Source organism: Pseudoliparis swirei, chromosome 8, assembly GCF_029220125.1.
Source record: "Pseudoliparis swirei isolate HS2019 ecotype Mariana Trench chromosome 8, NWPU_hadal_v1, whole genome shotgun sequence".
Lineage (NCBI taxonomy): Eukaryota > Metazoa > Chordata > Actinopteri > Perciformes > Liparidae > Pseudoliparis > Pseudoliparis swirei.
This window is the reverse complement of record NC_079395.1, coordinates 16186564-16330742: the sequence shown is the minus strand read 5'-3', so window position 1 is coordinate 16330742 and position 144179 is coordinate 16186564. Positions and strand designations below refer to the sequence as shown.

The window sequence follows — 144179 nt, the reverse complement described above, 5'->3', positions numbered from 1 at the left end:
AGGCTTTGATAATAAGTAATTGTTTTCGAGGAGGTATATGTAGATCTTTATCTGTGTCGAGCATTTCTGTGAACGTGAAATATTTGGCTCACTTTTCCCTTTTATAATCGCTCTTCATAACACACGTGAGGCGTAATGTGCTGCCACGGTGATGCATGCAGGTGGGTCCGCAGAATAATGTGATATAGCAACAGCACCAGAGCGGTCGTTTCCTCTGCGCGTGGACTGGGGTTGAGGCGTAGATGCAGCATCTTGACCTCTTGACCCCTCTAGTGAAGAGCCTCTTCAAGGCGTTGCAGGCCATTACAGGGAAGGCGGGTCGGATGAGAAAATAGTGAGATATTCCGGCCGAGCTGCACCTTAGATGACAGCCACTTACTCAGAGCATGTGCCCGTAATGTTGTTATCTCCTCAGTACCAACGACGATGTTGTGAGCCCACTCAAATCTGTCCAAATCAAATCTCTTACAAGCTTATTTTGTCTCCTCTCAAACTCCTGTTGACAAAACATACAATAAAAGATGACGGTTAGCACGCGGACCGTGGAGATTATTGAATTGTTGGCTCATTTTGAAGATTAATCTGGGCCGACGTATTCCTTGTGGCGTTGTGAAGCGGCGTAGACGCTTATGGCGAGATGTGTCCGTCGAGAAAAAGAAAAAAACCGCCACAACAAAGCTTCTGGGTGGAGAACATCCTCACAACCGATGTCAGGTATAATACACACGCCATGTGATGAATGTTTTCCATAGCGCCCATGAAAGCTCTGATGAAATTACATCAACAAATTTGACTGTGCCTCCTGACAAATGGCCACACTGCATGCAAGTGAGCATCGCTAATATCCCCCGTGAGGCGCGGGAACGCTTGTGTTACGACACATTTGTTGGTACCATTGTTTTTGTGAGCTTCTCTTGCTCCAGAATGATTCTCAAACGGACAAGAAGTGCTCATTTTAGTACGAGCGGCCCCACTTTGTATCACCCAGCAGCCAATCTTCACATCCACTCGGCAGCAAACCGCTCAGGGAGGAGAGGAGGAGGTTTCACTATCCACAAGATGAAGATGCCCAATTCAACTTTCACATACAGATCGGATATTCAGACTGCGTCCTGCACAGCCTGCGTGCAGTCTGCACACAGACTGTTCCTGATGCTGCCATGTTGGGGTCAGTTGTAATTACTCTCTGCATGTCAGTGGAGTGGTACACAGGAGCTGTGTGAAACGGCTGGAAGGCAATCCGTCAGAGAGCCTCTTAACCACAACCTGAGATAAAGTGGCTTTGTAAGTGTGTGTGTGTTTGACACAATGGGATTGAGGGTCATTTTGAAAAGTGAGGACATTTTGGTTGAAGCGTAAAGACTTAAGAATCAGGTTTAGGGTACGGGTTGGGTGATGGTTGGGGATAGGGTTATTCTGGATATAGTTTCAAGGAATAGTCTGATATTTTGAGAATAATGCGTATTATACTTTCTTGGCCAGAATCTGTGACTTTGTGAGTCTCGACGAGTTGCCTGGCAACAGGGTGATACTACAGATGGCCCATAGGGAAGATGGTGCATCACAAGCTCTGCCGACGGCTCGATGAAGGTTTGATCATGGCGAATTCGACAGGAGAGGGTGGAATTAAGTACTAGAAACTATGAAGAAAACATTTTTAGGCGATCAAAATGGTACAATTAACTTTTCAACACCTGAAAACACAGACTCTACTTTGCAACCCCCTGGTGGCCATTAGAAAGAATGCAAGTTGAACACTCTTCCGCATTGGCTTCACTTTTCGGACCTGGAGGTTGCCGCCTGTTATAGACATGACAAGGCTAGCTGTTTCCCTCTGTTTCCTGTCTTTATGCCAAGCTAAGCTAGCCACCTGCTGGGTGTAGCATCGTAGTGAATAACCACACATGAGAGGGGTTTCAATCATCTCATCTAACTCTTGGCAAGAAAGCCAGTAAGTGAAGTCATTCATTTAACATTTGTTTGAAAGTGATTTTGTTATTATCGTTCAACGCATATCAACACATATTTGAACAGGTTTTTGGGAAGTGGCTCGCCCCCTAAAGGGCTCCACAACATTGCTGCTGCTGCGGTCTCTATGTCACTAGGCGGCCCACACATCGCTAAATGGAGGGTTTTAAGCTGATAGCGCTGCTTTCACTGGTCATTCAGGTCATTATCCCTTCAGCCGCCATTGGTCCACCGAAGGTCAACTTCCAACCGCTGAGATCCTCAGGTCCATTCAGTCAGTGTCCAACAGAGATTCATTTATGTCCCCACCGCCCATGTGGTCATGATGTTGACTTTCTAATAAGGGAGGAGGGAGGCCAACTTGGAGAAAAACATTATTTTCCAGTCAGAAATATGTCGCTGTTTCAGAGTTGGTGATGGATTAAATATGTCACATGGAAATGAAGCCAATTTTGAAATAAATAACCGCAGAAATTTTGGATTCTTGCCTTGTCAGTATGAAAAAAACTGTCAAAACTTTTGAATACTTTCTCCAAAGGGTGAAATCACCTAGTAATTGGGGCAGAGGATTCACAACAACATCACATACCAGCAGACAGGAAATACTCTTGATATAGTCCTATTTGTCAGCTTTGTTGCTATATAGATTTAATTCAGATAATCAGTCAGCTGACATGATGGCACAAGAAACAAAGGGCACAGTAATTATGAATGAGCTCTTTCTGGGGGGAAATAGTAATTATTGCTAGCATTGTCACCAACGTTCTGCAGGATTTTTTTTTAAAGTCTTCTTTTTATATACATATATATATATTGTTATCTCAAATGACTTCGTACTAATGAGATACCAGACCTTGATGAAGTTGCACTGAAGGTTGTCTTCTATGATCCATTGATACTGTTACGAACTCAGACATTTAGGAAGTAGGACCCACGGGATTATGCGACCGGAGCCAGATGACAGGTGAAAACAATCAGGAAGCGAACATAAATGACCTGAACCTCTCTAGCATATCTGTCGGCACAATAGCCCCCCTCTAGGTGGAGGGCTTTGAGCGGGAACAGGAGGAGCGACCCGGCGATGAACGCCCGCAACAGCCTTCATCGATGGAACCATCACCGAAAATCGATCAACCACTGTTAGAACCGTAGTCTTGCGTCACAAAATCCATCGAAATGTGTGACCAGCGTTGGGGAGTTGGGGAATCGATCTTAACTTGAGATGAGGTCTTATTTACACGCACACGACACACCGACAAGCCGCTACATACTCTGCCACATTTTTCTTCATGGATGGCCACCAGAAACGTTGTTGAATCCTGAACATTGCCCAGTGGATGACATTCATGACATTTGCCTCTTTAACGTCTGACTCCACTTGCCATCGGGTTTTGATTCTGAGACCAAGTTGAATCTACTAAAGAAAAGTGTCAGCCTTTCTTATATATTCTAGATTCTTGTGATCTGTCCAGACTAAAGTTCCTTGTTTCCCACATCATAATTCGCACATGGATGCATTTGTTGTCTTCTGCAGAACGATCTGGAATGGTGAATCTATCTCTGAGAAGTTGGTCAGAACATGCAGAGGGCAGCAACAGAACTGAAATTCATCCATTTGGATATGATTAGGTGAGACTATGTATCGCCTTGACATATAGCTGATTCTCCAGTAGTTTCTGCAAAACCTGGCGGACATGGTTAACATGAGATTTAGCGTCTGGGAGAAAATCAGTATGTCATCCAGATACACAAACACTGAAATATTCAGTGACCATTCTGAGTGTTGAATCCAGTCTTCCACTCATCCCTTTTCTTATTCTAACCGGTCTCAGAGACCACGGATAATCCCTGATTTGAGTGAAGAGGAGATGTATTCATCCATTGCTGTTCTCTCAGGTCTCGAAAATGGGGCCCCGGTAAGAGATCAATGGGACAGTCAAAATACTTGTTAAAAACTTCCTTTAAATCATGGTAACAGGAAGGTACCTTCTGTAGATCAGGATAGTCAGGGTGATCTATAATGATCACAGGATGAGAGTCAATGGTCTGATTGTTAATACAAATGTCTACCTGAGTAACAGGTCGAGGAGGAAGTTGCGGGAAACTTGCTCGACTGGTGAGCACGATCTTAGCAGAAGCCTGGTTCTTCTGTAGTCCTCTGATGGTCAAATCCTCAGCTGGCGCCCTCCGCCCTTCTCCGAGGCGAATTCTGGAAGCTGGGAATAACAACTTCGGTCGTCGGCGACTCCCTCTAGATCCGGGTGTCTCCAATGGAGCCAGCTGGTCCTTTATCGATCCGCTGTCCGCTGCTGCATAATCAACCACCTGACGGTTGAGCTGACGTATTTGAAACAGTCTTCTGCTGGCCTCCGTAGCAGGCGATGAGTGGTCAAAATGGCTCATAGTCTCTGTCTCTAGACCATTCTAAATGAGACACAATAAACGCCACTTTACCATGCTCAGATAAAATTGTGTTGGAAATGCAGATCACACTGTACCAGAAAGGCTCTGCACCAAGAGTCTCCGGAAAATCTCGGGAAGAAACAGCCTGACCTGGGTAGTCAGCTGAGCAGTCTGTTGAGTGAAAAATTATTCATTTGGGCAACCAGTTGTTGCATCTGTGTAGATAATTTGTATTTCCTGGCTGACTTTGTCCAGCTTTTCCTCGTGATGAAAATGGGTCGCTGGGTCCATAATGGTCAGTTCGTTCTGTGGAGCCAGAGATAAAGTATTTGCACAAAATACCTGACCTGATCATGGCAAAGAACACTGGGAGATAGAATTTATAACAAGACACAGGTGGGACCAATGAGACAGGTGGGATGACAGGTGAAAACAATCAGGAAGCGAACATAAATGACCTGAACCTCTCTAGCATATCTGTCGGTGCACAACAGATACTCAAGATGTTCTATTTGTTGTGATAAATCATCATAAAGCATCTTCGTTTTGCAGATTTCCCTCATTCGTCTTACCCCATTTCATTTGGACTCTTTCCATTTCATTTCGTTCTGTGCAGCCCGGTTGCATGGTCGAAGACCTCTTCTCCACTTGGGCATTTCCACAACAGAATAACAGCTGTAATTGGCCTCCTGCGGCTCTCTCCGCCTGTTCCTCCGCACCGAGCTGGCTGGCCGCTGTCCATGGTGCTGATCTGTAAATGATGGCTTTGTGACGGAGAAGGCCTCCATGCTGCTCAGCACTCTGTTACACACACGTTATACTTTCTCCTGTCTCATGCGTGATTGCTTTTCTGGAATACCAAAGAGCAATTCTGCAAAAAAAACACCACTAAGTGTCATTTTTGAAGATAAAAAAAGGGGCGTGAATACGTTTTGTCTGAAGGTGATGCACCAAGAAACACGAATGATTGGCAAGCAAACAATTTCACTTATTTTCACTTCAAATGTGAATTAAAATGATTCTGCTATTGGGTTTTGGAAGTTATACTGTCCCAACACGATACGCCTAACAAAAAGCATAGTGGCTGCTTTCTTGTTTCTTCATGATCTTCCATACAGGGAAGGGGGATACGTTTAGTGTTGCCGTGTTAATATTTCACCAACCAAATTGGGAATTGTCATACCTAAACTGTGTTGCTTTGAGCGTACTACATTTCTACTGCTCTATTATTTATGTTACAACACCAGTGCAAAGCGGCAAAACATAACAGCCAGAAGAAATAAAGTTGGTGCGGTTACAGCACAGCCTTGCTCACCTCTCCGCAGACACAGAGAGACGGAGAGAGAGAGAGAGAGAGAGAGAGAGAGGGAGAGAGACAGAGGGAGGTTTTCTTTATACTGCCCACTGACTGCTATCACTCATCTCAAGTGGGATTCCACATCACACACAAGTCTGCAGAAGAGAAATAGACTCAGAGGATCGACACAAGAACACTTAGATGCATCTCAATCATGTGTTCCTTGTTAATAAAAGAGAAAAGTGTTTATTTTGCTCTCTGTCTAATTAGCTGCAGCTGAAGTTGGAGAAAGCTCCCCGGCTCCGGATCATCGCCTGTTTGCAGAATGCGGCGCCGCTTAGCTCCCTGCGGTTTCACTCAATTCCCACTTTACTTCCCGTTATGAACTCCTTTGCATCCCTTCCTCATTAGACCTATGGACAAAATACTAACCACAGTGGAGCCGCAGGGGCACACAGTTTTGCGTTTGATCACCACCACCCACCGTTAAAAGCAGCTAATTGCTGGCTCTATTGCGGAAGTGTGCCATGAAACAGCGGGAGAGAGGAGGAGCGCGTGGCGCGCAGGTCGTGCGGCTTCAAACCGGATCAGAGAAACGAATCATAAACGAGTTATGACAATAGCGATGCCAATGCAGACTCGTATTCAACTAAGTGGATTCAAACTGCACAGTTAAAAGTAAAGTGGACACTTTGAGGATTGCAAAGAGATTTGCTTTATTTTATTTCTTCCTTTATTTTGTAAATGCGTCTTTTTTTTGGGTATCATCCTTCAGAGCAGCGCATTCACTGCACATCATTTCATAAGAAACTCCACCGGAGACTTCCCGCGGATCATACGATCATTCTGCGCATGGGCGGGAGGCGCACACTATACACGTTTAATCCCGCGTGAACATCATGGAATAGATGGGGTTCGCATGCTATCAGTGAGGGTGTCGCCCTATACCAGAGAGAGAGAGATTTTTTTTGATTTTTAGAAAACCTTTATTTTACTTGTATCAAACATGACTGAACAGTCATTACAACCTTAAAACAAAACAAAAATAAACAGTTGCTCCTCACTTTGAATCAAAAGGAGCGTTCATTGCGCTGTTAAAAAAACTTAAAATCCAGCCAAATTCTGGCTCTGATGCGGGAGGTGAAGATGGGGAGAGCCTCCTGCCCGGCTCCGCCCTCCACCCTGTTCTTCCTGCTGGTGTAGACCGCCAGTTTCGCCTCTCCAACAGTGGCGGTGCGTCCATAGAGGGCGCTAGGGCGCCGCCCCTCTTTTCCTTTTATCATGTTGAAGTCCAACATCTTTCGATCGGCTTCTCTGCACAGTGGTCCCGAGACCCGCTCAGCCTCGGAACACATCCTAGGTCCGGAAAAGGGTCCGTCGCGTCGGGAGCCTCCTCCCCCCTGCCGTACCCCTGCAGCATCTCCACCTCGTCCTCCGTCAGCCTCTCCGCCCAGCTCCTCAGGAACCTCGAGACCTGGTGCTGAGTCGTCCTGGATGTCCAGCCTGGCCCCGTGCACCAGCGGTTCTTGCAGCAGCCGGTGTAGGGAGCACGCCGGTGCTGGTCTCTTCCACTCAAAACAAGTCCAAGCTTTAAAAAGTGACTGGCCCTCACCACCAGCAGCCGGCCGTCCACCACGTGCTCCACCTCCAGGGTCTGTGGGGCGAACCTACTCGAGAACAGGACCCCCACCCCTCCACTGGTGGTGCTATTGTGGCTCAGGACCACCTCACCCCCCCCCCCCCACTCTTTTCTCCACTCGGCCTCATACTCTTGTAGAAACACTACATCTGTGTTTGTCATTGACATTAATTGGTGGAGCAGGGACCTCTTCACGGGGTCTCTGGCTCCATTCATATTTAACGTGCATATGTTAATGAGACTCATCATCATATGGACTAAACATGGCAGCCTAAACATCTGAGCTCCGAGCCCCTCCTCCCCAGGAGGGTTCTCTTCCTTCAGCCTGGGGACCAGCCTCCTGAGCCGGACCACCTCATTGGCCGTGAAGCCTCCTTTGTCTCTGCTGCCCAGATGTTCCCTCAGCGCCTTGTTGAGCTTCTCCTTGTCGGGGAAGTATCTCTCCAGCTCGACTCCATGAGCTCCTTTAGTCCTCAGGAGCGTGAGCTTGATGCTCTCTACGCTGTACCTGTCGGGCCCCACAGCGCCGGCCCCCTGAGGAGCAGCAGGGTCCTCGTCCCTGCTGGACTTCTCCTCTGCTGCTCTTCGGCCTCTTTCACCCACCGCCGCCTTCTTGGCCTGGGAGCTTTCCTGCCTCGCCGACTTCCTCTTCAGACGAGGAACCTTCATCGCCTCCTCATCTGTCTCCATCTCTTCATCGCTGCCCTTCAGCCCCACTTCACACACCACTGCTCCACTGCTGGACCACCTCAGATCCCTCTGCCTCCACCTGCTCCACCCTACCCGTCCTATCAGCCCTCCCCCCCCCGGGCTCCACCTGCCCCCTCCCCTGCTCCGCCTGTCTCCTCCCGGGTTCCACCCGCCTCTTCTCCACCTGTTTCCTCCGGGGCTCCACCCACCCCTTCACTTACTCCACCTGTTTCCTCCCGGGCTCCACCCACCTCCTCTCTAACTCCAGCTGCCTCCTCCCCAGCTCCACCTGCCTCTTCCCTAACTCCACCTGTCTCCTCTCATGTTCCACCTGCCTCTTCCCTAACTCCACCTCTCCTCTCGTGCTCCACCTGCCTCCTCTCTAACTCCACCTGTCTCCTCTCGGGCTCCACCTGCCTCCTCCCTAACTCCACCTGTCTCCTCTCGGGCTCCACCCGCCTCCTCCCTAACTCCACCTGTCTCCTCTCGGGCTAACTCCACCTGTCTCCTCTCGGGCTCCACCTGGCTGCTTGCCCCACCTTGCCCCCTTCTGAGGACAGGCAATTCTCTTGTGTCCAATACCTCCACAGCCGAAGCACTTCATGTGGTCCGTGGTGGCGTAGAACAGGTAGTCGAACCCGTCTGAGCTCACCTTGACCACGATGTTGAGGTCCGCGCTCCTGTTGTTGAGGATCATGAAGCACTGCTCATCAGTTCTTTATCTAGTTATCTCTAACAAACGGAGGCACATTTGACACCGTCACCTTGACGGCTGGCGAGCACAAGGGGAGAACCGGCACGTACGTGTCTGACACCACGATGCCTTTCTCCACCAGCTCGTCAGCCTTACTGACTGTCGCTACGAACACCACCACCCCGCCGTTCATCCGCGTGGCGGACTTCACGTGGGGGTCGCCGATCACGTCGCCCACCGCCAGGCAGACATCCTCCACCGAACACGGATCTTCACGCCGCGGTTCCGCGTCAGGTGGGTCAGCGGCTCCATGTCGGTGTGGAGCTCACCGAGCAACTGCTCGGCTCGCACGGACACAAACACCAGTGAAACCTACACTACAATGCCCACTATCTAACACCACTTTACCCGGTGAAACATATGAACTTTAGCCGTTTCTCTCTCAGACAAAACGCGCTCCGCGCTCTCAACGCTCCTTCCACACACACACACAGAGAGAGAGAGAGAGAGAGAGAGAGAGAGAGAGAGAGAGAGAGAGAGAGAGAGAGAGAGAGAGAGAGAGAGAGAGAGAGAGAGAGAGAGAGAGAGAGAGAGAGAGAGAGAGAGAGAGAGAGAGAGAGCGCTTCAGGTGATTGTTGTTGTGTTGCAGACTAGACCATGAACTCCGCAGGCGCAGGAAACTACCGCAGGGGATCCACGAAGGGGGAGAAGGTAATTTAAATGTGAAGCCTCCTCATTTCCACTTCTTGTTCACAGTCTGTCGACATTTCGTTTCTCACCATCCGCCTCAGACTCCACCGTCGCCACACGGCGCGGCGGTGTTGGACTTCTCAAGGCGCGCAGCTGGTGCCCGAGGAGACAATTTCGTGTAATTTGCAGCGGACTCATCACCCTTTAGAAGACGATGAGAGTCACGTGGTGCTGGCGAGATGTTGCTGTCTCCTCCTGGGTCCGTCGTATTAATCACAAACTGTAACTTTTTTTTTCCTATCGGATTCAGTTTTTTCTTTAATACGCATTTATTCAAGTGCATGAGCCCTGATTCCAGGAATTGTCTGGAATCGATTGTTTTGGAACAACCCCCTCTGCTGGTATCGAGGCAAGGCACCAACATGTCTTTTCATTGGTCGTTTCCCGCTTGGTTTCAGAAGTTAAGACTCGAGAGACCACATCATTGGATAAGATGCTTGTTTGTGAAGTGCATGCACTCAACGTGTCTGTCCAGAGCTCCTGCACGCGCAGCAACCCCTATCAGGTTGTCCTGATAGACTCTGGGTATAGTTTCTATTCCCTCACAGCTCTGGTTTGATGATTTTTTCATTGACTTAACTTCAACTTTAATTCTGTAATTACGTACATGGATTGCCCTTTTTCGATATTCTCCAACATAAATCCCCACAAATCAAGCCATGCATTGGGGAAAAATATGTATTTATTTATTTTAGTCTGCCCATGCCCCAGCAATAGCATGTCATATTGCCATTTCCGAGCAACACTCACCTAAAAGATCCAAAGTTAATTTTAATTACACAAGAGGACATATCGATTGTGGTTCAGTAGGAGAAACTCAAATGTTGACTGTTCCCTGCATGTGCTCCTCTGTTGAGGAGCTGGGGAACCTGTCCGCCTCTAGGGGGCATGTCCCCCTCAAATATGTTTCCAGATTGAAAACTGTAGGATTAGTTTAAGTGCTTGAGTAAACTCAGTGAGTCATAATTCACTTGGATAAAAAAATAGATATATTTTCGGTTTAGATGAATGATTAATAATTCAAAAACCTTGATGATAAATCAAAAGAATGTGGAAACCTCAGTGTGTTGCCTCATCAATTCACTGAATTAGTTTCATCACATTTAGATCTCACAGTTCTGCACCTTTAGTTTATTTGTCTTCTTACGTGAGGATGTGCGGCGGCTTCCCGTGATGATTCACTCATTTCCCTCGTCAGTGCAGTGAAACAGATTAAACTTTGACTGACTCTGATATCGTCCCACGTCTTGTAATCTCTGCCGAGTTACTTTGCCCTCACGAGGTCACACGCCGACTCCAGATCCAGCTTCCTTGCCAAGATTCTCTTTCCAGACGTTTCTCCGATAATTCAGACTTCACAAGCTTTGATTTTAGTTTGAGTTTTTTGTACTAATCTCACCACTCATGAGAAGCTCTGTACATTCACATGTGCTGACTCCACTTCCAGCTCAACGCCCCAAAGCCCTGCAGAGTAAAGTTTCTGTGACCACAGTTTGACTCTTTAAACCTATTTAATTTCACCATATAATCTGCTGTCAATTTGCATAGAAAATAATTTATTATGTCTGGTTGCCGATATTCAAGCTGCCCGCCACTCTCAGAGGATATATAGAGCATGTCTTCACTGAAACTCATTACACTCGATTTGGTTATTATGATCCTGCCATGAGAATGAGAGCTCTGACTTATAGAAACACATTAGCCGAAAGGGATACCCTCATTATTTCTTTTATGCGATTTTCTTTTTTACCCTTTTACCACCTCTTGTTCTTTTTCTTTGGTAAGTATATTTAGTAATCGCGGCAATTGTGACAATGCATTCAGAAATTTTAACTTTGAACCCGTCACACTGTCCTTCACAAACACAGATCCTCAGGCTCTGCAGTTACGGCGTTCCCAGCGACTCTTTCAATAAAACTAGTACACATCTCTTGTATTTGTACCTTTTCAGTGTAGGTATTTAATGTCTTTCTTTAGGAGATAACAGGAAGTTGAAGTCATTTCTAATAAGAAATAATATGTAGTTGTTGTTGGGAGATGCACAAACAATTATTCTGATTCAGTGGCTCTTATCAGAACATAAAATGTAATATACAATCCACTAAATTGCATATATTGTACATTTCTAGAATGTTATTTTCCTTCGTGGTGTCGCCACATTTCGGTGTTTATGACCGTCCTCCACGGCTGCGCTGCGTTAAGCTCTGTGCAGTGTTTGTTGTCAGCTGTTGCCTCTTCTGGGGTGAAATCTTCTTGATGTTTTTCTTACATAGATTATGTTGTGACCCGCAAGAGGATTACAAAATCCCATCATCCAAATGTGCTCTGCAGAAAGAGAAGCCGGGCTGTTAAATGAACCTGCACATTTTCTTTTTCTCGTATGATGTGGTGTTCTAGGACACATGAACACAATGATCCCAGAATACTAAAAAGGGTACTCTGCATTTGTTCAAAATCATGTTCAGACATGGCCCAGAGAATAGCAGAAAACCCACTTCCTGTTCGGCCTAACGGTGTCTCGTCTCATCCGATGTGAGGTCCTGGGACAGGGACGTCGTGTGTGTACAGATTGTAAAGCCCTCTGAGGCAAATTTGTAATATTGGGCTATATAAAATAAAGTGAATTGAATTGTTGTGCTGGCTGCTTCCCAGTGTTGCCTGACGTGTTCATGGCCAGTACCTTTTCCTGAGAGTAGAGACTTCCATCATATGCATTGATGGGGGGACGGGGGGGGGGGATGGGGGGCTGAGAGGCAGTCAGACGGCTGACAGCGCTCCCTGTTTAGAGATACCAACGGTACCGTTTCACTCTCTGCCAACACAAAGTCTCACTTACTGTCTCGAATGTTCAGCTCAAGTGTGTGTGTGTGTGTGTGTGTGTGTGTGTGAATCTGGGGTCGTGATGCACGCTCGACTATCCTTCAAGCATATACCTCCATGGAACATGGTCATAACTTTGGTTAGTTTTGAGAGGTGTTTGACGGCATGTTTATTCAAGGAAAGAAGTCTCACACGGACACACTTTCACCCAAATGATTTGTATGCAGCAGGAATATGTGCGGATGAAATGCCTCTCAACAGCATTCTGTATTCATCGAGAGAGCCCTCTGTATTCCTGCATTCACCCATTGTCCTTTTGAGTCGCCTGCTTAAAATGTTTGTATTGCTGCCCACAGCCACTATTAGCCGTGGCAAAATTACTTTCATTTTCCTGACACGCACGCACACACACTCAGTTTCGACAAGGCGCACGTCTCGATAGCATCTGTTTATTTCATCCAATGGCCGCACTGAGAGGGAAAATGCGCCGGTGAACAATGGCACATTGTTCAATGAAATGAAATCCGGAGAAGCAACGAGGGACGGCCTGCAGCGAGGGACGACACCATTCAACTGCAGTCATTTGTCACCGCTAACTGCATGTGCTGTGGGTTCGGCTCTCTGGGGAAGGTTTTCTGTGGATGAGAACCCCGTTTAGGAAAGCTTTCCTGGCCACAGGCGAGCACCGGGGAGCTCTTCATCCACGGATGCTATCATGCCCTTGCATTGCTCCCCGAGGTGCGGGGTTCATCTGTGGCTGTCACCTGCAGCAGATGACCTGATAGACCTCTGTGTGCACGAGCCGCTTGCGTCTCGCTGATAAAGACGTGCGGCGAGACTCATTCCCATTCTGCAAAAAACAGCTTTGTTCTCTATTCATACCTTCGCACCGCCGCCCTCAAAGAGGAGCCGGTCTGAGAAGCATATCAAGTACGGCAATGTGAATCCGGGATCCACAGGGAGGAGCGCTGGTGGAGGATGCTGGTGGAGGATGCTGGTGGAGGATGCTTGTGGCCTTCGAGGTGATTAGCCGGGGATAGGTGCTGTGGACCGACTGAAGGTCAAGATCAGAGCCGGGCTAAGATAGATAGATAGATAGATAGATATATACTTTATTAATCCCCAAGGGGAAATTTGTCGTAACAGCAGCAGCACCAATAAACTAAACACACAAGAATAAAAAATAAATAAAATATAAAACAAAATATAAAAAGGACTTTGAGGCTTGCCTGCCTCGATGTGATCGGATTCAAACTTTAAAGCTGCTCTGTATAGCACACATGAAGAATCACTACTACACACTTCTACACTCGCACACAGTCACACAAACCCTTTGAATGTGCATCTGGACTTGGATGTTATTCCTCGTCTGGATCAAAACGGGAAAAAAGAGGAATACGCTATAAAGAGGATTTGCTTCTTGCAATCCACCAGCCTCATGTATTGATCCGCATGATTCATCAGTTTAATTCAGAAGTTGTAGTCACTCGTAGATAAACCACAACCTGAACTGATGATGTCATTATCCCTGTGCTCTGTGGTGATGCATCCAGCCTTGTCTCTGGATCTGAAGAGACATCTAGTGTTTCTCATGTGACCACGAGACCCAAACACACACTGTCCCTGGGAGTTGCTCTGATATACACTACCGTTCAAAAGTTTGGGATCACCCAGACAATTTCGTGTCTTCCATGAAAAATCACACTTTTATTTATCAAATGAATATAAAATATAGTCAAGACATTGACAAGGTGAGAAATAATCATTAATATTTGAAATATTAATTTTGTTCTTCAAACTTCAAGCTCAAAGGAAGGCCAGTTGTATAGCTTATATCACCAGCATAACTGTTTTCAGCTGTGCTAACATAATTGCACGGGTTTTCTAATCATCCATTAGTCTTCTAAGGCGATTAGCAAACACAATGTACCATGAGAACACTGGAGTGATAGTTGATGGAAATGGGCCTCTATACACCTCTGGAGATATTTCATTAGAAACCAGACGTTTCCACCTAGAATAGTCATTTACCACATTAACAATGTAGAGAGTGTATTTCTGATTAATTTAATGTTATCTTTATTGAAAAAACAGTGCTTTTCTTTGAAAAATAAAGTCATTTCTAAGTGATCCCAAACTTTTGAACGGTAGTGTATACTAATACGTCTCTCATCTGTCTGTGCCGTCGTTATATATTGCACGGGCTTAATTCATGTTGTTGTTTTGACATCAGCTTTAGAAAAGGCTTTAATGCTGGCTCACGTTCACGCTCTGTACGAATCTGCAATAGGTGACAAACGGAAGGAATTAGTCAACGAGTCTCAGTATAAACAAGTCAAAACAACGATGAGAGCGTGCTCGTTGTTCGCCGTCCGTCAGGATGATGGAACGCCACGTCGCCGTTTGTACTTTACAACTGTAGCGGCACTGACCTTCCACGCTAATTGCAATTACGGTGACTTACTTTGAGCCGGCGATGTTCATAAACATAGCAGTGTGTGTCACGGCTGTGAATGTGACTCAAATTAATACGGACGATGACCAATCAGGGGCTTGTTAAAAGGAACCCGGGGAAATGTCATGGCACAAAATCAGCTCGTTAGCAGTAACGGCTGTAACTACAACGCCAAGTCTTGTATTAACTCAAAGAACTTTATTAGTCCCCGGTACAGTCACTGGTGCAATTATCCTCTCAGATGAAGCCATGTCTCCTGTGGTGGGAATGCATATGTGAACTTTAGCACATTTTTATCCCCCAGTGTAGAATATGATTTTCCATTCTGGCCTAATTTAAAAAAAACAAAAGAAAAGCATTCAGCCGTTTCCTTTTGTACTTTTGTTCTTTTATCGTCTCGTGTTCTGTGATTATACTGACTCCCTTCAACTAAGTGCAGCTCTTTATATGCCAGTGAGTTTGGTGTCTGTGTGCAAATCAAACAGGTGAAATATGAGCTGAGTCCCGGCCGTCATTCGTGACAAACCGCTGCAGTCTCAGGGGGAAGAATCCCTCTTTAAACGATGAGTCATGGTCCAAAATAAATGTGTCTGACTTTGAATATTAGTATTTATGAAAGGATGCAGACGATGCAGCTGTCTGTGAAATACAAATATAGGTATCACAACTTCATTTTATTCACTTTTCCAATGAATATTTGGCAAGGTCCCATTGGACTGGTGCTGGAGGCTCTGTTCTGCAGTGTGGCGGTGCCTTCATGACCCTGCGCCGCACACGTCTTGAACCTTCACACCGCCTCAGCGACTTCATTTCACACACATGCAAAACGCGGGACATCAGCATCAACACGAGCCATGATTCAGCCTCTGAACGGGGTTTAACTGTGTGTGTGTGTGTGTGTGGCCCTGTGATCCACTGCTCCTAGATGAGTTCTGAATACGTCGTCTGGGTTGTTTTTCTCCAGGTACGGTGCTTCTCGCCTCGGGCTTTTGTTTCATATTCACTTGAACAGATTGGATTAGGAATGGAGAAAGACGGTTGAGACTTTCCTTGTGAAATATGACGACTTCCAGCTCTTTTTTAAAGCCATTTTATTCTCTCCTTCCCGACGCTGCATGCTGTGATGTGGTTGAATAAACTGGTTGTATGCCGTCTCAGCCCTGGGATTTAATACACGGGGCTCAAACGCTATAAATAAAGCAGCTGTGTGCTTCGTGCCAGGCTTCTGTCCCGTTAGCATGGCTTGATGTATGTGTGTGTGTGTGTGTGTGTGTGTGTTTATTTTACGATGTGGAAGACAGGCAGCATAAATTTGACTTGGGCCTAATCACAACCCAGCTGCTTAGAGGACTGAATTGATCCATTTCTTGGTAATATGAGCACACACTTGGATTGGAAAACACACACACATATGCGCACACACACACACACACACACACACACACTCTTAAAGCGTGAAAACAAAATGCCTCGCAGGCACTATTGGTGCTGACATGTTGAGAAACAATTTTGGTTAATTTTATATATATATATATATATATATATACAGTGTGTGTCTAATTTACACTCTCCATCTTCGCTAAGAGAATTGAGTTGAAGCGTGTGTCAGAGAGGGAGTGAGCCAAGGAGGGAGGGAGTGAGGGAATGAGGGAGTGAGGACGCTAGAGATAAGTATTGTTTGGAGTAGCCTGAGCAGCGGAGATGCCCACCTCCCTCCCCCGGTGGAGGCTATGCCAGTGTCTGCATGATTGATTCACCCGGCGAGGAGAGAGAGGGAAGCGTTTTGGTCGGGCTCTTGGACCCCCGGGTCATCCTTTCCCGTATAGCTGGAGGGGAGGGAGGTGGGGGCCAGAGGGGGGGGGGGGTGGGTGGAGAGAGATAACTTCCTCAGGCACCTCAAGCAGCCTCAACTTCCCAGCACAAAGGTGTGAGCACAGCGAGAGGGCACTTGTTCTCGCCATGTCGGTCCTCATAGCCACGCAGCTGAGGATAGACACCAGCGGGCTTTCCAGAAGGGTAAGGGTCCTGTGTGTGTGTGTGTGGGTGTGGGGGGTCTTGTTGATCTTGATGGAACAAACGGTCCCCCCTTTAATTTGTCTTCCAAGTGCTGACTTGTGATGAATGGTTTGGTTACATATGCTGAGGACAATGCTCTGTGCCTCATTGTTATGCTTTGGGATGTCTTGCCGTCTCATGAGTTCAGGCCATCACGGGGAAACTGTTAGAAGTATTTAAGAGATATCTGGAATGTTCTTCATTGAAATATTTATTTTTACAAAACCCTTCGGTTGTCTTTGAGGCAGCTAATTGCTCTCTGCTGACTTGTGTGTGTGTGCTGCTTTCCTTCTTGCATGCAAACGGGTTGTAAGCGAGTTTGATGAAGAGTGTAAGTTCTAAGTTTAGAATAACTTTGTTTGTTCTCGATACAAGAGATGTGAAACGTAAAGTCTGCTGGTGATCGTCATGAAGGGAACTCTTTCGACACGGTAGAGATGTCTCGGAATGCATTTAGATGTGTATGAAGAGCCACATGGAATAATAATAAATGACCAGAGAGTCATTTAGAGCATTTATTATGCAAAATATCTGAATGGAAACGAAGTGGAGAGGAGGCAGCTCCACTTCACACGATGAGCTGCTGCTCTCCTCGCATTGCCTTTGCAGCCCTTGTTTTGCTTCACACTATCCACACACACACACACACACACACATACACACACACACACACACACACACACACACACACACACACACACACGCACATATATATATATCAGTTACACACTCTCCTGTTCTCCTTCTCCTCCCCTTCTCCTCTTCCTCCTCCTCCATCTCCCCCTTTTCCTCCTTCTCCTCCTCCTTCTTCTCATTCTCCTCCTTTTTCTCCTCCTTCTCCTGCTCCTTATTCTCGGCTTTCTCCTCCTTCTACCCCTTCTCACACCTTCTCCTCTTTCTCCTCCTCCTTCTACCCCTTCTCCCACCTTTCTTCTCGTTCTCATCCTCCTTCTCCCCATACCCCTTCTCCTTCTCACCCTTCTCCTCCCCTTCTCCTCCTTTTCCTCCTTCTCCCCTTACCCCTTCTCCTCTTTTTCCTCCTTCTCCCCCTTCTCCTCCTCTTTCTCCTCCCCTTCTCCTCCCGTTCTCATCTTTCTCCTCCTCCTTCACCCCCTTCTCCTCACACCCCCTTCTCCTCTTTCTCTTCTTCCTTATTCTCCTTCTCCTCCTCCTCCTTATCCTCGCTCTCCCCCTTTTCCTCCTTCTCCCCTCCCCTTCTCCTCCTTCTTCTCCTCCTTCTCCTCCTTCTCCCACTCCTCCCCCTCCTCCTCCCTCTCCTCCCCATCATCTGCTGCTGTCACAAGCCATGCAGTGTTCTGCTCCCCTCATCGTCTCTTCCACATCAGCCTGAATTAAACTCATTTCCTTCGTGACTTATCTGGCGTCGTTTCCATCTGGGCTCAGTGCGTCTAGCTTCCTCTCCTCCGTAATGTTCTGGAAGATTCGGCACTTATTCTTCGTAGAAGATAAAAACACGGCCCTCCAGTCGGATACATGCTCAGCCCTTTTCAGTCCTGGGGAGCAGTTAACACAACTGAATGTTCAGGAGGGCTCAAAGTGCAGGAAAATGAGCCCATACTGTCATATTTACATCATGTAAATCGATAGTGGAACTTTCAACAACAATGGTGCATGAGTTGTGGAATCTACACGAGACTCGGTGCGTGTTGATGTTGGTTGTCATGTCATGGCAAAAATATGAATATGAATCGACTTCAGAGGCCTGCCTCGGTGATTTGTGGAGGCTTTCTGATGCAGCTTGTAATAAAGTGCCGTGACTTGCGGCGCACAGTAATTGAATCCACCGTTGTTTCAAGGCCCCAAAATGAGCCCAGAGTTGTTATGTAGTGTCGGGTGTAAATCAGTGTTACCGTCTTCCTCTGCACGGCCCGATTGACTTCGGCCTTCGGTGAGGCTTAATTAGATTTTGATAAACACTGACGGAGGGAGATGTTTCTGAGAGAGGGAGCAATGGGTATTATTTCTCGACATGTTTAATATAACATTGTGACCCTGATGGGAAAGGTCGATTTAAATTGCTTACAAGGCCATTATATTATGTTGAGCATGAGATGCTCATTCTGATAACTGGATTTATCCGTCTATATAGCTGATTTACTATCTATCTAATTTAGAGCAAGTCCCCCAATTGCAACATAAAAAAAGGTAATGTTAATATTTTGTCAGTCCTATTATCATTACTTGTCTTACTGCTATTCAGGGGATAATAAGACTTGAAACTTTGGAACTAGAGTTCTAATAAAATGGGGACTCGGGGAACAGGAAGTAGTTTGAAAAGGTACCAACGGGCTGCAGCTTGAGCCCCATTGCTCAGCCGATGTTTGTTCACAATTGGCCTTAATTGCATCACTAAAAGTATACATAATTAGATATTAGCAGTATCTGATTGAAATGTTGTAAGCATGGATGTATAGACGTCCAACACTGTATTACTTTGACACCGAGCAACACTAAAGAGAGTAAGTCTCCGGCTATAGATCTCGAGTTATGAGCCGCGTTTTATTTATTGGGGTGGTGGGAGGGGGTGATTTTGGGTTTATGGATGTTAATTAAGTGATGGACATCAGAGATGTATATTGTGTGTTTGTGTTGAGATGCCACTGAGTTATGAGTCTACATGGGCTTATTGCCAGAGTGGATCGCATGAGTTAAGCAGGGGAAATTATAAATAACTAACTTGCACTTGTTTTTAGAATAACTGCATGTCCTGCAACCCTGAATCACGAAAATTACGTTCCCATAGAACTAAGACGTAATGTGATTTTCACCTGACGGTATTGATAGAGGTTAACATATTTCCGGGTAGATATTACGTGTGCCTCCCCGGACACGGCTCACATGTCCCAGGAACGGATGCACCGAAAAACAAGTTCATAGCTCCAATATTTCTTTGTAAATCACGTTTTAAATCATGTTTTATTAACGATTCCCAAATTATTTCCCCGATTTTTCACCTTTTTACAGGATACCTGCTTTTTTGTTGTTGTATGAGAAGTAAACACCCCTATTGCTGTCATATACGCAGGCAATACAACACATACAATCATAATAAATAAGCCTAGAGGTCGCTTTTTTCAATTAATAACAGCATTGTAGAAAAGCGAGACAGCGAACGGCAAAGATTAGATAAAGTTTATTGGAGTTGTATTTGTAAAACGTCAAATACAAACAGAACCGGGGGAGGAAAACGTTTCAGTCAAACGTAATTGCAAATTACGTTTTAGTTCTGGGGGAACGTAATTTTCGTGATACAGGGTTGTGCCCTGTGTCCCTTTTTACTCACACAACTCACAGTTTGTCCTCAGCTCCATCTATGGATGACGTGTGCATGTCCTGCTTTAAAAATGGAACTATTTGACGGCCACAACTCAGTCAGTGACAACTTGAGAGTAACTTATTCACGGCCGAGTGATGAACTGCCTTTGGATCAAATGTGCAGGCCGAGCGGGGTCATGTCATCTGACATGGCCGGCGGGGTGAATAAAAAGAGGAGAAGCAGCTCTCGCTACAGTCGACTCGGCTCGGCATCGAGGGAAATCATTAGCGTCCTGCTAAGAATATAAAATGGTGCAAAATGATGTGGTTACGGTGGGCTGTAGATAAACCCATATGCATGTGGAGAGGCGCGGCAATTTCCTTATTCAGTCAAGTGATGTTCAGAGGAAATGAGATATTAGGCTGCTGCACTCCCACCAGACGTTGATTGATTGATTGATCCGTTCGCTCTTCCATCAAATTAGTTTGAGAGTAATCTTGTTGCTGTGTGTGTGTGTGTGTGTGTGTGTGGCTGGCATACTGATGGCGACTATCGTTGGCCTGTGATCACATTAATGTGCATCGTGAGTGCATCGCATTATATATCGAATGAATCATGTGTGACACCGAGCTTATCAGCTCGTCACCCCACTTAACTCTGTCTCACATATTCTTTCACTGGAAAAGACTATAAATGAAGCTCTATAGCGTAAATTAAATCGAATGTGTTTCTCATATATCTGTCGTCACCTCACACACGCTCACTTATTATTTACTCTCCGTCATTGTTCAGCCGTTTAACTCGGCGGTTCTCCTCTATCCAATAAGCACCACGGAACAACGACATCGTTAGCCTATCGCAGGGGTTCAGGAACCTTTTTGACTGGGAGAGCCATAAAAGCCAAATATTTCTAAATATATTTCATTGAGAGCCATATAGTATTTGTAAACGTATAATAAATTAAATATGTCTTGCTTTTAATGCGACTTCTGGTGCTGCATGATGCTACGGGGGGGGGGGGGGGGGGTGCAGGTGCGCGCGCACCGTGCATCGGCGCTCTGCGGCGCGTGAGACGGCGAGCCGAGAAGTGTTAACGCGACACTAGAGACAGATTGACATGCTGCTGGTTAGATACGATCAATAACAGACGTTTAGTTTAATAAAAGAACAAAGACGTCTTTAAGAAAAGGACCTCACATTACTTCTGCTGTAATCTGGCGCGATAGAGAAAATTACAGGGGTGCGGGCGGAGTTTTTTTTTTTCCAACTCAAAATTGTCTGGGAGCCATATGCCGTCACCAGAAGAGCCATATATGGCTCGCCAGCCATAGGTTCCCGACCCCTGGCCTATCGGCTCGCTGCTGTCTCATTTTAAAATATGACATTCACATGTTGCTGTTACCCCAACCCTCCACCCAGGCCCGGGGTGGGTAATCGGGAGAATCGGGAGAGTTCCCGGTGGGCCGCTTCACTTCTGGGCCGGTCGAGAATTTTATTTGTTGACACTTCGATAGGTTGATCGCGGTCGCTGCAGAGCTCCGACGCCGGTCTGCGCGCATCGGGACGGAGCAAAAAAATAGTCACTTGCACCCCCCCCCCGTCAACAACTCTTCTCGGCTCGATGCCGGCGCGCGCAAGTATTTGCATTGCATTATCCAATTTCCACTACCATTAAAAAAAGTGGGCTGGTCTTGAGCCTGAAATTCCCGGGCTGAAAAGTGGCCCCACTCCAACCCTGCCTCCACCTCCCCATCTAAGCCCCGGTCTTCACAGACCAATCAGCTTCATCAGCTCCATCAGCCTCATCAGCTTCATCAGCTCATCATTCTATCAGTCTCATCAACACCACCAGGTCTGGACTCCAGTGGATGATTTATCAGAATCAGAATCAGAAACCGTTTATTGCCAGGAATGTTTACACAAACGAGGAATTTTTTTTGGCGGAAGGTGCAACATTAGACATGACAAACAACAATCAACGTGACAGCAACAGTGCAATGTGTGTATTAACTTAAGTATAAGATAAGATAAAGTGCTCGGACAACAAATAACGTTAAAGTGTTTAGGTGTGTGTTTCAAGAGACATGTGTGTTTAAGTTAAAGTGTATGTTACATGTGACGTGTGTTTAAGTTAAAGTGCATGTTAAAGTGGCATGTGTGTGGAGGAGGCCTCCTGGAGGGAAGAAGAAGAAGGAGGGAGTGGGAAGAAGAAGAAGAAGAAGAAGAAGAAGGAAGAGGAAGGAGGAAGGAGGAAGAAGAGGAGGTAGTCCTGGGGGTGACAGAGTCAGTCATTGATGAGCCCGACTGCCGACGGGAAAAAACTTTTGCTGTGGCGGGAGGTCTTTGTCCTGATGGACCGCAGCCTCCTACCAGAGGGGAGGGACTCCAACAGGGTGTGACCAGGATGGGAGGGGTCAGTGACAATCTTTCTGGCCCGCTTCAGTGACCTAGAAGTGAACAGGACCTGGAGAGATGGCAGATTACAGCCAATAACCCTCTGGGCCGAGCGGATGATGCTCTGCAGCCTGCACTTGTCTTTGGCCGTGGCTGCCGGGTGCCAGACGGTGATGGAGGAGCAGATGATGGACTCAACGATGGCCGTGTAGAAGTGCACCATCATTTTCCCTGGCAGGTTGAATTTCCTCAGCTGCCTCAGGAAGAACATCCTCTGCTGGGCCTTCTTGGTGATGGAGCCGATGTTCAGCTCCCACTTGAGGTCCTGGGAGATGATGGAGCCCAGGAAGCGGAAGGACTCCACAGCGTCGACGGGGGAGTCACACAGGATGAGAGGGGCGGGTGGGGCTGCATTCCTCCTGAAATCCACAACCATCTCCACTGTCTTCAGAGCGTTGAGCTCCAGGTTGTTCTGGCTGCACCAGGTCACCAGGCGGTCAGTCTCCCACCTGTAGGCGGTCTCGTCCCCCCCAGAGATGAGTCCAATGAGGGTGGTGTCATCCGCGGACTTCAGGAGCTTGACGGACTGGTGACTGGAGGTGCAGCTGTTGGTGTAAAGGGAGAACAGCAGAGGGGAAAGAACACAGCCTTGGGGGGAACCTGTGCTGGTGGTCCGGGAGCCTGAGACGTGTTTCCCCAGCCTCACGTGCTGCTTCCTTATCTCGCTGATGATTGGGAAAGACGGCCCTCGAATACACATCTCCTGTATAGTTGAAGCGCCAACGACTCAAGACATCATCATCACACATCAGCTGTTAAGATTAAACAATTATCTTTTCTTTATCTGACAGATCTCCCTGATGGAAATGGGCTTAAATGCACTTCATGGAACTTTCTTGAGTTGTTACAATGAGTCTTAAAGCTAAAACGAGAAGCGCAAATTGCTGACACAACACTTTTTACTATTATCTTACGTGCCAGACGACAGTTTAATCGACATTTTCGTTTCTCAGACTTCTCGATTCCTCTTCATTTAGTTTTTTGCCCAAAAAACTAAAGCACCAGTGTCTTTTAGGCACTTTTACCTGCAGGCTACCTCAGGTGTTGCTAGTATAGAACTAGTATTTTAACTTCAGTTCAACAATAATGGGAAAGCAAATGACATACTTCCAGCTCTTTATACAACAAGATAACACCTGTGCACTTTCAGTTCAATTATGCTTACCGTTGTGTTTAAATCTCTCTTCGGGGAGTTGACTGAGCCCTAAAGCCATCACTCACAGCGTAATAAAGTGCACAGACGTGCGTTACGTCATTCAGATTAAAATGCATCTGTTATGACCCTGGCATATAATTACAATGTCCCATATCACACCTGAATTAACTTGTACTGCCTCCAACAGCACTATTAGCTACCCGCAGAGCTACGCCGCAGCTATCATCAACATCATTATAGCTGTTATTACATGCCTCTCCACTTCCTGCCTCGAATAATGCATGTGCTTGACTGCAGTAATGTTTGTGAGAGCAGGGCCGGCGTATCGCTCCAGTCAGCTGCTGTATCTGCGAGGAGGCGATACGGGGAGTCGAGCTGAGCCCGGCGCGGTCCTGAGGGGCGCGTTAAAGCAGCCAGGCGGTTCACAATAGCTCCCCAACAAGGTGGTGGAGATTGGAAGACATCTATCTGGGAGACCGGGATGGGTGTCAAGTGACTCGGACCGATTTCCCCGGGGGTGCACAGACCCAGGAAATGCATTTATGAACGAGAGGAACTAATGATGACAGGGATCGAGGCGAGTGTAAGAGGAGGCTGTCGGAAGCTCAGGCCGCCACATAAATCTCTGCTGCAATTTAAAAAACATGCATCAAACAAGTTCTGTTTGTTTAGGCATCGTACTCAACGTGACAGGACGATTGATTCCAAGTGGAGAGAAATGGGAGGGAATTAGACACATGCAGTAATGTCCTATACGCTTTCCTTTTTTGAATGGATGAGCAAACCTTATGAAATCAATATTCTGTATTCTGGATGATATTCATCACACAAGTCACGTCTCAGTGAGCCTCCCTTGCAGCCCAAAAGACCTTGCAGTATTCAACAAAAACGCAAAGGACTGTGTAAAGAAATGGGAAACTGCCATATAACTATCACGCTTCAGTGAAACGAAAAGAAGAAGAAGTGAGCCTCCAGCAGTTCATTCAGATCTTTAGATGACTAACCATTCGTCAAAAAGGGAGAAACTCGATATTTGTTCAATGTCAAATATAGAATATTTTCATGATGTTGTGTTCAGTCTGAGTGCTCTCTGCAAAATATTGCAAAATGAACTTGATTTCACTTAATGGAAGATGCAGAACAGGGTTATTCAACAGAATGCAGGGGGCTGTTTAGACTCTTGAGCCGTGCTTTAGTGCTGCTTTGAAGTTGTACCCATGTGAAGATGACCTATTTCCCAGAAATACGTGTCTCCTCGGTGGAGTGATGGTTTGAGCTGTCACAGTGAGAGGCTGTGGGCTGTTCGCCTGTGGCGTCCGTGGCAGGGATGGCACAGATTGTAACACTTTGACTCGAGAGCCTTTCCCCTCCCTCCACCACATATAAGCCAATATTCTGCATTTACCAGAGAGCTGCATGTCTTTGGACTCTCTGTGAGTATTTCAAGCATGAATTGTAATGTATGAGCCTAAGATATGTGGGCTGACTTATATATATGATCGAAAAAGGGAAACGGTGTGCCATCAGGGAAGAAACACTTTCATGTTTTGAATTATCACTGTCAGGGATTCTATAAGGAATATGAACTTAATTTGAATATAACATATGTTCTGCCTGTTTTAGGACAATATAAAGAAAGTTGGTGTTCTCCAGTTGAGCTTTTTACTCATTCAGATGAATGAGTAAAAACAAGAGTATTTGTTGTGGTACACCTGAGGTGTGGTCAGCCTGCCCTAATCCAGTGCGCCACAGAGAGGCACTCGAACTCCGTCGGGACCAAATAAGCCTCCAATCATTTAGGAGGACACGTCAAGACCCCGTTCATGAAATCATATACACGAGTGCGCCGTGTTAAGCAGACGTTTAAAATGACCACATTGGGTGAAACTCGCTCAGCGCCGGCAGCGCGTGTTTGTGCGTAAAACGGCACCGGGAGAAGGGACAGCGGCGCAATACAGTAACGGTAGCCTCTCGGCGCCGGTCACTTCTCATGCAGAGCGCGTCTGCGGAGAGTAAACCGCCGAGCTCCCTGCCTTCTTCACACACACACAAACACACACCACACACACCACACACATACACACTCCGCGCGCGAGGACAGTCCGCCACGAAACCGAGGCAAAAGTGTCGAAACATAATCTCGGGCTCTTTTCATTTCGCGGATAATCGCCGGCAGTCTGGTGGGGATCGAGTATCTGATCGCAAACTCGGCTCATCCGCCCGCTGCCTCGCTGTAAGGCGACATCAGGAAACTGGAGAGAGAGGGAGAGAGACACAGAGAGAGAGAGAGAGAGAGAGAGAGAGAGAGAGAAAGGGAGAGAGAGAGACAGCGTGCTGTGAATACAGATGAGAGCAACTATTGACACCTCCAGTCCACCAGTCTGCCGCGCGCCCGGACAAAAGCTAAAAGGACGTCGCTGCTGGGGAGGATTCCGCTTTTTATCGGGTTACCACTTCAGGTTGTGAGTCATCCACTACCCAGATGCTGATTTAGGAGCTCGGTATCTCCACCTGATCTTTTTTGTGTGCTTCAACCCGGAGGTGAAAACTGGCTGCTTGGCATCGGTTCTCCTGGAGGCGCACAGAAAACCATTAGATCTGCCCTAAAAAAAAGGAAAAAAAGGAACTCGACTCAGACGAGACTCGCCTGTGTCTCTGACATGCTGTAAGTTGCTTTATCTCAACTGGAAATATAATATGGCTTCGCTGTATCAGAGATTCAACGGGAAGATTAGCACCACCAATTCCTTCCCGCACCCACCTGAGGCCAGTCACCTGCTCGGTGGTCAGGTGGCGGACGAGGAAGCGAAGACCCCTCCGCAACTCGTCGATGGCAAACCTCCCGGCCAGTACCGCAAAAAAAGCTCGAGGGAGGATGAGGATGTAAGACACTTCTACTTTATTAGCCCACATAACCCTCCCTTGTAAAAAAAAAAAAATCCATATGTTTGGTTTCGATACACACACACACACACACACACACACACACACACACACATTGATAAGACAAGAGTATATCCCTAGAGATATACAAACTCTCTTATTGGTTTTACCATCGGTTTTACAGTCCAGTTGGCAGTGTCACTGACTCTTGCTATAATGTGTGTTTTTGTGGTGTTGTGTTGCAGTATTTGTGTCTGTCAAGCTGTCTTCACATTCTGTTGGATACGTCTAAGTGGGCCTGTGGAAGTCTCACATGGGTCGTTGGTCATTTAAAAAATAAATAAGAAGTTGATATATGGCATCTGTTTTTGTAGCATCCACAGACGACATGTGAACACCATCATTGTGTGATGGGGTTTTCTCTGTGTGTGTGTGTAGGGAGCCTGCGCTTTCCTCTCGCGCTGTCCGTGGTGCCGAACATGGCAACGAGCAGCATTTTCAAACTGTGATTTATAAATTTTTCATGTTGATGTTTTTAAAGTTTTGATTTAGTTTTTTAAGCTGGTTACCATCTTGGCAGTTAATGCATTGGAGCTAGGAAATCAATAGTCAAAGGGGAAGACGTTTAACACCAAACACCAACTCCATGGTCGTTGACCTGTACTGCTAGTTATGAGTTTGGACCTATACTATCAATGAGAAGATCTGTGTCGTGACTCTGAGGATTCAGCTTCACTTCTCCCTCACAGTTATGCTGTCAGACTACACGTTGTCATTATAAGTGTTGAAACATGTGTCTTCAAGTGACCCAAACATGGATGAAGTTTCCACATGAGATGGTTGACCTAGTCTCTTTTTGGTAAGGCTTTACTTTTGTCGAGCAGATATAAGGTATTTATAGAGCTTTGTACCACTCTGAGTGGTCACAGTCCAGCTTGTCTATCCCACAGTTTCTTCCTCTTAGCTCCTCTCCAATGAACAACGCTTTTTTCTTCAAATAACTAACAAGACATCCGAGGCAGATATTCACTGATTAGCCCTCCTTGAACAAAAGAGCTTCACAACAAGTTAAAACAGAGGCTTCAGTCTTTGGTTTGACTGAAGACCAAAATATAACTGTGACTCGTTATGTAATTGCTCGTTTGCAGATGGCAGCAGTTCAAACCTACAACGAACACACGTGCACTTTAATGGCTTTTGATCTTTAAATAGCTGCCAGCACCGCGATGCGTCTCTGAATTATTGATGTCCGTCACATCAGGCCGTAAGGTCGGCAACAGGCTGAACTCTGACGACAACGGGCTCCACGCGGCGCTCGACATATTCCCACATTTCTTCTGTTCATGTTCTGACTATTCACTGCTGCACAATTCAAAATCATGATTTCCCCTCGCAATTAAACCGTGGGATTGGATTTTCGGAGTGTGACCATGGGATGCTATTGTGCTGCTGGATTGCTGGACATATTTATTAGGTTTGCACCGTTAACCTTGAGGTCACCTTTAGCCCTGATGTGTCCATGAGTCGTGCTGGAGCATGAAATTGCCTTTAGCCTCAGGAGATGAGGAGACTATTTCCTGCCCCGCCTCCCGCTCAGTCAAAGTTTCAACGCACTGTTTTTTTCCATTTATTTTGACGAGTGAGAGGGCAAATTGATTTGGAAATGTCAATTTAATTTCAATTATTCAAATACATACCTGCACGGTTGTTTAGCTTGTTTCTAAAACCCTTCAGATGTAAGTTAAGCTCCTTTTTTTTCATCAAAGCTGAAGTAGAAAATGGGAAATATATATATATTTTTTGGTTAAAGTTGTTTTAAAAAGCTTTCACTGTGTATGTATGTGTGTGTGTGTGTGTGTGTGTGTTTTGCAGAATTGATTAAATGTAGCTGTGCTCCAGGTAAAGACATCGATATTCTCTGGTAGAGTTTGAGTCCCCTCAGCACCGGGTGCGTCTCCTCCTCAGTGCCCTTTACTGCTAATAGAAATCCACACGTGTGCTCAAGTAATGGCTGCTGCATGTAAAAGTGAACTACACTGACAACACAGGACATTTTTCAACGTATAAAGATCAGAGTTCAACACAAGATGACATCTTTCTAGGAAATCTTTTAAAAACAGACAAAAGAACAAATCTGAGCGACAAAGAATTAAACATACACAAAATACAAGTACAACAGCACATTCTTATGGTAGAAATATCATTTATCAAGATTCAAGGTTCAAGGTTTTTTTTGTTGCCATTTTTTATTTGCCATTTATGTTTTTTTATTTGCCATTTATGTTAATTTTCCATTGTTTTTCCTCCGTTATGTGAATTAAAATATAACACGAAACTTTAAAGACATTTCCTTTAACATAATTGGCCCTTAAAATCAGAGACTCTTCCAATGGCAGACAACTGTTTTTATAGTGCCACGAAACATAGTTTGACTCCTTGTTTTTCAGCCGAACGTCCTTCATCTCAAACTGGAGCTTGTATTTTTGGAGTCCTATTTTATTTGGTGATCAACACCATCTCTAAGTGCTTTCTAAATGAATTCATCACCCGTCAGTTATGCAAATGAGCTTCACATTTTACTGATTCATAATTAAGGCACATCGCAGGTTCCTCGAGCTGGAGATGTGACAACACTTAGTGAAATCACTGGTAACCTATCAGCTCCTGGCCTGTATCATGATGACAGGAATACAGTCAATCAATACTGAATCAGATTATACTGATCCTTTATAAATAATATATTTGATCTGCAAACAACATTTTTAGTCCTACTTGCTTTTTTTTGATGGTGTGGCGGAAACTGTGAGTTCATGTTTAAGCTCATTCGTGAAAAGCTTATTTCCCACTGGGTTACCTCAATCTGAGGCATGCTGCTGCACAATGCTTTCTCCTCCAAGGCTGAACTTGTTTATTCGAAAATATATTGGAATTCATAATTTAAATTTACAAGGAGCTGGCAGATGTTTAAAAACATGGAGGTTACACAGGCTGCGTCTCATGAGGATGAACACAAGCTGTGAGCTACGAGGTTTTCAGATGTCACCATCGTGTTGGAGTCTTCTTATAGCGGGGAGTTCATCCTATAAGGGTCATCCTGTAGGGGTCATCCTATAAGGGCCACCCTATAAGGCTTATCCTGTAAGGGTCATCCTGTGAGGGCCATCCTGTAAGGGTCATCCTGTAGAGGTCATCCTATAAGGGTCATCCTATAAGGGTCATCCTAGAAGGGTCATCCTGTAAGGGTCATCCTGTAGAGGTCATCCTATAAGGGTCATCCTATAAGGGTCATCCTATAAGGAGCATCCTGTAAGGGTCATCCTGTGAGGGCCATCCTGTAAGGGTCATCCTATAAGGGCCACCCTATAAGGGTCATCCTGTAAGGGTCATCCTGTGAGGGCCATCCTATAAGGGTCATCCTATAAGGGTCATCCTAGAAGGGTCATCCTGTAAGGGTCATCCTGTAAGGGTTATCCTGTAAGGGTCATCCTGTAAGGGTCATCCTATAAGGGTTATCATGTAAGGGTCATCCTGTAAGGGCCATCCTGTAAGGGTCATCCTGTAAGGGCCATCCTGTAAGGGCCATCCTGTAAGGGTCATCCTATAAGGGTTATCCTGTAAGGGTCATCCTATAAGGGTCATCCTAGAAGGGTCATCCTATAAGGGTCATCCTGTAAGGGTCATCCTGTAAGGGTTATCCTGTAAGGGTCATCCTGTAAGGGTCATCCTATAAGGGTTATCATGTAAGGGTCATCCTGTAAGGGCCATCCTGTAAGGGTCATCCTGTAAGGGCCATCCTGTAAGGGTCATCCTGTAAGGGTCATCCTATAAGGGTCATCCTAGAAGGGTCATCCTATAAGGGTCATCCTAGAAGGGTCATCCTGTAAGGGTCATCCTGTAAGGGCCATCCTGTAAGGGTCATCCTGTAAGGGTCATCCTATAAGGGGACACGAGGGGACACGAGGGGACACAAAGGGACATGGGGGGACACGAGGGGACATGAGGGGGACACAAAGGGACATGAGGGGACACGAGGGGACACAAAGGGACATGGGGGCATGAGGGGACACTAGGGGACACTCGGGGACATGGGGGCATGAGGGGACACAAGGGTACATGAGGGGACACAAAGGGACATGGGGGCATGAGGGGACACAAGGGTACATGAGGGGACACAAAGGGACATGGGGGCATGAGGGGACACAAGGGTACATGAGGGGACACAAAGGGACATGGGGGCATGAGGGGACGACATGAGGGGACACAAGGGGACATGGGGGCATGAGGGGACACAAGGGTACATGAGGGGACACAAAGGGACATGGGGGCATGAGGGGACACTAGGGGACATGAGGGGACACAAAGGGACATGGGGGCATGAGGGGACACTAGGGGACATGGGGGCATGAGGGGACACTAGGGGACATGGGGGCATGAGGGGACACAAGGGTACATGAGGGGACACAAGGGACATGGGGGCATGAGGGGACACTAGGGGACATGGGGGCATGAGGGGACACAAGGGTACATGAGGGGACACAAAGGGACATGTGGGCATGAGGGGACACAAGGGTACATGAGGGGACACAAAGGGACATGGGGGCATGAGGGGACACAAGTGTACATGAGGGGACACAAAGGGGCATGAGGGGACACAAGGGGACATGAGGGGGACATGGGGGCATGAGGGGACATGAGGGGACATGGGGGCATGAGGGGACATGAGGGGACACAAAGGGACATGGGGGCATTAGGGGACACAAGGGTACATGAGGGGACACAAAGGGGCATGAGGGGACACAAGGGGGCATGAGGGGACATGAGGGGACATGGGGGCATGAGGGGACATGAGGGGACACAAAGGGGCATGAGGGGACACAAGGGGACATGAGGGGACACAAAGGGACATGAGGGGACATGGGGGCATGAGGGGACACAAGGGGACATGAGGGGACATGGGGGCATGAGGGGACACAAGGGTACATGAGGGGACATGGGGGCATGAGGGGACACAAGGGTACATGAGGGGACACAAGGAGGGGACATGAGGGGACAAGGGACAAGGGACATGAGGGGACATGAGGGGACATGAGGGGACACAAAGGGACATGAGGGGGACATGGGGGCATGAGGGGACACAAGGGGACATGAGGGGACACAAGGGGACATGAGGGGACATGGGGACATGAGGACATGAGGGGACATGAGGGGACATGAGGGGGACATGGGGGCATGAGGGGACACAAAGGGACATGAGGGGACATGGGGGCATGAGGGGACACAAAGGGACATGAGGGGACATGAGGGGGACATGGGGGCATGAGGGGACACAAAGGGACATGAGGGGACACAAGGGGACACAAAGGGACATGAGGGGGACATGAGGGGACACAATGGGACACAAAGGGACATGAGGGGGCACAAAGGGACATGAGGGGACATGAGGGGGACATGGGGACATGAGGGGACATGAGGGGGACATGAGGGGACAAAGGGACATGAGGGGACAAGGGGACATGGGACATGAGGGGACATGAGGGACATGGGGACAAGGGGACATGAGGGGACATGAGGGGACACAAGGGGACACAAGGGGACATGAGGGGACACAAGGGGACATGAGGGGACATGGGGACATGAGGACACACAAGGGGACACGAGGGGACACGAGGGGACATGAGGGGACATGGGGCATGAGGGGACACAAGGGGACATGAGGGGACATGAGGGGGCATGAGGGGACACAAGGGGACAAGAGGGGACACTAGGGGACACGAGGGGACATGGGGGCATGAGGAGACACAAGGGTACATGAGGGGACACAAAGGGACATGAGGGGACATGAGGGGGACATGGGGGCATGAGGGGACACAAAGGGACACAAGGGGACACAAAGGGACATGAGGGGACACAAGGGGACACAAAGGGACATGAGGGGACACTAGGGGACACGAGGGGACATGGGGGCATGAGGAGACATGGGGGCATGAGGGGACACAAGGGTACATGAGGGGACACAAAGGGACATGAGGGGACACAAGGGGACACAAAGGGACATGAGGGGACATACGTTTTGTGCACGTACGGACATGGTTGAAATGACTTCATAATGGCAACAGTGGCATTATGCAGTGTTGAACAGAGGTACTATGAGTGGGTTAACTGACAAGGTGTGATCTTTAGGGGACACTAGTGTGACATCAGTGCAATGGGCATGAGGAGACATATTTTTATTTGTGGTCATCAGTAGACCAACACTAGTTGAATAATACTACAGAGGTAGAGATAATGCCGTGTTTTTGCTTAGAGCACTTGTTCAGCACGCTGCATTTTGAGTTGCAGGTGACCAAATTTAAAAGTGTTGACATCAGGTAAACAGAGGACACGTGAGCCTAATGAATAAACATAGAACCAAAACAAATGAGTTGGACACAAAGCTGAAAGACTGAATCAAGGGACACTGCAAGGCGTTGGAGACATGCTCATCCTTCGGTCGATGATCCTCACAAGATCATTATTGTCCAGTATGGTCAACAGGTGAGATGGTTGAGAGCTGTTCGCTGAATCACAAACAACTAGTTAACCTAATCGACACTCTGCCACTTGGACGCACGGGGGTTATACGGTATTAGAGCACTTCCTGTGACCTGTCACATGACATGAACCCTGATACCATTCTAAGTCATTATGAACATAATATAGTCTCTCCGGAGCTTTTGAGCTGTGTATCACTAGGTCTTCTTGACCTAAAATATTTCAGAGGGGTTAACAGCAAACACCGTGCATTTGTTGAGCACTTCAAACGCGCTGTTCGTCTCACGGTCCGTAACATGCGTCAGGCGCGTATCCTCAGACAGGCCTTTCCTGGATTTACAAGTTCAAACGAACGTGGAGTAAGAGTGAGTGCTAAATACGGGCTTAATTACACCACGAGAACACATGCAGGCATATGCCTATCATCAAACGTCTGTCATGGGACTTATCCTGAACGCCTCAGCGTGACGTTTGTGCCGTTTGGTTCATCATGCAACAGTTTAAGTGATCTTCGGCTTTGGAATAACAGTTTCATACTTGCAAGCCCACATATACACTTGTGCTCAGCGGTAAAGTGTATGCTACTCGTCGGTGCTAGTTATTACGCCACAGCTCCTTGTGTCAGGGACCCGTCTTTGTCCAGATCTGCATCTGTTGACGACCTCAGTATCAATCCCCCAAACGAGTCACTTTGGCTCTATATAGTTGCTCATAAACCAGTGCATACAGTGGATAGTTGCAAGACTCGATGAGCAGGCTTTTCCATGATACGTTCAAAGTCTGTCATGGAGCCACTGAGTCGCTTGTTAATGACCGAGCCGTCAACATCCCCGACAGTCGAGCATCCCGCGCCGTGCCTCAGCATAGTCCGTCAACACGTCGAAGACACGTTTCATGGTGTTAGCTTCGAGCCTGGCCAACTATTCCACATCTAACTTTGACTATTCAACACAGTCGAAGAGCGCTTTAAATGTCCGCTATTTGACGTGATCATTTTACACCCAGCATCGCTTTCATGAGGATTTCTGCTGCTGACTCAGTACATAACTTTCAGTGAGTGACAAATCATCAGTCTGAAAACAGTCTTTCTTCTTCGAGGGCGTTTCATTGCAATATCTCACTTTCCTCGAAATGTCTCGGGACTCTTCTAATATTCTCTCAGTTTTATCACTTCGCTCAAATATCAACCGATTCATTGACTCCTGAGCAGCTTTAAAGATAGGTAAAGCGTCAGCTCGACACGGTCGGTAGCAGCCAGCAGCAATTCGCTCTGTGTCAGTCTCGCACATTTCCGCTTGAGCCACTCAGGACCGTTTGTCACTCGGGCTCCTCTGCACGGATCCGCAACAGAGGTGTCCGAGAGCTGTGCGCTCGAGTAGTGGCCATACTAATGCAAGACCACGAAACAAACGAAAGTTGACAAGGTTCATACAGCCATGCGCGGCACTAGAGCACTCGCTTCAGTGCAACAGTGACTCACCGTGCAAGACAGACGCAGGGCGTCCTGTCCCCAGACGTGCTTTGGCATTTGAGCCAGTTCAATAGAATTGCCCTTGAAATCACTCTGCCCCAAAAATGAAAGCAGAGACGAGAAACTCCGTTGCCCTATAACCAGCTGGTCACAGTCACAGCTTCCTTATCAATCTTGCAAAGGCAGCGTCAGGAGTTGCAGCCAAGTCTCCTTCTCTTTGACGAATGGCCTGTGTTACTTCAGCTCGGACACTCTAGATCTTCTGACGCGCTCAAGGCTTTCTGAGTGTTCAATTTGCATCCGTTCCTAATTCCAGATTCGGAGTCATTAATCATACGCTTTAGCAGAAGGGTCGTCGAGCGAGCTGGCGTCAACAGATGTGCTTTTCCTGATATTGCAGCAAGCTCTGGTTTTCGTGAGATCTCAGGGTATGTTGTTCTGAAGCTCGTTTCGCACGTTCTGGCATATTCAGATCGTTGATTCAACAATCAGGGGCTCAATGACACCCAGCACGGAGTCGAAGGAAAGATTCTGCTTAGCACTGGTCGGGTCAGCGTACAGCAACTTCTGAGCTTTTCAGTGAGCAACAGAGGGAAATCGATGTGTCACTCGGGGGCAGAGAGCGTCGCTTGATGACGTTCCCGATCCGGCAGCTGTCCATTCAATGAGTACATCGACGAAACCGGAAAGCTGCCGCGATGAATTGCACACCACATCTGTTGCATGGGAGAACAGGTGTGCAAAGGCAACGCATGGCTGGCCAACAGCAGCAACCTCCGTTCCAGACTGCTGTCAGCAAAGGTCACTGGTCTGTGCAGATACGGCTGAGTTAGTTCTATCTCACAGCAGCAGTGGTTTGAAAGATCATCAAGAAATCAATCTGTTGGCCGTATTCAAGTTTCCGAGATGGAACAATTTATCAGTCCACGCAGTTTTACTCAGAGTTTGAAAGGACCTCGAGGTCCTATTGGTTCGGCCACGAGGGCAGCCACCTGTGCTCTCAAGATCTGGTTCAGTTGTCTAAAGTGAAGCTGAAAGGATATTGAGCCATAGGCTGTATTCTTATCAATGCAAGTAGGTGATTGAAAGCTAGTCCGAACACATCAGCTCAGTAATAATTGTTATGCCGCTTCTCAGCTGAGTCAGGGTCTTCATGTTGAGACCGCCAGAGTACCGTTGTGCCACTCATGGGAGATCTCGCTGAGCGCACGGTCAGCGTACGCTTCAGCCTCGGAGGGCACCGAGTAGGACCCCTACAGTCTGTGACCTACAGGTGTCTCAGTGACCCCTACGGACTGTGCCCCTAACAGATATCAGTACCCACAGCTCATGACGCCCTCAGATGTGCTGTGCCCCTAATCTCATACCCCTTGGTCTGTTGACCTAACATCTCAGTGACACTCACGTTCCGTGCTAACGTCTCAGGACTCAGGTCTCAATGACCCCTCAGAGGTCTAGTGACAAACAGCCATGACTACAGTTCTGATGCTCACGGCAGTCGACTTCCTTACATGTTAGTGATACAGTGTCTCACCGTGACCCCAGGATTCATGCCAGTTTGTGATAAGTTCAGTGACCCAACAGGCTTTAGTGACCCTCACAGGTCCGAGCTCCCTCACGTTCTCGTACCGCCTCAAAGATCGGACCTAATCGAAGTTGCCCATGGTTCTCAGCCCACAGCTAGTGACATCACCTAACAGGTACTATGCCCTAATGGTTCGAGATGGACTTCTCAAGGTCAGTGACAAACGCTCAACTCCTCATGTCCAGTGACTGCAGGCGGTCAGTGTACTCCCACGAATTAGTGCTGGTCGGATGACGGTTAGTGCCTAGAGGTTCAGACCGACATGTGCCAGATCGATCTCGAGTTACTTGCAGCATCTCAGCTCATCTGGTCCTGTCGGCTCTTTAGCGTTGGATGCTTTACCTTCCAGTTGTCCAGTAACCTCCTGCAGGATACACAAGAGGTCTCATGACACCCTAACATTGGTAAGGACCCATAAATGGCGGTCGTGACTCGGTAATCGCTCCTCAATGCTGAGTGCGCTAGCGGCTATTGCAAAGGTTATCTTGTGAGGAGGTCCGTAGAGCTACTAGGACCGGCTGAGCTGAGTGCGCTCAGCAGATCTCACTGCAGAGCGGGTGAATCTGCTAAATTGATCTCGAGTGACCTGCACTGCGATTGTCTTTGGTGGTGAATCGAGGATCTATGACTGGCAATTTCTAGCAGTTTTAAGGTATGCAAACAACCTCACACTCAGGACACTCACGTGCGGTCACCCAACAGGTTCAGTCGGACCTCGAGGAATGTCACTGTGACCCTACAGTTTCAGTTCACAGATCTCAGTGACCCCTCAGAGGTCTCAGTGACCCCTAACAGGTCTCAGTGACCCCCTCACAGGTCTCAGTGACCCCTAACAGGTCTCAGTGACCCCTCACAGATCTCAGTGACCCCTCACAGGTCTCAGTGACCCCTAACAGGTCTCAGTGACCCCCTCACAGTTCTCAGTGACCCCTCACAGGTCTCAGTGACCCCTAACAGATCTCAGTGACCCCTCAGAGGTCTCAGTGACCCCCAAACAGGTCTCAGTGACCCCTCACAGTTCTCAGTGACCCCTCACAGGTCTCAGTGACCCCTCACAGGTCTCAGTGACCCCTAACAGGTCTCAGTGACCCCCTCACAGGTCTCAGTGACCCCTCACAGTTCTCAGTGACCCCTCACAGGTCTCAGTGACCCCTAACAGATCTCAGTGACCCCTCACAGGTCTCAGTGACCCCCAAACAGATCTCAGTGACCCCTCACAGGTCTCAGTGACCCCTCACAGGTCTCAGTGACCCCTAACAGGTCTCAGTGACCCCTCACAGGTCTCAGTGACCCCTCACAGTTCTCAGTGACCCCTCACAGGTCTCAGTGACCCCTAACAGGTCTCAGTGACCCCTCACAGGTCTCAGTGACCCCTCACAGGTCTCAGTGACCCCTCACAGGTCTCAGTGACCCCTAAGAGGTCTCAGTGACCCCTCACAGGTCTCAGTGACCCCTAACAGGTCTCAGTGACCCCCTCACAGGTCTCAGCTTCAGTCTCCGTCCCCTTCGGCCTCTTCTAGCCGTATGACCGATGCTTTTATCATTCCAGAAAGTTGGAGTCGCGGGTAAACGGCTCCTGGGAGAAAAGTAGAGGGGAGACGGGATAAACAACCTTGGATAAAAAGCGAACCATAAAGTGGCCGCGCGTGGTGTGTAATGCTGATCTTTGCTGAACGGCAAAACGCGGCTAATGGCTCAGGTAAGTGGTTCAGTGCTGATTGTTGTGAGGGGGGGGGGGGTCCGAGGGCTTTGGCTGCGTCCCCGCCGCGCACTCTCCTCCTCCGGGGTTGTGTTTCAGGGATTAGTGCGGACGTCGACGGCTGGCGGACATCTTGCTCCTCTGAGCTCGGACGTGACCTCTGGCAGCGGCGTCGACCTCTCGTTCGCATTCTGGTGTGTGTGTGTGTGTGGGGGGGGGGGGGGGGGGCGTCTGATGATGTGGGCTTTACTTGAGGAAGCTGGGCAGTGTTTCAGTTGGAGGAAGTCCATGCCAACACACACACACACACACACCACTCACACACACTCACTTGGGCACTCCAACTTAATGTGTGGAAGTCAGTGCCGAGATGCTGACGATGGAATAATGCTCACTGAGAGCTGAGGTGTGTCCCGTTTACGACCCGGTCATTATTCACTTCCCCCTTCTCTGCATCCGCATCACTCCTCGTCCCGCTTTCAAATTTCTGGCGGCCGCCACGCCATGAACTCACGCAAGTTGTCCCGACTGGAGAGACTGTGGAAGGTGAGTGTTTAAAATCTTTTCAGGTATAAACGAGTAACCCGCGTTTTGCCTTTTTGTTTAATGTTGGCCGTGCAAAGCATTTTATGGGCTTTCTACTTTCTAATTATGCTTTTAATCAATCTGTTGTTGAGCACTTGACGGGCATTTTCAAAAGTAATTACAGGCGGTTTCTGGTGTCGGAGTATTAATTTATATATTTAGCTTTCAAACCGTCTGATGATATAATGAGCGCCTCAGACGACAGCCCGTGTGGTTAGATGTAAATCACAGTTATTATATCTAAAAATGCATCAGATGGAAATGTAAACACGGGGCTCTGTGGGATGTGCTGACGGGCAACTTAGTGGCGTAAAGTTAAGTTAAATGCAACGACATATAAAGTATAGAGTGAAATATAATTGTCACTTTTACCCTACCTGCCTCATTATAGTTTTAAATGGAATCCCATCATGTTATTTTATTTTTCTTGAATGTCTCACTCGACCGCTGCAGTGAGACTTAAAAACTAAATTCAGACCCACATAGGATCCATCATAGAAATACTTTAATGCACTTCCCCGCTTGGCATTAATTGTGGTTAAGCAAAGGCTGCACTGCAGAGTGCTTTCCCAAACCCGTCGTGCATTATCAGATTTTTACTGAGATGCATATTTAATATTCACATTACATTACATTACATGTCATTTAGCAGACGCTTTTATCCAAAGCGACTTACAATAAGTGCATTTCAACCTAGAGTACAAACTAAGAACAACAAGAATACAGGAAGTAACATTTCCTCAACATAGTCGAACTACAAAAGTACCATAAGTAAGTGCTATCTAAGTGCCACTGAAGTGCTAATCTGTGTTTTAATCCAGATATAGTCGGAAAGGTGTGTTTTCAGTCTCCGACGGAAGATGTAGAGACTTTCTGCTGTCCTGATGTCAGTGGGGAGCTCGTTCCACCACTGAGGAGCCAGGACAGCAAACAGTCTGGATGTACAGTGATTAGCTCGAGGTGCAGTAGTCACAAGCCGATTGGCTGTTGCTGAGGGGAGCGAACGTGCCGGGCTGTACGGTGTGTCCATATCCCGGATGTTGGCGGGGCCCGTTTCGTCTAGAGCATGCTACGCCAGGTCCAGTGTTCTGAAGCGGATGCGGGCAGGCACCCGTAACCAGTGGAGGCGGAGGAGCGGAGTGGTGTGGGTGAATTTCGGGAGGCTGAAGACCAGTCGAGCTGCTGCATTCTGGATGAGCTGCAGGGGTCGGATGGCCTTAGCAGGTAGACCAGCCAGGAGGAGTTGCAGTAGTCGGGCGTGAAATGACCAGAGCCTGGATCAGAACCTCGCCGCCTTCTGAGTAAGAAGAGGACGTATTCTCCTGATGTTGTGCAGCATGTACCTACAGGAACGCGTCGTCGCAGCGATGTTGGCCGTCAGGGAGAGTTGACTGTCGAGTGTCACCCCGAGGTTCCTGGCAGTCCGGGTAGGGGCCAACACAGAGCTGTTGAAGGTGATAGTCAGGTCGTGGGTGGGGGAGCCTTTCCCTGGAAGGAATAGTAGCTCAGTCTTGTCAGGGTTGATCTTCAGGTGGTGAGCAGACATCCACTGAGAGATGTCAGTCAGACAGGCAGAGATTCGTGCACCCCACTAGGAAAACGTTGGACCTCGACAGCACAAACGTTGAGCATGAATCGACGAATTTGAAGAGATCAAGAGTATTTTCGATGTTTCTAGTGAAAGTTTTTCCCCACAAATTCAGTCGAATCTTAATGCAACTGTTGAAAAACAAAACAACGTACAGCTAGCTTTGCCTCGGTATGCTAAATCTGATTTCTGAATACATTTCAAAGTAGAAAAGGGTAAACGAAATGGAATTATTTCGCCTTTTTGGTTTTTACTTTGGTACATTTAGAGCTTCCTGGATTCCAAGGCGTTAGAGAAACTGACCGTGTGATCACAATGTTCCCAATGTACAGCCGTGTGCTGTCTCCTCTCTAATGAACGCCAAACAGTGTCCCACAAAAATACAGGCCGAGTCATTGGGCTCACACCACACGGCGCAGAGCCCCCGGCTGGCCGGACCTTTTCCCGCTCGCCATTCTCCTTCACATTCCACCACCCCCTGTCCTGTCTCTCAATTCAATTCAATTCAGTTTATTTGTATAGCCCAATTTCACAAATTACAAATTTGTCTCGGAGTGCTTTACAATCTGTACACATAGATATCCCTGCCCCAAAACCTCACATCGGACAAGGAAACACTCCCAAATAACCCTTCAGGGGGAAAAAAAGGGAAGAAACCTGCAGGAGAGAACAGAGGAGGATCCCTCTCCAGGATGGACAGGTGCAATAGATGTAATGTGTACAGAAGGACAGATTTAGAGTTAAAATACATTCAATGAATATGACAGAGTGTATGAATAGTTCATAGTAGGCATATTCCACGATGGAGACCTCCACGATCCATCAGGCAGATGGCGGTGGGGAGGAGGAGGCGGAGTCTCAACAGTGGGCGGAGTCTCAACAGGACAGTGGCGTAGTCAGGAGCAGAATTCCACGACCCAGACCTCGGCGATCCATCAGGCAGATGGGATCTATGCCGTCTCATAGGGTCCGATGACCCCATGAGGCGTGAAGTCAAGGACTCGGGAGAAAGCAGAGTTAGTAACGTGTGATTGAGAGATGAAAATTCATCCTGGAGAGAAAAAGAGGAGATAGGTACTCAGTGCATCCTAAACGTCCCGGCAGCTATAAGCCTATAGCACATATCAAGGGGCTGGACCAGGGCAAACCTGATTCAGCCTAACTATAAGCTCTGTCAAGAGGAAGGTCTTAAGTCGACTCTTAAACGAGGTGACTGTGTCTGCCTCCGGACTGAAATTGGAAGCTGGTTCCATAAAGAGGAGCTTGATAACTAAAGGCTCTGGCTCCCATTCTACTTTTAAGACTCTAGGAACTACAAGTAGTCCCGCATTTAGTGAGCGTAGCTCTCTAGTGAGGCAATATGGTACTACAAGCTCCTTAAGATATGATGGTGCATCACCAATCAAGGCTTTGTAGGTTAAGAGAAGAATTTTAAAAGTGATTCTTGATTTTACTGGGAGCCAGTGCAGAGCAGCTAGTGCAGGAGTGATGTGATCTCTTTTCTTAGTTTTAGTGAGAGCACGAGCTGCAGCATTCTGGCTCAACTGGAGGGACCTAAGAGATTTATTAGAGCAGCCTGATAATAAGGAGTTGCAGTAATCCAGTCTCGAAGTAACGAACGCGTGAACCAATTTTCTGCATCTTTTGAGACAAGATGTGCCTGATTTTTGAAATATTACGTAGCTGAATGCATGCAGTCCTTGAGATTTGCTACGTGGAGTTAAAGGACAAGTCGATCAAAGATAACGCCAAGATTCTTTACAGTGGTGTTGGATGCCAGGGCAATGCCGTCTACAGAAACCACATCACCAGATAATTGATCTCTGAGGTGCTCAGGGCCGATTAAAATTACTTCGGTTTTGTCTAACATCAAGAAGTTGCAGGTCATCCATGTTTTTATGTCTTTAAGACATGCTTGAATTTGACCGAGTTGGTTGCTCTCCTCTGGTTTTATCGATAAATATAGTTGAGTATCATCTGCATAACAATGAAAGTTTATGGAGTGTTTCCTGATAATATTGCCCAAAGGAAGCATGTATAAGGTAAATAAAATTGGTCCAAGCACAGAACCTTGTGGAACTCCGTGATTAACGTTGGTGGTTATCGAGGCGTCATCGTTTACAAATACAAACTGAGATCGATCTGATAAGTAGGATTTAAACCAAATTAGTGCCGTGCCTGAAATGCCAATCGACTGCTCCAGTCTCTGTAAGAGGATGTCATGGTCAATGGTGTCGAATGCAGCACTAAGGTCTAACAAGACCAGGACAGAGAGGAGTCCTTTATCTGCTGCCATTAAGAGGTCATTTGTAATTTTCACCAGTGCCGTCTCGGTGCTGTGGTATTTTCTAAATCCTGATTGAAATTTCTCAAATAAACTATTATGATGTAGAAAGTCGCACAACTGATTTGCGACCACTTTCTCAAGGATCTTGGAGAGGAAAGGGAGGTTAGAGATCGGTCTGTAATTAGCCAACACCTCTGGATCCAGAGTGGGCTTCTTCAGGAGAGGTTTAATAACAGCCACTTTGAAGGAGTGTGGTACGTGGCCTGTTAGCAGAGACACATTGATAATATCTAATTGAGAGCCGCCAATTAAAGGCAAAACGTCTTTAAGCAGCCTCGTCGGGATGGGGTCCAAGAGACAGGTAGGCGTGTTCGAAGTAGAAACCGTTGAAGATAATTGGTCACGGTTGATGGGAGAAAAGCCCTCCAAATATACACCAGGGCATACAGCGGTTTCCAAGGCCATTCCACTTGAGGACAGATTGGCACTGGTTATGGGCAAGAGAATATTAATCTTGTCCCTAATAGTTAAAATCTTTTCATTAAAGAAGTTCATAAAGTCATTACCACTGAGGTCTATAGGAATGCTCGGCTCCACAGAGCTGTGACTCTCTGTCAGCCTGGCTACAGTGCTGAAGAGAAACCTGGGGTTGTTCTTATTTTTTTCTATTACTGATGAGTAATAGGCTGCTCTGGCATTACGGAGGGCCTTCTTATATGTTTTAAGACTATCTCGCCAAACTAAGCGGGATTCTTGAGATTAGTTGAGCCATATGCGTTCAAGCTTTAAATGACGTTGCTTCAGTTTGCGGGTCTGAGGGTTATACCAGGGAGCAAACCTCCTCTTCCTCACTGTCTTCTTCTTCAGAGGGGCTATCGAGTCCAGTGTCATTCTCAGAGAGCCTGTGGCACTGTCAACAAGATGATCAATCTGGGACGGACTAAAGTTAGACCAGGAGTCCTCTGTTATATTGAGACGTGGTATCGAATCAAATACAGAAGGAATCGCTTCTTTAAATTTAGCTACAGCACTGTCAGTTAGACATCTGGTGTAGAAACCTTTGACTACCGGTGTCCACTCCGGTAGTATAAATTCAAAAGTTATGAGGTTGTGGTCTGACAGAAGAGGATTCTGTGGGAAGACGTTCAAATGCTCAATGTCAACGCCATAAGTAAGAACAAGATCAAGCGTGTGGCCAAAGCTGTGAGTGGGTTTCTGCACTCGCTGACAGAAGCCAATCGAGTCCAACAATGAGATGAATGCAGCACCTAGGCAATCATTATCAACATCCACATGGATATTAAAATCTCCAACAATAATAACTTTATCGGTTTTAAGAACCAAACTAGATATAAATTCTGAGAATTCAGATATAAACTCTCTCCACTATAACTTTCAAATGAAGGCATACACTCATCATATAAACCAGGCTACATGCTACATGTATATATATATATACTCATCATATAAACCACGCTACATGCTACATGTATATATATATATATACTCATCATATAAACCACGCTACATGCTACATGTATAAATATAGATATATATATATATATACTCATCATATAAACCACGCTACATGCGTTAAGCTAAGGCAGCTTCTCTTGGTGTTGGTCGACACTTTGGGGCTCAGCGGGGCGAGACGCTTCACTTGATGCTGTCAGCGTCACACGGGGAGCGCGAGGCGGCAACGAGAGACTCCGGCTAACGCTTAGCAGCTGAGGCTGATCTCGCTGGGAGTCCTGGGGTTTTGTCCTCGATGCCTTGATTTCTAAAATATGTATTCGTTTTGACACGACGCGAGTTTGATGCAGGTGTTTCAAGACGACACCCGAGTCCCCTGAGAGGAGGAGCTCTGGCAGAGAGCTGGTGGTGTACACGCTGTCAGTGTCTTTATACTTCATGTGTATAAACTACTACTACTTATATGAGAGGATAAGTGATCCCATCACTTTGGGAAGCAACTTACTTTTCCTCCAGTGCTTCCATGAGATGGACATTCGAGTGAAATCTTTTTTTAAAACAATTGCATGAAGTTTGGGAGACACATGTCCCCCTCAGGATGAATTTGAATGTATTCGATAATCCCCAAACATATTTGTCTATAGTACTATAATTTTTACATTACATGTTATGGCAAAATAAGTGCACAACTTGGAACATACCATCAAACACGAAATCATCCGCCTCAGCTGATGTCAGCATGCTAACATGCTCACGGTGGTAGTGAACAATATATCTGTTAAACATGTCATCGTGGCAATGGTTACAACATTTGAATGATCAACGTAAAGGATTGTTTCTGTAAAATTACAGAAGAAGAATGTATTTTCTTACCAACCATAAATGGTTATGGCTATGAAGGTAGTTTTGGTTTTATTTGTCCAGGTGTTGAGATCCTACATTCACCCCAAAACGATGAAAATCAAAGTTGTTGTTGTTGGAATTCTGATTTTATTTGAACAAAAAATGACATATGGCATCTTGCATTTTGGGGTAGAACTGGGGTAGAGGCGTAAATCTCAGAGACGAGCGCCTCAAAGCCGGGGCCAATAACACGATGTTCTTTTAAACCAAAGTCGATGAAGGTTCAAATTACAATAACATCGCTAGAATAGCTCTGTGCGTGCTTTGGGGGGCCAGTTCCTTGGGTTTCTTTATCTCTGTGTGCGCAAGAGAAAGAAACGTGTGTGTGTGTGTGTGTATGTATCTGTGTGTGTCCGTGTGTGCGTGTCTGAAGTACTGATAGAGAGAATAATTAAACATAAACTAGATTGGATTTTTTCCTTCTGTTATTCGTCGGGGTCCTTAGAAATGCGGAGCAGCGGGATGATGGAAACCTTTTCAAACAGCGGATGGGTAGCGATGGAGCACTATTCATTCAGATGCTACTAATGTGCTTTTAATAAATCCCCTCTGTGACACGACAACTCCTTTCTTAATAAGAGGACAACAGCACTGATGTATTTGATGGCCATTTCCTTGTGATCCATTTTCACGTGTTTGACATGTTTTTACATTTGATTTGTGTAACTCCCTGATCTGAATCTACAGCACACGCTGCTGAGCGCTCCTTGTTTCTTGCCCTTGCGGCTGAGCTTAATCCCCAACAGATTTCCATAACAACTTGCCGAAATGCAGTGTTAACTCTAAACTGTGTTCCTTTTTTCATTTTACGACCCTCTTGCAAGCCATTGATGAACAAACATAAAGTTCACGAGGCTCGTAAGTCTGTTTTACGAGATCTCAATCAGCAGATGGGTTAATGCCGTGTGAATGCATGCTGACTCGCGCTGCTCGTCTCCGAGCAAAATAAATGCTCACGTGCCACACTTAATGACGACTTTACTGTTTCCTTGTTGGCATAATCATCTCGCCCTTGTGTTTTATTGTCGGAGTCGTATCCGCTCTGTTTGCTTCATTTCTATTTGACCACGTTGAGCTGCCTTTGGGTGTTTTCTTCAAAAGACACTTTGATGGGACGAACGCTAGGGAGACGCACAGGAAGTGGGAGACATCTTGAGTTCAGCTGCTAAACTTAAAATAATGAAAAAGATATTTGCATATCCATAAAGACTGAAGAGTCAAGTCAAGTATTTTTCTTTGTTCTTAAAAACATATTTCTAAAGGGGATCTTAACAGCTAACCCTAAACAAACAAGGCATGATTTGTGAAACCAGAGGCGAGGTGATGAAGGGAAATCTAAAACTCTAAAGCTCTAAAACTCCACGTGTCCTTAACGAAGGATAAAACCAAACACGGTCAACCCGAATAAAACAGAGGATCATTCAAGTATTTCAAGTGTTGGGGCCGTTACTGTCATGCCTGCAGGCCTTCTTCTCAGACTCCTTCTCAGACTCCTTCTCAGACTTCTTCTCAGACTTCTTCTCAGACTTCTTCTCAGACATCTTCTCAGACTCCTTCTCAGACTTCTTCTCAGACTTCTTCTCAGACTCCTTCTCAGACATCTTCTCAGACTCCTTCTCAGACTTCTTCTCAGACTCCTTCTCAGACTTCTTCTCAGACTTCTTCTCGGACTTCTTCTCAGACTTCTTCTCGGACTTCTTCTCGGACGCTCTTCCGAGCTGTGGCCATGTAAACATTCAGACTTTTAGATATGTTCTGTCTCCTACCTTTTTTGTGCAAACTCCATTATCCTGGAAATGTTGCGGCAGTAGCTGGTTTCATAGATGTGAGGAGATGTTTCGGTCTTGAGGCGGAGGAGGACATCCTATAAATGCACTCATGAGATTGTTAAAGCCAGACTGGAACCGCATTGTGAGCCTCCATTACTGGCAACCATAATACTTTTTATCTTAGTCCTTTATTTCTCTCCTGGGGATGTCATTTCGGTCCGGAAATGATCCGTACGGCTCTTTTGTTTCTGTTTTTCTTTGGAGGCATTCACTGAGATGCCTCTTCCACGCTGCTCTGTAGCATGTTGTACAGTTAATAATCTTTTTTTCCTCATGAGAGAATCTGTGGGAGCTACTGGGATGTTGTTTTGCATTGCGGCGTACGCCGTGCACCTACGCGGTAGACCGAGGAGCATTAAAAAATGACACACATGCGCCTGAGTCGGTCAGAGGAGCCAATGTTAAACTGCCTTAATGCAAAAAGTGAATAATGAGTCTGGAAAACGGCACAACGTAAAATAAACCAATTTCCTCCTCTGTGGTCTCGTTTCTGTACAGATATTATATAAAGCCGTTTTGAATAATAAAGAATATACTGCACAAAGGGGCTCTTAAAATGCAGCTCAAATACTGAGTAAATGAATGCACAGTATGAATAGGAAATATGATACGGATTGCCTTGTTTACATTAAATTGAATTTAGTAGAAAAGTAAGTTATATTAAAAATGCTTTCATCTGAAATTCCATACCAATGTGACATTAATACGCTTAACAGCCTGTGAGACTTTTACAAATACTCTCGTATGAAACCAATGTTATGCGAATTTCATACTATTTCCGATTGTGCATAGTACTTGATTTCGGACACGGTGCACGTCAGACTCGGCTTACAGAGATATTAATTAAGTTTGTACTTTTTTATGCCTCTGAGCCAGCGGCAGAGTCGTTATGTTTTAAGGGTTTTACATCCGTCTGTTCTGTTCTCATGGCCGCCCGGAGAGAATTTCCACCTGCGGACTCAAGGACGAACTGATTCGATGTTTTCAAAGGTCACTGTGACATCACGTCAGGCCCTTTCTCCAGACATCTCGGGAAAGCATGGAGACAATTTCTTCGAATTTGGAAAAATGGAAAAATGGGACAAATTCCACGTGATCTACTTTAGATAGATAGATAGATAGATATATACTTTATTCATCCCCAAGGGGAAATTTGTCGTAACAGTAGCAGCACCAATAAACTAAACACACAAGAATAAAAAATAAAATATAAAACAAAAGATAAAAAACAGGGATGAAAGATATTGATATATACAAGAAGTATACCAAGTAAAATATAATATAAAATATATATGTATATAGATAGATAGATAGATAGATAGATATATACTTTATTAATCCCCAAGGGGAAATTTGTCGAGGCAGTAATAGCAACACACAAGAATAAAATAAAAAATAAAATAAAAATATATATATAAGAAGGGTTAGGGTGATCTGGCAAGAGGTGAACTGTTGTAGAGCCTCATAGCCGTCGGCAGGAATGTTCTCCTGTATCTGTCCTTGTGGCAGCGGAGCGTGAGGAGACGTCTGGAGAAAGTACTCCTCTGTCCCTGTAGGAGGTGGTGGAGAGGGTGGTCCGGGTTGTCCAATATGGACACCAGTTTCTTCAACGTCCTCCTCTCCACCACCTGTTCCAGGTGCTCCAGCTGGCAGCCGATGATGGAGCCAGCCTTCCTAACCAGTTTGTTAAGGCGGCTGGTGTCACCGGCTCCGATGCTGCTCCCCCAGCAGACAATGGCAAAGTGCAGTACACTGGCCACAACCGACTGGTAGAATAACTCCAGCATCTTGCTGCACACGTTGAAGGATCGAAGCTTTCTCAGGAAAAAGAGTCGACTCATCCCCTTCTTGTACACAGCGTTGATGTTGGCCTTCCAGTTCAGTCGGCTGTCGATGGAGACGCACAGGTACTGGTCCTCCTCCACCATGTCCACGTCCACTCCCAGGACACTCAGAGGTGTAGGAGCTGTCGCCTTCCTCCTGAAGTCCACCACCATCTCTCTGGTCTTGGCCACGTTCAGCCGCAGGTGGTTCTCATCGGCCCACTTTACAAAGTCACTCACCACTGCCCTGTACTCCTCCTCCCGTCCATCCCTAATACACCCGACCACTGCAGAGTCATCAGAGTACTTCTGCAGATGGCATGACTCCGTGTTGTACTGGAAGTCACTGGTGTACAGGGTGAAGAGGAAGGGAGACAGAACAGTTCCTGTGGGGCTCCAACATCACTGACCACCGTTCCAGACAGCACACGGCCCATTCTGACAAACTGTGGTCTGCCTGTGAGGTAGTCAGTGATCCAGGAGATGGTGGACGCGTCCACACCGGCCACCCGCAGCTTCTCACTCAGCAGCAGTGGCTGGATGGTGTTAAATGCACTGGAGAAGTCAAAGAAAGTGACTCTCACAGAGACACCGGTTCCATCCAGGTGCGACTGAGCTCGTTGCAGCAGGTTATGCATCGTTACAACATATATGCATACACAATACACAATACTAATTAGGTGGACAAAGGCCACCGTGACCTCACAGAGCATGTTTTGGTCATAAATGAAAGAATTTCTAATTATTACATTTCCCTAACATGTCTCATAGGATAAAATGATGAAGTGGGGATGTTTTGGAAACAACAACAGGACTGGTTGGTGGATTCATACAACCGTGAGGCGGTCATTGTAGTTTACTTTTAGAAACTACAGAATATATCCAAAAGAAACTACAACACAGGCTTAGTGTCACATAATAACTGGTTCTGTTCTCACTACTTAACGAGCAAGTGGACTAGTGCAGCCTTCCTAGAGAAACTGTCAAGTATTGATGGGGGTCAAGGAGTGAGGTACAGAGGTGAGGGAATGATACAAAGTAATGCAATTGTGTGTGTGTGTCCAAACATTTACAGACAATACAATAGTAGATTAATTGCTTTCCCCTGAAAGTCCTCTCTTGCTAAAAGACCAATAATGAGTCTGATTAGAAATGTGTTGCGCTTGTTAATTACCTCTCTGCAGGGTTTTTCCTGGGTCAAAATGGGTCTTCGGTGCTCCCCAAAAAAAATGTTGCCGTGCTGCGCGCGCACGGTCTGTGTCTCTCTATCTATTCGCGCACCTCACAGTTGCGTATTGATCAGACAAGAAGACACGCTTATCAACTCCATTACTATTGATCAAAACAGAACGAGGGTTCGGCTGTAGCCTACTTGAAACATACTATTGAGAACTAGAGATGCACCGATCAGGTTTTTGGGTGCCGATCACTGAAATCAGTATCTGCCGATCCGATAATACCGATCACCGATCGATTGAAGCATTCTATTTATTGTGTAGCATTATTGCCTAGGACTATGAGGAAATACATATATAAAGCACCTCAAACATTAAAGAAATTACCGATTTCTTTAAACATTTAGGACTTTTACTTTGAAAAATGTCCTAATTGATACATTAAAATTGATTGATTGCCAGTGATGGGGATTTCAGATATGTATGGAACACATCTGCATTATTCATTTCCTGGAACTCTTGGGGAAATCCATTTACAGGACTTTTTTTAACATACAAAAGTCTGACTTATTTTTATAAACTCTTCCTTGGTACAGTAAAAATGTTTTAATGTTAGCATAATTTAAGCTAAATCTCAGAAACGATCTATAAAGATACAAAATCAGTTCATTGTTTACTTGTGTATGATTTGTCGACATCTTATTTTGAAAAACGGATGTTGTTTCACGTGGTTCTTTCCGCTAACTTTGCAAAACCGGATGTTGTGTCACATAAATCCTTCCGCTAACTTTATCAAAACCCTCGCGCGCTCCCGATCGAATGCGTTTACCGTCAACATCAGTCTGTAGGGGCAGACATGTGAGAGTCGCCTGAGTCGACCCAGAGATTCAACTCGGGGGACGGGGACGCCGCTCGGTGGTGAGGATCCCCTCGTGGACCTCTCACTCTGCGGCCCTCGCCGGGCGCATCGTCTCCGTTGCGATGCGCCGCGATTGAAACGTCTCTGATAGTTCTCGCAGATGTTGCGTCATCTGATCGGCCAAGTTTGATCGGCCGTTTTGAGAACGCCGCTCAAAACCGATAATGGGAATATCGGCCGATATGGATCGGCGCCGATCAGATCGGTGCATCCCTATTGAGAACATATTCGCTGACATGCACGTGAAGAACACAGTTTTTTTTAAATTTATTTATTTTCCATCGCAGACTTTTTTTTGACTTAGGCGCTCGGGATTTGTCATAGGCGTTCGGGAAAATGGTTTAGGCGCGCATCCAAATCTTCTCTATGCAGGAAAAACCCTGCTCTGTAGCGTCCGGCCGGTGAAGAACGAGCCCGGCCTGCAGCCTGAAGACGTCTCTGCTCTTCGCCACACGTTGTTTTCTCGGGAGCCGGATGGATGACGTTGAAGTTGTACAGTAACGACCTCTGAAGCGCGGCGGCTCTTTCCTTAACTCGAGGTGTAGAGCCGCCGCTCGGACGCAAATATCGGTATTTACCCTCGGTGGTGCGTGTGCGGCTAATCCGACAGCTGAGGGCGAAAGGGACGTGGCCCGTGAATGAGTCGACGGCGGGAAGCACAGCTGATCAGAAACAGCTTGTTCCTAAATGTTTCATCCATCGTTAACTGATGTAATGGCGATGTGCGTAAGAATCATTTTAAATTACAGTGTTTGGTTATTTTATTGGGCCACAAACAAAAAGTCTTCTGTGCATACTTCCCCTGACAGAACACGTTCAACAGACGCAAGAAATAAACCCCCGACAATGTTTTATGTTTTATTTATAATCCTTAAAGACTTAACAGCAAGCACAGTTTATTGCTACAGCAGACACTAATTTCAGTTAGTGGGCCTATAATGTGTTTGTCTGTTTACAGAGCAAACAAACAGTCACATGTTTTAATAAAGAAGTCAGTCAACGATAACTGCACATGCTGCACATATTCTTCAGTTGGTTCCCTTGCTGAGGAGTTGGAGATGTGCAGCCAACTGCTCCTTCTAGTCTCATCCTGTCATCTTTTTGTCAAAACAAATGTCCGTTCTTTAATTTTGTACAATGAAAAAAATTGGGGAATGGCGGTACATGGAGAAAATCAAATAGCAACATTGCAAGGATGAAGGTTCAACCGTTGCTTTCACAACATATTTACACACATTTATTTCTGATAAATAATCATCAGTAATGTGGATTAAATGACTAAGTGTGTAAATGCAATTAATAGAAAGTCACTTTACTCTAAAACAACACTTATGGGGTATGAGAATATCCAAATCGAAGACTATATAGTCTATTGAGTAAATGGTGAATACTGTATGCATTCATGACATAAAGGTAGTTAAAATAAAAAATACTGGAATAACCCAGCACTATTCCATGTGCAGCATGTTGGTGTGTGCAGGTTAAATGCCCTCAGCGTCCTGAGCTCTGCTGAGATGTTTCTGCCAAGTATAAACTTCACTGCATACGGCCTCAAACAGATAATCATCCTGGAAGTGCTTCTTTTCAATTCGGACCTGACATTTTTTCTGTGTGCCATCTTCATTTACTCTTACCCAGTAACATATAGACTGATATGAACACATCTGAACAAAAGAAAAACATGTTTAAAAAGGTACAAATTTAAAAATGATTGAAATAGCCCTAGTGGTTGCAGAGATACAGCCTTTTTAGTTTGGGTTTGCAATTTTCGGAGCAGAGGCCGAAAAAAAAGCTTTGTGCTTAAAAGCTTAAACTTTTACGCGCCGACTATTAGCAACTTATTGATCAATAGAAGTGAAATCCAGAAACGTGGCTTTTGCCGAAACACCAAAGACAAAACTAAACACAGCTTAGACACAATGTGAAAATGAAGCTCTTCGCACAGGTGCGTTGCCCTTGGTTGCACAGGTGTTGATGATGTCGTGTTCGATGATGTGCCGTCTGGACCTGGGGAAGAAACGCCTCGGGACGCATCAACACATCATGGGCGATGTGCTGCCTGGCGTTGTTGGTTGTGTGTGTGTGTGTTGGTTGTGTGTGTGTGTGTGAGAGGCTTTCTGCTGCTTGTGGCTGATCGTTTACCAAACTAAGCGTAGCAGCCTGTTAGGCGCCCTCATTTCTCTCTCGCCCTTCTTCTCTTTCACTTTAGTCTGAACTGAGCGACCGAAGCCAGAGACACTTAGATTCTCCATCTACCACAATCTCCTTCGTAAAATTTCCTGACATTAATCGGGTATAAGATTATCATTTTTAGTAACTGCGTGGCCCCGAACGACTTACAAGTTAATGTCTTCATAATAAACTCTAATTTGTGTCTGTGTTTCAGTCATAAAGTAAACACACGCCTCGGAGGGGAAACGAGTAACAGAGGAATTGTCCTGTGAGAAATTTGCTGAATATTCATTTAGTCTTTTTATTTTAATTTTATATCCATGTCAGACAACTAGCGATCACTGGGGGGAGCGAGCATGCAGTCGAAGACGTTCCCGTTGTTTATTGACAGATAAATAAATGATTGTTCGTTGGCCCCCCAGATAGAAAGGCCCTGCACGTGCACCGCTTGGTGCAAAGTGCTTGTTTTAGGGCTTTGGATTTATCTGACAGGGCTGCCTGGAGATGCATTCTCAGGCAGCTCTTAAACCACTAAACACGGAATATAAAAGAAACTGACGTCAATTAGCTGATAACAAATGTTAGAGGCTGCTGTCAAGATCCGGAGTTTCTGTGTCTTGTTTTGTGTCTTATTTTGAAGTCCTGGTGTCCTTTGTTTCCCTGCACTTCCTGTCCCTGTGATTGTCTGCCCTGGTTCTGATTGTTTCCTCCTGTGTGATTACTAGTCCCGCCCTCATTGTGTCCACCTGTGTCTCGTTCCCCGGTGTCCAATCACCTCCACCTGCCTGTGTATTTAAACCCTGCTTGTCTCCGTCCCCAGGACGCTGTCGTCCCGTTTGGTTCGTGTTGTCGTACAAGTCGTGTGTGTTTCCTGTAAGTAGATAGTTAAATATTTAAGAAGAAGTTGTCGGCATTCGGGTCCTCTCTCTGGCTACGACGTCCCTGACATCTGCTCCCCACCTTTTGCTTCTTCTCTTTTTGAACGCACTGTGTTTGTCTCGTTCACGTCCGGTTGCCTTTCGCATCTCTTACAAACTTTGTAGATATTTTTGTGCGGTTAATTTCCAGGTGCTGGCATCCTCTGACAGCGAGATGAGTTTAAACTGCCGTGAGCGATGTGGGAATCATAAGGGAGAGAGACGCTTTCACACATTGGAGGATTAAAGCGTAATCTTGAATTGTGAAACTAATATAATTTGTAAATATGTGTTGGAACAAACCCAATGCATGTGTTTATATCCCAACTACATGTATTTGAATGTATTTTGGGGAAAGGGAAGCCAAACAGTGCCAGAGGAGCTGTCCACAGCTGTGGTGCTGAAGGCAGTCCTGCACTGAGCGGCTTTTTAATGATATAATGGTGGTAATATGATGTTATCCCCAATAACTATATCATCTTTATTTGTGTTACTTCTCTGTTATTGTGATTGTGCTTATCTATGGGTGAGTGCTATATTATATAATATGTGATACAATATTATGTATTCCTTCAATATGCTAATTTAATGCGCAATTTACTTTGTCATGGTGCCAGAGCAAACTTGATAATCTAATAGTGAGGATGATGTTCAGAAAATGAGTAAGAAAAGAGGAACAAGGAACAAGACCCCCCCCCCCCCCCAAAATGTTATTATAATCAAATTAGAGTTTCACCTACATGACTCGAGCTCTTCTCAGAGGCGACACATTTAAATACGGTTTGACATATTTAATTAAATGCATGACATAAATCTCTTTCAGTCTTTCCGTCTTTTCTCCTGACGACCTGATGCAGCCAGATTAACTCCAAATAAATGACTTAAGTAACTAGAATGAACTCGCTACTTTATTACTTATTTTTATTAATGTATAACTTTTTATTACTTTATTAATTTGTATTAATTTTGAACTTCTTTATTACTTTTGTACTTTTAAATTACTTTTGTACTTTTTATTACTCTTAATTTTTTACTTTTTATTACTTTTTTAAATTTGTATGACTTTTTCTTAATTTCTTACTTTTTATTACTTTATTACTTTGTATTATATTTGGGGCTGTTTGTGATTGATCCAATAACACTAATATTGATCCAGTAACACTGATATTGATCCAGTAACAGTGATATTAATCCAGTAACAGTGATGATGATCCAATAACAGTGGTATTCATCCAATAACAGTGATGATGATCCAATAACACTGATATTGATCCAGTAACACTGATATTGATCCAGTAACAGTGATGATGATCATCCAATAACACTGATATTCATCCAATAACAGTGATGATGATCCAATAACACTGATATTGATCCAGTAACACTGATATTGATCCAGTAACACTGATATTCATCCAATAACAGTGATATTCATCCAATAACAGTGATGATGATCCAATAACAGTGATATTGATCCGGGAACAATGATATTGATCCATTTACTTTACTTTTTGCCTAATCTGATCTCTGAACTAACATCCCTTCATGTCGGCATCAAGTAATTAATGAGCACGCGTGTGATCTCTTTATAAGCATGCACAGATGAATTTCCTGGAGCAATCAACATATTTCATGATTTGCTGTATCATCTATGACAATCAGCATTTTTTATGTAGGCCTGAAATTGATGATTTTACACTGAAGTTGAGTCTTTGCTCTGTTTATTCCTGTGAAAACGACAATTAGCCCTTAAGATGTGAAGAAGAAGTCGTATCTCGTCTCGTTGAGGACTTTCTCTCCTCTTATCCGACTCGCTCAGCTCCAACAGATGATTGGTTCAACAGGCCACGAGCTCTGCAGAGGTTGTTTGTGACTTCAGAAGAAAAGCTCTCCTCAGAGCGAGAGGGCTGCGTGTGTGTACGCGTGTGTGTATGCGGGTGTGTGTGCGTGTGTGTGTGCGTGCGTGCGCACAACATAAATACAGGCAGGCAAGCTGTGCTAACACTAAAATGTGGATTGTGTGCACATGAGATGTGACACGGTGAGAGAGTTACAGCACAAACAATATTGTGTTGGGAACTATTTCTGCTCTATATGTGGGAGGACGGGAGCACCGCTTCTTCAGAGACCAACACTAACCCTTTGTTTTATTGTTAGACAATATAGCGGAGCAGGATTTGTATGGCTATAGAGATATGCAAATCCTTGCTCTCTCGCTCTCTCTATCTATATCTATATTCAGTTCAATTCAGTTTATTTTGTAAATCCCATTATCACAAATTACAAATTTGCCTCAGAGGGTTTTACAATCTGTACACATACAACATCCCTGACCTTTGACCTCACATTGGATCAGGAAAAACTCCCAAAAAAATAGAGGAAAAAAACCTTCACAGGGAAGAAACCTTCAGGAGAACAACAGAGGAGGATCCCTCTCCAGGATGGACAGAACAATAGATGTCATGTGACCAGAAGGAATCATTTCAGAGTAACAACACATTCAATGAGTATGACAGAGTGTATGAATAGTTGGTAGGAGTCATGGACCACGATCCAGACCTCCGTGATCCATCAGGCAGATGGAGGTAGAGAGGAGTGGGCGGAGCATCATCAGAAGGGCCATGGCATCAGACCCAGCCAGGTCCAATGGACCCTCTATATCTCAACTGTAAAGCACAGAACACGGTGTATGGGTGTATGTGTGCCAAGATCAGACGGAAGAATTTCCCCCGGAAGCCAACACCACTGATATACCTAAAAGTATTCTGCTGCTCTTGCATTGATTCCCGTTTCCATTTCCTGTGTAATGGACTTGCCAGTAATGAGTGCCCGGTGGTCTGATCCGACCTGACAGCTCTCCATATTATCAGCTGCTGCGAGCCAACTAAATATGTAGGGACAGCACCTTGAGTTCTCCTTTATTACAGCGGAGGGGGGGGGGGGGGGAGAAGACTTTTGCTTCATAACTTTAGCTAATGATGGAAGTTCAGATCTTATTTTTGCGTACATGATTGATGGATTGCAATCTGACATGTTTGATTTATTCCTTCTTTTTTGACGTTGACATGATGCTTAATCCTTCAATTGTTGATAACGCATATTTCATTATATATATATATTATGTATAAGTTATAGCCTTACTATAACTTATACATAATACATTAAAGTCCAAACAGTAAACACTGTGTAGGCGGTGGGTGAGCCGAGCCTCCCACCTCACAGCTTCCTGCACATCAGCTGAACCCCGTCTGCACCCACGGGCTCTCCATTATTCTAACAAATCACTTGATACCCTTGAACACGTGGTACTCCTCGCTCCCCCGCTCTCTCTCTCTCTCTCGGTCTGCATCTCTCTCCGCTTCATTATTCCGCACCTGTCAGCGGACGGCGGTGCGCGCTCCTCTTTATTTACCGTCATGACTTCTGGAAAAGACTCGAGCGGCCCGGTGAAGTCGGCCCAGCAGCAGGAGCAGGTAGGACCTCGGACCGGCTGCGGTTCCCGTCTGTGCTCGTTGCTCCCATCTTTCGCTTCTGGCGTGTATCTCTCTTAGCGCGCACGCGCGTGGAGCTGATCGGAATAAGATAACCAAAATATTTGATATTTATGACTGTTGCCGTTTAGCCTCTTTTTTTTCGTTGTACTTTTCTGGCTCTGTTCCAGTGATGCACCAACTTCCAAACTTTTTCCTAAATATTTAATGAACTCTAATTGTAACCCTTTGCCCAAAGGTGTAGCACCTACAGCGCCGCCGCTCCCATAACGCTACGTGCTGTGCGCAGGGCACCAAGTCCTAAGGGGGCACCACAAAATAGGCACACAAAAAAATCCTCATAGTTATAATAATTATAATGCCGATACTATTTCAGTCTAGAAATATTAGGCACCTTTTAGGCATGTATATCACAAAACAGGCAGAACAAGAGAGAGAGCATATACTTAATAATCTGTGCGGTTTCCTCTTTTCATGATAAATTGTACCTGGTGGGAACATCTTCTGGTCTTATGATGGTTTTTAGTTTAATTTCAGGAACTACTAAAGGTAAACGTTTTCACAAGAAAGACAGACATGTGTGGGTGTTAATCGCTCAGCATTGTTTTATCAACTCATTTAGTTTCAAGTGCGCTTTGCATGAGGCCACATAGGAACACTGCAAAGTGATGGAATGGGTTTACATAAGTGAGCTCCTGCCAATAATTCCTTTTAAACGTGCTTCACAGGGAAGGAAGTGAACACATCTTGACAATTGCATCGCAGGTGTTGCTTGTTAAGTTTTTTTTTTTGGCACCGATTTTCCAAAAAGCTCTGTTTCACTGCTTGAGGTGAAGGTTCTCTCCATTATATATAATTGTTGCATGGGCATATATACATAAGTGATATTCCTCAAAGTGGCTAAGAACCTCTACGTTCTCGTTTTAACTTTCTCAACAGCGTGAGGAAATCTTTCTCGGGTCTATATGTGTACAAAACCTTTTGAAAAAGCGTAAAGTGCTTTTTTGTTGTTGCATCCTGTTCATACGTTTATGAAAGTGGATGTGCAGTCGGCGGCAGCACAGCAGACCCTTAATGTTCAGATCAGAAAAAAAGAGAGCATGGCATCTCATGAAGGTCGAGCTCACAGAGAGTGAAATGCACACATGCTCATCTGCACACGTCGTAATGCACGTGCAGCAATCCTTTCACCTTCGATAATGAAACAGAAAGACGCATCTTTATTCGCTCCGGCCTCTACTTCTTGTCCTCTTATCAGAGTGCACAGTTTGTACAAGCATCACAGTTTCCTGTTGGACGGGGAGCTCGGATAATATATACCCCCTCCCCATCAGCGACGCCACATCAACAGTGACCTTGCTCGTTGGTAATATCAGTTTCAAATGCAAATGCCAGCCTGTGCGTCGACTCTTTTAATGATGCAGAGAGACGAGAAGCAGGGATTTGAACCGCAGCCACTTGGTCTGCAACGGCACTGACGACAGTGGAGGTTTCAACGCGGTTGGCCGAGGTGCGGTGCGGGCGCACGGCTCTTTATCCAGCTTGAATCTGAGGAATATAAGCTTATCTTATCTTCTCCCTTCGTGAATGCTGCCGCTTTCTTCACGGCAGTCATTAGATCCTCAGCAAGCGCACCTCCATGTTGTTTACCTGATGCACTGTCATCCCCTTTGTTGAGCACCGCTGCAGAACAGCCCCGTCACGCTGTTGCCGATCGTGATGCTATAAAGACGGACTGAAATTGCCACCATTGTTGCTCTCCGTCTGGTGTTTACACACTCGCTTCTTCTGAACTCCAGGTCATTGTCTTGTTGAAGACGGCAGCCACTTGGACTGTCTCTATTTCCACCCGCAGGGTAGAGACGAGCTGTCATTTAAAACACAGGCGCCTACCTGACGGGATCAAAGGTGACTCATGCATACAAAGACCTGTTACATAATTGATGAGTTGGGTAGACTCTGTTGTGATTAAATTAAATTTGAATGCTGTCGTGACTCTTTTCACCCCCCATCCCCCCCCCCCCCCATCCGAAACTTTCATCCTTCTAAATGGGTTCGGTCTGCACGTAATGCTTCGGAAAATATAATTGGTCTCTTATCTTTTCCTTCAACTTGAAATGGATTTAATTAGGGACATTTTTAGGGAAACATAACATAACATTCACCTCCAGCTGATCCACTCGTGAGTGATTTAACTTCAGTGGCGTTGTCGTGCGCTGCAGTTATTCTGATGATTAAAAGATGTTGTCCAAGAGGCAGGCGGTAATTCATCTCTCCTGAGAAAACACTTCTTTTCCTCAGTCTTGCCTTTTTTCTCCTGTCGATAGATCCGGTATACGCGCTGATGCCGCCTCGGTTTTTTAAACTTCTCATCTCGCTCCCAGTGTCACGCACTCGGCACGACATGTTATTAATTCTCACAGAGACCAATGAGAAGCCACATGGAGCCCAGGGAGACGCCATGTTTATTCTCTTTTGTCTCTTTCACATTTCCCTTTCATCTGGATCTTTTCCTGCAGATCCTTATTTCTATTAGCAAGAAGCTCAAATGTATATTTATTCTACACAGATCTGTTTTGTCGATTCTTTTAAACAATTATCCTGAGAAAGAGTTGCCCAGGAGATCTCTACACTTTCATTGATGACAACACATTGAGTTCATATTACTTTTGTATCTGCTAAACTACGTTCCTGTGGTTTCCTTTGCTGGGAGATGTGCTGGCCTTATTCTGACATATTCCTGATGGTCCAACGTATCGTTGGTCAACACAACTGTATTATTTTTGTGACTGGCACACTAATTATTGTAAGAATTGTGTTGTTTCTTCTTAATTGACATTTGGCTGCATGATGACAGAGACACGTGCCCATCTGTGTGTATCCACATGCTCTTTATTGTATTGTGTGCACGCTCAGCAGAGAGGGTGCTAATGCATTTTATCGACATACTTGATGACATAACACACAACAAATTGGGCTACTGTGGAAACCACTGGAACACTCCGGTGGCTGTAAATCGACGATTGTGCAGTAACTTAAAAAACCAGAAAGCCTTCGCCTCACAGACGTTTATAGGCCGAAAGAATAAACAAATCAATAAATTATCTCTTATTTACTTAAACCATCTTTGTGGTAAGTCTTGACAAACCTCACAGTGAAGGAGTAATCCATAAATAAGTATGAAATAAGGTATAATGATTATTAATTACAAAGGTTGATCAGTCAGTAATAGGCATTAATAGATATTTCTATACTGTCAGGGTAGGAAATGTAACATTTTTGCCCCCAGTGACTGAAATCCAGGCGCATTTAAAAAATAAATTAGGGGCACTTTATGAAACTTGTGAAATAACATTTAACCTTTGTTCAAAAATAATACATGTATTTAGGCTTACAGTATCGGAGCAATTGTCATAAAAATGGCAATAATAAGACTACTAGACGGACAATCACATTAAATGTTATTCTTATTTTTTCTTTTTTTTAAATTCATATAATAATTTGTTCAAACAACTATGGACAATTATAACTCATTTATTTGTTTTTTTTAAATGAAACATTATATTTACTGATTGTTGTGTGTGCGCCTACGTGGTGCAGATAGGACACACACATCAAATAACCAAAATATAAAGCTATTAAATTATCGTAATTATGGGCATTTTTTGCCCCTCTATATCAGAGGAAAATTCTATTTCTTTGGGGCAGAATAATTCAGTACCAGGTAACTATCACATATTTAAAAACACACACACACACACTCTTGAAGATGTGGACTAGATCCCTCGGAGCGCCCCCCTCTCCAGTCTGGTAATGTATCCGTTCTGACAAGGAGACGAGTTAAGCTCAGTGGCGTCCCTAGGCTAAAAAACCCGGGGCTAAAGCCCCGAATGTTTTTTCATTAGCCCCGAATGTTTTCAACCAAAAAAAAAAAAAGATTTGGTACACAAGTGGTTAACACCTCCAGGTCGCACGTGACGTCATTCACCCAAAACAGCGGAGTCAGACTGGCAGCAGGCGCACGTAACAGCAAGCTGCCGTCTGAGAGTGTTTCCCAAACGCAGCAGGCAGAGTTCTCAAAAAAACACGGGATTTATTATTAATAACTAGCAGAAACAGGGACAAGAACCGGGCAGGAAAAAAAACGAACAGACACAGAACAAGCAGAAAGACAAAAGCTAAATACACTGGGGAAACGAGACACAGGTGGAAACAATCAGGGCGTGGCTGGGGACAATCAGGACCGAAACAGACAAGCACAGGGAAGGAAGCGCAGGGAAACAGGAAACGAGACAGGGACTTCAAAACAAAACAGGAAACACTCCAAATCATAACATTGTGTAGTAAGAAAGCCACAGAGAATTATCATCCGACTCAAATTGTATCTCTGGAGAGCTTTAACTTCTTCCAGCTCATTGTTTTGGTTTCACGGCCTGAGGCTCAACAACGACAGCTGCCGCACAAAGTGAGCGACTCACTTTTAGAGCATGTAGCAGCTTAAGTAAGAGCCAGATGAAGTCCTCAGGAAGCACAGCACACATCACACAGCACACAGCACACAACACACAGCACACAGCACACAGCACACATCACACAGCACACAGCACACAACACACAACACACAGCACACAACACACAGCACACAGCCAGAGGGAGAGTCACTATGACACGTTATGTAACATGAATCCAACTGAATACTAATGTCACTTAGTGTCTGCTGGATGTGCAGCCGCTAACAATGATCATCATATCCACTTCATGATGTCATCATATGTCAGGGTTGAGTTATCAGCCACAAAATCAATTAATACTAAATGAATTGATTGAACTAGATGTTCCTTCAGTAAACTATAAAGTGCTGGACTCCGTCTCCTGACATTGAGAACCTGCTAAACACGGATTACTGCAGAGCTGCTGCAACCAACTTTAATCAGCAGGTAAAGGAAATGTTCCCGAGCCCTTTCATTGGGCGACTGTAGTGAAAAACACTGAAGTCAAAGATGAGCTATTGTCAAAGGACTTTGTGTTACGTGAGCAACTGAACTGCCTCTTCCTCTCTTCCTCTGTTTTTGTATTTGTGTCTTCCTCCTCATGCCACAATGTGACTTTCCTTCAGTACTTTTCCTGAGTGGCGCTAGTCAGATGTGCCGATCTATCGGATTTGGTTTTCAGTGCACTCCATAATCTGTCGAGGTGGCTCGACTCACAGCGTTGTGCTCCTCTCTCCTTACGGGATCACTTCTCAGCTAACGCATTCACGTTACGACGTCCCATCTGAACAACATGTAGTCGTCTTTGTATCGCGTAAAGCTCGCCCTCCACGTTGGAAGACGGAGACACGCTAATGCGCGACAATCCATGAACCAAAAGCCAGCTGGCATAAATTCTTAATCTCCTTCATGAATGCCCATCTTTTATTGATGCTGTTCCAGAGGAAAAGTTTACCCCTATCTCCAAAGGCGACTGCCTCTCTCTCCAGTTTGAGTGATATATCTGGTGTCGAGGGTCGGATGTCTGCAGCTGAAGTTTGCCTTTGTTTCAAATGTCTGCATTCTCTTATGTGTCATTTTTGTTATTTATTTCTAATTTCGCGAGCCTCCGGTCATATTTCCCACGTGACACTCGGCAGTAATATTAGTCCCCAGTGTACGGCACCATCTTCACTGCAAATCTGACTCAAATGACTATCTTGGTTCCCTTGGAAACCAGGTGCTCAGAGATCAGTACAGATCCATTTCATACTTCAGCAGCGAGCAGAGACAAAGAGACGGTTAGACAGAGGGAAAGTGGGAGGGAGAGAGGATTAGAAAGAGAGAGAGAGAGAGAAAATGGGAGCATCTTCTAAACTTCACCTTAAAAGATGTTTAGAGCCCCCTTTTGTCTGGAAATAAAATGAAAATAGTACCAATTTGATTGAAATGCATTTGCTTCCCTCCCTGTTGGATTCTCTAACTCTTTAAAACCGTCACTCCCAAAATGCACCGGGTTTATTTAGGTGTGGTGTGTGTGGAGAAGAGGGTGAAAATGGCTCCGCTTCTCATTTATTGCTGTAGCTTTTATCGTTATCAGCTGTATGGCATGCGCGCCTGCTCCTCACACAGATTAACAGACACAGACGGCTTCACGCAGACAGCCAGTAATAATTCACCGTGTCAGGAAACGCTGCCAAAGGTCAAGCTTTCCTTTTAGCACGCAGATGAGCGCTTTGCCTCGTTAAGAGCTCTTCAGTAAAGGTCAGTATCCGGGGAATACAAAAGTTTACTGCTGCTCAGTTTGTTGCGTACTTCAACGCGTCCGACAACGGGGAAATCGGCTGACGTGAAGTTAGACCCTTGCCTGCTCCTCGGGGGTTTTAATGTGCCGGAAACATCCGAGCTGTTGGCGATTCACACATTTTTTTCATGTGCCTGAGTTTGGAGCTCCCGGCTCCTTTGTGGTTGAGTAGGAGGGTGAAATGTTCCACGCTGCACAAAAGGATGAAGCAGTCTGCAGGGACAAAGCAGTCATAGCTCAGACACTTTAATAATAATAATAATAATAATTCATTATATTTGTAAAGCGCTTTTCAATGACCCAAAGACGCTGTGGATTGCAGGAGAGAACACCGCTATTTTAAAACATTCGCTGCTGCTTTGGAGTCTACTTTTTGAAAACATGGGCTCAGTGTGGGAGCAAGTTGTTAGGTCTTTAACAAGGAATAATCCTCTATCTGTGTATGTCGATACTAAGGAGGTTTAATTGGAGGAGTTTCTAAAAGATTGCACTGAGATTGATGGAGAGTTTCATCATAAAAACATTCCCCAGTTTTGACGTACCGGATTCATTTTCAACCTCAATTCAGATAATTCAGCATGATGGTGGCTCCGAATGGCTCTCACCTGTACACGAGGAGATACTCAATCTGTAATTATTGTTTTCATTTGCCAATGGGCTATGTGTGTGTATATGTGTGTATGTGTGTGAGTGTGGGAGAGAAAGAGAAGCATAACTCCGGCTCTCGAGACGAGGTTGGAGATGAGGAGATCCGGTACCTCCAGACCTCATGGGTACTCTGGGTATTGACTCGTGTCTTATCGGTTCCCGTTTAGAACCGGGTTTCGGGGGGGGGGGGACTGGTGTGCAGGATTGGTTCCTGGTCCTCGATGGAATAGTTTTCCGGATGGATGATGTCGTCATTCGTGCGAACACCACGGCTCAGCACCACATGAGATGGATGGCGGCGTTTTGAAGTGACTCGACCGAGCAGGCGCGGTGCTAAAAAGCGAACGTGTGAATTCCTTTAAAAACCTCTGTCGAGTTTCTGGTGCAGCTCGACAACGAGGCGAGAGCCGTCACCGACGTACAGGAGCCCACTGACGAGGGGCGAGGAGGCTTCAGGGGATGGTTCATCATTTTGAAAAATACGCCCTTGCCCATGCAGAGAGGACAGTTTACAGAGGAAGTCAAATGACATTTGCACCTGGGAAAACTCCCGACGGAGCGCTTTTAACGGCATCAAACGAGAACCATCAGGTTTGACATTTTTCAATCCCGAGACACACACAACAGTCTCATCGGGGTATGGACTTTAGGCTTTAGCCACTCAGCGATTCTCAGACTTGATTCGGCTTCTTCTTGCCCTTCTGGGGCGAGAGACCTTGAAGAAGACTGAGAACGAGACCGATGAGAGACTCGTACTCTGGTGCACACGTTCCAGGTCACTGGCGAAGTCACTGCAAAAGTGGATTTTGGGGAGAGCTGCACATTTATCACGAGGGCAACATGCAGTGAGCAAGTCACACACACAGCTTCCCAACATGGTGGAGGGAGGGAGAGAGGGAGAGAGGGAGGGAGGGAGGGAAACCCGTGTGACGGAAACAACAGCCGTACTGTAACAGTTTGATGTTCTCTCCCAGCTATTTATTTCTCTCTCTTGATACAGCTGTTTCTGTCATTTCTTTTATGTGAACGCCTTCGTGAAGAGAATGTGCGCTTTTGATTTCAGACACGTTGCACAAACTAGATCCTGAATGTACCCATTGACAGTTCACCCTCCTCTATCTGCCACCAATGGGGGTTTCAAACCGTCTGATTCAGAGGTGAAGAAGGAAGAAGGTGTTTTGCAGCCGTCGAAAGCTCTGCAGGACATTTTGAACCGTGATTATACTTTTAAATGGAAATATCTCCATGAAACGCCATATATGACATCAGGCAAATATAGGTAATTACCTTAGCTGAAAACGAATAGCTGGGTTTTAACGTCATAGCCTACTCTCTAATAGCTGTTGCAGATGCATTGGGTAGTGTTAAACCGCAGCGACCAGCATGGAGCTTGTCACAGGAAGTGTGATGTACATCCGCCACATCTTTCCCAGGTATGTGTCATGTAACCATGAATGTTGGCTGTGAAGGTTAATGGCCGTATTCATTTCAACTGGTTGCTGTTTTATTGAGGAGTGTATGGTGAAGAAAAGGAAAACGTCAAACCGTATTTGATGCTTATTGATTTGAATTGCGAAAAAAAAAGTTCCCTGACCTCTGATTTATTATTTGGGTGTCTGTTTACAGAAAGGCAAACTGCTCATCAAGTCATCTGCATCCTACATTTCCACAGCCTGAATTAGCCCACAGGAAGATGTGTTTAAGATTAAAAAAGTAGTCGTAGTTGGAAATTATTGCCATGCGCCTCTCGTGCTTACAGTCAGAGAGATGACTCAGTCAATATTCACTCACATGGCTCCCAGGCTGGTCTCAAAGTGTCAAGTATGAACATATTCTGCTGAGAGACACTTTTCATCCGTTATGTGGCGCAGATCCAACTGTCACATCTTTTAGATCCAACTGTCACATCTTTTAGATCCAGCTGTCCCATCTTTTAGATCCAGCTTTCACATCTATTAGATCCAGCTGTCGCATCTTTTAGCTCCAGCTGTCACATCTTTTAGATCCAGTACCTCTCCGTCTGCCACAGGCTGCACCGGACCGGGCTGCATACAAGTCACCTGCGTTTGCCTTTTTCAGGGCAGATATACGGGAAAAAAAGCCAGTCGGCAGATGGAGAAACAAGATTGTTATCGCTTGTCAAAAACCTCTTATTGTTTATCTCTGGCTTGATTCAGAGGCCCGGTTCTGCGATGTCCAAGGCAACTTCAACAGCATGTCTTTCAGGGACATTAATATCTTATGAGTTTAGTCAACACCTGATCGTGGACAGCCTTACCTCTGCAGTGATAAATCAGCGTATTGCCGTGCCTGCTCTTTTCCTATGTGTACTCACTGCCTTCAGTATTGATTTGCTTCACTATGAAACAAACTGTGCAGAGACGGGCAGTGTACATGCACACACACACACACACACACACACACACACACACACACACACACAGTAATTTAAAGTCATCTCGGCCCCGATAGTCGAGCCACGTGTTGTACTCTCACGTGTACGCACAGACCCTCATTAACTGGTGGACGGATCACTGAGCTGCTGCATACTGTAGACTCACTGCGGGCAGACGGGTCTAATTGGTAACAAGGATATCAACAGCTGGACTGATCCGGGGGGGTGGAGCCGCTCACTTTCCTCACTCAATGCGTCCGTCTGTCCAAATGCCCACATAGACCAGAAACCCTGATTTCTTAATCCCTCAACCCTCTAGATTGAGATTGTATTCATTCGTAAAAGGTATCCTCATTAGTGCTGAACGAATAGCGGCTCAGAGGAGCCTTATCTCTCTTATGAATCAGTCGTTGCCAACGACTGGATTGGGTATCTTACATAGTCTTTTATTGAACTTTTAGATCTGCACGGCATCAATGAGCCACACAAGGGAAGCCCCAATGCTCCTATTGTTCTGATCATTTCAGTCTACTTTTAACAGAGAATACAAAAATTCAAGGTTGGCGTACATCGTCTGTTCTACGGATGAGAGGAAATGGAAAATAGAAATATGTTCAAAGGTATTTAACAAAAACATGTGATTTATCTCATCAAAAATGGCTGGTTTACCTATTCAAGAAATCATATAGAGATGAAGAAATGTCAGTAATAACAGTTCAGCCCTCTTCCAGATGGACAAGGCCTATTGTGGAAGTGGGGAACTTACTTCTTTGTTTTTTCCTGCTTCGTATTGGACACGGTATGTCCAGGAGGAAATTATAGTGTGTGTGTGTGTGTGTGTGTGTGTGTCTCTGCGTGTGTGCGTGTATGCAGAGCCCATCTGTAAAATCACAAAGTAAAACTGTTAAAATGAGCTTCTAGATCAAAATAGCTTAAGATCCGCGCGTAGCGAGTCGCGGCCGGTCTACAGAGGCCACCTGACTGCTGCCTGAAAGGTTTTGTATGTCCTGCGGACTTTTGCAGTGTGTGTTTCCAATGGCGCTGATTAGCCATCTTCCATCTGCCGGGCGGTGTGAGGAGAGCGGCTCATTATTTTGCCCGTTGTATCCGCGCTGGAGACGTAGCTCTTCTGCAGCTGTCGGGCAACGCTGCAGGGCCTCTCTGGTGTGCGAGCGGCGGGGAGCAGCTGGTGGACGCCGTGTTACTGCACACGAGTGGCTAAGTTTGTCGGCATCTGTCATCTGTCTGCCAGCGAATACGCTGTCCTCAGGCTCCAACTGAGACAGGTCAAAAGACATCCGCCTCTGTGGGTTAAGATCACTCTGTGTGTGTCATTCTCCTGAAGGTCATCGCTCATATTAGTTTCCTTCTGCAGAGCTGTGGTGACACTCATCTTGTCTGTTACCTAAATGCTTTGAAGTTGATATTGCCTCCAAGTGTAGGTGTGTGTGTGTGTGTGTGTGTGTGTGTGTGTTTGCTTGTGCATCGATGTAGTTGTGTGTGACGTGTCATATTGTTTTTCAGGACCTGGTCGGCAGCGCTCCGCCGCAGAGGAACTGGAAAGGAATAGCCATCGCCCTGCTGGTCATCCTCATCATCTGCTCCATGATTGTCACCTCCGTCATCCTGCTGACCCCTCGTATGTAGATCACACACACACACACACACATTCTGTCAGAGCGTGCAATCCTCCTAACTGACGTCTTTATCGGTAGAACATGATCAGAACTTTTGTAATCTGGATCTGCATAAGAGTAACAGCCCAGGCGATGATTGTTTAACTCCAGGATTTAGGACATCGTGTGTCCTTTATGTAGCAGTGGAACAAGTAAGAGTGAGAAGCTTTGTGACGCATGGACATCCGGTGTCTGACCTGAGATTTTAACAACATATAAATCATCGTGGGCCTTGTCTGGAGAAACGCTTCCAGAATACAGAATACAGAATCAGAATACAGAATCAAAATGTTAGACACATGAAGAATTTGACTTGGCTGGTGTGTACATTAGACAGACAAACAAAACAACAACAATCAACAGTCAACATAGTGCAATCATTTAAACATGTATGTATGTGTGCATTAATGTATGTATATGTGTATGTATGTATTTATGTGGGAATTTGTCCATGTATGTACTGTATTTATGTGTGTATTTGTCCATATATGTGTGTATGTATGTAATTATGTATGTATGTGTGCATGTATCTATATATTTATGTATGTATGTGTGCATGTATTTATGTATGTGTGCATGCATGTGTGTGTATACGTGTGTGTATGTGTGTGTGTGTTTGTGTACGTATGTGTTCGTATGTATGTGTGTGTTCGTATGTGTGTGTGTGTGTGTGTACATATGTATCCTATATGCTTGATAGTAACTGTTCCCTTTGCCTCCACACATGACACTCAGACACCACGTATCTCTGCCTCAATCCTCTCAGCTGATTATTTGAACATCATCGACTTTAATGCGCCAAATAAAACCTTTTTTCCCCCCGTATAATTATTCTGCAGCCCAGGAAGCTATTTGGGGAAATGTGAAAAAACTCGTTTCAGGGGTCAAGGTTTCAGAGACGTTATGCATTCTCCGGTTTGTGAGTACACAAAGGTGGGGTCGACGCCTCACTAGGTAATGGGCCTCTTAATGTGTAATGCCATCCAGGCCTGTTTAATAGAGATGATTAGGTGGTAATAACTCCAACCGATTGTCGGATTGGCTCAGCTTCACGGAGACCATTTGCCTCATGTGGGAAATTAGCTTTCTCCCCTCACTCTGCGGATTCTTGCCAGAGGAGAGCATTTCTCCAATTTGATAAACACTTCACAGCGTCTGACACGATAACGTCACGAGAAGCCCGTTGAAGAATCTGTCACCCGAACTGTTTTCGCACGGAAACAGCGGGCTGTCAACCGGCTCCACGACTCCCGCCTGACGGTTGTTTCCTGAGTAACGGTGTGCTTAGAGAAAGTTAAAGGGCTCACCCGCGCTCTCTCTCCTCACAGCCACTGTAACGACTCGTGTGTAGTTACACTCAAATGCACCCTCGACTCCAGGGATCCTTCGAACTTATATTCCACACTCTGGAAACGGCAGGCAGAGTATCAACAGGACGAAGGGCTGGTAGGTTCTCGGGGAGTCGGACTAGCGGTTTAACCAGGGACAGGCAGGGTCGGCAACAGGACAGAGTATCAACAGGACGAAGGGCTGGTAGGTTCACGGGGAGTCGGACTAGCGGGTTAACCAGGGACAGGCAGGGTCGGCAACAGGAAATCCATCTAGAAACAAGTGCTGGAGAGTCTGGCATAGAAAAGGAAGAACAATCTGGCAAGGTGTGTGTGTGAGGCAGGAGACTCTATCGGGATTTGATTAGTGATCAAAGACAGGTGTGTGAACAGGTGAAGAAAGTCAGACTGACGAGGTGGGAGTGACTGAACCACAGAGTGAGGAGCTGAACTGTGACAACAGGTGTGTGAACAGGTGAAGAGAGTGAGATTGACGACGGGGAGTGAGGAGGGTGTGGAGCTGAAACTGTGACAGAACCCCCCCTCTAAGGGTCGGATCCCAGACGACCCAAAACAAGAAAGAAAAACAAAAATCTTCGGCCTCCTAGGGTGGGTGGCGGGGGCCCGGAGGAGGGAATTTGCGGCACGACAGGAACAGTCCAGGGGTTAATACTCAACCGACTTCCCCATCCTCTCCTCCCCGACGGGTGAGTTGTCGTGATCGGAAGACGACTCCTCCTCATCCTCTTCAACATCTGACTCCGTCGATGACCGAGAGGGAACAGGGTTTGGCTGTGTAGCCACTGTGGCCACAGGACCCATGGCGGGCTGGTCAGGGTGGCTGCGGTGAAACTCCCTGATGAGAGGGGGATCCAGAATGTCAACCAGGTATTGTAGCCCTCTCCCACGCCGGCGGGAACGAAGTAGGCGGCGAACAGTGTAAGTCAAACCTCCATCGATGAACCGTGGTGGTGGAGGACGCTTGACAGTAGGAACCAGTGGGGACTCCCGAACCGGCTTCACCCTGGAGACGTGGAACGATGGATGGACCCGCAAGGCCCGGGGCAGTTTGAGCCTCACCACTGCAGGATTGATGACCTTCAGGATCTCGAACGGTCCAATGAACCTGGGTCCCAACTTCTTACATTCTACCCGCAAGGGAAGGTCTCGGGTCGAAAGCCATACCCTCTGGCCAGCCTGGTAACTGGGGGCTTCAGAGCGGCGCCGGTTGGCTGCCGCGGAATATAACCGTTGAAGCGCAGCTCTGGCCTCAGCCCAGGTACGGCGGCAGCGGCGGACAAAAGCCTGGACCGAGGGGCAGGAAACCTCCTTCTCCAGGGCAGGAAACAGTGGAGGCTGGAACCCGTAGGCACACTGGAACGGGGACATCCCAGTGGCAGAGCTGGTCAGGGAGTTGTGGGCATACTCCACCCACAAGAGTTGCTGGGACCAAGACGCCGGATGCTCGGAGACCAAGCACCTTAGAGCCGTCTCCATCTCCTGGTTCTTGCGCTCCGTCTGGCCGTTAGACTGTGGGTGGAATCCCGATGACAGGCTTGCAGTGGCCCAGATAAGCGTGCAGAACTCCCTCCAGAAGACTGACGTAAACTGAGGTCCCCGGTCAGAGACCACGTCCGTGGGAAAACCATGAAGCCGGAAGACATGCAGCAGGACCAGCTCAGCAGTCTCCTTGGCCGAGGGGAGCTTGGGCAAGGGCACGAAGTAAGCCATCTTACTGAAGCGATCTACCACTGTCAGGATGGTGGTATGTTTATTGGACAGCGGGAGACCGGTAACAAAGTCCAAGGAGATGTGCGACCAGGGCCGATGGGGCACATACAGAGGTTGCAGAAGACCCGCAGGAGCCTGGTGAGATGGTTTATGCTGGTTGCAGACAGGGCAGGCATTGACGAACTCCCGGGTGTCTCTCTCCAGAGTAGACCACCAGAATCTCTGCAGCAAGACATCCCTCGTACGCTGGCTCCCAGGGTGGCAGGTGAGTCTGGAGTTATGGGCCCACTGGAGGACATCAGACCTCAAGGTCTGAGGGACAAACAGGCGATCAGGAGGACAGGAGCTAGGACCGGCCTGGTCCTCCAGGGCGGTCTTGACTCTCTCCTCTATCTCCCAGGTGATCGAGGCAACCGAGACGGGGGCAGGAAGGATAGTATCATTGCAAGGGGTGGAATGCCCCTTGTCCCCAAACTGGCGGGACAGGGCGTCAGGCTTGACGTTGCGGGTACCGGGCCTGTAACAGAGAGAAAAGTTGAATCGGGTGAAAAACAGAGACCATCTGGCTTGCCGAATGTTCAGTCTCTTGGCGGACTGAATGTACTCCAGGTTCTTGTGGTCAGTCCAACACAAAAAGGGCAGACTGGTCCCCTCCAGCCAGTGGCGCCACTCCTCGAGGGCCAGCTTCACAGCAAGCAGCTCCCGGTTACCCACATCGTAGTTTCTTTCAGCAGGTGCGAGCCGCCTAGAAAAGAAGGCACAGGGATGGAGCTTCTGGTCACTAGCAGCCCGCTGAGATAGGATGGCCCCCACCCCCACATCGGAGGCATCCACCTCCACAACAAACTGTCTCTCTGGGTCAGGAACTTGGAGGATGGGGGCAGAAGTAAACCGGGCCTTAAGGTTCTGGAAGGCCTCCTCAGCCGAGGATGACCACTGGAACTGCACCTTGGATGAGGTCAGGGCTGTGAGTGGGGCTGCTACGGTGCTATAGCCACGGATAAACCTCCTGTAGAAGTTTGCGAATCCCAGGAATCGTTGCAGCTGTTTACGTGAGTCAGGAATGGGCCAGGACGTAACAGCTAACACCTTGGCAGGATCCATCTCCACGATCCCCTGTCCCACGATGTACCCCAGGAAGGAGACTGAAGAGACGTGGAATTCGCACTTCTCTGCCTTAACGAACAGGGCATTCTTCGGGAGGCGTTGGAGGACTGCTTGAACATGGTGAACGTGCTCCTCTAGGGACTTAGAGAAAATAAGAATGTCATCTAGGTAGACAAACACCTGCTTATTCAACATGTCTCTTAGCACATCATTCACTAGGGCCTGGAAAACGGCCGGGGCATTGATGAGACCAAAGGGCATAACCAGGTATTCGTAATGTCCGGTGGGGGTGTTGAAAGCTGTCTTCCACTCATCGCCCTCTTGGATCCGGACCAGGTGATAGGCGTTACGCAGGTCTAGCTTGGTGAATATGGTAGCCCCTCGCAGCAACTCGAAGGCAGAAGAGATGAGTGGAAGTGGGTAGCGGTTTTTAATGGTAATGTCGTTGAGGCCCCTGTAGTCAATGCAAGGCCTCAGTGACTTGTCCTTCTTTCCTACGAAGAAGAACCCCGCACCTGCAGGAGAAGAGGAGGGACGGATGATCCCAGTAGCCAGAGAGGAATTAATGTAAGCCTCCATGGCCTCCCTCTCAGGAGCAGATAAGGAATACAGGCCACCCCTGGGTGGAGTGGTACCCGGTTGCAGGTTAATGGCGCAGTCGTAGGGTCGATGTGGAGGCAGAGATGAGGCCTTGACCTTCCTGAATACCTCCCGATAGTCATGGTATTCAGTAGGCACCCCCGACAGGTCCAAAGCCGAGCTGGAGCCGGCTGACTGCCGAGGTGCAGCACCCTGTTTCAGGCAAATCAGGTGACAGGATGAACTCCATCCCAGGATGGCTCCTGTGGCCCAGTCAATGTGGGGGTTATGGCGGCGGAGCCAGGGGTATCCCAGAATTAATGGATGCTGTGGTGACCGCAGGATAAGAAACCGGATGGTCTCATGGTGGTTATCAGACAGGAGCATCCGGACTGGCATGGTCTGGTGAGTCACTGTCCCCAGTAGGTGGCCATCCAGGGCGTTGGCAGGAACAGGGCATGGCAGAAGTACCCGCTCGATACCCAGCTGGCGAGCTAGGTTCTCGTCAAGGAAGTTGTCATCAGCGCCGGAGTCAAGGAGCATGGACAGGGTATGGGATCCGTCTGCGAGCAGAAGCTGAACATGGCACAGGGGTCTTTGATGGGAAGAGAGTCTTGTGGTTCGGCTCAACAGTACCTCCCCTACTTCCATGGGTTCAACCTCCCCTGGCTCCGACCCTGAGGTGCTGGTAGCTGCTGGCGGGTGTTGAAGCCAGGTGGAGGAGCGGCGATCTGTCTCCCACTTACGTCGCTCTTGTCGCCTTGCCTGGATGCGTCTGTCCACTCGAGAAGTCAGTTCCACTAAGCCATCCAGGTCGGCAGATAAGTCGAAAGAAATCAGTTTGTCCTTAATGTATTCAGCTAATCCAGCCAAGAACACCTCGCACTGTGCTGCCGAGTTCCAGTCGCTCAGACGTGCTCTTGTGCGAAACTCAAGAGCATAATCCGCCACTGTCCGGTCTCCCTGACGCAGTTCCACCAGTCCCCCGGTGGGATCCGGGCCCTTGGAGACCGCCCCGAACACCTTGCGTAGCTCCGCCGAAAACCGCGGGAATGAAGAACAGGCTGGCGTGCGTCTCTCCCATTCAGCGGTACCCCACAAACGAGCCCTGCCGGACAGGTGATTCATGGTAAAGGCTACCTTAGCCTCCTCCGAGGCAAACGTGTACGGCTGCAGGGAAAACAAGATGGAGTAGTTGGTGATGAACGGATTGCAGCCCTCAGGTTCTCCAGCATAGCGCTCTGGGGTTCCCACACGTGGCTCGTGTCATGGAGTAGACAGCGGAAAGACAGGAGGCGTAGCTGAGGCAACCTGCTGGGTCAGGACAGTAGTGAGCTGTTGCACCTGAGCTGTCCATGCCGACATAGCCCGCTCCTGAGCTGCTGCCGACTGACCATCTGCGCCTCGTGCTGCTGTAGAGCCCCCTCGATCCTCTCGAATCGGCTCGCCGGTGCAGGAGTCTGTGCTGGGTCCATGACTGGCCAGATTGTAATGTAACGACTCGTGTGTAGACCCAAATGCACCCTCGACTCCAGGGATCCTTCGAACATATATTCCACACTCTGGAAACGGCAGGCAGAGTATCAACAGGACGAAGGGCTGGTAGGTTCTCGGGGAGTCGGACTAGCGGGTTAACCAGGGACAGGCAGGGTCGGCAACAGGAAATCCGTCTAGAAACAAGTACTGGAGAGTCTGGCATAGAAAAGGAAGAACAATCTGGCAAGGTGTGTGTGTGAGGCAGGAGACTCTATCGGGATTTGATTAGTGATCAAAGACAGGTGTGTGAACAGGTCAAGGAAGTCAGACTGACGAGGTGGGAGTGACTGAACCACAGAGTGAGGAGCTGAACTGTGACAACAGGTGTGTGAACAGGTGAAGAGAGTTAGACTGACGACGGGGAGTGAGGAGGGTGTGGAGCTGAAACTGTGACAGCCACACTGAATCACTTGTGTACCCCTTGTTGTCTGCTCCACCTACAGTTCAGCTGTCAGCTTCAGATCTCATTTGTCGTTTTTTGGGGATGGAAGCAGTCGTGTACCCCCCCTCCCCCTCCTCCCCTGCTGCTTACAAAACAAAGCAGGCAGATGTGAACTGATGCTCTCAGATCAATAGTGCTCCACCAGAGGCTTCGCTCTTGTTTGTACGTGGCTCTAAATTGCTCTAACTATGGTGGAGAGCGGCTGCTGGAGGTGACGCCTCCAGAGAACAGAGGAGTATAATAAAGTGAGTTGGTGACATGAGGCTGCAGCCGTAGTTCAAACTAACTCGCTGACGAAGAAATTCAAAGGATCTTTTTCCGTTTTTTTGCTCTGAAACTCGCAAACTCGGTCCCTTGAAACGCTGATAAATAAAACTCACAAGACGACTTGAAGTTTTCTTAACAAGAAACCTCCACAGCCGAACCTTTGTGCATGTACACACGAGCCGCTTCAATTCCCACATGCTTATTTATTTTCCGGTGATGCTCTTTGACAGGCGAAGATGACAGCTTCGCCCTGAAGAAGAAAGTGACGATAGAGGATGTTTTCGGGCCAGACCTTCACATCCATGACCCAGACGCCACGTGGCTCAGCGGTGAGTGATCACTTTGGCATTCAGCATCTGCCGCGTATTTATTTATTCGCAAAACCAAAAAAGTTTAAAACCGAATCGCATGAAATTTGGTGGGATGATTGGTTATTATCCGGGGACCATTTGATTAGATTTTGGGATCAATCGGGTCAAAGGTCACGGTCATGGATAGGTCAAAATCTTCTTTTTACCATAGCACGGTCAATTTTTATCCAATTGGCATGCAACTAATGCCAAAATGTTCATAATTCAATGCCCAATCTTGTGATATGCGAAGGTATGCGCTCTACCGAGTGCCCGTTCTAGTTTATTTTATGTTTTTGTATGTTTTTTGTCTGAGTCCCTTTGTATACGTACAACGTGTACATCCTTTTGCATGTGCATGTCTCGAAAACCAATAAAAGATTTGATGGCAAAAAAAATAAACATTGGATTGCAAACAAATAACTTAATCTGCTTTCTACAAAAAAATTTAATTCCCATTTCCTATCATCATATAAGTTTATTTGATGAGCCGGTCCTATGGAGAGAATAAGAAAACAGTCAGTCAGTCAACGAGGAAATCAAGCGTGAAATAAAATTCATTAAAATAATTGCATTGAGTCCGAATGAACGTGGGATAATAAAGCTTTAAGGTCTCCGAGGGGAGGGAAGGAATTCAGCTTCCATACCATCGAATCTAGCCCCGCTTTCCATTGATGTGTACATTATGGGATATCTCAGGAGAAGCGGTGATTGGATCGTGTGCTGCAGAGACGTGGAGTCGTCTGGAGGCTTGAGCGGCGGAGCTTTATGGACCAAAATAAGCGCTAACATTTAAAATTCCATCGTCTCCAGCCCCGACGCTCGCGTCACAAAGTTTCCTCCGCGGGGCGGCCGTTCAGCCTCGCTGCTTCTGTAGCTGCTGCGAGCGCATGTGACCAGGAACGCAGAGCTGTGTGACTTGTGGAGAAAACCTCTCGACACTCAATGAAGAGAACACGATACACAGCTGGCCATCTGAAATTCAATAAAACTAAAAGGAAAGATAACATATTTAAGACTATAGATTAAACAATAAGTTTGTGTTGTGTCACCGCTCCCCTCTGGTCTAAATCGCGTGCATCTGAAAGGTTGTTTCCTTTCAACACTAAACCTCATAGACCTGGTCATACCGCACAAACGAGCTCATGAATATGTGTCCTAATAATTAAGTTATTATGATCGTCAGTGTTGATTGTGGTGATAAAAAAGTTTGAGTTGTGTTTGAAAGCAAAACACCAGAAAGGAAACAGCGAGATGTTCTCCTCTACCTCTTCCTACAGCCACATACAGATGTGTATGTGCACATCTGGATGCAGCCGTCTCTATAATAATCACTTACACACACGCAAACGAGCGCCTCCTTCTTGTGTGACGGACGCATCACGACCTTTACATCTGTCCCTTTGTGCTCCCGTGAAGACGGTTCCCCTGATTACGGACATTACTGATCATTAGCGTGTAATTGGTTGACTTCCTGTGTTTCTGCGTCCTTCATCCAAGGCGGAGATGAGAGCGCGCTCAGCACCTGACGACACCCTGACAATCAGTCGGGCGACATTGCTTCCTGTCAGTTAACTTCATGCAATCAACTTCCATTTGCTGCTAATGACCTTCTGATAAGAAACCCAACGGGACGACCTCACACCCTCGGTGCTCCTCGTCAATATTTCGTGGGCTTCGTTCACAGCGGTGTGTAATGGATCCCCGTTGCTCTTCAGTGTCTTAGCACTTTCGGATCCAAAGACAAAGAAATCAACCTTCAGACTCTCAAACAGAGCCGTGCTGCGGTCTGTCTGATGCGGTTATACGTCTGCGATGTAACATAATAGAAAAGTATCCAACAGTGTAAACAAGGTATTAACAACAAACTTCTGTGGCTTAGTTTGCACCTGAACGTCGAGACGACAGAGGAAACTAAAGTCCCCATCATTTCTCTTTATGACTCCCAGCTCAGAGGAAATGAAATTAATTTGGCACACTTACAGTTCCCATCCTGGACCCAGTATGCACTTTTCACCCATTGTTTGTGTCTGTTTTTACTAAATATTGTCAATGTATTGCAACATAACAAACTGTGCAACTCCACAAGATGAGCATTTCCACTGTGACAGACCGGTGTCGCCCAATTCCTTTGGACCGGGTGTCGTGGCCCGAGCCGGACACTCTAACGACTCATGAGCGGTGTTACACCCAGACCTTCTGGCTGTTTCTGTGTTCACCGTCTGTGTCTGTTGTGTTGTCTGTCACTCACCTCCCCCCTCGTGTGCCACCCTCCTGTGTGATTGCAGACTCCGCCCTCATTGTTTCCACCTGTGTGATTGCAGACTCCGCCCTCATTGTTTCCACCTGTGCCTCGTTCCCTGTGTATTTAGTCTGTGTCCTCCCCTTGTTCTGTGTCAGTTTATCTCTAATGTTTTGCCAAGTAAAGACTTTTGGTTTCCTAAAGCTGACTACTGCGTCTTGTAATCTGCTGTTGTGTCCTACTCCCTGACATGCGGTGCATTTCTTTCGCCATTTAAAAGTTCTTTTTTTTAAAAAGTTTGAACACAAGTTAATAATTTCTTTGTAATATTCCATCAATTGAGGAAAGCGCACTCAAAATGAGTGTTCCAGAGAGTTTGATGCTACCCAGCCGAGCAGCTACAAAATGCACAGTGCACCCTGGCTTTTAAACTGGAAAAGTCTCTTCTCGTGAAGAGAGGAGACTTTTCTAGGGAACGAGATTCACGAGGACAACGGCATCATAACTGTCCACGGAGGAAGATGCGCTGTGCCTGGGCATCAACTTCTCTAGTTTTCTACCTGGACCCTGTTTTTGTTTCTTGGTGACTAATATAGAGCCATACAGTAGCCGATAAAGCTTTGTTGTGAGTCGTAGTGTGCAGGTGTTACCTTCCCAGACCCGAGCAAGCGGAAGGTAAAGAAAAGCTTTCTCTGTCGGCTCCTTTCCATAAAGTTGTCAGACGGGTAGAATTACAACCCGAGCCTTCCAGTGGCCGTAAAGAGCACTTTGGTCGACGTATGATGGAGAGCGAACGCTTCAAGCGGTTACATTTCAGCTCGTTCGGGCTGCAGCGTTATCATTCAATACTAGACCGATTTCTAAGATTGTTTTCCCCATTAGACATAGAAAGCACGGGAAAATAGGACCTTGGTTGAAAGATACTGAAGTGACCCCTCTAAGACAGAGCTAGCAGGTAGCAACAGAACCGCAGGCGTCTAGTCATGTTTGCAATGTTTGTGTTTTACGTGAAAATGCTCTGAAAATGTAACAATACGCATCTTTATCCATCTTTTAAAATTATCATTCATTTTTTTAAAGATGAAAATTAATTTTCATCCAGTATGAGAGACTATCAAAGCCGCATAGAATATTGACCATATTAAGATCGATAATAGCGATATGCAAAACATCATTAACGATATAAAAGTAATTACATTATGAATTAATACCCTAAATAAATAGAAAGTAAATTAAAGGTAAACGGCTTATTAGTTAGTGAAGGTTTTAATTGCAATTTGGCTTTCTCAAGATTATTGATGGAGGTGAACCAGGAGGTCAATACACGATAAAGACCCCGTGGTAATCAGGAGAAACAAGATGGCGCCACAGCTTCGCCCGTGTCTGATGGTTGACTTTTATTTGCCGTTACCAGACAACGAGCTGCTGTACCGCACACGAGAGGGGGACGTCGTCAAGCTCAACTTCGACACCGAGGAGAGGACCGTTATCGTTCTGAAACAGCTGTTTGTGAGTATCGTCTCGCTCCATCTCTTCAGTTCACTTCAGCACAGCGTGTCGCTGCTGTGTCACTTACTGCGAGTGTGTGTACTCTGACCCGTGGAGGACCGATCCAGAGCCGCCCGGTACCAAGTGTCTCCGGACATGCAGCATGTGTTGTTCGCCTTCGAGGTGAAGCCGGTGAGTGTTGCCTCGCGCCATCTAACCGTCAACAGAAGTGTTCCCTCTTTTCACCGCGGTGCCGTTTGTCTCCGCAGCTCTACCGGCACTCCTACGTGGCCAAGTACATCATCTACAGCCTCGTGACACAGTAAGAGCCTCTGTCGTGTCTTCTTCCCCTCGCAGCCTTCTTTTCTGTGCCTGCACAATAACGTGCCCTCACCCTGGTGACCCGGTGCCGGCTGCCCGCTGATGTCAGGACTCGCTTGTGTTGCAGCCCGGCCTGTTGTGAGCCTCTCATCCATCTACGTCTGCTTATGTCCCCACTGTTCTGTATTTAAAAATGAGCTTGTAGAAGTCAGCCAAAGAAATGAAATAAATAAGCGATGTGGAAGATTGATGAAGCACACCGTGAGGGAACAAAGCCAAACGACGCATACCTTCCTTGTTCTGACTGTGCATGTATATTCTGATACAGGCTGCATTGTTTTTGTAATTCTTTGCCTCCACAGGGAGACGTGGCCTCTGAAGCCCCCTGAAGTGCATGAAGGAGTCCTGCAGTTTGCCGGATGGGGACCTCGAGGCGAGCAGCTGGTAAGGAGGCCGTACTCTCGAGATTACACCGTGAGCCCCGGCACGCTGGTGGAGTCCGACCGGCAGTGCAGAGGAGGCACAGTCGTGGTTCATGGTCGGTCAGGGTGGATCTGACGAATGTCGTGCCGATAAGAGGTTTAAGGAGCGCTTTAAGGATTTCCGGGGCGAACTCCCTTTGCTTTGATCTCCATCAATGGCACCGGGAAGCCACATGATTTTTTTCCCCACAACTCTGTGACAGCACATGAGCTGGGGAGAGTGGCAGATGGCATCTGGGTGGCACGACCCCCGTGGCTTGGACAGTTTTGGGTTGCTGGTGTGGGGGGGGGCAAACACATGGCACTTTGTTTTTCAACACACCGGTCGATTGGACACAGTTTGTACAGTTGGCCCAACTCGATTGGTGGCTTCCTTTTAGGTTTCATTGCAGTTCTTTTTTGTCTTTTCCTTTCACTCCATGTCTTCCCTGTTGGTGTGATGTCTCTATGCCACCAGGAGTACGCTCAGAAAAGTATCTTACAAGTAGCTGGAAGTCTGCCAAAATATTTGCCCGGAGTCCTTCGATTCAACGCATCTATAATCAAAAAGTGACCTCTTAATGTTTATTTTACAATATGTCATCCCTGACTGCACTCACAGCACTTTGTGAGAAGAGCTCAAGCTCGCATGAGATCAACAGGAGCAGAAGAGTGGTGCTCTGCTTTGGTAAATTCAAGAATACATCATTTCAAGTTTTTAATTGCTGGTGGATCTCTGTGATTCTTTTGGTACTCTATGTTCAGCATGACACAGGTCCATCATATTGTGCTTATGTTTTTCAGTTTAATGGCTGTACATAAGAACATTCTGGTCATGAAAAGTGTGTATTCATCTGTAACAGAAAATAGTCCCAAAACAAACGTAAAATGTCCATATTTGAATAACGCTGGTTTTCAATTACTGTCACTTTCTTTTACAGGAAATTATTAAGCCATTTTTTTTTTTTACTATAAACCGGTATTTGTGAGCCATTTTAAAGATGTACAGTAGAAACCATTGGGCTTGGTACCAAAGAGCAGTAACAGATAAACAACAACATAGTTGGTTTAGGTCCTTTCATGCAATGTCGTTGGCAATTAAAACAATATGATATCTTTTTAATGAGCTTAAAAGTGCCATTGACCCAAGTACCTGCTCACCTGCTGTTCTTTTCTCTCGCCCACTGCAGTACTCTTGTTTTTGACCTTTTCCCCCCGTGTCTGGATTAGCGCCTGTCTGGCTGCTCAAAGGTTTCTCTCCCGCCGTAATTGCTCTTATCGCATCATTTGCTTGAATTACAGATACATTGCTGTGATAAATTAACATTTCAAGTGTGCTATGATACTTTGCCTGCCGAGAGAAGAAAGCACATTAATTAGCATGTATTAATAGCATACCTGATTGTTGTGACTTAATATTTAATTTAATGAACAACAGAAGTCAATGCGAGAAAAATGAGAAGAGCTTTTCTCTTTTACGTCTGTCTAACCTGTCCATGTTGGACATGTTTCCTTTCTCTCTCTCGCTCTTGAATGATTTTATACGTTTCTCAAGATGAGAGCGATATATAATCTGCGTGCTGCGTCAGCACATAGCGACGTGTTTGTGGCCGTGTGTGTGCAGCGGAGCGTCAGATGTACAGTGAGAGGAGCGGGAGATGAATCCTGCAACGCTCCTCTTATTAAGCAGCGCACCGTTACTCTACCGTGACGGAGCAATCAGTGCAGCTGGGTCCACACACACACACACACACACCTGACAAATAGGTCACATTGACACAAGAGCATGGGGAAGAAGGAAGGGAGGAATTTCAGAAGAAAGAAAATAGGTAATATTTCAAATTACAAACACATGCACATTTATCAGTTGGAATGCTTCAGCAGTCCAACTATTGTTCTTCACTTCTTTAATAAACTTATTATTCTATTTCTTCCGTACCTTTTTTGTACCTCTTCTATTCCTTCATATATTCAGCTTCGGAAACCATTCAAATATTTTTTTTAATCAGCTTCTTCAGGACATGAGGGGTATATTGTTTCATATTTCTAACTTTTCAAATGTTGGTATTTCTAAATCTTATGTTTTTTTAATTCATTACATCCTATAGAGAAAATCTTCAACTTAAAAAAGTTTACAGTATCTTCATATGTTCAGCCAATCATTAAATTTGTTTTATGTTGAGAACCTTCAACAATTACTGTATATTTTCAGATATTTTGTATCTTTCCATATTATCAAATTATAAATTTTTTATGGAATACAACATTTATGAAATCCTATTTAGCAACTCTTCAAATTTGTTTAAACTTTTTCAACTTCAAAAGCTTACAATGTCGGCATACGTTCAGCTAAAGACACCATTTTCTTTTATATTTCAGCTCAAATTAAAAATGTTAGCATTCCAACGCATTTTCAGCAGGAAATGCATTTTCTAGTTTTGTATTTTTATTTGTTTATGTTGTAATTTTCATCTGCCGTCCTCGGACAGATTCTTCGACGGCAGCCTGAAATTAGAAAATGTCCAATAACATAATGCAACTATTATATGAACAAGACAAAAGCACATGTACACTAAACGAGGCCAGCACAAACCTCAAGGCCAAGTTTTTCACGCGCACGAGGAAAACGCCGACGACCGAGCTCAACAGTGTCTTTGATGGTGCTACTTTCATCTATTCACCTCTTTGAAATTACTCTTTTTCCATCTATCCTTTTGTTTATTCCATATTTTCTTTTTCATCCAATTCCCTTGAAGATGAATAAGTAATTGAGTGAGTGGGCGTAAGTGAAGACATTGCCACCTGCTTTCCAGAGGCCAATCCGGATCAATTACAGCTGAACGCTGTAGCGAGGACTCCGCTGACATCCAGTGACCTTGAGTCCATAGACGTCGTCTCTCTTTTAATCGTTTGGGGGTCGTGTTGCGAAGTTGATGTTTGGCCAAGATGTAATTCATAACATGGGGAATCCTGTGAATGAGATATTTCCCGTAACTCTTTGACAGCCGCCTGATTTCCGTAGTCTTCCTCTGCGCTAGACAATCCGCATTGATCTGCTTCCCTCTGATGTTGTTCCCTCAACGTTAAACGTAGATTGTCTTCACAGCCGCCGTAGATCAGAACCAAAAGGAGCCTCGTCTTTCTCTTTCCTCGGTTCCGGTGATTTGAGGCTTTAGATTTAACCGAAGAGGTTTCAGCTGTCGGCACGACCGTCGCACCAACACGGCCTGTTCTTCAGACACCAATCAATCACACTTCATCTCCCTCCTACTGGCACCAGGTGAAACTGAGAAAACCCCGGAGTGGATTGACTGAGGGTTTTAAATGCCGGGGGGGGTCATCCTTCATTAGCAGCAGGCGGGGGTGTCATCCTGCTTCGGGGAGGAATCCAGCTCAAACTGTGATGAGGTGTCCGCTCATAAAGTGCTCCAGCCTGCGTTAGCTTGTAGGTGTCATGTGGTGATAACAGGTGGGTTCAGCCCAAAGTCACATAACGTAGATGGAAAGATGGGAGATTTTTTTTAAATGAGCCCCCGCTTCACACGACAGGAAATTGTGAGCCGAGCGCTACAGCTAAACGATTCTAGATGGCGTCCGGTGATACGGAGACTAACGGAAGGTTCTTCCCTCTGCCTACTTTCTCTCTCTCCAGATCTTCATATTTGAAAACAACATCTTCTACAGGTCGACGGTGGTGAACCGAGCGATCCGCCTGGTTTCCACGGGGAAAGAAGGCGTCGTCTTCAACGGCCTCGCCGACTGGCTGTACGAGGGTAAGACGTCCACGGACACGGCAGCCAGAGAGAGAGCTATTTTTAGATCGGCCTATACAGCTGTGAACACTAAGCTGCCAGAAAAATAAATAAAAAGTGTCCGCTCCCTTGACAAAGCAAGACAGGGCCAGAGAGAGAGAGACCAAATACCACCAACGTTTCCACTGAAGATTTAATCCTTCACTCAAAACAAACACTAACTAAACGGTACGACCCCACACTGGAGAATGAGACAAACAGGGAAGGTGCAGGTGATTGGACACGGGTGATTGGACACGGGGTAATGAGACACAGGTGGACACAATGAGGGCGGGGCTAGCAATCACACAGGAGGAAACAACCAGGAACACAGCAGACAATCACAGGGACAGGAAGTGCAGGAAACAGAGGACACGAGAGACGGGGACTTCAAAATAAGACAAAAAACTCAGGATCAAGCGTGTGATCTTCGCACACGTCCTTTTTAAAACCATAAGCGGGTGTCCCCCTGAGGCGTTGAGGACGAAGGGTTCTGTCCCTCCATTTCTTCTCAGACCTTTGTGCTTGAGGGTCACATTGAACAGTTAAATATCTCTCTGTACCCAGCAGCATTACGATTTCCCTTAAATCTGCATTTATTTATATTTGGTGACTTGGGACCAGCTGTACATGGATGTGATGTCACCTTATAGGTTGATATGGCGAATGTTGCAAACGGTTGATTATTTACCCATCCAGCAGATGACACATCAGCGTTCATGTGGAATGCAACACGATGTCTTTCCTCTGGTTTGGCTCAGTTTGGGCTTCCTGAGGGAGGTGTCGGGCTCTTTAGCCGCTAGATGCTCCGCCGTGTTCCCCGGCTCGTCGCTCACTCTTTAATTTGCCGTTTGATCTCATTCATGCTCAACTGAGTCGTCTGTGGGTTCGTCACAAGGAGAAATATCCTTTAATACGCAGGTAGCCCTGTGATCAGTCAGAATAGAGATATTGATCACAGAGCCCGTAATTGGATCGGCGGTGCCTTGATCATCGTGTGCACAGACTAAACGCGGCCGACCCGCGGGTGTGCCGTGCGTCTGTGTGCGTGTTTCCATTTGAAGGCGCACAGATGGCTGCTTCGGAGCCCCGCCCCCTCTCGGCTACCTCGTCTTTGTGTTCAGGCACTTTTGGTTAATTAATCACTGCAGCGCAGCGATCTCACGCAGCAGATGTTCAGAAGCCAGCATACTTATAATTGAATATGAGGCATTTTTTGATTACTGCAGATGTGAGACAGACGATTGCAATTATCTATGATTTCATTATGACTGGTTACAGGGTTTTTTCATGTTTGAGACTAATTTTCCCGCCGTGCACTCGTTTAGTGACGACTTCGGTTTCTGGCATCGTTACAATTGTTCATTTGGGATTTATCCAGTGGGTGGTTTTTAAATAACGATTTAAGATTCATGGTGTATTTTGCAAAATCCCAGTGATTATGGCAGGAATTCTGTTTCAGTGCGTTGAGTTTTAGGGTCGGCTTGAAGCAGGTTTTTTTCCACAATAATGTGATTATTTCTTTGTTGTCGACACCGAAACGTGACACGAAAGAAGTAATCCAGTTCAAGACCGAAGACAGATTTGTCTTGCTTTGTTTTCCTCTCTGTTTCATGGAGTTACCGGTGGGTAGCAGAGCAGTCTCAGAGAAGAAGTCATCACTTCCTCTCTTACGTACAATGATCAGTGTTAAAGGTGTGCGCTGTGTTGGTCACGTGACCTACGTCTGGCAACGGTTGTGTTGGAGCTTTTATTTTGACATTTGTATTTAGTTTAATTGTATTGATTATTCATTGCTTATTTAGGTTATATTTTGATTTGTTAGAAGAGCTTTTTCTTATATTTTTAGTTTAGTTTAGTTCATTGTGATTGTTGTTTAAATATATTTAGTTTTAGGATTGGTTCACTGATTGGGTAGCACTGGCCACCTGTGGTTATAGGTGTGGGTAGCTTCAGGACCAGCATGCACCGGGGTGGCCTATGGTTTTTTACCAGCGCACGGAAGGCAGTGTCAACATACATTTTTGTTTTTTTATTTGTTTATTAAAAAAATTATAAGAATAATGACATACGGAAATGGACATTACTTTCTTTTGGCTGCATAAACTCAAAACCCCCACGGTGCATTAGTGGCAAGTTGAATTATAGTTGTATTTGATTTATTGGACAAATGGCCACAACAGGTTGTGTATATGTGGGTCAAGGTGAGGCTTCCTCCACAGATTCTGATGTATTCTCTTCTGAGACTCTAAACTCTCAAACATTCCCTTTTTAAATGTCCACTTTTACGCATGTATAAAAGTGCCATACGTAAATGTATAATCTGCTTGTTCATTGAAGTTACAGTTTATCATGCAGATATTGTGGAAATACTCAATTTACACATGTCCATGGCTTCACCATGACATCAATATTTCAGGCGATGGACAGACTAGTTTGTATAATGATTCACATTTTTCTGAAACACAGAAAAACTAACACAAAAGTGAAATATAGCGTCCTGTGGGTCTCTGTTGTTTCCCTCTGACTGTCATACGCAGAAGGCGGTCAAACAAAACCTCAAAGCCGACCCACAGCTCCCGACACTGTGAGGGCAGGAAACATCGACCCGCCCGCCCGCGTGCACCGTTGTGACAGGAGACTTATTAAATGCTCCGACCCATATGACAACATGCATCAGATGAATGATGTGTTGTGTTCTGGGTGTAGAGGAAGCCGCGTTGGCTCGTGTTCTGTGGGCTTGAACATCCTGCTGCAACAACCTAGTCCACCTGAGAGGGAAAACTCAATCAAATGTGGAGAACTCCCCACTGAGTATTGCCCATTGTTTCAGTCTGATCTCGTTATTACATCATTTCGCTGAGTGCATTCACAAAGTGGAGAAAAGACGTTTTTTAAGCATGATGACGTCATTTATAACATTATTATAAAATACCTCATCAAGATGGAGTTGAATAATTTTTTGCCAAGAAATGTCTATTAATTTGATCTCCACGTGGAGCTTCAGTATAAGTGTCACTGTAAGTGCTTTAACTGGAGCTCTTCTGCCCCCTGGTGGATGGAAACCACACTGCAGGAAACAACAGAAATAAAGTAAACTGGATTTACAGATACTCAAGTGCAAAGCCTTTTTAAAGTAATCGGATTTATCCTGTGAGAAGGCAGAAATGCATCCTTTCTTCTGAACGTCAGCTCCCTCAGATCCTGAGCACATGTCCATCGATCAAAGCCCGGCTCGAACTCAAAGGGAATATTTGAGCTGAAAAACAACAGAAGCGAGAAAAAGCAACCTATAGATGTATAGCTTTTTACACACACTTAATTCACTCAAAACTCAACATCCTAGACCATTACATAATATTTACAGTGAATCAAATTAATTGTGTGATTCAAAGGCATCATAACCAGCATCAGCTGTGTTGACCATCAGCGTGTGAACAGGCAAAGAATTTGACTAATTTGTGTTGAAATGGTCTCACAGAAATAGACGAAAGAGCTCAAATCAAGGTCTGGTGGAATACAGGTGAAGAATAGACAACACTATTATGTACACGGGTATGTGAAATGGGTATAAATAATTATATAAATGTAAAAAGCACCAATCATCAACAAGAGAAATAACATCAGCATGGTGAATTTACTGCAATGCCACATTCCTGTATTCTGTCAAAATGTAATATGAGTAATTGGGAACCATAAATCACACATGCCGGTCAGATGGTGACACATTGGAAATATATTTATCATTGTCAGAATATAATAAACACCAGCTAAGAGGGAAAGTGCAGCTGGAGCGATGGAGCACGTTCTACGTGAGGGACGTTGTCGAGCTGCAGCGCAATACTTTGCATCATAGCATCTTTTAAAAGAGATGTTTACACAGATTGTATTTGGAATAAATTGTTAATGACTGTGGGATGGTTACCAGAGTCAGTCGGGTCTCTAGAAACCTTCACAGTGTGTATTCTGGCCTTCAGTTTCATGTGTGTGTGTGTGTTCCTGTAACAGAGGAGGTCCTGCAGACGCACATCGCCCACTGGTGGTCTCCAGACGGGCTGCGTCTGGCCTACATGACCATCAACGACACGCTGGTGCCCAGCATGGACGTGCCCTTCTTCACAGGAACGCCGTACCCTTCCACCTTGGAGTATCGCTATCCTAAGGCAAGTCTGCCGGGCAGTAAAACATATTTTATATCCGTTTATGAAATTATTCGGATCATCGAGTGCTTTGACAATGACTCCAGGACGAGTGTTTCCATGACGTTGGTGGAACCTGTTACGCGACAGGAAGTCGGTTCCTCACTCGTTTCCTCTCGGCCCCTTGCAGGCCGGGGAAGAGAACCCCACGGTGCACCTGTCGGTGGTGAGCCTCAACGGGCCCCTGCACACCGTGGTGATGAAGAAACCGGATGACCCCCGCATCGGGTGAGTGGCGGCTCAACGGTGCCGCGGTGTGTCCGGAGTAACGATCAACAAAGAGTATTCTTCTTGACAGCGGTGGTGACGCACTCTCACTTTGTGGTTTTCCAGGAGGGAATATTACATCACGATGGTGAAATGGGCCACCAGCACGAAGCTGGCTGTCAACTGGCTGAACCGAGGCCAGAACAACTCCATCCTGACGCTGTGCGAGGCCACGACGGGGGTCTGCATTAAGGTGAAGCCTTCGGCAAACGCTCCTTCCCAAAGTGTGAAATCTGCTCCCTGTGTTTATGTAAAGGATCAATCTGGTGATGCTTTTCTCACGGTCAACACATCCATGAAAAGAACAGAAAACCAACCGTTGTCTCATCTATTGTTGTACAAACACTTTTAAAAACACACAACATGTTCCCTCATCGTGATCCAGATGGGCGCTGTAGTTTATTTGAGATAAATCCCTCACACACTGTTCTAAACACTCTTGAGCTCATCAAATCAGCTCAATGCAAAGGCCAGTTGGGGTCAACTTTGCTAAAAAGGGTATATTTCATGATCATTTTAACAAATAATTGTGAAGCACTTTTAGTAAATACTCACAACACGTCTCTACTGGAAGGAATGGGCTGAGTGGAACAAGACAAACTGTATTTAAATCATCTGTTTAACAGAAATAATTATATAGAATATCTATATATGTATATATGGGAGTTTTTCCATTTTTCCTGGGACAGGGATGTCGTAAATGTACAGATTGTTTAGCCCTCTGAGGCAAATTTGTAATTTGTGATAATGCGCTATACAAAGTAAACAGAATTGAATTGAATCTCAGGATTTATCTTTCATTTATATGTATTTCTTATTTAAATTCATACTTTTCTTTTTCTTTTCCAGAAACACGAGGATGAGAGTGAGAGCTGGTTGCACAGACAGGTGCGTGAAGGACGTTATTTCGTGGTTATTATAAAATAAGCCCTGCGGACACGTTTGGTTCTCCCCTCTGCAGAACGAAGCGCCGCTCTTTTCCCACGACGGACACAAGTTCTTCTTCACCAGAGCGATCCCTCAGGGGGGGCGGGGGAAGTTTTTCCACATCTCCATGTCCACCTCTATGGTAAGCAGCGGCGCCGTGGCCGTGGTGGTGCGACTGACCGTCCAGTGAGTTCACAGGCCTCTTCTGTCCTCCAGCCGAACACCAGCACAGACATCCTGCAGTCCCTGACTTCTGGAAACTGGGACGTCACCAGGATTTTGGCCTACAATCATAAAAAAAACCTCATGTAAGATATTTTAACGCTTTTTTATGAATTAACTAGAATGGGCACTCGGTAGAGCGCATAGCTTCGCATATCAGTGATATCACACGATTGGGCATTGAATTATGAACATTTTGGCATTAGTTGCATGCCAATTGGATACAAATTGACCGCGCTATAGTAAAAAGAAGATTTTGACCTTTTCATGACCTTGACCTTTGACTCGATCGATCCCAAAATCTAATCAAATGGTCCCCGGATAATAACCAATCATCCCACCAAATTTCATGCGATTCGGTTTAATACTTTTTGACTTATGCGAATAACACGCACGCACGCACACAAATACACGGCGATCAAAACATAACCTTCCCTAACATAAGGTAATTCGTGTGTCCGTCCCGTGCCGCTGCTGCGTGGTTCTCCTGTCGTTTCATGGTCACATCTGGATGTTTTCCAGATACTTCCTGAGCACGGAGGACGACCCCAAGCGACGGCACTTGTACAGGTAGGCCGCTCCCTCCGGGTTCTCAGTACTCGTGTGTGTTCTGCCAGGCTACGCGGTAATCCTCCGTCCCACAGCGCCGACACCATCCCTCCCTTCAACCGCTGCTGCCTGTCCTGTGAGGTCAAGTGCGGCTATGTGGACGTTTCATTCAGCCACGACATGCGCTACTTCCTCCTCGACTGTAAAGGTGAGTGTCGTCGACCTCCGGGCGGCTCCGTCTTTGTGACCGTGGACTCGGAGCGCTTCGCGCCCCCAGTGCTCCTGAGAGTCTTCTGGGGCGAGTGGGGAGGAAGCGGAACTGAATTAGTGCTCCGTGTCGGGTTGAGAGCTCTGGACATTAGCAGGTAACCTCAAACCGCTGCCGGCCGCACACGCGATGTGATGCCGAGGGCCGGTTGGATTCAAGGCATCGAGTTGTTGTTTACGGGATGTTCCTCGTGTCCCGTTCTGCCCTCTGTGGCGTCACCGCGGGGGCAAACCACCATCAGCGCGGTTTCTATGGAGGCTGATTGTGTTTTGGAGGTAGGGAAAGTGCCCGTGGCGTTGGTCATTAACTGGGGAGCAGCTCCTTTGTGAAATAATAAGCTGCGTCCTCATGGGACAGGAGTAGATTATGAACCGCAGAGCTGGCTGAGAGGGCTGCTGTTGGCTGAAGTCTGAGATGAGACGGGGAGGAGGGTTTCAGAGGCGTTTGAGCCTTTTGTTCTCATCCAATAAACTATCACTGCATCCCTGTTCTCTGATTTCCCCCCGACTCGCTCTGTGCAGGTCCAGATGTACCGAGTGTGGCCATCTACAGCACCGAGGACAAACAGAGTGAGTGTAGCGTTGAGCCCTCCTCTTCATCGAACTGCACGGGGGTGATGTGAATGGGCTTTAACAATGGCGTCCGCTCCACTGCAGAGGTGTTCGACGTGGAGACCAACGAACGAGTGAACAGCACCTACCGCGATATGCAGATGCCCCGAGTGGAGTACGAGACCATCACCATCGGAGACTACAGTACGTGTCGGTGTTGAAGAGTCCGCCGCTCCACGACCCGCGTGCACGCCGCGGGCAGCCATCTTGTGCTCACCGTGTCTCCCTGTCGTAGCGCTGACCTTGCAGATCCTGAAGCCGGCCGGGTTCGTGGATACAGCCCATTACCCCTTACTGCTGCTCGTGTGAGTGTTCATTTAAAAAGACATCTTTATGAAATGGAGCACGGATTATCGTCAACACTCGAATGAAGAGACTAAGAATTACTTTCATATAATCGTTTTAAAAACGACAAATGTAGTCTTGCACTTCTCTACATTTGCAGGACTCACAGGTGTGGGAATACTATTATTTGGAGATTTGAGGATTTTAAAAAGCTGGATCCTACGTTTCCTATAATGCAATTAAAGAGTCTTGTGTATATCCGACCGGGTAATGCAGCCTTTAATAGTTTTTGATTGTTTGGTCTATGAAACGGTTGTGAATTTGGCTTATGTTGTCGTCAAAGATATCCACTCTTCAGTCAATGAATCTCTTTATAAGGCAGAAAAACAGCCAAGATTTCAAGAAAGAGATTTCAAGAAAGAGCTAACATGTGTGCCGCTACAAACGGCAAATGTTTTGAGTTTCCGCTCAATAAATACCACCACAAAAAAAATCAAATAGAATAAAAATAGTTCCTCTGCAACACGACAAACAGTTGAGGAGATAATGGACGGATAACACAAGACAAACTAATATCCCACACTAGCTGCTACATTGGTGAACATGTCGTATTAAATAGTTTAAACATCCCTCGGATCCAGCTTGATGTTAACAGCCTCTTTGTCCTCTTGTGATTCCAACAATCCTCACATAAAATACGTGCCTTCCACTTCACAAGATCCCCCATTAAATATGAATCCCCGACCGCGGCTGTGGTGTCGCCACAGGGACGGCACGCCTGGCGGGCAGATGGTGTCGGAGCAGTTCCGGGTGGACTGGGCCACGGTGCTGGTCAGCAGCTTCAGCACCATCGTCATTCGCTTCGACGGCCACGGCAGCGGCTTCCAGGGAACCAACCTCCTGCACGAAGTGAGGAGGCAGCTGGGGAAACTAGAGGAGGGGGACCAGCTGGAGGCCCTCAGGTGAGACTCCTGCTTCAAGAGCTCGACGGCGAGGAGGAGGAGGCCCGAAACACCGAGTCTCACCCACTTTCTTTTAATTTTTAGGTTCATATCCAAAGAGTCCTATATTGATCAGAGTCGAATGGGAGTTTATGGAAAGGTAGGTTTCTTCCCTTTTTTCCTTGTGATAGGTTTTTTTCCTATTGTTTGGGAGTTTTTCCTGATCTCATGTGAGGTCAAAGGTCAGGGATGACGATGTGTACAGATTGTAAAGCCCTCTGAGGCACATTTGTAATTTATGATAATGGGCTATGCAAAATAAACTGAATTGAAAATGTAATTCAGGTGAACATGTGCTAAAAAATGATCAAATGAGCCGGTGTTGATCCAGCCGCTCATCACCATGAAGCAGAACTAAATGGACTCCTTTGTGTGTTTCTGTGTTCAGGCCTATGGAGGATACTTAGCCACGATGCTTCTCAGCTCCTTTAACCAGCTTAAATGTGGCACAGCGGTCTCCCCCATCACAGATTTCGAGCTTTACGGTATACCTTCCCACATGTTGTTCTTCTATGCATGTGTTCAAATGAAGACGCTCATGGGACGGTGTCTGAAGCCGCACAACCTTTCTGACGTATTCCCTATTTCCAAATGGCAGCATCTGCATTCTCGGAGCGATACCTCGGCTCGAAGACGGATGCGCGAGTGTACACGGTAACGTTGGAATGTCTCACGATGTTTAGCCGAAGAGAACCGATGTGGAGTCCAGGGTCATTGTGTGAGGTGGATCTCTCTCTCTCTTTCCTTCAGACGGCCAATCTAGCGCACAGAGCCGGTCAGCTGCTGCAGAAGCAGTACCTGATCATCCACCCGACAGCCGACGGTAACGGACGGCTCCGTGTTTCTACTTCTCAAACACTACGTCGCTGTGGTTGTGCCCTAATGTGTCGTCTCCCATTATATATTCTCCACCACCACAGAAAAGGTTCACTTCCAGCACACGGCCAAATTCATCAATCATTTAATCAGCGAGAAGGCCAACTACTCCCTCCAGGTGAGTGGATGTGATGAGCTCTGCACCTGGCACATGAATCAGGATTTCATTTGACCCCGTTGGAGCCTGAATGCGAGACGTCTTATTTAAACAGAACAAGGACTCTAGATTTAGGTTTGCTAAGGAGGAAACATGTAAAGTGTAGTTTGCTAAAAAGCTAGCTGTGTAGACTTTCTTTATGGACAATATGGCTGTTAATATTCAAAAATTCGACCATGCAATATAATAGCCTACATTTAAACATCAATAAAACACTAAAAAAATCAATGCCAAAAACATGCATTTTATTAAAAGGAAGGAATTATTCACAAGACATTCAAAATCGTATTTTTAAACCTTGTATTTCTGCACAGTTGCATATAAAGATTACGTTACATATTATTAGTTTATTAGATGTATTAGTTTATTAGTATCCATAACCCAAATTCACAACCTGTTTACATATAACTAAATATTGTTGCATACTATATTATATATATATATATATAAATTATTGATAGCATTTAGTTTTCCGAAGAAAACCAAATTTAATTGCCGTTTGAAAAAACCTGCTGATCCCCCGTAAAACCCGCCGTACCCACGCAGTGCTGTCGACACGGCTTCTCATGAGCATTCACATAGGCTATTTAAATGGCTAATTATGAATTCATTAGGCATATTTCCTAATGGAGATTTTGGAATGTGATCATTTCTTCTGCAGTAGATGTAAAGACTGAAAACAATTCCACAACATCTATTACTTGCCTTCCTGGAGCGCCATCGTGTCCGGGTCTCGGTAGATTACGTTTACCCGGGAGATGAACATGTTGTTCTTCCTGAGACCTTTAACCATGTTTAAAAGTTGAGCAGATGAACCTCTGCACAGATTATGTGGTTCCAGCTAATGGTCTCCTGGTCTCTCGGTCTCTGAGTCTCCTGGTCTCTGGGTCTCTGGATCTCTGGGTCTCTAAGTCTCTGGGTCTCTGGATCTCTGGGTCTCTGGGTCTCTGGATCTCTAAGTCTCTGGGTCTCTGGATCTCTGGGTCTCTAAGTCTCTGGGTCTCTGGATCTCTGGGTCTCTAAGTCTCTGGGTCTCTGGGTCTCTGGGTCTCTGGATCTCTGGGTCTCTAAGTCTCTGGGTCTCTGGATCTCTGGTTCTCTAAGTCTCTGGGTCTCTGGATCTCTGGGTCTCCTGGTCTCCTGGTCTATGTGTCTCTGGGTCGTCTCCAAGACCGTTTCCTTTTAAATTAGAGCTGCGACTAACGACTAAACTTTCATCATAGATTAATCTGCCGATTATTACATATATTTTACAATAGTATAATATAATGAATTATTTTTGGCTTGCTATACCATTTACATGTTGGTGACTACGTTTCAACATACTCTATATCTACATTATTACACGTATTACAACATGCATAACTTGTATGACATATTTAAAAACCTTTAATTACATTTGATATATTTTACTTACTTGACTGCGCTTTTATTGACTTGTTTAGAATAATATACTTTGTCTCTTTCATGACTTATTTCAACCTGCTCAGACAACTTGTTCTACACATACTATACTCAGCCTTGTTCTCCCATTTCATAAACTACATGGTTAAAACAAAAACATGACACAAGATGCATGGATCATGCATGTTGTGAGGCGCAGCTGTGTATTAACCCGTTCCTGGAACACCTGGCACAGATCTACCCAGACGAGGGCCACTTCCTGCACGGCGACGGCACGCGGCAGCACCTTAGCCAATCCCTGGTCAACTTCTTCGAGGTGTGCTTCCGGGCGCCGGAGGTCGTGACCGAGGAGCAGCAGGAAGAGGAAGAGGACGAGGACAACAGTTAAGCGCGCGCGTGCGCCCCTGAGCGGGCCCGGCTCGTGCAGCGCAGCGCAATATGCAACGGAACCGTCTTACCCAATCAACCCACACCACGTGCTGCCCGAACTAATTAGAGCTGCAGCACATGCACGCGCTCCAGGGGACACGCCCCCCTCCTCACCTCGTGCTGGCTGCTCGAAAGACTAAATAAATCGTCCACGCCCCCCTCTCTCTCTCTGCTATTGGAATATATGAACTCGCGCGCCCTCTAGCGGACACATAGAGGATCACCACGCCGCCCACTGAGCTATGGCTCTCCATTCTAAAACAAAGCACATTAATTGGGCACTTTCCAGCACAAAATACCTTCTTTTAAGATGTAACTTTCCCAAAGGCCCCTTTTTCAACCAATGTACTGATGGTTCTGTTCACGAGTATGATGACTGCTACTTCCTCAGAACCTTTCTCTGTTCAGTGTTGTGTCTTTGAGTGAATGTGTGGCTGCATTAGTCCCTATAGTTGCTTTACGCAACGAGGGCACACTGTTTAACTCTCGTTGTGCTCCGACGAGCGTCCATCCTGAAGGGCACGGGGTCACAGCCCCCTCGGGATTTCTTCCCGAATTAAATTCCTGTTCTCTTAGTCGCTGTGCCTTACTGTGGGTGACATGTTCCTGTTATTGAACGATGAGTGCATATGGAAAGGCCTTGTCTTGAACCGTGGACTCAAAACCAGATGATTTAATTTTCCTCGAGTAATAGCCAGTTACTTGAGGGGTAAATTAAAATCCCAAATTATGGCACATTTTAATCTCAAAACATGGAAATAACTGAAAAATAGTACAAGCTTGACATATGGTGTCTGGACAAAAAATATTTAGTTTGCAAAGAGTTCTTGATATTTAACTTCTAAAAACGAGTGAATGCTGAATTTCCATTGTTTTATCGATGACTGTGCGTTAAATGGACGGATTCCCTTCTGCTCGTGTTGTCATGGTTTCTAGTCAGCTGATGTACAAAGTGTATAAATCTTATAATGTTTAAGTCTTTATGTTGTATGTGCAACTTGTATATAAAACATTTTGAAATCTGTTTGGTTGTATTCTTTTACAATATTTACAACATTCGGATGCCATACAATTACCTTTAAAAAAAATATTTTATTATTTAATATTCATACGATACCTATAAAAAAACGTATGTGATTATATCGCATAACTATTTATTAGGGCTCTATAATTGCAAGCCACAATAAACTGAATTTTCATGACATACAATTACTTTTTATTGGCATGCTATAATGTTTATAACAAATTATACCATGACATATTTTTATGGCATGATATACGAAGATTTTATGGAATTTTTAATGGAATACTGAATTGTGACTTCTATGAATTTGCTCATGGCATGCCGCGCGCGTTGCCCTTTTCATGAAAGTTTAATGACATTAAACCACGACTCGTCTATTTTTTATGTTTTCATGGCATGCTATACAAACCATGACATTTTTATGATTTTTTACATGCCATGCAGTTTGTTAGGACATCATTTTCTATGAATTACATTTTTATGAAATACTATAACGTATAGTTTTATGACTGATGACTTTTTAATGACAACAATTCAAGATTAAATATTTTAATATCCAGGCTGCCGAATAACATGGAATTCTGTCCCATGAGCTTGAAATGCCTAAAAACTATGCAACCCTCTTATTTATAGTTTAAATTTGTTCAAACATTGCATCAAAGTATATTTAATGTGCCTTTTTTGTTTTACACTAAGTAACAGAAATGGACCGTTAATATCAAGTAAAAGACAAACAAGCTACTTTAAAATAAGTTAGTTTTTTACATATACTGATGCGATTCTATTAAAAAACGTGGGTATAAATAAACATACACAACCATTTGCCATTGACAAAATTTATTTCCAGTGTTTCAGGAGTCTGTGCACAGAGGAACACAGCGTCGGTCCGCGGTCCGGCTCAATGAAGCGTCTCCCCGTGCAGGACCTCAGAAGTACCAAACCGCCCACAACACCCACACAGGCCCCGTGAGCATCACCGGCTCACAAGACTGAACCTTAATGTTGCAATCTGATGGAAATGAAAAGAAAAGCAGCTAAAACATGGCATTTATATTTACATTTAAGTTACTTTTTTTGTTTTTATACAAGAAACATTTAAAATTCAAGTTCTGTTAAAATAAAAATTAAAAAAACATGGAGAGAGAAAAAAATAAAAGAGTATAAAACATGTTAAGACCAGAGTGGAATGCCTCGGGAATGGAAGCTCGACATTTTGTTACGTAACCTCGAGAATGACTGAGAGTCCATGATAAAAATGTCGTTCACAGTAACATCTTCGTATCTCAACAAAGACAATATGGCACCCTTAACAATTCATTGTGAGGCACTTCCTATTGGGAAAAGACTAAACAAGATCTTCTGATTCCAAGACCCATTTTCCTTTTCTTCACACTTTTCCTTCCTCTGTGCATTCGACCGCCGGCCGCCGCCAGATGTGTGAACCGCGAACGCTCGAGACGCTGAGAGGACGCCGAGCGCCGCTCTGAAGCCACGCGGCTGGGATGAACGGGAACTCGGTTGCTATTTGCATAAATCCAGCGTCTCCTCGTCTCCTCGTCCCCTTCGTACCTTTGGAAAGTCCCTTCGCTCGTCGGCGGTTCACACGCTGGCCGTACCGACGCCGCGGTGCGTCCGCTTCAGAGTGAAACACGAGCCTCTAAAGCTTGGAGTCGGTGTGACGGCACGTCTGTACATTCTTCATTTGGTTACCGAGAGACTCGCCGACCATGAACATAATAACTTTCTTTACACAAAAATAGTTCCTCTGCAAAACTAAAATCTTATTTTTGACTACTTCCTATTCTCTCTAAGTCAGTTCATCCTTAAAGCCACTTCGCTAAACTCTGAAACAATCTCCGCTCGAGGGCGACCGCTCACACCTCCCAGCACACTTCACGTGCTCCTTGCTTCATGAGCGACAGGTCCTCGGAATCGTCATTTTTCATTTTAAAAATAGAGAAATAATTAAAAAAAGAAGGTAGAAACACCGTTTAGTTTCATGCCTCATACATGAGAAAGATCGACGGTCCCTGTGTGCAGTAATTCTCTTTTCGGAAGCACACACACACACACACATACGCACGCACATCAGTTACAGACCCACACACACACACACACTCCAGACAATGATTCCTTTTACAACATGCTCATTCTCGAACACAACACACATTACGCCGACAGACTCAAGTACGAGAAAGCAGGAATCAAAGTGTTGCACACTCGAGACTCCCAAGTCGGGACACACCTCACAGACGGAGAACACACACACACACACACACACACACACACGTCCAACACCTCTCACAGGTATTGGTAGAAGCGCGAATGGACCACCTGGGAATTAGTGAGTTTATGAGGGTGAGCGGTGGCCGACAGGCTCAGGTCTTTGCTCGGCGGGGCGTCTCCGTTGGACGCGGACGAGGCCGCGAGGCTCGGGGAGCCGGCGGCGCCCGGCGCCCCCTGCTGTTCGGAGAGGTCCACGCTGACCTCGGGGTTGCTGGTGCGGTGGCGCTCGCGGACGATCCAGTCCCGAATGGAAAAGTCTTGAGAGCTGCACTTGGGCCTCAGCTGGTCCACGGCCGACAGCTCCGACCGGGAGCCGATGCCGACGTGCCAGTCGCCCAAAACGGACAACTCGGCAAAGTCCCTCTGGCCGCCCATGGTGTGCCGGCGCCGGATGTTCTTCTTCTTGCTGCGGCCCTCGGGGGACCGGCTCCTCTGGCTGCCCACGCCGAACATGTCGTCGGCGGACAGTCGCAGGCGCACCTTCAGTCTGTCGGTGATCTTGAGCTTCCACGGCGGCTCCGCCTTGTCCGGCTCGCCGCGGGACGAGGAGCTGAGGCTCCCCGTGGAGCGGCCTTCGGCGGAGCCCAGCACCCGCGGCGGCCCGCTGGACTCTCTCTCGCTCCACGCGGCGTCCAGCGACGACTCGCTGACGGTTTTCTGCTGAGCGGCCTTCTTCCTGGAGAGCGTGTCGCCCTCGATGAGTCTGGAGGAGGGGAGGGCTCGAGGAGCCTCCCGCTGCTCCGGCTTCCTGACCGCGAACACCGACAGGTCGCTCTCGCTGTCCGTCTCCGTCGGCCGCCCCTCGCCGACGAGCTCGCTCCTCTCGTCGTCCGCGTCGTCTCCGCCCCGGCTCTCCGCCACCGACTGCGCCTCGGGGCCGAGGGCGCCGAGTTCGGCTCCCGTCAGGAACGTCATGGAGGAGGTGGTGGAGTAGTCGGAGGTGATGGAGCAGACCTCCGCTCCCGGCCCGCTGGGGCAAGCGTCCGGACCCGGCGGCGCCGCCGCCTTGCCTCGCCGCGCTCTGGGCACCGACGCCTGGGAGCTGGTGCTGTTCATCGTGCCGAGGTCCGACACCGCGTCGTCGTAGTTGGAGGGCGGGTCCGACAGAGAGGACTGGCGGGCCGTCGGCTCGCGGTAGCCGAGGTCCGGCGAGGCGCAGGGAATGTGTTCTGGAGGCGGGGAGGGAGAGGGCGGCGCCATCGGGCCGCAGGAGAGAGACTCTTTCCTCTCGGGCTTCTCCGGCCGTCGCTCGTCTTTCTCGCCGGTTTCACCCGTCTGCCCCTCGCCCTCGGTGCGGCGGCCCGGGGACCACGCGGGCCGCCGCTTGCTCTCCTCGGCGAGCTCCTGCTTGGTGAACACGGCGTCCAGGTCGTCGTCCGAACTGCTCGGGTGAGCTTTGTCCTTGGGCTTCTTGCGTTTGCGACTGGCGAAGAAGGAGGAGCGCAGCATCTCTTTGCTACACTGATCCTTCCCCGACCCCCACAAGCCCTGCTGATGGAGAACCAACACTCGTTAGAACAAGATTCAGGCATCCTTTTTGAATGAAACAAGAGTAAAGAATTCATGCGAGGAGAAAAATAATACCAATCAAATAAGAGGAAGACTTTACCTTTGATTTGGAGGAGTCACTACATGCTGAATCTGTATCAGAGGAGAGAGCGATTAGAAACGGTCTGCCGACCCTGACTTGCTAAAAACAGTGAACAAGATAAAGAAAGGGAAAGGGCAGATTAAATGTGTGTTCACAGAGAACGTGGCGGACGTGATGAGGACAGTGACAGCAGCTGAATGGAAGCGGACAACACATGTCCTCGGCTCAGAGAGAGAGACGGGAGGACGAGTCACCACACAAAGCAGGATGTGGAGACGTGGATGAAGCTGCGGAAGAGGGGGAGGGGAACCCAGACGCAGAAAGCAGCTCATGCTCACGTCATCGACGGAACGACGGCACACCACGGAGACAAACACGCCGCACACGGAGCATCGCATGGAGCCACCAACCAGCTGTAGGCATTCTTCCCCCAACTCAAAAAGACATCACAGACGAGAAGGAGCGATGAGCTGGCGCTGGCGTGAGGGCCCTGAGCTGAACACGTCAGTGAGTGTGTGTCCTGGTCGGGCAGGCCTGGGTGTAACGCAGAGATGGATCTTACTCCGAGCTGGATTAACTCCTGCGGTGCCCTCTAACATGTGACCTGGCAGTCTCAACGACGTAAAAAAAAACAGGCAAATCAAAGAGTTCACAAAACTTTGTCTCCCTTTGCAAGAAGAGGAAACACACACACACTGATTGGCCGAATGGTGACGGGAAACGGAGAAGTTCAGGAGGTCAGGGTTTTTCCTGCACTAAGCCGTTTTCCCGAGCGCCAAAGGCAAAAAAAAGTCTGCGATGAAAAACAAAAAACAAAACAACCTGTGTTCATCACGTGCACGTCAGCGAATATGTTGTCAATAGTATGTTTCAAGGAGGCTACAGCCGAACCCTCGTTCTGTTTTGATCAATAGTAATCGACTTGATAAGGTGTCTTCTTGTCTGATCAATACGCAACTGTGAGGTGCGCGAATGGACAGAGCGGCCAGCTGCTGATCACTCAACAGCCCGACGTGCACGAATATCTATTTCAATCTAAAGTGGAAGCAAAATGATTTCCTCAAGCATAGCCTCCATTATTTATGGAAAAAAAACCCTGGAGGTGCGCGATGTGTGTCGCGCGTCGGGAGACGGTGTGAGGGACATGTGCGCCCCCGATGGAGGAGGCGTTGCACATCTTTTTCAAAGAGGGGCGTATGTGGGACTATTTGTCTGCGGTTGCATGGAGACAAAGATTTTTGAAAAAAAGACATCACAGACAACAAAACAAAGAAGAAGACACACGAGGAAGCGTCTGAAACAAAAGGAAAGTACGCGCCGCGGCGAATACCACGACATCCACATGCTGGTGAACTGGTCCGCTGCGCGTGTGTCTCTGCATCGACAAGTCACTACGTGTGTGTTGGTTGTGTGTGTGGGTTTGTTTGAGTGTCAACACGTGTGTGTGCTGGGAAACATCCAGGTCAGTCCCACCGCTACGACCCCGCCCTCAGACATCATGACAGAGTACATGACCGGGAGAGAACCTGAGGTTGACCGTACCATGCTACTTGTCCTCGCGATCAGCTTTAGAGACAACAAGAGACAGCAGAAGGGCTTTCAGAGAAAGTACAGCAGCATCGCTCTGGATCCCCTCAGTTTAGGGTATTGGTTTAAATATGAGACGTGCACACCACAGGAAAAATGACAAACATCGACTTCTCTTTCTTTCTTTTTTATCTTTTTTCCTCCTTTTCCGCCCAAATTTAAAAGAGCCGCGGGTTTCTGCAGACTAGGCAGCTACACTGGGCACAACACTCGTCCTTCTTCCTACAGTCCCAGCTGTCCATCACTGACATAACAGAGTCCACCAGTGACATCATCGAGTGATAGACGCCGCCCACTTGGCCTGTGTCAAGAGTGGGTAATGTGTGAGTGCTGGACAGGAATAAGGGAGAGAAACAACACACTACACACAGAAGGGCAAAGGTCAGAAGGGTTAAAACGTCCATTGTTTCTTTTGGTTTGTTAGATATTCTTTGGGAAAGAACATGCCGGGATTATGTGAGAGACGAGGAGGAGGGGAAGAAAAGAACTGAAAGAAAAGGAGTCGTCGTCTCAACACAGGTAAAGCACAGGGAGAAAAAATGACTTGAGCAAGAGGAAATAAAGAGTAAAGCAAAGAAATGAACAAAAATAAAACTTGAGGACAATTTTGTATCTCTTTGGGCAAAAAAACGTCAACAGCAAAACAAAAAAGACTTCTATCCAAAAACAAACAAATATAACGTACTGGAAGGGATTTTAAAAACTTTTCCCCCCCAAATGATTAAAACACAAAGTGTATTTACTGAAAAATTAAACATAAATACAATTTGGAAGACTTATTTTTGCTCAAAGCATTTACAATTATTGACAATAGGCATGATGTTCATCGTCTCAAAAACTGGCATGCTCTTAACACTTAATCTTAGAATGGATCTACTGCACATACATCTTAAGCTTTAATCCACTGGAATAACATCAATGAAATACAGTCTTGCTGCCATGACAACACCTTTGCTGTGGGGATGCTGCTCCTAAGAGATAACTCTCTCCGACATACCTGAGACTTCGCCCGGTGAAGCTGTGGTGCGCCCGATGTTGAAGAGCAGGTGGTCGATGTTGGGCACCGGCTGAGAGTGCACCGTGCTGTCCTGCTCCGCCGTGGTCTGAGCCCCGCGAGGAGGGAGCGGCACCGTTGGAACAAGAAGAGAAGAGAAAGAGGATAAGGGACTGAATAGAACACAGACATGGGAGAACAAACACGTTGTCTAAAGGTGCTTTCATTGATTGAAATGGTGAATGAATTTAATTAACCCTGTTCTGGTCTCCACCAACGTCGTCATTTGAGCCATTTCTCACACAAAATATTAATTGGTACAACGTTAAATACCCATATTTATGAAATGAACAGCATATGGTAAGACTTGTTCATCTTTAATAAACCAGTAAAATAACTTTATTTATTTTTCCTGTTTTCCTCTTTACCATTGTAATCTGAAACAAACACACAAAAAATGAAAATACTTGTTATTTGATCACTGTATATCATATTGTGCATTATCAATAAAGTATATATATATATATATTTTAAATAATAAAAAATAAACCAATAAGAAACGAAGAAAAAAAAGAGTGGCCGCATACAGGGTCTTCATCCCCATCGTCGGTGAAGAACCAGTCGTATTGCTGGATAAAGTGCTCCACGATCTTGCACTGGTCAGGCATGTGATTGACCATGTTGGTCATGTTGTCCTCAGAGGTTCTGACCAGCGTCGGACCAAACACAATCGCCAGGTTACGAGGCTCCATCTGAACGGATGAGGTTGGGACACATCAGGTTTATTGAAATAATCCCCAGAAGGGACAGGGGCTTGACACGGAGGGCAGCTGCAGGTTACCGAACGACATTAAGACTGACACGTCCTGTTTCTGCCGTACCTTGTTCTTTTCACAGTTTTCAGAAACCTTCTTGAGGTGAGCACAGAGGAACTTCAGAGTCTCAAAGTGATGATCAGGTAATTCTAGTATCTGCAAGAAATGCCAAAAAAAAAAAAAAGGATTTGCTGGATTGACTGTAGGCTCAATTTAATGATATTCAAATGAACGTGTCTCATGTCAGATACTTCACTCACCAGCCTCTTGAGCTCCTTTAATCTCTCCACCGAGTCTTCTGTTCGGTTGGCTTCAATAAAATCTCCATACTTTTCTGTGAACAGGGTAGAAAAAAACCCCGTTATCAAACCTTCACCACAAAGATAATCGAACGCTACACCAGTTATCGTTTGCAATTTTCTTTGGGCCGTGAAGTTCAGCGCAATCACGGGATCTCACCATTTGTAAACAGCGGTTCTGGAAGTTTTCGGAAAAAGGACTTAAGTAAACTACTGATGACATTGAGGTCTCGCCATTTCTGCAGAGAAGTGAAAGATGGAGTGTTACATTGAAGATCTGTCCCTAAAAGATACAGAGTTGTTCGGCTGCGCCGTGCGACCCGACGGTCACTCACGTCGTCCTCGATGTCGATGTCAGTCATGCCTTTGCTGTTGAGCTCCTCCTGCATGCTGGAGATGGCAGCGTTGTTGCCAGGCACTCTGTAGATTCCTTTGTAGTCCAGGCCTCTGTCCTCCACCACCTTACAGCACACGTCCACGATCAGAGGAACAAACTGCAACGCACAGAACAGGAAGACATGAGACAGCGCAAATCACGGATTACGTTGAATGAAAAACAACGACTACAAACTGATTGGATGAGCACAGATGTGATGTGCACGCAGTTCTGTGTTAATTATTTGGTGGCTGGGTTGATGCAAAATAAATATTTCAACCTGCTTTTTAACATCATCTGAATCTTAAACCGAAGATACTTCTATTCTCAAAACACAGAAAGAGAGGTTGAGAATCACCCGGTTGGTTGGTGCAGCTGGACAGTCGTCAAGCCGCACGCCGAACGTGACCCCGGCGGGAGTCTTCTTTTCGAAGGGCTTCCTCATGATCCCGGCAATGCCGATTTTCCACGCACCTCTGTCCCGTGGTGGGCTGGAGTCATCTGACAGGGCAAATAAAGGCATAATAAATGAGACCACGAGAGATGAGACATGCCCCTCTGAGCACACTAAATGGAGCTGGCGTCTATACCTCTCATCCAACTATCCTCTCCTGTTTTGGGGGAATGAGGGCTGTGGAACTTGCCTTCTGATTTACCTCCCAGGAAGGCTTGTTTGATACTGAGGGATTGACGGGAAGCTTTTGGGGACGGTTCAGACCTGTTGCTGGGTGTACTGATCCACACAAATGGCAAAACAAATACACAAATATTAACATTGGGTTCAGTTAAAATGTGTCGACGTGTGGTCGGAGTACTACGGTCGAGCCCCAGGGGGCGATGTGGAGTCCTGAATACCTCATCATGTTGTATTCCTTGATCTTTCGACTGATCAAGTCCTGACTTGTGACAGCAGCGTTCTGTAATCACAGCAGAAATACATCAAGGACGGTCATTAAATTAAAAAATAGTGAAAAGCAGGTTTAACTTTATTTCTTATATAAGTGAACATTTGTTCAGCAATCGGTATTGCTTGTAAATACAACCACAATAGTTTCTATAGTGGGCGTGGTGGATGTCTAACGGACTAAAAAGTAAATCAAAAATCTGACAGGAGGCTGCAGACAGCCAGTCGGGGCAGTTTATACAGTTAACAAGTATCACAATATGTCCGCTTGATTAAAACATGTCCAACCCTGCCTTTTAATGTGCTGCCAGATCTCAATCACAAATATTGGAATCCATGTTTGCCGGCGGGCATCAGTTAATGAGATCTTGCTGAAAGGCAGCTCACTGATTGGCTCAGACTGAAATGTCCCTCTCACGCCCCTAGAAGTGTGTTTTCTTCTACCCAGGCCAAATAAGTTTCCAATGACACCTTATTTTAGCTTTTGTAAGGCGTTTTAATAAAAGCTGTAATCTTCTCCATCTCACTGACACCCCCTTTGAATTATATGTATCATGTTCACTTTGTCGTGTGGGTTTCTTTCTGACCTATAATCAAGTCTGGTTGCGTACTTTTACTGTAAACAACCAACAACTCTGCCCTGCTGAGCTTGTACTGGGAGGGTTGACGACCTGTGTCCCTGTCATTGGGGAACTTTAGGCCGTCTGACATCATTTTAGCTGGAAGTGAGATCACAATTTGGGCATAATCTTGATTTGGCCACACACTATGATGAGTCATGCTGAAACACACCTCTTCATCTGGGTTACTGTTTTCCTGAATGACCCGGATCCAAGACAGCATGTCTTCCCTCCCTTCCGCCTGGAACAAGTACTCGCAGTCTGAGGTGGTGAGTCGCAGCACATTCTTGCGTCTCGTGTCGCTGTAGGAGATGTCGACCAGACAGGCCGTGATGCTGACTCGCAGCGGGTCCTCGTCAGATGGCGTCGAAGCATGCGACAGTGCATCCTTCCTGTCTTTGTAGAGGCTTAGAGTGTGACCTTGTAAAACAGCATACATCAGTTTCCATGATCTCATTCCTCCACTGACACGCTACAGAGATGGGGAGACAAGAGAGAAACACTTACACATCAAAGCATCAGTGATATATATATGTATGGTTGTTAATTTAAGGCACAGGTTTGCAGGCATACCTTGTTTTTATCTGTACCAAGTTGCCTCAAAGTGAGTAACCCTTCTTTGGAAGAATTGGCATAGATATCTGAAGAAGAATCCCTTTGAGATCCAGAATCTCCAGGAGATTTGTGTCCATCCAAAGCCTGCAAATGTGAAATTTGTATTTCTGTCATTAATAACGGAGAGTCGAGTGTGACATGGAACATGTTATGAAACAGGATCTCGAGGCAAATCAATCTGCTGGTCACCGGGACATAGCGATAACATTTGTGTCCCTCAAAACACTTCCCACGGAAGCCAGTGAAGGGAAATATAGAACGCCTCAAAGCTTGTCTGACAATAACCACCCCAAATAAAAAAAGAGCTAAATGTATGAACTCACAAGTTTGATACGTTAACTTGTTTTGCATTTGTTCACATGAACATTGCTAAAATATTGATTTGGCATTTGAAAAGCAATCTGATTGTCTCTTACAGTATTTACTTCCTTGGTTATTTTTATGCCGTTTGTTCTCTTTATTGGAAAAGTAAAGCTTTACATAAATGCAATCTATCTTTGGTGCCATCACAGATGCATTTCTATTTGCAAACTTGTTTTTAGATTCCCATCTGTTTAATCCAGATGCATTTCAATGCTTGGTAATGTTGGGCCGACATAAGAGAATCTTGCATGTTTTAAGTAACCCGGCATTTCCTCACCTTCTTCAGGCCCCTGAGACCGGGCACGTTCTTACTGGAAGACCTCCTAAAGAAGAAAGGTAAAGAAATGTAGATTTCAGATCCGTGTCCGAATAATAATGAGAATAGACTGAAGCGTTAACCGAAAGCTAGGATGCGCTCACCGTCTTCCCTCCTCCTGGTAGTTATCCAGGCCCTCGTCGTAAGATTTGGACCGCTCTGTTTTGCTGGCGGCGTCAGACTCCAGCAGAGCACTTCTCAGGGACTCTGTGCAGGGACATGGTGTTGTGTGTCATTTATGACCCAGGTTATAAGTGTTGCCACATTTATAACAAAATGGTATTTCAAGTGCCTAAATAAATTACTTAAATGGGTTACGTAACACTACATGTCAAAAGCTAAAACTAAAATGGTTTGCTGATTAAAATGCAAGCGAATGAAAGAAATTACATTTTGATAATTGTGTGATAAAAATAAAACAGTGTCCAATCAAATTTGATCTTTCCAAATGGATCCCGCGAAGCCAAGCAAGCCTTGACCGACACGCGCACACGTCACCCCACCAACCCAATGCCGTTTACCTTGGTCATGTGACAGCTGACGACGAATCGGAGGGCATGGTGATCCTGGGCTGGAAGGACCTGTTGCTATGGATGGTGCCACAGATATCACCGCGGAGGGCGGGATCGGAGGGGCATCCCGGTCCACACTGGGGCTTATTGGCTCATCTATGACCATTCAAAATGAAATACAGCTTTTGTCACACATTTAACTCATCATATTTCTGCTCTATAGGATTGTTGACTATTTTATCTTGCCCATCAAAGACAAACTTTGTTAGCCGTCGTCTGTGGGATTTGGGAAAAATGTCAAACTCTCCGTGACTCATGGTTTCCACGCCACACCACAGCTGAGAGTCGGAACAGATCGTCTTTTGACACGTTTCTTGTGGGAAAGGGAAGATCTTAACACTTGAGGACTGCCGCCCACTTCTGGCACGCCAAGCCTGAAACAGCTCAGAGTACAAAGCTGCTCTCTGCAGCCGAGGGGCTTTTTGAGCTAAATTTAAAAGCAACTGTCCCAGTTCCAGCCTGCACCCAACTTTGAAACGGGGCAAAGGAAAAAGGATGCCACCATCTCCCCAACTAGGTCTGTTAGGCGACCATTAAGTTCTTCCCATTGTTGATATTCATTATTTAGTAACTTCAAAGTCTCCAAAATATAAGACTACTATACAGTACTGTAAACAGGTTTCTTCAGGTTTATTGAAACACTCGAGGGGTTCATCGGCGACACGACGAAGACTCGTCCTACAAAAGTCTCACGCTACTAAAAAAGGTCAGAAAATGTATCTACAATTCGACTACATAGCCATCAAATTATTAAGTAAAATAGAGTGAAAGATACCCGCCATTGCATCGAAAGAAGATAGAAGGTATATGAACTGCCTTGAGACGAGCTGAATAAAATGATTCCGCAATTGGACCAAATTACCCCACATGACTGAGGCCGGGAACAGAGGCCTTTCAAACAGGCCATTGATGGAGGCCCGGCCGCTTACACAGTATGGGCACTGTTCTCTTGGGCCGGGGCACCAGTCCCAGAATGGCGGTGTTGCGGCATCATCACTGTCACAGCCTGCTTTGTCTGCACCTGCACCTGGCCGACATTACATGAACCGAAAAGGAACTGCGGAAACTCCGTTGGTACGCCACGGTGTTGTGCAGTGACCTCTCACTTAGCTCTGTACTGTGGGTGTCTTATAATCTACAATTCCTCCAGCCGACACGCTACCTAATTAAACGGCGTGAATCATACAATAATAAAAAACAACTAGTTTTAGAGTTGTTGCAGTAGGAAGCACTTTTACGTAACTAGCACCAAATGCTAGATGTATTTTTCACTGCACTGATTCTAGAGACCCTAATTTAACTCCAACTCAGAAACTAACTCGCCACTGCCTGTGACCCATTTCATCCACCTCCCTCTAAGTATGTAATGTTTCCTTCATGTCATTGCTAAAGAAAGAAAAAACGTAGATCAGCTATACTTAAAACCACCGACGACAGATATGCTGACTGATATGCTGCCAAAATGAACTGTAAATAACGTAGCTCATAAAAGTAACTGTTATTAAACTGTTATTGAATTATTAATGAACTGTAATAACAGCACATCCACTCTCACAGAGTCTTTACTTTTCCATTTTACTAAATGATGTTCGCTAAGAAACACAAGAAGACAGGCAGATCGACAGACATCCTGACATCACGATAGCTTTATGCTCATCAAGGAAAACCAAGAAACATGATGGGGAATCCTGAAGATTGTATTCTTTTTTCTTCTCATTGCTGAAATATTTAACATTTCTCTAAAACAAGACTAAAAACTCTTGGCAGTAATTTCTAAATATATATTTAGAAATATGCTTGGTGCCATTTTCAAAAGCTGATACACAATCCGCAGAAAGCAAAACATTCTTAGAAATTCAGAATGGGTATGAGTTTAATAAAATATATATATTATTTTTATTTTTTACTGCTTTTCAAAACACTGATGACGCACGCAACTAGTCAATCTCCAGGAAATGTATTATGGGACTACTGAACCATAATGCAATCCATCCTGAGGAGCGAAAACAATATATTAAGAGGAGAAATTCAATATATTCCAAAAGGCTAAAGCCATCCTTCACTCTGCCCTATACCACAAACCTTACTGTATGCCACAAAATCTAATTAATAATATCTTCCCACGAAGACATGCCATTAGTATATTCCCAGCGCTGTATATACAAACCAATAAAACTAAAAATCAGATTAACAATGAAACTCTAGCTGACTGCGTTCCCGCAGTGCAAACGGATTCATATCACCTATGGTGGAAGCCCTTTCAACCGGTCTGCCTCATGTTACTACTGCCTGCTGCCGTTGCCATGGCAACTTTGGGGCGGGCGAGGCTTACGACTGATCATTCTCTTACCGATGAATGGGATGGAGTCCAGAGACTCGTCCAGGTTGCTGGAGCAGGAGGTGTGACATTGTTCCTCGAGGCGGCGCATGCGTATCTCTCGGCGTGCGTCGTTGGGGAGCCAGCACGCCGCTGCGTCTGCCGTGGAATCCGGTCCGTCGTCGTTCACCGCCAGGATGTAGGAGTGATGCCGCAAAGGGCTGGGGTTCTTTCCAGGAGGGGGCTTCTCCCTGAGGATGACGCCACCCTCCGAGGGGCTTCGCCCATTCACCTGACTCTGCGGGACTGCATGGGGTGGCTTGAGGATGCTCGGCCTCTGAGGCATGCGTTTCGGGGTGGAGCACGAAGAAGACCTGTGCTCCAACAAGGCTGTATCTATACCTGCCTCAACAGCCTGCATGATTTCAGCCCTGAGCCGGCTCTGGCCTTGTTGGGTAGTGCGAGTTGCATGTTGTCCTTTGACTGCAACTCTTTGGTCAATATGAGAATGTTCAGCCCCTGTGTTCTTTACATAATGTGAGTGTCTGTCTAAGAGCATGGGCGAGGAGCGGGCCTGAAGGGAATCTGGTCCTTTAGAGTAAAGAGAAGGGTTGGGTGGCCCCCTCATGCCACCGCTGTATCCAGCAGAGGGTCTGTGGGGCATGGCGTGTCTGGGGACAGACGGTCTGCTGGGCCTCGTACCTTGGTCGGCCCTTACGTACCCTCCTCTCCTCTCATTGTGCCGAGGCAGCTCTCCAGGGTCAACGTAATCTGTCGAGTGAGCCCTCGCTTTGTGCATCAGGCCGTCCTGCGACGCACTTCGAGGAGGCCAGTTCCTGGTCTGGCCCATTCTCTCTGCACCGCTCACGCGGTCCTGCGAAGCACTGCGTGGGGCAATCTGAAAGTTGGGTGGCGGTCCTTGGTATGACCGTTCATGGGAAGTACTCCTCCGTCGTAGCCCCTTTGGGCCCCAGTCTCCCCGGGGAATGTGATGAGTAGCACCAAAGGCGGTCTGACTGGATGCTCGCAAATTGTCCAATCTCTCCTGGATAGTCCGACTACCATGGGAATGGATTCCTTTGTTGTCAATGTACTCCCTGTACGTTTGATAAGTGCGCCAATCAATGTTTTGATTGTTGCCTGGGTAGTGAGGTTGCTGACCTCCATATTGGACCATTCCTGGACCACTGGGATGCCCATCAGCCTTTCGAGGTTGAGGATACTGGGCCAGTGACCCAGGCCTTCCTCTGGCAAACACAGGGTCCATATAATCTATCCTATGTGTTGGACCCATGCGCCCGATTTGGGCTGAGTCAGGAGGAACCACCACAGTCCGCACGCTGTCGTTGCGCATGCACACCGCCATCTGGCTTTTTGGATATGATTGAGGAGGAGGAGGGGATGGGGGCACCGTGATCTCCTTGCGGTACCCATGATCAGGAGGTGCCGATGGCCCACGGCAGACCTGCCCTGCTCCGTCTGTCGCCTGGGCCATGCCCGGAGGCTTACAGTCTACTCGGGGGTAGCATACCGGGGGCGGCTCAGGAATGTGACGGGCATTTCCACTGTAGCTGCTGCGGCAACGGAGGTAAGCATCCTGGGAGTAGGCCTAGAGACAGAGCAACAGAGCAGTGTTACGATAGATACAATACAGGCCGCATCGGCAAGTGTGTGTAATATTCAACAGTGTGCGACTAGATGCTTCCAGAGAAGTCAAGCGTGATATTACAATTGCAACTGGATGCCTGAGAGTGGGCGGTGCATGTTGCAGAGTGAGCGGGGGCGTTAGCAGTTCATGGGTGTCAGTGGTCTTCATCTGCTCCATATTCAGAGTTCTCACGGTAATGTTGCAGACGATAGCACACGATATACGCCAATGGAGAGAATATGTATTTCCAAAAGAGAAATGGTACTGAAAACAATATGATTTATGGGACAGCAGGTGGTCCTTTGCTCCAAAACAACCGTGATGCTCAACATGAAAAAAAGATGTCTGGAAGAAGTTAACCTTACTTACAACTACAAACACCATAAGATAAACGTGGAATGGTGTTTATTTGTACTACATTCAATACTTAGCCTTCATTGTGACATTTTCAGCAAAGGTTGCATAACAATCAATGCCTGTAAGATAAAGCTCAAACTATCACATTTGAACAAACATAACATAAAGATATACAGTCAAACAATTACATAGATGATGACCAGCGTCTTCATTTTCCCACCTGAGATTTGATGGACTGTAACCTCAGAGATACAGGTCGTCCATCCATCATAGAAAAAATGCTATATTTAGTCTGCCTGCTCCCCAAAGGTTTGATAGCCTACACTATTGTATTGCAAGTACTCCTTAAATCATTCTCATTACATACACATTCAAGCTCAAGCTTTCTGTGGGCGTGTTAGCCTCACAACAATCTGCTCCTCGTAACACACTGTTCATACAACAAGCAAAAAGACGTGTAAACGGTAGGAGGACTTTGATCCTGCTACCTGGCGTCAAATTACAATCTTACATAAAGCTATGTTGGTGCCACAGCAATCAGTGGCAGACTCTGTCACTCCCCTTTTAAGCATGAGTGTGCAAGAGAGTTCAGAGGTCAGTGGCCTTTATCACGCTAATGACATCTGGCATGCAGGATGAAGAAGGGGCGAGGCTTTACTGAGATGCCAGCTGGATGCCAACTGGACGACTCAATCTAACAGGTACTGCAGGAAGAGTGCATCAGCCATTTCTTCACTCTACACACTCGCGCCACCAACACAGAGCTGACGGTCAACCACGGCAACTAAACAGCAATAACGTAAAACCTGAAGAGCACATCTCGGAATGACAATGCTGACATGCATGACAGATGCAAAACGAGACGGCACGCACATCATGTCAACATCAAAAAGGTACCAAGTCTGCTGCTTGCTTACCGGATTCGTAGTTTCCAGAGAAAACGGCTGCCGTTACAGCGTGTGAAAACCAGTGTCAAGAAATCAAGGGAGAAGGGGTGGAAGAGAACAAAATGCCGACAGATCCAAATGCCCACATGATATATATTTTTTTAAACAGCCACAGCAGTGACTGTGCTTCACATGCTAAAAATATACGAGAGCTGCAGCAGCAACAGAGAGGGTGAAGAAGCAGGGATGTAGCCTGGGGTTGCCAGGCTACGACCTGCATGTGCCAGTCTACCCTGTGTGAGGTGACAGGACCAAAAGCTTGCCTCTCATGATGCTGTCAAGTCTCCATGGTTTTATCCACCTTCAGCCAGAATATTACGCGAACTGAACAAGGTGCCTCCAGTCTATGTCCCTCTCTCTCTCTCTCTCTCTCTCTCTGCCTCCCTCCCTCCCTCTGCTATTGCTCACATGACAGAAGCAGCAGCTGCTGATTATACATTCAGCTCTGATGGTACAGCTCCTCCTCCCACTCCTTCCTCCTCGCTCCTTTTCCCTGAGAATCAACCTGTTTTAACACAGGACAGTCAGCTGATTTCATCTGCTGTTTTTAGCTCATCATTCATGCTGTTCCTTTTTCTCTCCCCCCCGCTCAGTATTTCCTCCGATTTCCCGGCGTTCAGTTCCCTCCTTTTTCTGCTCCCTGAACGTACACCCTCTCCGTCTCTTTGCAAGCAACTGCTGCCTGTCTCCAAGCAGTAAGTGTGTGCTGCCTCCTACAGTGTAATGTCATCCGGCTCGCATCACCGCTCATCCTCTTGTTCTTACGGACGGCCCTCATCAGTTCGCCTGCCGACATTAATAGATATTTGTTGCGTGTGGCTGCTGGCCATTGATGATGCAACGCAGCGGCCAGTGTTTTTACTACACTGGTTAGAGGTAAAATGGCAAGGAAGAGAGAGAGGGGGGGGGGGGGGGGGGTTACAGGGGAGAGGGCTGGACTAACAGTCAATTGGTTATCAGAGGGGAAATATCACTAGAATAATATACTTAACCCTCCTGTTACCTTTCGGGTCAATTTGACCCCATTCAATTTTTAACGTCGGTGTTCTTTGGGGTCAAATTGACCCCAGGCTGTTTTTCACTGTGTCAAACATATAAGAAATATCAACTTTTTTATATATTTAAATGGCTATTTAGGTAGTCAACAAACAAACATAAAGTACCTCACACTTAAACTTGGGAAACAATCTTAATTCTAATAATTTTCTGGAGGTTTTAATTGCTGGGGTCAAATTGACCCAGAGGGTAAAATATGTTAGTAAATGTAAAGGTACAGGAGGGTTAAGAGGCGATAAGTGGATGCGAGCAATTCTTTTTTTTTTTTGTGTGTGACGAGTTTAATTTTAATTGACTTATGATATAATGTTATTTAAATAATAAAAAGAGCCTTGACATCATGTTTAAAATGTTTTGGTGAAATGACTGCTTGCATATGTTTCGGAGGATGTGGCACTTAAAGAGGGAGGTAACCGGTTGTAACAACAGTGGATATCGATATTGTAATTCTGGATGCCATTCTTCTCCAATTGACATTTTCCTATCAGGTTAAATATGAGGATTCAATCTGGACATTAAGTATCAACAAGGGAATATTTACGGTTCAGCAAACAGCCGAGCTAACATTACATAAATCATAAACAGGCTGTCGGATAATAATGAGCCCATGGGAGAAGATTCCTGAGCATCCTGACAAAGCACTTAATGTTGTGTGCTTTAGATATGGAACGATAAGTGCGTCTTCGCCTCGCTCTCAATGTGCAGAATGCAAAGTGTCTGCGAACCGCTGTATGCATAAAGGGTTAATGATAAGATCAAAAGTTCACACGGTATGAAGGCTCATCTAGGCACTGGAAATATTTGGGTGACAATACTTGTGTATGGCTTCACCAGAAAGACACATCATTAACTAGAGGATGTAAGAAAGCCAAAAGAAATAAAAAATTAAAATATCATATAGCAAATTTTTTTTAAAGACTTTGTTCTTATCCCCAAGGATCTCAATCCACAATATTTACATTTACACAATTTAGTTTCGACCTAAAATCGAATATTTCTTTAATTAAATTTATGTTTCTCCGATATGGGTGACTATGGGTGAGTGGGTAGCAGTTCCGTCTTTCAATCAGGGGGTTGGAGGTTCAATCCCCGCCCTAGTTGATGTGTCCTTGAGCAAGACACTTAACCCTGAGTTGCTCCCTGTAGCTGCGTCTACAGTGAATGAATGTAACAGGATTGTAAGTCGCTTTGGATAAAAGCATCAGCCAAATGACATGTAATGTAATGAATGATCTAGAGCCTTTTAGTTTAATAATTGAATATTCAATATTTTAATTTGCAAACCTTCAGCCACCTTTAGTGTCATTTCCACTTCTCTTAAATTCTACAATCTACAATATGTCTCACAAACACCAGCAGTCATATACCCGGTTCATTACTAACTTAGATATGGTAAGGCGGGTGCATCTGGGTGGTTGATGGTCTACATCCCCCAGAGGTCTCTGAAAGCCATCAGAGACCTCAGAAAACAGCCAGCCTTCAAATGCGGTTGCTTCTTTTCATGGCCGTTAGTCTGCCACAGGTAACAACCCACTTAGGCTGTCCCATGTAGTTCAGCATGTGTGGCAGTGATCAATATGGCCTAAGAGCGTTGAGGAGTTGAGGATGCAGCAGTTGAGTAATGAGCACAGGTAGTTTTCTACAACCTAACTGTTTGATGCGAGCCCGTTTTCTGTAAACCTCAGTTTGAAGACAATTTGTAGGTAAATTAGCAATTACCTTAGTGCCATCATCTATAGAGATGGAGCTGTGTATAACACTCCTTGATATGTATGTATATGTAAGTTAGATAATGCTAAATCTGCCAATCCAATTAGGCCATTTTGGCAGTAATGTCAGCAGCAGTTTGAGGACAGATTAGAGAGGCCGCTCTGGCCTGATTAGGATACCTAGATAGAAAAGGTCTGATGGGATATGCAGGCTTCCTGCATCTCATGAATTATGTCCCAACATGAACTCTGTAAAATAGAGCAGCTATGACAAAACTAAAAATGGAGAGAAAAAAAACTTTCACGGCTGAGCTTTGTTTAAAAATAAAAAAAGGTAACATGAAGTGAACCCCATTAAGTCAATAGGATTGAGAAACGTACCAGTTGCAGTATATCCTCATCTTTTGGCATCACACAAAGTTCTAGAAAGTCACCACTGTTGAAGAACAAAAGGAGATTTAAAACAGTGAAAATACAGACCGACCAGACGCATCCATACAAATGAAGATCAAACCTCACCTGTCTTGGATCAAGGATATAACCTCACAGTAGGCTTTCCCAATGATGCTTGCTCCATTCACCTTCACTATTCGATCCCCTAATAGGCGTTCAAAAAACAGCAGTAGTGAAGTCAGTAAAAGAGAGAGAGAGGGGGGGGTTGTTAATAAAGCTTTCCCACATTTTGTTTATATGCCGGTACAATCACAGTGAGATTTTGAATCTTAATTACAAGAGAGTCCTGGCCAAGATGGCAGTGTAAAAGTTTCAGACAAGCGAAACACAAAAAAACAGACTTCAAAAACAACAGCAGACACGCACGAACAAAGTTGAAAACATAAATAAAGAACACAAGAGACGACCGACATCGTCCAAAGTATTGTCAGTCAGGACAATTACATTCAGTGCTCAACTTATCCTTCATCCCGTTGGTAAAATCGTACTTCGATCTCAATAAAACGAGTCACCTGATGTTGAGTCGCTGTTGTTACAGTAACTATGCTTAGGGTTCACAACTAATGCACAACCTCACTGGTGTGTCTTCAAAGAGGCTCAGAAAGGAGCACTTTCTGTTGTTCTTCACACCATCGGGTCACCACGGAAAACTGCACTGCTTGCATTTTTATCGCTTTGCTTCCAACACTGAAAAACGTCAGTGCAATTACTTAAGAAGGAAAGCTCTGTGGTCTGTGGGACATCCGTTACAGGACCACGCCTGGGTTCTTGTGGTGTCATGGCTTATGAGTACTTACACTCCCAATCAATCTCTGCGAGGCGTTGGGACATGGAGGAGAGCGATTGTTTGACGATTGCTCATTACCTGTGCAAAGCCCAGCTCCGTGGCCGGGGCCTCCTTCCTTGACTTGCTTCACGAAGATGGTGTCCATCGGTTCGAGCTTATTCCGTTGCCTCCCTGATGAATTGAAGCAGGTTGGGACGTATGACACAACAATCACATAATACAAAGACATGCAATAACTACAATAATAACTTCATATCCACACTATGTTGATCTGCACTTCACACATTTCATTTATTTACACTACACACATACACACACATTTCATTTACACGACACACATACACACACTTTGCATTTTGCACACTGTCTATATTTAATATTTTTATATTTAATTTAATTTGTCATTAGTATTGTGTATGCATATATGTTATATATATACATATATATTTTATTTTATATTTTACTTTGTATACTCCTTTATCGTTCATCCCTGTATTTTATATTTTATTTTTTATTCTTGTGCTGCTACTGTGACGACAAATTTCCCCTTGGGGATTAATAAAGTATATATCTATCTATCTATCTATGAACGCTCGTAAATCGTGATAATGTCCACAAGATGAAGCTTGACCGCGAACAAATAATAAGTTTCCTTGTGGTTTACGACAAATCACGCGCGGCAATTAAATCTCCAACAACTTCATATTGTTGTAAAAGAAGCTCTATACTGAAAGCTGAATGTGAAATCGACAACGACAAAAACCGACTCGTGAGTGCCAGACTTCATGACATGTAGGTGAGAAGAGAGAACGATGGTTGTGTATGAGAAAGAGAGCGAAACCGGGAGGTTTGTCACGAGATCGGGATGCGAGTCGGCAGCAGACAGGGCTCCGGCCGACGCACGCCCGAGTGACAAAACGTGTCAATAGATGTGATCAGTGATTGAGTCAGAGGGGGAACACAATCTCAAAAGGGGGACGCGGTGGATAAAAGCAGCGAAGGAGAGGAAACCTGTTTGCTCGTGCTGCTCCCGTCTCCTAGCAGCTGCACGGCTGCAGAAAAGAAAATGAAGGAAAGAAAAGAAAGAGCGAGGGGGTGAGAGAAAGAGAGACTGAAAGAAGGTGGAGTGACAGTGTGCTCAGCTGCACAACTCCCACTCTTTCCTTATACACTGAGAAACGGCTCTGGGCACAGCCAAAGAGAGGCTTGAGCCCTTCGCCCGGGAGTTAACATTCTGGTCGTGAGTCAGTGCACGACGGCTGACACACTGAAGTGGAGAGGAAGAGCAGCGTGGGAGCAGGCACGATGACATGGTCAATAAAAATAAGTTAAACATTCTTAGTGTCAATTGAAACGTACATTTATAAGAAGAAGAAAAAACACTGTTTGCCCTGTGACAGCTATGTTTGAATGTTTTGTGTTCAAGCCATTGGACGAAGGGACATCAGGTTGCTAAGTATTACTCAATTAATAATTAACGAATAATATACTAATCCCCAGTAATCTGAAAACCTCACGGACAAAGACACACCTTTGCCTTCATTTTTTCTCTCGTTTACACACGATTACTCATCCAGAACCTCATCCTGGGGACTCGCATTATGTAATACTGCAACAGGAGTCCCATCGAACTATAGCAGCAGGACATGCTCCCTCTAGTGGTCGGCTAGAGAACTGCATCACTAACGACAATGGAGCCGTTCATAAATCCATCCATGAGCCACGGTAAATATATAAATGTACAGTGGAGGAAACGCAGTAACACATAATATATGAAGAACCAAATATTTTTGCATTTGTATTTTGCATTCTTCAACATTGTATATACACTGTATAAAGGAGCTTTCTTTTTACAGTACTCTAAATCAGTCTGACTCGATTAATCACCGACTGTTTTGTGCAACACAGATAGTTTAATTAAGTTACGACCACCCAACCGTACACACCATTCATGAACTCACCACCTCACTAATGCTGTTGGCACCTCATTATTTTTATAGAGAAACTCCCAACATTTTGGGGAATGCTCTCTTATTTGCTCTATTACCCAAGGGTGGAAGCTATAAATATGTCATCCATGTGGGTTTAATACACACAAAATGTTGCGAGTGTTACTTTAAAAACATAAAAGAAAAACCTGTCCAAGCAAAGGATTAGCCAGGTCTTATTTGCACAATTTAAAATCAGTCGGGGAATGGAGTGAGCGAGGTTTGTAAAAACGTGACTTGCCCCAAGTGCCTGTCGTTGGCTTGTGTACATGTCCATTAACATGGCAGACTGTTTAAAAAGAGTTTGTCAGAATGATTTGCAAGTAAAAAAATGCTAAAACTTGAATCAGAAAAGCACTCATCAAATAAGCTTGCGGCTTCAAAGCGAACACGGACAACAGTGCCTGTGCACAACGAGCACTTACAGCTAAATGCAGGCAGCTGTGATTGTGGTAAAAGACAACTTTTCTCAAAGTGAAAGAGTGAAGAGTTGACAAGAGAACATTAGATCACAAGTGCACCCAAACTTGACCCCGGGGCTGTGACAAAAGAGCTTTGTCTTGAGAAGCAGGAGACTCTAACACAATGAGAGAATTGACGGTGGCGCGTCCCCTGTGGAGGGGCAACAGCAGCACCCTCAAAACGGTGATGCAATGAGCGTATTCATAAATCAATGTTGTAGCTCCTATCGCCGTTTTCAGAATAAAACTGAACGATTAGATTTGTCAGAAGGCGATCAACACAATGACATCAATAATATTTCCCGCAAGGCAAGAGGTCTGACTTATTGTTTTTCCAGGGGCTTCGACTGGAGATTGTAAAATACTATCGAGCTGTTCAAAGTTGTTTGGTGGATAAATATTGAACTACTTTGTGGAGATCACATAACCACAATCTGAGTGGTCGAACAGACTAAATCAACAGATAAAGTGTATTCTTATCCTGAAGAGGACAACAAGTGTCAACAAACGGTGATTTATGAAGAAATCAGACAGCACGAGCGGTACAAGCCTGCGGCTCTCTCCGCCCTCCTTTTGATTTATGCCTACTGCTATTTCTTTGATGTACCGAGACCGGCTAGCCCAGTCTGGACTAAAAATCATCCCACATTGTCCCCCCCCCCAATTCTGGCTTGCTGCCTATAAGCCCCTTAATAAGCCAGGATTCCTTAATATTCTCTGGCTGACTTGGTCAGAAGCAGCAACGCTCCAGACGAGAGGGTCTTCGAAAGCGTTTTAGTTTCATGACTGCTTACATGAAGTTTAAATTTGGACAATGACCAAAACTCTGCGTGCGCTTTCATCCCTGTTGTTGCAGAAATCCCAAAGTGAGTAACAGAAACAGTTCAGATTTGAGACACACCAACATCAAGAAAAAGAACGTTGTTGTGACTTGTAACAGCCTGTTGGGCCTCGCTGGATGTGTGCAGATGTCCGTTCAGGGTTTTAATCGGATGAAAGCAACAGTTCAGGACTATAAACAAATTCAAGTGTCAATGTGCAGATGACACTTTGCTTTCTACTCACACCTACAGCTGGAAGATACGGTGTTATGACTTAATACTGTGTGTGATATGACACAATACATCTTTTTGGTTTATTTAGTGATCGACATGCTGCTGAGTGACTTCAAAAGGCTCCTTTACATTTCTAAGCTTGGCTGATTATCGTTGAGCAATCAATTATGAATGCCTCAACCTGTTTGGTCGCCATATCACATTATTAATGGGTTTCCTTCCTGTCTTCTCAAAACGACAAATAATCAAATGTCCCTCCATGTTGTGTTGTTGAAGACGGATATATGGGGCTTCCCCTTGTCTAATGAAAACAAAGAGATTACTTGTGCATACAACAGTTTGCTTCCTCAACATGCTCAAGATGAATCACAGTGGTGCTTTCCTGGATAAACTCTCGTGCAATTTGACTTCTCCGAAGAATATAGACGTCTAATAGAATTACTGACTTCCACATGAATGAATTCCAGAGACAGCAACCTCCTCACGGTAAACAAACGGCAACGGACGAAACACAAACAAGCTGCTGGGATATCGCTTCTCGGTGATCCCTCTGGGATGGGACAGGCGGTGACACAGGCGCCTCAATCAAAGAGCGGTCCTATCAGGGGCTTCTGAATGAAAGACGCTCCAGTCGGAGAAGCCTGAATGAGTACGCGACATCTTTTGCTTCATTCATGAAGAATCCCACAAAGATTTTTCCGTTTTCTTCTTGGCAACCTGACAGGGCTGGAAATTCAATTCAGGCTTTCAAATGACTCACAAATTCTTGCTTGATCAAATCCAGAGTCGACGTGTGATGGTTTGGCATCAGCGGTGCGACAGTCAACACAGAGACACTCATCAAAACACGCCACCATCATATTTCCGTCGGATGTCAATTGCTTACGATAATGAGAAACGGTCCCGACAAATGCTGTTATTTCTATAAAATAATCGATATTCAAGTATATGTATTTGATTTCAAAACCTTATGGGCACCATGTTTTTGTTTACCCATATCCACAAACTGTCAACTGTAGGACCCCTTTACAAACTGTGTGGAACACGACTGCTAGTCGCCACAAGAGGAAAGAGAATCAAACGAGCCAGTCAAATGTCGGCTCTCTCTTTCTGACGGCCTGTTTATGTTGAGGGAGAAAAGCAGCAAGGGCAACGCGGTGAAAACAATACGAAGAGGTGGGTCAGTGCAGCACAGAAACAGGTGGTGTTGACCAAACCTTTCACGCTTTCACAAAGGTCAGTGACACACACGCGCTACATTGTTCTCAATTCATAAGGAAGCGAAAAGAGTGAAAAGCGTGGATTCAGAGTCATCAGAAGTCACAGGCAAAGCGCTGAATCAGCATTAAAGGGCGGGCATGGAGAGGGACAGTCGTGTTGTTCTGCTTACCTCTGTGGCCGTGATCTTCCTCCTGGAAAAAAACAAACACAGAAAGACTCGAGTGACTTTGTTGTTCACGGTCACAGAATTTAGGCACCAGTCGTTCTATTGACTCAGCGTAATCTCACGTGATAAGCGAACAATACTCAGGGTTATGAAACTCACGGAAGCGTCTTTCGGGTTTAACAGCAAATACAAATCCCCCATATTTACCGGGAAGCAGTGCATGGTGGACTCCGGTGGGTACACGATGAAGTGCCGCAGGGTGAAGCCAAACCCATGGGAAGTACGCCGCAAGCGCACGGTTTTAGGCCGCGGCCACGAGAACGGCTCCTCTTCTGTCGGGTATTGCGCGCCGGGAGATTCGGCCGAGCTTCTCCACTCTGGGGATTCATTCTGCACAGAGAGAAACGTGGAGAGAGCGAATGTAAATGGGTGGTTCTACTTTCTCTTTTTAATTCTACGAAATCTCAAAATCAAAAGTGTAAATGCTGGAATAGCCCAGGACAATGTCGCCAAAGCAACACCATGACAAACTGAACACAGAGTGTCATTCCTTTTGTTAACGTTGGACGTGGTTCAGAGAACGGGCTTTTGAAAGCACCGCACTCTGTCCAGTGAAGTCACCGTATCCCCTCTTCACAGCTGGAGAGGAGAGCATGTCAGGCTCCAGGGCTTTGGACACCCCTGTGTTGTTTACCGTCTATTTATAGCCTCACACCTTTGTGGAATCATGTGTGCAGCAACCCCCGCCCCGCCCACTCAGGTCTCCCCCAGATCATATTCTCTGTTCCAGTAAGATGAAGGAACACCTCTGGTCAAATAGTGTCGTATTTCCACATTTAGAAAGTATTTTTTTCCTCACCCAGTCTCAAACAAACCCCCCCCACTGACTTTGCCCCCGCAATGTGAGGAATTTGATGAGCTTGCATTCACACACCATCTCTGGCTGAGCAGCGATGTTGAGCAAAATGTCAGAAAAGAAAATCTGAGCGAATTACTTGAATGTTAACATAGCTAATGCTGCAATCGGCAACACATTTGCAGGACGTTAATGTTCCCGTACGTTTTGATTAAGAGTGAAATGAAGTAATCGAAGCCGCTGTCCCCTTCAATCCACCAGTTGCAGAGCCAAACCACAGGAAGAAAACAAACGAAAAACAACCTCCAGTTCAACTGCTCAAAGTATGTTCCAGGATGAACAGTCGGCCTCGCGCTCGACGTTTCATTCAAAGTAAATCGTGTCCTGGAGGTGTGTACCAACGCTGCGCTCAGCAACAAAGTGTGTTTCTTCTGAAAGAGTCGGGGACAAACCACTCGGATCAAAGCATGGTTTGAGTGGCACCCGGAGCGGTTTAACACACAAGGAGTTCAAAAGTACAAGCTGGAGAGAGTCAGGACTCATGACACGACTGCGGCTGGCTGGGGAACACTGCAGGTGCAGCTGACACCCGTGTGTTTTAATGAAACTAGCAAAACAGGTTTCGCTGTGCGTAACCACGCGTCGACGCTGTGGTCCGTGTCTGTGCACGGCGGCGGCCGTTACGCCATCGGAAAACACTCAAATCCAATCCGCATGCAGAGAATACGCAGAGTTGATGCCAATTGAGCGACTGGATGTTTGAAATGTCGGCACTGACCCCCCTCGTGTTTCCAGGACAAGCCAATCCCAGTCAACTGGATGTGATTTAGCAGCCAGTGCACTGGGCACTTTACCAACCCTGTGATCTTTAGCTGTGGAGGACTGAAGGGGGCGTGGGCCTCCTGACACGCACATGCCAGGCATAGTTATCATCGCCACTCGCATCGTTGAGACTGTTGCGACATTACAGGCTCGCGGTTTACCCCATTATCAAACATTATTAAAACAATAGCAATGAGGATGACGTGAACCCGATGGACCGGATGAACGAGACAAGAGGTTAAAAAGGAAGTCAACAGAGCGGAAACAATTAAGAGATTAATTATAGAAAAAAAGGGGCCGCAAAGAAAAGGCCCGCGAAAGAGAAACCAGACATCAAAACACGCGCCTCTTCTCTCCTGCCCTCAGACGACTGCCGTTCACCCGTTTATGAAATCACCAGAACACTCGACTGATATGTGCGCTGGGGGAGGCAGCTGGGAGAGATGTCCGCAGGCAGCTGGTCTTCTGTTTCTTCAAACTCGAGCGGAGGCCAGGTCCGTGTCTCAGGCTTCAACTACGCGTCGCGCCTTCGATCAAAAACCATCTCTCTGTCCGGAGGAGCGTTTGAGCAGCTTCAGGAATAATCTCTGATCACACTCGCGGGCCTGAAAACGGACATCACGTGACCGTCCACATCACTCGGCCTCCACATGTTGGTTTAAGGGCTGATAACACCGCTGGAGACGGGAATGATCGCAACGCCCTCAGATGTTAGCTCGCTGCCTCCGCATGTAGGCTGTGGTAACATGAGACAATGCAGATTTAACAAACTAAGAACACATCTTTTCCGACTATATCTGGATTAAAACACAGATTAGCACTTCAGTGGCACTTAAATAGCTCTTATTGTGGTACTTTTGTCGTTCGACTATGCTGAGGAAATGTTACTTTCTGTATTCTTGTTGTTCTTAGTTTGTACTCTAGGTTGAATGCACTTATTGTAAGTCGCTTTGGATAAAAGCGTCTGCTAAATGACTAATATAATATAACTACACTGCATCTAAGAGGTGGAAGGAGTCACACGTGTCCTTACGTTTGTTTCACAGTGCAGTTACATGAATAAAGTCAGACCCATACACTTGCATTTACATTTAGCAGGGTTCTTACACACTTTGACCAATGGATTTCCAGGACTTTTCCATGACTTTAAACCAGATTACCATGACCCAACTGAAATCTCGGTATAAACATGAACAATTTAGAAAATGTTGCATATTGAGAGCGTACGCCGGCTTATATTTTGAGCATCTTTCCTTAAAAAAACATATTAGTTATTTCAAACTCGGCGTAAATGAACATGTGATGATAACAAATTTCCATGACTTTTCCAAAACTTTTAGGATTTAAGTTTTTTCCATGACTTTTCCAGGCCTGGAAATGACCATTTTAAAACTCCATGCCTTTTCCAGGTTTTCCATGACCGTACGAACCCTGATTTAGATTTCACAGAGCTCTATTAAGCAAGGCATCTCTTAAATATGATCCATATGCATTGACATGACACAATTGTTGATCGCTCTTCAAGGTATGTTCCTGTTTGACAGAATGGTTAACTGTGTGTGACGGTGAATTAAGAGGCATGCCGGAGCACAAGTGGTCCTTTTCTGAGCTTTTAAAGCAACTCCATCAGTCGTATCCCTACCACAGAGAATGAAGGGCAGGCAAACCAATACCACCCACTAACATCACACATTTCAGGGGGGAAACTGTACATGCACAGCTGTTTACACACCACACATGTAGTTATCTAGAGGCTAGGTACACACTGAGAAATAACTGGAACCTACACCGTGTTCATTTTAACAAATATTAAGAAACCACAGTGCACGGCCCGTGTGTTTAAAACCCCCTGCTGACATCACCTGATGAAACATGTTGAGCAACACATGACATCAGCTCTAAATACACCAGACAAGGACACAGTCTTAAAATGTGAAGAAACCTAGTTCTCTGTCGACTGCTAAATTCCACACCGCATCCCATTCAAAGCAAGCAGGTAACTGTGAAGAGCCTGAGATAATAATACGGAGGGCCACCGGTGAGGCCGGGGCGATCATGAAGTGCAAGACAGGGGGAGGAGCCTCATTACTCAGCCCATGTGACCACGTGGCGTGCGTTGTAATGCGCCAATTAAATGACCTTCGATCCCTTTTTTATTTTATTTTGCTGCTTGCATCTGCTGCATGACAGTGTTACGTTGGCAGTGTTGGCACACGCACACACACAAACACACACAAACACACACACAAACACAGTCGTCTGAAGTGAAGAAAACACAAAGCGTGCAATTTGTCACAGCTGCAAGTCCAAAATAAGCCTTAGAGACAAAAACATGAAAACATTTGGAAATAGAACGGGCACTCGGTAGAGCGCATACCTTCGCATATCACAAGATTGGGCATTGAATTATGAACATTTTGGCATTAGTTGCATGCCAATTGGATATAAATTGACAGTGCTATGGTAAAAAGAAGATTTTGACCGTTTCATGACCTTGACCTTTGACCCGATCGATCCCAAAATCTAATCAAATGGTCCCCGGATAATAACCAATCATCCCACCAAATGTCATGCGATTCGGTTTAATACTTTTTGACTTTTGCGAATAACACGCACGCACGCACACAAATACACGGCGATCAAAACATTACCTTCCGCATTTTCAATGCGAAGGTAACAAATAACTTAATTAGACACTTCTTGTGTTGTAAATCCTTCTCTGTGTCATCGCAGTGACCACCGGCTCGTCTGCTGACGGTCCTGGGTCTCAGAACCAAGCTTAAAGCTAACTTAACGAAGGTCGCGTTGACAATACGATGTGTTCGAGCTCTGTTCAGTAGAAATTAGTTTTGGGCGAAGGCAAATTCTAACGCTTTCATGACGGTTCCAAAGCAAGCCATGAATTTGAATGAAGTGACAGAGTTGGGTAATAACCAGTACTCCCACTAAAACTGATTCCTAATTTGTGTTTCAAACATGTCAACACAGGCTGCAGACCTCAATAAATCCACAGCGAGTGAGCCGGTGGTGAAACGGACCGTTGTCGATCCCCCGTCGCGGTTCAGCGTGAATGTGAACTGCGGATGAATTGAACAGTTTGACGGTAACCATCACAACGACTGCCCTCAAGAGAAGGATCATCAACAACAACACAAGCCCATGTGAAGGAATACATGAGGGCCTTGCGGAGTCCTAGAGGGCAGAATAAAATAAACACGTCAGCAACGATGAAAACTCAGAGAGAAGGAGCGCTGCCGCGATATGGAGGACTCAAAATGACTTAAGTATAAATAAATAAATAAATAAATGCATGAATAAATACAAGAATAAATGAATAAATGCTTAAATAAATGTATAAATAAATAAATAAATACAAGAATAAATGTATAAATACAGAAATAAATACAGCAATTAATATATATAAGTTATAACTCAACAGGACATCATTAAATAAATGTATTTCTACATTTCTGTATTTCTTCATTTATTTATATCTCTATTTATGTGTCCACACGTATTTCTTCATTTATTTATGTGTGACATTTACGTGTCCGTATATTCAAATGAGCTGGGCGGTCCGAACCTCATTGTTGAACAGGATTGGTCAAGTCAGGGAGCAAGACAGAAGCAATCGATCCCTAGCACTTGGATCTGTAGACGAACAGCGTTTATTATGCATTCTTGTCTGTACATTCTAAATACTACTGTTGAGTCACGGAATGTAATTTAAGGATGTTTTCAGCCGAGAAGTTAGTTGTTTAAGCATCAAATCTGTGGTCGGTTTATCGAGATTCAGTCTAATAAGGATATGCGACGGAGATTTGAGGTCCTGCTCGCGGGACCTCTGAGCTCCGGGCGCTCAGCGCGCTGTGTGGCCGCCGAGATCAGGCGGCCGCCGAGAGCAGCCTGATCTCGGCAGGACTTTTTGAAATGCTCCGCTGGCTCTGACGTCTCCGTAGCGGCTAAACATGAGATATAATTAGGTTTTTGAGGATCTAAAGAGCACAACGAGTTTATTATTTACTAAAAGATAACGTTACGTCAATTTGACTGAGGGTTAAGATTCATAACTTCATATTGTAGCGACCCTGGGTCAGGAAAGCTACGAGACGTTGTATATTTATTATCGTTTATTCGTAGCCTACGCCAAACAACAGTGAACACCGCAACACATTCTACTCCACTGTAAATTATTTTACAGTGAATAATTTGAGTAAATTCATGCGCAAGAACAGTTGATGTGGTGACGTCACAAGACCAGAAAGACCGTCCTGCGTCCTCGAGAGTCTGGACTCCCAAAACCAGACTCCAAAGACCAGACTCCAAAAGAACACGAGTCTGTACTCAGTGTTCTTGGAATTGATAAACGGCTGAAGTCAAAAAGCTGTCGAGGCTAACTTCTGCTAACGGTGAGCTGAGCGAGTCAACTTCAGCTTCATGTGCCAGGCAGAAGTAGTAGAGCACAACACACCAGGTGCATCACACTCCTGTGACCAATCATGCTTTAGACAGAGGTTCGGACCGCCCCAGCTCATTTGAATATACGGACACGTAAATGTCACACATAAATAAATGAAGAATTAAGAATATACGTGTGGACACATAATAGAGAAATAAATAAATGAAGAAATACAGAAATGCAGAAATATATTTATTTAATGATGTCTTGTTGATTTATAACTTATATTTATTCATTCCTGTATTTATTTATTTATTTATACATTTATTTATTTATTTATACATTTATTTAAGCATTTATTTATTCATTTATACATTTATTTAAGCATTTATTTATTTATTCTTGTATTTATTCATGCATTCATTTATTTATTTATTTATACTTAAGTCATTTTAAGTCCTCCATACCGCGAGAGGTAAACCGTCTGCCGTGAGACGGGGCTGCTCACAAACTCTCCCGCTTGAATGATATGTATTTCCGGAGAATTGAGCGGTTGATCCAACAAAAAAAGACAGCGGTGTGCCGCGCCCTTTTGTTTACGCGTCTCGGTCGATTCAGCGTTGGAGTTACAAGGTGAGCTATTTTAAAAAGACAGAAAACATCACTGGCTTTTCCCTGGGAGACGACATGGGTGTGTTTACTGTCCAGAAACTGTGGAAGGAGGAAACGCTGAATCACAAAGTTCATCTCTAAGGTTTTCCCTTGAGACATCAGAGATAATAAGACAACAGGAAGTAACAGGCTTCTTCTATCCAATTGAAGGTCAATTTTCTGTTCCGATTGTCATCAGTGCAACGTCTGCACGGAGCGCTCTGTGAACAGGCAGCCGGCCTCGATGAGATAAACACTGAGCTTTAATGAGGCCAAGATTGTGGGGAGGTGGGGGTCTGTTTGTCAATATCCCCCCGCGGTGCTAAATGTGGATCATGCTTCGTCATCCGAAACGGTCATTCATTTCACTCCATTCTCATTCCTGTCGTTCTACTGGAGCTGAGCAAGCTGAAGTGCAGAGGTATTGTGAATCGCGAAGATAAACGTCTCCTCATCAAGGAGGCTCAAATGAATCCTTTATTTGTTTGATGCAATGAAGCGAACAGCAAATGTCTGTTATTTTGATTCAGCTGCATTGTTTGAATTCAGCTGATAAAGGAGGAAACAAACTTCAGCGTAGAGGAAAAATCTAATTTCCAGGATAAGCAAAATACTAGAAAATTGACTGATTATGACAAAACTAGTGACTAATGAAGTGTTATGAGGAAGCGTTGTCTTAAAAGCATTAAAGTAGCTACCAATGGAGGACAACTCGAAAAAGCATTTTTCGTTTTTCAGGAAAATAGATGAAACACTTTTTAATAATACAACTTTACTGTCCTGTATCACAGAAAATAATGTTTTGTGATATATACAAACAATTGTGTAGAGGCTTAAACCCACTATGAGTCATATTTTAAGATCTCAGATCCATTTATTTCAAGTTATTCTTGCTCTGCTTCACCACATTTGAGACAAACTCATCCACTGCCTTTCTCTCCGTAAAAACAAAAAGACACACATATTTATCATCAGCATCTTCTCCCAATCTTGAGCTACTGAGAACATGGAGTTGTTTTTTTGCACGGTCAAATTTAAAAGAAAAAAAGTGATTATATAAAACATCCACTTCATAATATTCTGAAGTCATTAAATCCACAATGTGATCATTTCCAGACAACACCAGGACCGGAGACTCCAGGGGGTTTCCGGCTCAGAATTAGCACATGAATCGGTTTGTGAGGTAGCTTTATTAGACGCTGCTAAAAGAAGGACGTTCACAGACTGCACTGTCCTGAGCTTTTTCCTCACACTGTAACACTGCTAGAAACACTGCGTAATAAAACATGTATTATGCAACATGTGTTGTTTCTGAGAATATGAGGACATGTTTCTACATCGGAATTGTTAAGTGCTATTTTATTAATTTATTAAACACATCTCTAAGTTAAGAGTCTGTATCTGGATGGTTGCGAAAGCACATTGTCCAGTAAAAAAGACACAAGTTGTCTCTGCAGTGTGACTCCTGAATGAGCGCTGTGTTGTTGGTTTTCCCCTATAAAAATGTTTTTTTTTAATTCTAAAATTATGTTCTTAAGACTTCCCAAATATTTTTATGTGAACAAAAACTATTTGTTTTGATTGATTCGATATATTTTATCATTTTCTCTCCTGTGCTCCTCCATCTCAGATCAAATTCAAAACATCTAAGTGACAACATAAGGAGCTTTAGACCCCTTGTTTACAGACGACTCACATAGAGGCAGGGAGACATGAGTAAAGAGACGAATATTAGATTAAAGCCAATGTAGGGAATTAAAGAAAACTACGGGGTCTATGAATAGCTGGCCGTCCATTTCAAAGGGTACAGGGTTGCTACCTCGTTTACTATGAGGTTCTTCATTCAGGCGACAAGCCTTCAGAGCAGATGGTGGACTGTCTGGTATCACATGGGGTCACAGCTTAAACTCCTGAAAGACGGATTTTGTATAAACTGTTTTAATGCCATTGTCTCCTCCCACTTCCACCGTGCAGTGATGACTTTTTAATCTAAATAAATGTTGTTTTGCAATGGAAAAATGTGTTTTGATCTCCACACGAAAACCACAATCCGATGGCTATAACTATCAAAAAGAACCAAAATAATGAAGCACTGGTGAGAGGAGCAAAACAATTCAGCAGTTCTTAGAAACTGGGCCAAAAAGGCCAAACACACTACTCCCCATGGACCCACTAACACCAAATTAAGACCGGGAAACCAGAGTCAGTTTCCCCCAAAATTCACATTCACGATCACCATTTGAAAACATTGTAATTCATCATTGTCTCAACAAGGCAGAGGTTTGAGTCGTGGTCGTTGTTTACCTCACAGAAGGAAGATCTTGACTGTTGCCTCTCATCGTCCTCGCAAGAATGAACCCAACGTGATGCCATCATTCAACTTCGCTTAAAATCCTGTTATCCGTGAAAGCCCATATCGGAAAAGGTCGTAGCTCCAGCAGGATGAAAGAAAATATGCTCCACTCGGCCCAAGTTACTCCTCCATACTTCCTTGATTTCTTAGTCCATCTGTTGTCAAGAGAGGGGAGAGAGATATATGTTATTACAGCATCTACAAACATATTGTAACACGAAGATCTGACACCGTTCAGCTCATCTGTAAAACAACATGCAGCTTACCCGAGTTGTTCCCACATACCAGCTGCTCACCCGTGCTTCATTTTGGGAGATCAACAGGTCTTTATAACTTTCTACCTGTTTGTGGCATGACGAAGCCCGAGACTCAGAAGCTATAAACATGTAACGCTATATAACGACACGTGAGCACGCGTTAGTACACACTCACAAGGTGTCCACGCTAAATGTACAAGTTAAAATGAGCATAACTCTATTGTGCACGCGGTAAATACGATGTCGTGACCAGGCATTACGCACGCGAGCAGAGCACAACAACGTGGGTCAACACCAGCAGCTCCGAGATGGAATAATGAGCGGCCAGCAACAAGTGGACGTCGGTCCGTCACATTTAAAAACATCGGTAAAAAAACGCGTACAAACGGGATTATAACGCAGAAGACACATGACTTGTGTTTACTGTTTGTTATACAAGTATGACGTATATAAAAACCTTTAAATGATTGCGGGACGGTTCTTTTGAATTCCTCTCGTCGGAGCTCGAGCGCAGCGTCGAGCTGTTGTTCTCGAACAAAAGCCGCTTTTCCTTGTGTACTTCTATTAAAACACCACCGCCGTAAACAAGTTTAAATGACAAATACAGCGCGCGGTAGTCGCTCTCCGCGCGATCGGTGCTGTGAACGCAACGCGGAGAGCCCGCAAAGTGTAAACTAACAGCCGAACCAGCCGAGACAACAGGCTGCCGCCGCGGCGGTTAGCATCCGAGCTAACGGCTGGAGTTTAGACAAAGTTACCTGGGGAGCTGAGAGTCGTCCTCGCGGACGGACAACGGCAGCGGAGGTCGTCCACAAACGCGAGAAGACGGAGTAAAATCATAGCGCGGGGGCTCCCAGGCGGCCAGGCGTTGCCATGATTTAATATAGTACGACCGTCTTCCCGGTGGTTATTACAAACCCACTCAGGGGAGGCGCATGGTGCAGTTTCATGGCTGGATTATTTTTTTGGGTTCCAGCTTTCCCGACTCTCCAGGAGTCCACCTTCGGTCAACAGGACACTCTCAGCCAATCACAGGCGGCGTTGTGTTTAACCTGGCCAATCAGGTGCGAGTTTACAAAAAGGAACGCTGCACTTGTAAAAAAAAAAGAGAAAAAAAAGTGGTGCTATTTAACCATTTCAACTGGAGTTCAACGAGTTAGGAGCAAACATGCACGGTCTCTACGCGTATGTATGTGTGTGTGTGTGTGTGTGTGTGTGTGTGTGTGTGTGTGTATGCGCGCGTGCGTGTACAAGTAGAAGAAACACAGACACACTCTCCAATCCACATGTTGACAAATCAGGCTTCTCACCCTCGTAGACCATTTGGTTTCATATAAACAACAGGGTATGCACGCGGAGTCACATGTCCTGGTTCACAGTGAGGTCGAGCGGGGCTGGCATGTGGATGGCACTGGATCTGGAGAGGGAGTTCACACATAGGCGAGCCACCACACGGCATATGAGCTTTGCTCTCATCGCCAAAGCAGATACACAACACACATTCAATACTCAACACTGTCAACACGAAATCATGAGCAGATTGTGGCTGCAGAGCAAAAAAACCACAAAGCTCAGATTCTCAGGGGCCTGACACATGTTCCTTTTATTCCTCTGCGCCATAAGGGACCACCTGTTCTTTGGGACCGGCAGCTTTTGTTACAGAGGTCAGTTTCGAGAGGAGACTTTGCCAAAGATGTCCTGCCCTGACAGTTCTACCTTCAGCAGCTACAAGAATGTTAGTCCGACTCCACACGGGGCCTGGACATCTCCCCCAAAATACATCCACAAAACATGTTATTGTTGGATTTATGTTTGATCCTCTACCTCTCCTGTCTCATTTCTTATCTGTTTCATTGTCTGGTTTTTATGAAGTCTAGTGTGCGGAGAAAAAAAAAGTTGGAAATAAACCAAGTAGCCTACTTAACAATCGACTCTAAGATTTTGAGATAGTTGTGTATTTAATTGTGCCACTTTAAAGCCTACTTCACTACATGCCAGAGGACTTTCCCCCGATAAAAGTAGTTAAGATTTGCTCCACTATATCTACAACTGTAAAATGGAAATAATATTCCAATACTGTCATCTTTAGGGGGCAATTTTCTGCCGACCTAATTTATGTTCATTTAAGCACATCGGTTCCTGTAATATTTATGTACTTTCACTCAGATTTTAATTACATGACTTTTACATATAATGAAGTATTTCTCCAGATTTTAATTACATGACTTTTACATATAATGGAGTATTTCTAGAGCGTGTCATTGATACTTTTACAAGTAAAGAATATGATGACTTCCTCCACTATCTACATCCTATGATGGTAATAATTTAATGTCATTATATTGTCATGAATGCGTGCGAGCTAAATTGAGTTAGAAGGTCATAAAGTCAAATCTCTGTAAGTACTAAGGGAGAAAAAACGCTTTTGTTTTTATGGCACTTTGTGTTCCCTGCTTCAACACTGGGAGTCATATGTCAGGTGTATACAAAGAGCACAGCAGCTCAAGGCTACGGACTCTTTGTTCCTTTTACTCGTTCATTTGCAGTTTTTCTATTTCTCTTTCATCAAAGAATGGTAGCCCAACGGTTCAGGAAGCATTTTCATCCAGTCCTAAAACTAGAAATATACAAACACGCACCAGTCAACAAAAGGTTTCGGAGTATTAAGAAATCAAGGAGTCCTTTAAGGAGACACTTTTCTGCAATATTTTTAGAATTGTATAGAAAGACACGATTTAAACACACCACTCAACATGATCCAATGAGTCAGAGCCTTTGTACGTCAGCCTAAGACAAACATGTGAGGTAAACGTGGTTTTATCTCATGAGCTCAACCAAGACACCACTTCAACAACATTTGAAAATGCATTTTGTTAGTCAACAAAACAGCGTGAAAAGAATGCAGCGATGAAGACATACAATGGCTAAAAAATACTGTGTTCAATTATAAAAAAATATATCTCACTACACCTCAAATACTGACTAAACAAAAAGAGGTAGTTAGTTTACACACTACTTTGTTTTTCTCGTAGCATTAAAAGTAGACTGCAAGAGAACTACTGAAACACCAAAAAGGCAAAGTACAGGTGAAGAACATGTTCAATTCTATCACCAATTGTCTAATAAAACAACTCCCTTTAATTTTTCCTTTGTTACCTTGTCACACACGGATCACATTCATGAAATAGTCATTATTATCACGTTCTTTACATCGCATACAAGAAGTAAAAGTATATGAGTGTTAGAGTCAAAGTATGAAAGACACACCGTAGCAGTACTCCAGCTGTAAACATTTCCCATATGAATAACTTCTGCAAACATCGAGGATGAAGTTACGACTCTACAAATCACAGTGAGGCATGTACTTGCTTTTTTGAGATGACCAGTTAAATGTCAGTGTCTGTTGTTAAAACGCTTCGTGGAAGGAATGTTATAATAAAACGGGGCATGCTCGAGATCAAATGTCACGGCGGCAGCTGGAAGTGAGCGGCAATGCTCAGGCTTTCTGTTGGATGGCATTCGCCTCCTTCTGCAGTTCTTCTTTTTCAATCTTGTACTTCATCTTCCCTTTTTCGTTGATCACACAGATGTGCTAAAAAAAAAAAAAGGAAAAAAAGGTAGAAAGAGCAGTCAATACACAAATATCTTTATTTGATGAGGCTCAGCTTTAAGAGAAAGGCATTAAAGACCTGAACAGTCGACTTTACCGACTTACATCCAAGTCTCTAAAATACTCATTGTAGTCCAAAGCATATCCAACCACAAACTGATCGGGTATCTCAAAGCCGACGTCTGAAATCAAAAGACAAAGTGGAACGTCAAATGCAAATATTTCCACGGTCCACTGACTCACTGACTAGCGAGCAGCCTCAATTGTTTTAAGTGAGCATGAACCACTGACTCATGAGCTCATAAAAAGGGTTGGTCAGGTACATACAGTCAGGAAGGCACGCTGCGTTGTGTGGCACTCTCTTCACCAGCAATCTGGGGGAAATAAAAGCACACAACATCACACGATATCTCTCTCTACCTGTCGCTGAGGACAGGTTTTGAGTTAGACAGCGGCAATACCTGAAACCTGTGTCACTTAATCTTTGTCTCTCTCTTTACCAATGTGTCTCGACTTGAAAGGCGGTGAAATAAGTGATCAACAAAGCGTTCCGGTTGACTGGTGAGTTCCTTACAGACAGAACTTACCCCGCGACTTTGATCATTTTGGGCTGGAAGGCTTCGACGTGCTTCAGGAGCTTCTCCATCGTCTTCCCGGTGCCGACGATAGCCTGTAGAAAAGGAAGCGTTAAACAAACTCCATAGCGAAAGCAGGAGGGTGTCAATACAGAAAAACTGATTAATTATAAGGAAAAATAAGAAGTTGGTCACACTGTACTTGTATGACATAACTGGTTATGAGCATTTCTCTCGAAATGACTTGACTTCCACTGGGGAAAAAACATGCAATACGCGTGGTTTTACACAAAACCGCCGCTAACCATCCTGCATGGTCGTATGAGAAAAAGCTGCTCACAATAAACCTCAAAAGAAACCGTATCCTGATTTTGAGTTATTTCCCTTTCAACTGCAGACACGTGGGATACTTTCACTGAAAGTAAAACGCTGACTCAAGACATTTCTATAAAGTAGATGAACAAACATTTAGTATCTAAAATACTTAAACCAGATTATATCTTTTGGCCACTTGGAGGCAGTGCAACACGCTGTAAACACAACATATTAACGCCTTTTTAAGTTCATTTGTCCGACGTGTTAGCAGACTGTGAGCAACGTGGGAGCATGTATTTAAAGTCGCGTCTGTCAACTGATGATTGATTGAACTGATGATATTCATCCGCTTTAAGCACTATTATTATTTGTGATTGTTGCTGAGCAGGTAGTGAACAGTGGGCTTTGTTAGAAATATTTAGCCTGAGGCCAAAAACAATGCAGATGAGAGCGGTGAGCAACACAATCGTACATTTTTGCACAGTAAAAAATCCTAAACAAAAAATGGCAAAATGCTCCGTAGAGCCGAGGGGTGATAGTTCTCTGTGGGTTTATCGTTATGAGAAGAAATAAAAAACCTCTCACGTTAGACGTCTCCATTACACCCATAGATCACGAGTGTCATGTCTAAAAGACACGCGCTGAATAAAGAATCACATTGAAAATACCACAATAAATACACTTACTGTGTCTGTCTGAGCACTGCCTGAATGTTTAATTATACAATATCTGCACACCAATAAGTAACCATGGCTGTACGGTCACATTGATTTATTTCCTGTAAATGTCATTCCCTCCCATGTGCACCTTTCCCCCCAATACAGGTCGGCAAGAGACAGTTTATGACCATGGTGGGAAGGATAATAAATAAAAAAACAGCTCTTATCCACAAATATAGGTCAGCCAATTAAAAAATGTCCCTCATGTTGAAAATGAACCTGGAAACGCCTCCTCTTGACCCGGATAGACGACCACGCCGAGAAGTATAATAGGCCCACGTTTGATGAAGAGGGAAAACAGAGAAGCAAAAAAAACCTGGTTAACTCACCTCCACAATCAGTACGTTCTTAAGGGAGCGCGGCGGCATGAGAAGAGAGAGGGAGAGAGGCAGAACAATTACTCTTGGTTCAGGACAGAAAGGCACACACACACCAATGCAAAGACATCAGTCGCACAGCAGGGACATGAACGCAGCAGAAAGATGACGGCCTCCTCCACTTTGGAAATCTCGGTCCCTGCAGGCCTCCTTTGAATGTCACACTGAAATAGCTGAGATTCTGCAAATGTTTGCCTAATCAACTGGAGACAACTGGGCACTATTTATAATAGGAGTCACAGTCCAACAGTTCAACGCCGCTCGGTCACGGTGAATAAAAAAAGAAAAAAGAACTTGAACCGCCACGTTACTGTGTGCCGTTTTCAAACAAAAGGATTCAGCCGAGCATGGAGTCATGCTTCGTCAAGGCCTCTTTCCTATCTATTTAGTGTGCAGTAAACCCCGGAGAAAGATAAGAAGAACAAGCTATATATAAAAAAAAGGGAAAGCTACCGTCAGAGACACTGTCGGGAAGGAGAGGCGGAACATGAAGTATGTAATATGTTCCTTGTCACACGATTAGTTCACTTCTTCCAGCCAAACATCGCGGCCCCGCGTCACAAACAGGTGACTCCATTGAGCCATACATCACAGGCAGCTCAGGGATTTCACAAGCACACTTGAAATACCGGGAGCAGAGCAGCGGGCCGTGACTCAAGCTTACTACCTCATATCCTATTCATGTTTCAGGCATGCCGCGCCTGGCTACGGGGCCTATTCGTGTGTGAGTGTCGGCGTGCGTGCGTTTTCAGCGAAGAGGCTGCGAGTGTTCACATCAGCTGATTTATTTTACTTTGGAATACTCTTGCCGACCGATAGCGGCTGTGGAAGAGGGTTGCACACGCGCACACGTAGATGCTGCGTGCGGAGGAAAAGATACGCGTGGCTGCGTGTGTGTGTGTCTGTGTGTATGTGTGTGTGTGTGTGTGAGTGCACGCTCTACAAACTAGCTGCAGATGTGCTCCCTCACAGACAAGAGGTTGCATCATATTTTAATGTCTACATCGGATGAAGAAACACCTGGACAGGAAGATACAAATCATATCTCATGTTGGATCAGGTGCACCATAAAATAATGAAATCAATTGATTCAAGATAGTTTTTTATGTGCAAATGAAGGAAAAATAGAATTGACAACTCTTAGGAGACTTGATTCATCTTTCTTTTTTTCACATTTCATGCCAAAAGGTGAAACGTTCTTCAGATCCAGCGACTTCAATCAAAGCCTTTGCTGTTTTTCAGGTTTTTTTGGGGGGGTCACCTAATTGAGTGTCTTTGTGTTTTGCACTGTTAAAATCAAAATTAGGTAGTAATGCCGACAACAAAAAAGATTAGACACAAGACCCAAAAGTAACGAACGTTTCTTGAGTCAGAATGTGTTTTTTATTATTATAATTATTTCCCTTTCAATTAATCTCGTGACCTCCCCACATATGTTTGGAATCAGGTTGGAAATAGCACCTCTAGTAAATATTAAATAGTATACATTATCAGGAGTTAAGTCAGCAGACACACACACACACACGTTCCTGATCTGCTGCGACAGCAACTATATCCTCCTAAAATAGAGCAGGCCCTTAAATAATTACATTACAAAAGTTCTATCTGATCCCTGCCGGGTCTGTCAGAAAGCTGCCATCTTTGATCTCCTTATAGAGGCACAGCGGCATTTCCTCCAGATGGAGAGGGAGAAGGCAGATGAGAGGGAAGGCTGCCCTCTTGAGGCTGCAGCCTACCAATACCCACCGTCTGAATGCCACCGTTTCTTTTATCGAAAATGAGCTCCTGAGGAAGTTCCACTGGACTCGGAATCTGTTCTTCATCAAGAGTCCGTGGAGTAGAGAAGAAGAGGAGTATTACCTTTCCGGCTAAAAAAGACAAATCCTCTGCTCCGACGATGTGAAGATCCGCCGTGGACTGGTCATTCTGAGGAAATCAAAATACATCAAATCAAAATCGGTATCGCACGAGACCACATGAGCATTGAGCGGTGTGATCACCACACACTAAAAACAAACGAGGACTTAAAGGTCAAAGTGTATTTTCATAAAGTCGTCTGTGCACTGGTGTTCAGAGTCTGAGGTGTTCTTCTCCGGTGCCGGGTGGAGGCTCACCAGGTAGCTCTTGAGCCGGATGAAGTGGACCCTCATGGGGATGGTGCGGTTGGAGTTGCGGCTGAGGGCATTGATCCTGTCCACCAGGTCGACGCAGAACTGGTAGCCTCCTTTCAGCACACACAGCACCACGATGTCGTGGTCGCCCAGGTCGTCCATGATGTTTCGAGCCAGACGTTCGGTCCTGTGAAACAACGCCACGGGTGAACTTCTTCTTCTTCTTCATTTTCTTCTTCGGGCGCAGCAGAGACAAGTTGCGGCCTCGTCACTTACCTTCCAGGAGTGTCTGTCCAGCATTGTGATGGTGACACTCCTGATTGTTGTTGGCATGTGATCTAAAAACAACTTTTAACACATTTCATCGGAATTTGGTGGAAGGCTAGGCCAGAAACTAAAGAACAAGGGAACAGTTTTGGGTTATTCTCACTATCCTGAATGCAGGATGAGGCACTTTTAAGTACAATAATGACTTTAAAAAAGATATTGTGCTCATTACCAGGTTATGTACTTGTGGTATTTATTAAAACATGTTTACAAGATTTATTATGAAAATAAAATCCCTCATGTTCCCTACACTGCATATCTTTGAATATAACTGTATTCTCCGTCTGTCTTAAATGCTCAATTTCAGTGCGTTTTTAACGGATCTGCGTCGCTAGGCAATAGCTTGAGTCCATGTTAAATAACTGTCAGCTGATGTCATTCACATACATTACAACTATTACACATGGAGAGGGTTATGTTTTAAACTGTTATATTAAGTTGTGTCACAACTTATTGTATAGTTGTATCAGCCACACAGAAATCCTGAAGGCTCGTTTAAGGCTCGGTTTCTGAATAATGGCTTTGTGTTTCTCCTCGGACTGCTGGTTTGATAATTTCACAGTATTTAGATAGATAGATAGATAGATATATACTTTATTAACCCCCAAGGGGAAATTTGTCGTAGCAGTAGCAGCACCAATGAACTAAACACACGAGAATAAAAAATAAAATATAAAATATAAAAAACAGGGATGGAAGATATAGATGTAAACAAAGTAAAATATAAAATAAAATATATATGTATATATACAACATATATGCATACACAATACAATACTAATGACTAAAATTAAATTAAATATACAAATATTAAATATAGACAGTGTGCAAAATGCAAAGTATGTGTATGTGTGTAGTGTAAATAAATGAAATGTGTGAAGTGCAGATCAACATATAATATAATTTATATATATATATATATATATATAGGTCTAAGTGCTATATATATATATATATAGCACTTAGACCTGCTAAATATATTTTTTTAAGATACAGATCATACTTTTGACAATACGAGCTCTTTAACACAGTCTGGCAATATTTAACTTTCAATGGAATGATATAATAATACGATTATTTCATGTTATTAGTTTACATACTAATGTAGGCCTGATGCATGATTCTGATTTTACTACAAAGATATGTCAACTATTTTGATAATCGACTAATTGTTTTTAGACATTTCTGTATCAAAAACCTCTTGAATCTGAAAATGTTAAGTTGTTTTTGTCATCCATGATAGTAAATACATAATGAATGCATTGGGGGCTTTGAATGTTGATCAGACAAGCAAGACGTTAGATTGAGGAAATCTGACAAAATACAACAGATACAGCAGATGAATCGATGGCGGTAGCCCTAGTTCTGAATATTAATAACACATAAATGTCTTGCTCTAGTTTGACGTGTGATGCGTTTTGTCTCATGCTATTCATGACAGTATCATCACATGTTATTACTATGCCATTGTGATAAATTAGTATGAATATTTTCATATATATTTAAAGATTTTAAAGCCTTTAATAACAACAAGTATGCAATGATTGTCTATAACACTCAAATGCAAAGCATACAAAATGACATTAACTGCAGGGAATTGTGTGGCAAGGCACTCTCAGGATGTCGTATAATGGTCTGTTTAGTTGTTGTTGTTGTTGTTGTTGTTGTTTGCTTTGTGTATGTGTGTGTGTGGGGGGGGGGGCAGCGTTACAGTGATCCCTGTATAGATAAAACACCAACAAAACAACAGCTCAACACCACACCACGCCCCCCCCCCCAATCTCCCCATAACCCCCATGGATCTGTCAATGTGTGGTTTCCCCCCCCTCCTGGCCCCGCCTGCACACACACACACACACACACACACGCCGGGTGCCGTGCGGAGGGCGCCACGTGCACGCGGGTCCGGCTCGTACCTGTCTATGATCACGCCGTGCGGGATGAAGACACAATCCAGGTCTCCGGAGTAGTGCTCCGGGTAGCTGAAGAGGTCCAGACTGTAGCCCGGCCAGTCGTCTTTAATCTGTGGGGGGGGGTCAAAACACATCAACAAGTTGCATCAACACGTTGCAACTGATCTGTCGCCCGCCGGATGGCCTCGGGGATAACAACTACACGCACAAGGGGTCCCACTCTGTCGTGTGTGTTGTTTTCTCTCTTTTAATTACCACGATGCCGCCGCTTCTTCCCACGGATTGGACAGCAGCGTCTTCCATGTTGATTTCCGGCCAACTCCCAAACAAACACACAAGTAAACAAAAAATAAAAAGCTCGTGGAAGAGGTACGCGGCCGTGAAAGTGCTCAGGAGGAGTTGGCACCTCTGGGAGAGAGAGGCGGAGCTCCGTGGCGGAGGAATGTTCCCTGTAACGCCCCCCTGCAATACCCTCTGTCACCACCAGGGGCGCCATGACAGCGTTTACCACACGGAGGCTTCTCTGTGGTCTGTGAATGCAGGCCGGCGTGCACAGGGTGGGAACCGTGTTTTAGTAATGCTGCAACATAAGAATATCTAATTACAAGCAGGATTTAAAAGACAAGTATAAGTACAACCATCTGCTACAAGGGCAGACATAAATAGGAAATACATTTACTCAAAGATCCCTTCCTAATACTAGTATGTAAATGTTCTACTGCTTTACACTTCTACTTTACAACATTTCAGTGGCAAATCATTTTGACTTTGCTACATTTATTTTGGCAGCTTAAGTTACTTTGCAAATGAATTCTTCACAATATAATCAACATAAGATGCTAAAGATACACCTTGATGGATCCTATCGTGATTTTACTTTTTATTACTTTATAACTTTTTTACTTTTTATTCCTTTTTCATGATTTTATTACTTTGTATGATTTTTTTACTTTTTTATTACTTTTTATTACTTTTTTACTTTTCATTACTTTTGTATTGCTTTTTACTTTTTACTTTTATATTACTTTATTTTATTATTTATTGTCACTGACTTCCTGATCAGTCCGTTTATTATTTTCTATTTGTTAAATATATATATTTTAATTAATTAATTGAGTTAATCCAATAAGTTATTTCAAAACATGCCCCATTTTTTGGTATCGCTAGTATTTTTATATGCTAATTCTTTTGCACTTTCAGTTCATTTCAGAATATTTCTCCACTGTGGCATTGCTTTTCTTTACTTAAGTAAAAGTATAAAGTAACATTTTAGAGTTACTACATGTGTAATTGGAGTACTATTACTGATTAATTCATGTAAATGCAGTAATGTACTGTCATACTTAAGGTGGGGCTCATCATACCTGTATTTACAAACAGCTGAGCAGTTAAATCCATAGCAATGCATCTTATTCTAGAAGCTGCCATGTTTTAGATATTAAATCGTAATATCTAAATAAATGGAGTGAATCATTTTACCCTGGGGATAAAACATTAGTATTTAGAGTGACGCAAGGGTAACAAAACAAAGTGAAGAGCAGAACAGTTTCAGTCCTGTTCCAGTCAAACTGATCACAACAATCCCAGCAGGCAGAAATGACACGTGCCCCTTCCTCTTTATTTGAATACCACCTTCAACTTGTGGATGTTTCCTGAGAAAACGTGATAACATCGCCATCTTGTGGAGAGGGGCGGAGCCTCCTGGCACGCACTCCTTTCACTGCTTGTGAAAGGGTTGTTTCTATTTTTGGGGAGTTTTTTCCTGATCCGATGTGAGGTCAAAGGTCAGGGATGTCGTATGTGTACAGATTGTAAAGCCCTCTGAGGCAAATTTGTAATTTGTGATAATGGCCTATACAAAATAAACTGAATTTAATTTGAATTTAATTGCTTTTCTTCTCCTCAATTCATTTAGCCTGCAATCTGACTCAATATCCCCATATGTGTCGCTGCATTCTATCTCTTGAACATTCTCAAACATCATGGTCTCATCCGGAAGAAGAAAAAAATACGGAAACAAAAAAACCCAGAGAGGAGAAAGACTTGACAGCCTGTAATTTAAGAGCTCCAGATGCCACACCCGGTCTCCGATGCACAATGTAATTTGTGTCTGTGTGACAGTGTGTAAATGAGTGAATTTAGGATGCACCACCCACGAGCTCCTGTGGTCAGCTCGTCCAGCGGCACTCTGGGCTGCTGTGTCACTGCACATTAGAGCCGTCTGACGGGCTCCGTGGAGAGGGGGAGACGAGGTGTCTGAGCCACCCACCCATGCTCCTCCACGGCAGCTGTAATTATAAACAGTGGTACGATGACAGCTGGGGACGGCAGATGTCAACAGCAACATTAGATTTCAATCAGCGTGCACTGTGTCACCACCCCCGAGGAACGAGGAGGTGTTAAAACTATTCGGCGCATCACAAAACACCTACAACAAATATCCAGAGTGCAGTGTTTCTAACTTAGTTGAAGGGTTTTTAGTTCCAAGACGACGATGCAGCCGCCTTGATGTCGTGATATTAAAGCTGATGAGCGTCTGAGCGCCCCTTGTATACGGTCGAAGGCCTGAAGATGTTTTGTTTTGGATGAAGTCTTGTCACATTGCTTGTGAGGCCTGTGTCGGTGAGAGCAGGCCGCTGCTCGCTGCCCTCCAGGCGTCAGCGGAGCATCTCACGCTCAGCAGTCACGGCCCGTGACCGACCGCTCCCTCAGACCCCCAATTATGAATATTCAGTTGCTGTGGAAGTAATTCTGTCAGACATGCAACTGTCCAGCCAGATAGTGTCAGTGGAGTTGTTTGGAGGATCCATCACGGATGTGACTGCTCTCCTCCCTCAAAAGCGGTAGGATGACCTAAATATATACAACATGTGTTGGATATATCCTTATTTTCTATTAATCTGTGCAATGGACCTCTGGTGTTGTTGTCAAAAAGCAAGTTGCATATTCATGTGCCAAAATGTTGCACTGCATGACAAATACAATATTTAGGTTTGTGACAAACTACAGTGACCAGCTGTTTTTAGTTTGTTTAAATGCAACATATTTGTGAACAGTTTTTATGCTTCTTCAGAAGAAACAAATGAGCTTAGTTCTGAGCCACAATAAACCCATTTTAGTTCATGTTTTGGTCTTTGCAAGGGATATACAGTATATATAAATATATATATTTATATATATGCCTGTATATCTATATATATATATATATACATGTATATACATATATATATATGTGGTCTTTGCAAGGGATATATAAATATAAATATATATATATATTTATACATATACAGTTATATATATATACATGTATATATGTATATATATATGTATATATATATATATACATATATGTATATATATCCCTTGCAAAGACCATATATATATATATATAGATATACAGGCATATATATAAATATAAATATATATATATGTTGACAATACTACAAACAGAATGACACCATCCTTATCCTTTAATTAAAGTACTGTTATCACTACGGTGCATCGGTGCATGTAGTGCTATAAACTAGAATGAAAAGATTCAATTTTAA

At 45.3% G+C, this 144179-nt stretch overlaps 3 protein-coding genes across 10 annotated transcripts; 1 reads left to right on the top strand and 2 right to left on the bottom strand.

The window, feature by feature from the left end:
• The first annotated feature begins 26355 nt into the window (after nt 1–26355).
• LOC130198546 (dipeptidyl aminopeptidase-like protein 6) lies at nt 26356–95843 on the top strand. Its single transcript, XM_056421739.1, has 26 exons — nt 26356–26541; nt 67830–67944; nt 75202–75300; nt 78978–79072; nt 79169–79243; nt 79321–79373; nt 79735–79816; nt 83486–83606; nt 87633–87787; nt 87954–88051; nt 88157–88283; nt 88940–88978; nt 89052–89159; nt 89234–89325; nt 89762–89809; nt 89884–90002; nt 90584–90625; nt 90713–90811; nt 90903–90972; nt 91720–91914; nt 91999–92053; nt 92342–92438; nt 92552–92607; nt 92704–92776; nt 92874–92947; nt 94626–95843. The coding sequence occupies exons 1-26, from the start codon at nt 26356–26358 to the stop codon at nt 94776–94778; spliced, it is 2526 nt and encodes an 841-aa protein (XP_056277714.1). The 3' UTR covers nt 94779–95843.
• An 820-nt stretch (nt 95844–96663) lies between these two features.
• arhgap21b (Rho GTPase activating protein 21b) lies at nt 96664–131641 on the bottom strand. Of its 8 annotated transcripts, none has more exons than XM_056420595.1 (25): nt 131443–131641; nt 130379–130582; nt 121554–121736; nt 121350–121371; nt 116534–116626; nt 115735–115813; nt 115597–115651; nt 112421–112447; nt 109532–111107; nt 107131–107277; nt 106714–106816; nt 106571–106616; nt 105889–106014; nt 105488–105787; nt 104647–104708; nt 104382–104524; nt 104150–104292; nt 103751–103909; nt 103576–103654; nt 103377–103450; nt 103183–103272; nt 102889–103053; nt 102305–102437; nt 99739–99770; nt 96664–99620 (listed from the first exon to the last, which is right to left on the bottom strand). In XM_056420595.1, exons 2-25 carry the CDS (start codon nt 130448–130450, stop codon nt 98145–98147), a joined length of 5385 nt encoding a protein of 1794 aa, XP_056276570.1. In that variant the 5' UTR covers nt 130451–130582; nt 131443–131641; the 3' UTR covers nt 96664–98144. The 8 variants fall into 8 exon arrangements, with proteins under 8 accessions (XP_056276570.1, XP_056276572.1, XP_056276573.1 ...); XM_056420597.1 differs by having other exon boundaries at nt 96664–99617; XM_056420598.1 differs by having other exon boundaries at nt 102305–102410.
• A 1735-nt stretch (nt 131642–133376) lies between these two features.
• On the bottom strand, nt 133377–141031 carry prtfdc1b (phosphoribosyl transferase domain containing 1b). Its single transcript, XM_056421783.1, has 9 exons — nt 140887–141031; nt 140635–140741; nt 138395–138578; nt 138141–138206; nt 136233–136250; nt 134882–134964; nt 134622–134668; nt 134400–134476; nt 133377–134276 (listed from the first exon to the last, which is right to left on the bottom strand). Exons 1-9 carry the CDS (start codon nt 140932–140934, stop codon nt 134181–134183), a joined length of 726 nt encoding a protein of 241 aa, XP_056277758.1. The 5' UTR covers nt 140935–141031; the 3' UTR covers nt 133377–134180.
• Between the last annotated feature and the right edge of the window lie 3148 nt (nt 141032–144179).

Bases quoted from the DNA above. Each gene is read 5' to 3' on its own strand.
- LOC130198546 (XM_056421739.1), top strand. From the start codon at position 26,356: ATGGCTTCGCTGTATCAGAGATTCAACGGGAAGATTAGCACCACCAAT. The intron at 79,073-79,168 runs GTGAGTATCGTC...TGACCCGTGGAG, and splicing joins TCGTTCTGAAACAGCTGTTT to GACCGATCCAGAGCCGCCCG. The intron at 79,817-83,485 runs GTAAGGAGGCCG...CTCTCTCTCCAG, and splicing joins GACCTCGAGGCGAGCAGCTG to ATCTTCATATTTGAAAACAA.
- arhgap21b (XM_056420595.1), bottom strand. From the start codon at position 130,450: ATGATGGCATCACGTTGGGTTCATTCTTGCGAGGACGATGAGAGGCAA. The intron at 103,655-103,750 runs GTGAGTGACCGT...ACTTCTCTGCAG, and splicing joins ACATCGACATCGAGGACGAC to AAATGGCGAGACCTCAATGT. The intron at 103,451-103,575 runs GTGAGATCCCGT...CCCTGTTCACAG, and splicing joins AGAACCGCTGTTTACAAATG to AAAAGTATGGAGATTTTATT.
- prtfdc1b (XM_056421783.1), bottom strand. From the start codon at position 140,934: ATGGAAGACGCTGCTGTCCAATCCGTGGGAAGAAGCGGCGGCATCGTG. The intron at 140,742-140,886 runs GTAATTAAAAGA...CCCCCCCCACAG, and splicing joins GAAGAAGCGGCGGCATCGTG to ATTAAAGACGACTGGCCGGG. The intron at 134,477-134,621 runs GTATGTACCTGA...TTTTGATTTCAG, and splicing joins CGCAGCGTGCCTTCCTGACT to ACGTCGGCTTTGAGATACCC.